This window comes from Microcebus murinus, chromosome 4, assembly GCF_040939455.1.
Source record: "Microcebus murinus isolate Inina chromosome 4, M.murinus_Inina_mat1.0, whole genome shotgun sequence".
NCBI classification, from domain to species: Eukaryota; Metazoa; Chordata; class Mammalia; order Primates; family Cheirogaleidae; genus Microcebus; species Microcebus murinus.
This window is the reverse complement of record NC_134107.1, coordinates 11,519,175-11,646,498: the sequence shown is the minus strand read 5'-3', so window position 1 is coordinate 11,646,498 and position 127,324 is coordinate 11,519,175. Positions and strand designations below refer to the sequence as shown.

The 127,324-nt window shown below is 56.4% G+C and overlaps 16 protein-coding genes and 1 long non-coding RNA gene across 41 annotated transcripts; 4 read left to right on the top strand and 13 right to left on the bottom strand.

Annotated features, from left to right (window-relative positions):
* Positions 1-8,742: 8,742 nt before the first annotated feature.
* PRDX5 (peroxiredoxin 5) lies at positions 8,743-11,678 on the bottom strand. Its single transcript, XM_012777942.3, has 6 exons — positions 11,328-11,678; positions 10,025-10,159; positions 9,431-9,562; positions 9,319-9,357; positions 9,108-9,169; positions 8,743-8,987 (listed from the first exon to the last, which is right to left on the bottom strand). The coding sequence occupies exons 1-6, from the start codon at positions 11,529-11,531 to the stop codon at positions 8,882-8,884; spliced, it is 678 nt and encodes a 225-aa protein (XP_012633396.1). The 5' UTR covers positions 11,532-11,678; the 3' UTR covers positions 8,743-8,881.
* Positions 11,679-11,982: 304 nt separating this feature from the next.
* TRMT112 (tRNA methyltransferase activator subunit 11-2) lies at positions 11,983-13,034 on the top strand. The gene is made up of 4 exons (XM_012777945.3): positions 11,983-12,235; positions 12,324-12,425; positions 12,569-12,658; positions 12,748-13,034. The coding sequence occupies exons 1-4, from the start codon at positions 12,158-12,160 to the stop codon at positions 12,853-12,855; spliced, it is 378 nt and encodes a 125-aa protein (XP_012633399.1). The 5' UTR covers positions 11,983-12,157; the 3' UTR covers positions 12,856-13,034.
* On the bottom strand, positions 12,982-21,753 carry ESRRA (estrogen related receptor alpha). Its single transcript, XM_012777934.3, has 7 exons — positions 21,537-21,753; positions 19,743-20,079; positions 15,671-15,787; positions 15,381-15,509; positions 14,804-14,971; positions 14,435-14,704; positions 12,982-14,009 (listed from the first exon to the last, which is right to left on the bottom strand). Exons 2-7 carry the CDS (start codon positions 20,065-20,067, stop codon positions 13,750-13,752), a joined length of 1,269 nt encoding a protein of 422 aa, XP_012633388.1. The 5' UTR covers positions 20,068-20,079; positions 21,537-21,753; the 3' UTR covers positions 12,982-13,749.
* A 724-nt stretch (positions 21,754-22,477) lies between these two features.
* CATSPERZ (catsper channel auxiliary subunit zeta) lies at positions 22,478-25,172 on the bottom strand. The gene is made up of 5 exons (XM_012777943.3): positions 25,064-25,172; positions 24,534-24,825; positions 23,657-23,736; positions 23,390-23,456; positions 22,478-22,713 (listed from the first exon to the last, which is right to left on the bottom strand). The coding sequence occupies exons 1-5, from the start codon at positions 25,082-25,084 to the stop codon at positions 22,613-22,615; spliced, it is 561 nt and encodes a 186-aa protein (XP_012633397.1). The 5' UTR covers positions 25,085-25,172; the 3' UTR covers positions 22,478-22,612.
* A 348-nt stretch (positions 25,173-25,520) lies between these two features.
* Positions 25,521-32,798, bottom strand: KCNK4 (potassium two pore domain channel subfamily K member 4). The gene is made up of 6 exons (XM_012777941.3): positions 32,384-32,798; positions 28,557-28,680; positions 28,270-28,430; positions 27,894-28,080; positions 27,189-27,328; positions 25,521-26,488 (listed from the first exon to the last, which is right to left on the bottom strand). Exons 1-6 carry the CDS (start codon positions 32,570-32,572, stop codon positions 26,108-26,110), a joined length of 1,182 nt encoding a protein of 393 aa, XP_012633395.1. The 5' UTR covers positions 32,573-32,798; the 3' UTR covers positions 25,521-26,107.
* Positions 32,799-35,980: 3,182 nt separating this feature from the next.
* On the bottom strand, positions 35,981-40,605 carry GPR137 (G protein-coupled receptor 137). Of its 7 annotated transcripts, none has more exons than XM_012777911.3 (8): positions 40,526-40,605; positions 38,592-38,963; positions 38,463-38,512; positions 37,504-37,729; positions 37,234-37,383; positions 36,979-37,107; positions 36,730-36,848; positions 35,981-36,437 (listed from the first exon to the last, which is right to left on the bottom strand). In XM_012777911.3, exons 2-8 carry the CDS (start codon positions 38,946-38,948, stop codon positions 36,278-36,280), a joined length of 1,191 nt encoding a protein of 396 aa, XP_012633365.1. In that variant the 5' UTR covers positions 38,949-38,963; positions 40,526-40,605; the 3' UTR covers positions 35,981-36,277. The 7 variants fall into 7 exon arrangements, with proteins under 7 accessions (XP_012633365.1, XP_012633368.1, XP_012633369.1 ...); XM_012777914.3 differs by lacking the exon at positions 40,526-40,605 and adding an exon at positions 40,069-40,519 and having other exon boundaries at positions 38,592-38,991; XM_012777915.3 differs by lacking the exon at positions 40,526-40,605 and adding an exon at positions 40,069-40,519.
* A 105-nt stretch (positions 40,606-40,710) lies between these two features.
* On the top strand, positions 40,711-50,767 carry BAD (BCL2 associated agonist of cell death). Its single transcript, XM_012777933.3, has 4 exons — positions 40,711-40,808; positions 41,061-41,255; positions 49,241-49,431; positions 50,276-50,767. The coding sequence occupies exons 2-4, from the start codon at positions 41,069-41,071 to the stop codon at positions 50,399-50,401; spliced, it is 504 nt and encodes a 167-aa protein (XP_012633387.1). The 5' UTR covers positions 40,711-40,808; positions 41,061-41,068; the 3' UTR covers positions 50,402-50,767.
* LOC105878475 (uncharacterized) lies at positions 48,210-50,279 on the bottom strand. Its single transcript, XR_012918910.1, has 2 exons — positions 49,605-50,279; positions 48,210-48,592 (listed from the first exon to the last, which is right to left on the bottom strand). It is a non-coding gene; the product is annotated as an uncharacterized LOC105878475 (long non-coding RNA).
* A 371-nt stretch (positions 50,768-51,138) lies between the features above and the next one.
* Positions 51,139-68,346, bottom strand: PLCB3 (phospholipase C beta 3). 2 transcript variants are annotated; one of them, XM_012777910.2, is made up of 32 exons: positions 68,126-68,346; positions 65,375-65,452; positions 65,060-65,128; positions 64,833-64,973; positions 64,557-64,636; positions 64,423-64,476; positions 64,256-64,331; positions 64,054-64,154; positions 63,293-63,459; positions 63,064-63,210; positions 61,910-62,150; positions 61,645-61,729; positions 61,380-61,566; positions 60,162-60,367; positions 59,214-59,310; positions 59,049-59,133; positions 58,659-58,783; positions 58,206-58,360; positions 57,967-58,128; positions 57,250-57,349; positions 57,058-57,162; positions 56,764-56,855; positions 55,322-55,475; positions 55,195-55,230; positions 54,925-55,117; positions 54,377-54,530; positions 54,221-54,297; positions 54,005-54,094; positions 53,857-53,914; positions 53,436-53,522; positions 53,138-53,356; positions 51,139-52,177 (listed from the first exon to the last, which is right to left on the bottom strand). In XM_012777910.2, the coding sequence occupies exons 1-31, from the start codon at positions 68,222-68,224 to the stop codon at positions 53,153-53,155; spliced, it is 3,705 nt and encodes a 1,234-aa protein (XP_012633364.1). In that variant the 5' UTR covers positions 68,225-68,346; the 3' UTR covers positions 51,139-52,177; positions 53,138-53,152. The 2 variants fall into 2 exon arrangements, with proteins under 2 accessions (XP_012633364.1, XP_012633363.1); XM_012777909.3 differs by lacking the exon at positions 51,139-52,177 and having other exon boundaries at positions 52,753-53,356.
* Positions 68,347-73,105: 4,759 nt separating this feature from the next.
* On the top strand, positions 73,106-75,614 carry PPP1R14B (protein phosphatase 1 regulatory inhibitor subunit 14B). The gene is given in 6 exon segments (XM_012777922.3): positions 73,106-73,256; positions 73,259-73,365; positions 73,367-73,648; positions 74,770-74,853; positions 75,149-75,181; positions 75,272-75,614. Coding segments are annotated over 6 exon segments (609 nt in total). The 5' UTR covers positions 73,106-73,222; the 3' UTR covers positions 75,341-75,614.
* Positions 75,615-75,978: 364 nt separating this feature from the next.
* Positions 75,979-78,850, bottom strand: FKBP2 (FKBP prolyl isomerase 2). 8 transcript variants are annotated; one of them, XM_012777931.2, is made up of 6 exons: positions 78,558-78,850; positions 77,250-77,418; positions 76,804-76,916; positions 76,625-76,671; positions 76,231-76,266; positions 75,979-76,138 (listed from the first exon to the last, which is right to left on the bottom strand). In XM_012777931.2, the coding sequence occupies exons 2-6, from the start codon at positions 77,412-77,414 to the stop codon at positions 76,077-76,079; spliced, it is 423 nt and encodes a 140-aa protein (XP_012633385.1). In that variant the 5' UTR covers positions 77,415-77,418; positions 78,558-78,850; the 3' UTR covers positions 75,979-76,076. The 8 variants fall into 8 exon arrangements, with proteins under 8 accessions (XP_012633385.1, XP_012633379.1, XP_012633381.1 ...); XM_012777925.2 differs by having other exon boundaries at positions 77,250-77,445; positions 78,665-78,850; XM_012777927.2 differs by having other exon boundaries at positions 78,665-78,850.
* Positions 78,851-80,532: 1,682 nt separating this feature from the next.
* On the bottom strand, positions 80,533-83,864 carry VEGFB (vascular endothelial growth factor B). Of its 3 annotated transcripts, none has more exons than XM_012777920.3 (7): positions 83,554-83,864; positions 82,999-83,041; positions 82,484-82,680; positions 82,208-82,281; positions 81,978-82,013; positions 81,545-81,780; positions 80,533-80,977 (listed from the first exon to the last, which is right to left on the bottom strand). In XM_012777920.3, the coding sequence occupies exons 1-6, from the start codon at positions 83,611-83,613 to the stop codon at positions 81,567-81,569; spliced, it is 624 nt and encodes a 207-aa protein (XP_012633374.2). In that variant the 5' UTR covers positions 83,614-83,864; the 3' UTR covers positions 80,533-80,977; positions 81,545-81,566. The 3 variants fall into 3 exon arrangements, with proteins under 3 accessions (XP_012633374.2, XP_012633375.1, XP_075857864.1); XM_012777921.3 differs by having other exon boundaries at positions 81,545-81,679; XM_076001749.1 differs by lacking the exon at positions 82,208-82,281 and having other exon boundaries at positions 81,545-81,679; positions 81,935-82,013; positions 83,554-83,851.
* Positions 83,865-84,154: 290 nt separating this feature from the next.
* Positions 84,155-87,262, bottom strand: DNAJC4 (DnaJ heat shock protein family (Hsp40) member C4). 2 transcript variants are annotated; one of them, XM_012777907.3, is made up of 6 exons: positions 86,822-87,262; positions 86,098-86,191; positions 85,495-85,679; positions 85,242-85,406; positions 84,448-84,534; positions 84,155-84,354 (listed from the first exon to the last, which is right to left on the bottom strand). In XM_012777907.3, the coding sequence occupies exons 1-6, from the start codon at positions 86,950-86,952 to the stop codon at positions 84,252-84,254; spliced, it is 765 nt and encodes a 254-aa protein (XP_012633361.1). In that variant the 5' UTR covers positions 86,953-87,262; the 3' UTR covers positions 84,155-84,251. The 2 variants fall into 2 exon arrangements, with proteins under 2 accessions (XP_012633361.1, XP_012633362.1); XM_012777908.3 differs by having other exon boundaries at positions 85,242-85,403; positions 86,822-87,261.
* A 685-nt stretch (positions 87,263-87,947) lies between these two features.
* NUDT22 (nudix hydrolase 22) lies at positions 87,948-90,647 on the bottom strand. 4 transcript variants are annotated; one of them, XM_076001745.1, is made up of 6 exons: positions 90,587-90,647; positions 89,742-90,262; positions 89,219-89,317; positions 88,633-88,730; positions 88,415-88,508; positions 87,948-88,113 (listed from the first exon to the last, which is right to left on the bottom strand). In XM_076001745.1, exons 2-6 carry the CDS (start codon positions 90,219-90,221, stop codon positions 88,003-88,005), a joined length of 882 nt encoding a protein of 293 aa, XP_075857860.1. In that variant the 5' UTR covers positions 90,222-90,262; positions 90,587-90,647; the 3' UTR covers positions 87,948-88,002. The 4 variants fall into 4 exon arrangements, with proteins under 4 accessions (XP_075857860.1, XP_075857859.1, XP_075857862.1 ...); XM_076001744.1 differs by having other exon boundaries at positions 90,543-90,623; XM_076001747.1 differs by having other exon boundaries at positions 88,487-88,508; positions 90,543-90,623.
* TRPT1 (tRNA phosphotransferase 1) lies at positions 90,645-93,491 on the top strand. Of its 5 annotated transcripts, none has more exons than XM_076001743.1 (8): positions 90,685-90,707; positions 91,039-91,122; positions 91,351-91,432; positions 92,342-92,511; positions 92,593-92,767; positions 92,967-93,023; positions 93,096-93,209; positions 93,327-93,491. In XM_076001743.1, exons 2-8 carry the CDS (start codon positions 91,048-91,050, stop codon positions 93,416-93,418), a joined length of 765 nt encoding a protein of 254 aa, XP_075857858.1. In that variant the 5' UTR covers positions 90,685-90,707; positions 91,039-91,047; the 3' UTR covers positions 93,419-93,491. The 5 variants fall into 5 exon arrangements, with proteins under 5 accessions (XP_075857855.1, XP_075857856.1, XP_075857858.1 ...); XM_012777903.2 differs by lacking the exon at positions 90,685-90,707 and adding an exon at positions 90,722-90,853 and having other exon boundaries at positions 93,099-93,209; XM_076001742.1 differs by lacking the exon at positions 90,685-90,707 and adding an exon at positions 90,722-90,853.
* On the bottom strand, positions 93,405-109,721 carry FERMT3 (FERM domain containing kindlin 3). The gene is made up of 15 exons (XM_012777895.2): positions 109,581-109,721; positions 108,832-109,005; positions 105,720-105,953; positions 105,422-105,538; positions 105,158-105,326; positions 104,868-104,970; positions 96,692-96,799; positions 96,391-96,525; positions 96,259-96,308; positions 96,042-96,166; positions 95,731-95,837; positions 95,351-95,584; positions 94,841-94,965; positions 94,094-94,235; positions 93,405-93,974 (listed from the first exon to the last, which is right to left on the bottom strand). The coding sequence occupies exons 2-15, from the start codon at positions 108,989-108,991 to the stop codon at positions 93,795-93,797; spliced, it is 1,989 nt and encodes a 662-aa protein (XP_012633349.1). The 5' UTR covers positions 108,992-109,005; positions 109,581-109,721; the 3' UTR covers positions 93,405-93,794.
* Positions 109,722-111,521: 1,800 nt separating this feature from the next.
* On the bottom strand, positions 111,522-126,598 carry STIP1 (stress induced phosphoprotein 1). Its single transcript, XM_012777893.2, has 14 exons — positions 126,495-126,598; positions 122,211-122,420; positions 120,893-121,034; positions 120,592-120,733; positions 119,358-119,526; positions 117,990-118,116; positions 117,793-117,895; positions 117,392-117,512; positions 116,189-116,285; positions 115,924-116,048; positions 113,120-113,156; positions 112,797-112,900; positions 112,400-112,572; positions 111,522-112,007 (listed from the first exon to the last, which is right to left on the bottom strand). Exons 1-14 carry the CDS (start codon positions 126,501-126,503, stop codon positions 111,935-111,937), a joined length of 1,632 nt encoding a protein of 543 aa, XP_012633347.1. The 5' UTR covers positions 126,504-126,598; the 3' UTR covers positions 111,522-111,934.
* Between the last annotated feature and the right edge of the window lie 726 nt (positions 126,599-127,324).

The following is a 127,324-nucleotide window of genomic DNA, read 5'->3' as shown; positions in this document are numbered from 1 at the left end:
AAAAAAAAATAGCCAGGCTACTTAGGAGGCTGAGGCTGGAAGATCACTTGAGCCAGGAGTTTGAGGCTGCAGTGAGCTACAATCCTGCGACTGCACGCACTCTAGCCGGGGTGACAGAGCAAGCAAGACTCTGTCTCAAAAAAAACATGGTCGGGGCGGTGGCTCACGCCTGTAATCCTAGCACTCTGGGAGGCCGAGGCGGGTCAGGAGTTCGAAACCAGCCAGAGCAAGAGCGAGAAGGTCAGGAGTTCGAAACCAGAGTAAGAGCGAGACCCCATCTCTACTATAAATAGAAAGAAATTAATTGGCCAACTAATACATATAGAAAAAATCCACCAGGCATGGTGGCACGTGCCTGTAGTCCCAGCTACTTGGGAGGCTGAGGCAGGAGCATTGCTTGAGCCCAGGAGTTTGAGGTTGCTGTGAGCTGGGCTGATGCCACAGCACTCACTCTAGCCTGGGCAACAAGGCGAGATTCTGTCTCAAAACAAAACAAAACAAAAAAAGCCCATCCATTAAGCAGCAAAAATAAATCCAGAAAGTAAAACTCAGGCAGGCATGTGTTGGGAGAGAACACAAACACACATCACAGACGGCCCTCAAAACGGTCTCAGAGTTTCCAGAGACCAATAAACTCGCCAGAGCCCTTAGACCCAGCACACTGGCATTTGGGAACATCCCCCAAAGAAGGAGCTCAAGAGGAAACAAAAATAGAAATCTGTCTTGGCCGGGCACACTGGCTCACGCCTATAATCCTGACACTCTGGGAGGCCGAGGCAGGAGGATCGCTTGAATTCAGGAGTTCGAGACCAGCCTGAGGAAGAGTGAGACACACACACACACACACCCCCGCCGTCTCTGCTGAAAATATAAAAATTAGCCGGGCATGGTGGCGCATGCCTATAGTCCCAGCTACTCAGGAGGCTGAGGCAGGAGGATCACTTGAGCCAACGAGTTTGAAATTGCTGTGAGCTAGGCTGATGCCACGGCACTCACTCTACTCATGGTAACAGAGTGAGACTGTCTCAAAAAAAAAAAAGAAAAGAAAAGAAAAGAAAAGAAAAGAAAAGAACTGTGTCTTAGCTGCCCCTAGCCAAACACTAGAGCCACCAGATGTCCGTCAAGACAACCCAACAGAGCTGCAGCTTGCAGGCAATACCCATTTCTGTCCTCACTGCTGCTCAGCCCAGACTTCCCTCATCTTCCTCACCTGAAGACCTGAGCACTGGCTGTTCCCACCTCCTGGAACCCCCTTCCCACCTGGTGCCTGCAGAGCCTGTGCCTGGCATATTCGCCGCTGTGTCCCCAGGGCCCAGCACAGTGCCTGGCACAGAGATGACTTTCAGCAAACAGCCACTAAGGACGACAATACACCTTATGTGACAGCAGGGGGAACACAGGCTGAGCCGGTGGAACACCTCAGCGTCTGAACATACCTTTTACAACAACGTAAAGGTTGCAAAGCTCAGAGGAGAGGAGCAGCTCCTTTTTGAGACAAGTCAGTGAGATTAAAGATCCAGGGGCAATGGTCACAAAACTTGGTGAATATACTAAAAACCAATGAATTGTACCCTTTTAAAGGGGGAGTTTTATGATATGTGAATTGTACATCAATTTGAAAACGCCATCTTTGATGAAGAGGAACAGCGTGACCCAGTCCCACATGGACTAATTCAGAGAAGGGACAAGGAACCCGAAACGGGGCTGCTGTCCTCAGCAAATGGGACCGACTCTGCCTTGAATGCTGTGAGAGCCATTTGGGCAAGGGTGGGAAAGACAGGGCGCCGCAGGTGGTGACTGCTGTCTGGGAGACGCTGAAGAGGGAGGAGCTTAGAGGACCCACAGCTGGGGAGTCAGGTGGCTGTAGTGACCAAGGTTACAGGGAAAAGGCACAGAGGCCTGGAGAGGGATCCTTGGTGCGATGAGGAGCCCATACAGAGATCTGGGACAGCTTAGTACATGCCGGATCCAAGGTTGATGGGAACAGCAGGGAAGTGACACTATCCCTTCTCAGAGTGACTCCCATGTGGCCCACGTGCACAGCTGCTTGTTGTCCACCCCATATCTTTTTTTTTAATTATATAATTTTACTCTTCTTATCTTTTTTTTTACTTTTTTATTTCTTTTCCACAAGTCCTGAGCTTAAGTGTCCACCCCATATCATTTCTCCCTCTCTTCCTTACTAATAGAATGTGTGGGGGTTTTTGTTGTTTTTTTTTTTTTTTGAGACAGAGTCTCGCTTTGTTGCCCGGGCTAGAGTGCCGTGGCGTCAGCCTAGCTCACAGCAATCTCAAACTCCTGGGCTCAAGCGATCCTCCTGCCTCAGCCTCCCAAGTAGATGGGACTACAGGCATGCACCACCATGCCCGGCTAATTTTTTCTATATATATTAGTTGGACAATTAATTTTTTTCTATTTTTAGTAGAGACGGGGTCTAGTTCTTGCTCAGGCTGGTTTTGAACTCCTGAGCTTGAGCAATCCGCCCACCTCGGCCTCCCAGAGTGCTAGGATTACAGGCAAGAGCCACCATGCCTGGCCTTCAACTGTCTTTTAAGAAGGTTTTTCTGGAAGCTGCTATATACCACTTCTACTTACATCTCATTATACCGAACATAGTCTCATGCTCAAACCAGCTACAAGGGAGGCTGGGAAATATCGACTTTATTCCAGACTGCCATATGTTTACATAAAAACCCACACATTGGCTGGGCGTGGTGGCTCACTCCTGTAATCCTAGCACTCTGGGAGGCCCAAGCGGGAGGATCACTCAAGGTCAAGACTTCGAAACCAGCCTGAGCAAGAACTAGACCCTGTCTCTACTAAAAATTGAAAGAAAGTAATTGGCCAACTAAAAATACATAGAAAAAATTAGCGGTACAACAGTGGTACATGCCTGTAGTCCCAGCTATTCACCAGGCTGAGAAAGAAGAATTGCTTGAGCCCAGGAGTTTGAGGTTGCTGTGAGCTAGGCTGACGCCATGGCATTCTAGCACGGTAGCCCGGGCAACAGACTAAGACTCTGTCTCAAAAAAAAAAAAAAAAAAAGACAGTTGACATAGGCCTTTTATCTCCTATTCCTCATTTCCTCCTTCCTGCTGGCTGGACTATGGATGTGATAGTTAGAACTCAAGCAGCCATATAGGACCATAAGGTAAAGACACATTTGGAATGGCAGAGCAGCAAGACAGAAGGAGTGTGGGTCCCCAATAATCGTGCAGCTGCCATCCTAGCCCCAGATTGTCACCTTTCTACCGCATATCTGTGAGCTAAGCCTCTGTTTTGTTTTGTTTTTATAGTCTGTTAGCATTAGATCACATAAGTCTCTGTTTTAAGTCACTAGTACTTAGGGACTTACGTCACTCCCAAGCGAATCTAGGTCAATTTAGGCCCACTATGGTCAAGTTTATGCTCAAACGACCGGAGCCAATGTCCAGGAATCTGGGGAAAGGGAAGCTTCCTCCCTCGCTCCCTCCCTTCACTTCTTTACTCCTTCCCAAAACACGTGTTGAATATTTCTTGTGTTCCCCACCCTGAGCGGGCACCTTACCCATGTTAGGTAAAAAGACATGATTCCCAGCTCAAGCTGGGAGTTGGTAGAAATGTAAATATGGCAGACCAATGCGTGTGTTCGTGAATCAGATGTTACCCACACTTCTCCAGCAGTTACACACATGCGCCCATTTTCTCTCTCTGCTGTCACTCCTCAATGCCTGTGTGGCCAAATCCGAACCATGCTCAGCACAGCATGTCACTTTGGTGCCAGCAGCCTCTAGGTTCTGATCACAGCGTCTCCGTGGCTGCAGCCCAAGCCTGGTCTAGAGCAGGAATGCCAGGACGCCTCCAGCCCTCTCTTTCTCTCAGCAGCCCAGCTCTGACTCCCCAGGGCCTGGCAAAGGTCCCCCTCGAGATGTCTTCCCCGAGATGTCTTCCCCGCTTCTTAATCTGTGAGGCTTCAGGCACCAGATAACTAAGGAGACCCCTGGGGACCTGTAGACAACAGATAATTAGCAGGGTCATTATCCCCATTCTCTGATGAGAACACTGAGGCTCAGAGAGAGAGTTGTAGTCACAGGGGTCATTATGTCAGGACTGGGATTTCACCTCCCAGCACTACGTATGCCCTACGGACATACAGGTTGCATGGTGGAGACCAGGGATTCTTCTTGTGCCTTTTTAATAACCACTTATTCAACACTTATGTATTGAGTGTGCTAGGCACCATGCCAAATTCTTTACATAAATTGTCTCATTTGTTCCCCACAACCCTATGAGGTTGGATTCCTCCCATTTTATTTTGTTTTTTAGAGACAGGGTCTCACTCTGTCGCCTAGGCTGGAGTGCAGTGGCACAATTATAGCTCACTGCAAGCTCAAATTCCTGGCCTCAAATGATCCCCCCACCTCCACCTCCCAAAGTGCTGGGATTACAGGCATGAGCCACCGCACCGCACCCGGCCTATTCCCACTTCAAAGATAAGGGAAGTAGCATCAAGGAAGACCAGGCTGCCTAAGGTCACCTAGCTTCTCCGGAGCAGGTTGGGATTCATACTCTGGTGGTCTGAGCCCAAAGCCCAATGAACCCACAATGCTACGGTGCCTCCCAGGTGGGGACGGGGTCATTTGGGGTTCTTCTTGAAAGGTCTCCAGGGGTTCCTTGAAACCTTTAAGAAGCTCTTGGGGGTCCGTTCGGCAGTCTTTCAAAGGGACCCTAGACCCAGGAAGGCCCAGAAGCGCTGATACTGGGTAATTGGCCCTGGCCGGGGCAGTGGCTCACGCCTCTAATCCTAGCACTCTGGGAGGCCAAGGCAGGCGGATTGCTCGAGGTCAGGAGTTCGAAACCAGCCTGAGCAAGAGCGAGACCCCGTCTCTACTATAAATAGAAAGAAATTAATTGGCCAACTAATATATATAGAAAAAATTAGCTGGGCATGGTTCGCGCATGCCTGTAGTCCCAGCTACTCGGGAGGCCAAGGCAGCAGGATTGCTTGAGCCCAGGAGATTGAGGTTGCTGTGAGCTAGGCTGATGACACGGCACTCTAGCCCAGGCAAGAGTGAGACTCTGTCTCAAAAAAAAACAAAAAAACCCTTGGCTCTCTGGGTCTGAGTTGCTGTGGCCTTGGACAAGTCAGGACAGGAGCATGAGTTTTATCTGGGCATGTGTCAGGTTGATGTTTCAGGTTATTTTGTTCATTTGTTTAGTTTCTAACATTGGCCCTTGGCCATCAACAGCCAGGGAAGGCCACACCTGCAGCTCTGCTAGGGGCAACAGTTTGGTTGTTTGATCTAGGACCCTCCAGGGCCTGGAACCATTCCCAGGGCTGGTCCTGCCCCCACAGGACATGCCCTACCCCAGCAAGCTGAGCCATGTGCTCAATAGCCAGGGCTACCAAGACCCAGGCCTCCCTCCACCCACATCCTGACCCCTACCGGGCTGTCCTAAGGGGCCACCTAGGCCCTGGAAGCCCCTCATCCTGGCCTAGAGGCCCAGACAATGGCAAGGGGCCCTGGAGGGGATGCTTCCTATCAGAGGCATCCCTGGGCCTCAACCAGCCCAGGCAAGAGCTCGGGAGTGAAGGAAGCACAGGTGACTGGAGGCTGGGCTTCCCAGTACGGGGAACTGCTAGGGCAGCTAGAGGTTGCAAGGACGAGGAACAGGGTGCACAGCCCGTGCGGTGGCTGCCCTACACCACCCCATTTACTGATCCAGACACTGAAGCTCACAGGTGCCTTCATCGGAAGCCCCACACCCATTTCCTCATTTTTACAAGGACAGGATTAAGAGCAGTGGCATCCGGGAAAGAAGAGCCTTTGCAGCAAGCGCATGGGAGAGGACAACACTGCCCAGGGTTTGGCAGGGGGAGAAGAGGCGGGCAGGTCACCAGGGAAGCTAGAGGTGCAGTCAGCCCCCTGCCCTGTCCCAGCCCGGACCCCTGTAGGGTGGCAGGTTGTGGGAGAAAAACAGAGGGACAGCCGGGCGCGGTGGCTCACGCCTGTAATCCTAGCTCTTGGGAGGCCGAGGCGGGCGGATTGCTCAAGGTCAGGAGTTCAAAACCAGCCTGAGCAAGAGCGAGACCCCGTCTCTACTATAAATACAAAGAAATTAATTGGCCAACTGATATATATATAAAAAATTAGCCAGGCATGGTGGCTCATGCCTGTAGTCCCAGCTACTTGGGAGGCTGAGGCAGAAGGATCGCTCAAGCCCAGGAGTTTGAGGTTGCTGTGAGCTAGGCTGACGCCATGGCACTCACTCTAGCCTGGACAACAAAGCGAGACTCTGTCTCAAAAAAAAAAAAAAAAAAAAAAACAGAGGGACAAAGGTTGGTAGGCAGATCAACTCAGGCAGGCTGAGCACCTGGACCCCCAGCAGGGAGGCTGCCCCCCCCACTGGGCACATGGGCACACCATCACCACCCAGGCCCTTACACGTGGGGGGTTCCCTGGACTCACCCTCCCTCCCAACACATCCCACCCCCACCTCCTGGGCACCCTGTGATCATGGATCCTTCCCTTCTCTGCCACCTGGTGCCTCTCCACGTCTCCTAGCCACACACAAGCAGCCCGTGTGAACCTGACCTGTCACGGAAATCCTTTGTTGGGACCAAGGGAAAATTTCCCTTTTGCCCTCTGAAAGTTTGCTGAAAAATCAACTTGCGCAAAAAGAAAAAAAAAAAAACAAAAAAAAAAAACAAATAAAAAAAAATCAACTTGCGAAAGGTAGATTAATTAGAGAAAAGGCATATTAATTTATTTAACATGTCTACATGGGAGACTTTAGAATGAAAACCCAAAGATACAGTGGAAATTTTCCATTTTTATGCTCAAGTTCAACAGAGTATGGACAGCCGTGTAGAAATAGGACTGGACAAAAAGGGTGTGGTCCGACGCTAGTGGGTTGAGGGGGAAACCCAGCAAGGCCTGTCTAGATTCTTCCTGGACTCTGCCCACACACTGCTTCCCTCTGGGTGTGGGCTGGGCCCCCACTGGAATGAGGGTCTTATGACCTATAATGAACAAGGTGGGTCAGATAATTTCTTTATGGCCAGTTTTACTCAGAAAGGCAGAGGGAAAGTTAACAGTAGTATTTTCAGGTTTTATGGCTGGCTTTGATGAAAAGGGGTTCCGGTGTTTACGACCTGCCTTGGGCAGTTAGGATTCCAGTTTTTATGGCTAGCCCCCGGGGAGACTGTGACTGAGAGACAGGAGGCAGAAGGTCAGAGAAAAACTGTCTTTTCTGAGGCTGTTGCCCCGGCTAGAGTGCTGTGGCAGTCAGCCTAGCTCACAGCAACCTCCAACTCCTGGACGCAAGCAATCCTCCTGCCTCAGCCTCCCAAGTAGCTGGGACTACATGCATGCGCCACCATGCCCAGCTAATTTTTTTCTATATATTTTTAGTTGGCCAATTAATTTCTTCCCATTTTTAATAGAGACAGGGTCTCACTCTTGCTCAGGCTGATTTTGAACTCCTGACCTTGAGAGATCCTCCCCCCTTGGCCTCCCAGAGTGCTAGGATTACAAGCATGAGCCCCTGTGCCTAGCCCCTGAGGCTGCTTCTGAGGCCTTCATTTTGGGGTATTGTCGTTCTGAGCCCCAACACTTTCAATGGCAGCAGCACCCGTGAGGCGGAAGGCAAGCCGCCTACAGGCCTAAGAGGCCCAGCCAACCTTGGCACCCCTCTTGCCAGGCTGCCAGCGCTCCTTGCTGCTCTGCTGCAGCAGCTTGGGGCAGCTCCACCCTGCACCCCTGCGATTGTTCCCTCTGCTGGGAGCACCACTCCCAATGCCTCAAGGGTCATTTGCTCTAAGAGATCTTTCCTTGGCTTCCTCCCCATCCAGGAGTGTGGCCTGCCCTCACTGCTCTGAGGGGTGAGCCCCTGGAGACCACCAGGCAGAAAAGGCCCTTGGAGCCTGGTGCTGCCCACAGCAGGGCAGCTCCACACAGTGATGAAAGCACATGCCCAGACCCTCCGGGCAGTGGCTGAGGGGCAGTAACAGCCCACACTCCCTGGACTGCTGTCACCACACTCCCTGGACACAGCACTGTGCCTGGCAAGTGCTCTGCCCTCCTGTGAGCCGCTAAGCACAAAGGGGCCTAACAATCACTGCCACGCACATGGCTTCCCAGGGCCTGCAAATGGCAAAGCCTCCAGCCCCAAACCCTGCTGACGTCCCTGGCTCCTGACCCCTCACCTCTACCCACCACTGGTGAGACCTCGCCGTCTTCTCACTTCCTCAGCTTGTTTACAGACTCCTCCTCCAGGGAGCCCTCCTGGACTGAGCAAGCACTACCTCCACTGATGGAGCCCCTTCTGCCAGTCAGATGGTCCCAAGGTGCCAGGGTTCTCTCGGGAAGGGTTCAAATCTGAAAGGAAGGTGGGGCTGGCCCCACCCCAACAGGTGCTACCTAGAGCCAAGGTTCCTACCCTGGGGTTTCCAGCCTAAATGAGATCAATCGGCACCAAGAGACCAAGTAGCAAAGGCCACAGTATATGCCAAGCTCGTGCCTGCCTGGGCCTGGGACTGCGCGCTCGCTCTGCACAGACTCCCCTTGCCTTGCCCTCACCACTGGCTCCTTCTCAGCTCTCACACTGATGCTTAGTGACCCCTCCTTAATTCACTCAGGATCCCCTATGTTCTCCCTTTCAGCCCCTCCCTGCCATCCTCACAACTCTCAGCTCCATCCGTGACTATGTCAAGAGCCCCGGTGCTCAGCGAGGCAGCAGTTCAAATCAAGAACACAGACATGAACCAGAAAGTGTTTATTGAAAAATTTGGCCAGGGTTCCAACTGGGTGGCCCCAGCCGAGGCTAGGCTGAGCCCCTCTGCCTAGGGCTGGCAGGTGAGCTGGGATCGGGGAGAGGGAGCAACCCTGAGACGGAGACCTCAGAGCTGCGACATGATATTGGATGCCAAGCTGCAGGTGAGGCCTGTGCCGTCTGGTTCCACATTGAGGCTCTTCACTACACCATTTTCTACCACCATGGAGAACCTGCCGGAAAGAGAGGCCAGCCAGCTGCAGCAGCCTGAGCCTGGGGGCTGGGACGGAGACAGGAAGGGAGGCAGGAGCCAAAGTCCCAGGAGAACCCCACAGAGGACCCACCACTTTTACCTCTTAAGCCGTCGATTCCCAAAGAGGGGCACCAACGAGTCATCTAGTAGTAAATCTGTCTCCTATGAGGAAACACAGAGAAAAGCATCAGGAACCTCCGGAACAGGCCAAGGCCCCGCTGCCCCCCACGCTGCCATGTCCCTCCAAGTCCCTGCTTCCAAGGTCTAGCATAGGAACTGCTCTGTAGGGTGGAGGTCAGGGGCATACTCACCTTCCCAAAGGCCCCAGTGGGGTCAGCCAAGAGCCGAACCTGAGAGAGAAGATAAAAGTCACGAAGACAATCTCCTGCCAGGCCCCGACCCCCTGGAGGCCCCACACCTCACCTTGCCTTCCGTCTTGTGGGCTCGTCCCCACTCACTAGTCACAAAGACATCATTAACACTCAGACATGCCACCACCTTGACCCCCTTGGCCTTCAGAGCCTCAGCCTGCTCCACAAACCCTGGCAGGTGGGTCTGAGAAGGAGGAAACAAAGGGTCAGAAAGGGATAACTCTATCTGCTCCTCAGCCCACCCTCCTGCTCCAGGCCCTCCTCACTGCCCTGTCTCAATGCCTTTGATCAGACAATGAGAACTGTGTAAACCATTCTATTTCATTTTTGCCTTGGCCACTAGAAAGCTCAGATCCAAACTTAATGTCCTATAGTCAAGACCATGAACTTACGTGCAGGACTATGTCTTATTTACCTGAGTCCCAGGTACCTTCCACAGTGCCTGTCACTCAGCAAGACCAGTTAGATTTAACTGCAATACCCTTTCCTCCAACATTCCTGGTATTACTATTACCTTTCCAAAGCTTCTGCTTATTTTACGATCGCACTGAAATGCTCTTCTAACTGTCAAATGAGGACTATATGGAGGACTCAAGAACAATAGAAAAGTTCGCCATTTCTAATCCTCAGAAGGGCAGGGCCTCACCTTGGAACAGCCAGGGGTAAAGGCCCCAGGAACTCCAAACAGCACACCCTTCTTGCCCTTGAACAGCTCTGCCAGGTTCACCTTGTTTCCCGGCTCCCCTTCGAATACCTCAACCGAGGGGATGGCATCTCCCACCTAGAGGGAAGGACTCCAAGATGAATGGGGTAAGGGAGGGATGGCAAACCAGAGCAGGGGGAAGGGGACAGAAAGCCTGGCAGCTGCGCCTGCTGGATACAGGGCTGAAACCCAGCAGGAAATTCCGGCCCTGTCAGAGATACCAAGGGTCCTTCCCTGTCCCCCTCTACCCCATCTGGTTACCCCACATCCTCCAGGTTTCATGGTGGCCCTGCTCCTCTTAAGGGCCCATTGGTGACAACAGAGAAAGGGAGAGAAGGCCTCACCAAGTGTCACAAGGGATTGTGTAATAAACTGTCTAGGTTACGGGAAAGGAGTTGGATAAGTGGCCAGGGGCAGCAGACAGAGGAGGCCGTGACAACAAGGAGGGGATCCTGGCCAGGCTTGAGTGTCCCACCCCCATTAAGAGGAGGAGGGATGGTAGCAGCAGATAGGAAAGTTAGGGGAGGGTGTCCAGACCTCTACACCCAGGAGATGTAGAATAAAGAAGGAATCTCCAGAAAAGGGAGGGACCCATCCACCTGGGGGTGTGGGAGGGGGCCAGGAGAGTAGACAGGAGGGGGAGAGTCACGGGGGGGGGGGGGGAGAGTCTCTGAGGAGCCCAGAGATGGGGGGCAGTAAAAAGCAGAAGGTAAAGAGGTCTAAGAAGGGATTGAGAGGGAAAGGAGGCAAGGTTCAAGTAGCTGGGGATGGCTCCAGAAGGGTGGGAATTAGCCATGAAAGGAGGAGAAAAAGTCGTACAGTAGAATGGAGAGAAGACACCATTGGGGCGATAAGGGACAACAACCCTTTCAGAAGTTGGGGTGAAGTGATGCCCCAGTACTATCACAAAGGCGGGGGAGGGGCGGTTAAAAGGGGCACTGGGGCAAAGGAGATAGTTCCAGAAAGTGAGGAAGACCATGGTATTCAATCGCCTGAAAATGGTGGAGACCTGTCACAGAGTGTCACAGGGCCAATGTGAAAGGACTCAAGGGGAGAGCCCGAGGCCCCTACGACTGGAGAGAACGGTGCCGGGGAGATGAGTAGGACAGGGGTCTCTAGGGCGGCGGGAGGCGTCCAGAAGCCAGGAAAAAGGGCGACATCCCCATGACAAGCTGGACAGGGGGCGGCCTTGAAAAGACTGAAGGAGTGGGGGAGGTCGGGGCGGGGTAGGAGGGGCAGCGGTCACCTTGATTGGGGCCATGGCTGCGGCGGCGCTGCTGAAACTCTGGACCCTGCCAGGCCCCCACCCTCCTGCTCCTTTCGGCTGTCGTGTTGCTGCTGCCGGTGCTGCTGTCGCTGCCACAGACTCGGCGACCGTACCAGCGAATAAATAGCCAGCTCGGCGTCTCAGGACCCACAGCCCCGCCACCCTCCACGCGACCGCAACCATCCCGCCCCCTAGCCCGGGCCGCCGCAGGAGGCGGAGCCTGGCTCCAGGCGCCGCCGCGGCGTCGAGGAAAGGCGGGGCCTGCGCCGGCCAGCGGCCCCCACGCGGAGGGAACGGGCGGCCCCGCACCCACGGAGCTTCCGGGCCCCCAGGAAGCAAACGATGCGTTGAAGGCGGGGCAGCTAATTTGCATACGGGAAGGAGGTGCGGCGGGTTTGCCGGGCCTAGTTTACAGAGGGGGCGGTGCTCCTTAACTGAAAGGAGCGGAGGAGGGCGGTGGCGCCGGGGCCGGCGACGGGTAGGACGTGTCTACTTTGCGTCCCGTGAGGCGCCGCGTTGCGGCTGCCTTACGTCTCCCTCGCACTTTACGCACGACGTGCGGCGAGCGGGGTCTGAGCCACAACCAGGCGGCGTGCGCCGGCCGAGTCGCTTCCGGCAGCAGCGCGTGAACCCACGGGTCTTCCCCCTGCCTCCCTTGGCTCCTGCGAGCGCTAGAAGATCCAGCAAGTTCGCCACTTCCGGCCCCCCAGCCATCCAATAGCATAGTGAGTGGAGCAGCCCCGGAAGTGACGCGTAGCAGAGAGGCGGTCTCTTTCCGCTTCCGGCCTGGCGGAAGCGCGTTTGGCGACATGAAGCTGCTCACTCACAATCTGCTGAGCTCGCATGTGCGGGGGGTGGGGCCCCGTGGCTTCCCCCTGCGCCTCCAGGTAACGGCCGGGACGGTTTCTCCCCTCTCCTGGGTGGGGTAGGGGAACTGGGGTCCGGTCCCTGCTAACTACACCCTCCCGCCCGCAGGCCACCGAGGTCCGCATCAACCCCGTGGAGTTCAACCCCGAGTTCGTGGCGCGTATGATACCCAAGGTGGAGTGGGCGGCGCTCCTGGAGGCGGCAGATACCGTGAGGACCCTCCCCCGACCTGTGCATGCCCTGGGAAGGGGGGGCGGGCTCACCGCAGCTTCTAGTGCCGTGCCCCGGAGCCCGGCCTGAGGCAGAGGGTCAGGGATGCACAGGGATGATTTAGGTTTCTTGCCCACCCACAGTTGCACCTGGTCGAGGTGCCCAAAGAGCCGATTCAGGGATATGAGCATGATGAGAACTTTCTGAGGAAGATGCACCACGTCCTGCTGGAGGTGAGAACCGGCCTGTCACTTCCTTACCCGGCCACCTGCCTCCCACACTGAGGCTGCTAGTGCTCAGCTCTGTCCCTTCCCGCCCGCAGGTGGATGTGCTGGAGGGCACCCTGCAGTGCCCGGAGTCTGGACGTCTGTTTCCCATCAGCCGTGGGATCCCCAACATGCTGTTGAGTGATGAGGAAACGGAGAGTTAGTTGATCATGCCAGGCACCAGTTTTCCATTTCGTGACTGTGTGTATCTTTGTTGATGTATGTCTTGTTAATACTTCTTCCATGTATATCACCAGCCCTTGTCCCCATGACAAACTGAACACACAGTGTTCTTGAGCTTGATAGTATATATTTTTTTCTCATTAAAGGTTCAAAACCAAAAGCGGTTTCTTTTTGCAGCAAATATACATTAAAATAGAGTCTCTGTACAGCCAAGGGCTCTGGGCCCTGGCTTGCCCCATGTCCCTGCGCCTCCCTGGCCAAACCCAAAAATAAATATAGTGTTATTGCTATGCAGGGCATAGAGGCAGTGCTCTCCCTACCCCCTGAGGAGGCTAGGTGGGAGCTGATGGGGGGCCCTGGCCACCCCAGGAGTCCAGGGGCTGGAGCCTGCTTGGAGTTATTGCTTCAAGGGGGGGCACTAATGCCCAATGCAAATGATGAGGAGAGGAGCGAAGGGGGCAGGGGCCTTTGCTCTCCAAGTCCCCCTCTGCTCTAGAGAGGGGGTAGGATTAAGCAGCAGCAAAAGCATCACCCACTGGGAGACTCTGGCCTCCATCCCCTTCCCTCCCTGAGTTCAGGCTTCTGCCTCCCACACATCCCCTGCAGCCCCCTATGGCTTCCGCAAGGCCCCCTACACTCTGGGGGAACATTATGGCTTGCAAGGGGCAGCACTGTGCCCAGAGCCTGGGCATATACCTTCCCAGCTTCTGACACCCCTTAGGAGGGGAGGGCGTGGGGCCTGCTCCCAGGAACTGATTGCATTGCCCTGGCCCTGCCAGCAGGCTGTGGCACTGCCCAGACCCTAGCTCTGCCCCCTTGGGGCTGACTGCATGCTTGGCAGGTCCTATAGCACCCCCACCAGTCCCACCCCTGCCTCAGTCCATCATGGCCTCAAGCATCTCCAAAAACAGCTTGTGCATGGGCACCTTGCCCTCCAGCTTCACCCCATAGAAATGGGCCAACACTTTGCCCGCTGTCTGGCGGAGGAGGGGTAGTGTGAGCAGCAGCCTTCCTGCCCGCCGCCGCTCAGCACCCCCTCCAGGGCCGGCCCGGCCGGCTTCATACTCCAGCAGGGCCTCATGCAGGGCTTCTCGCAGCTGCTCCACAGCCTCAGCATCTTCGATGTGCACAGAGTCTGCAAGGAGAAAGAGGGGAACTATTGACCTGGGCCATCACTGGAAAGGGCAGAACCTACACCTAGCTTGGACACTGCCACATGGGACCTAAGGGCATGTCAGACACAGATCTGCCGATGTGTGGACTAAAGAGCACCACCCATTTTCTACCCAAGACCCAGGGCCCCCCCTTTCTCAACTGTGCCACCTCTTACTCTCCCTCCCCCTAAACTGTTTACCTTTCCATGTGAGCATGGCACTAGGGGTCAAAATGCTGTGCAGTTGAGGGCCTGCCCTTGGCTTGCTTTTTGATTTTCAGCAAGTCATTGTTCTTTCCTAAGCCTCAGTTTTCCTTATCTGCAAAATGGGACTATGCCACCATCACAGAGTTAAAAACTAGAAGGCCTCATGGAGAGACCTTTCAGTGCCTGCCCCAGACTCTCACCCGAATTGGCAAGGGCCAGGGCCTTCAGCAGGACGTACTCCTCTCGTTCCAGCCGTAGTGCCTGCAGTCGCCGCACCAGTTGCAGCAGGGCAGCCCCCAGTTCCCCCAAGCCAGCTGCCCGTGCCCCCTCTTCATCCAGGACCAGGTCCTCAGCAAAAGCCAGCTCATCCTGCAGTGGTAGTGAACGCTGGGCCACACCCAGCACCAGTACCTCCATCCATACGCTCTGCAGTACTGACATCTGGTCAGACAGCGACAGTGATGAGAAGCCTACAGGGCAGTGGGGAGCAGGCCTAGCTGAGCAAGTGCACCAGAGCCAGGCATAGCCTGGCCCACTCAGGGAATCCCGATGTCACCTGGGCCCTTTACCTGGGATGCTCTTGGCCCAGCTGATGGTGACCACGATCTCTCGGTCAAAGAGGTCACAGAGGGTAGCCACAGCTGGGAGGTGTCCATCAGGGCCCGCTGGGTCGGGCATGGCATATAGCTTTTCAGGTTCAACCACTAGCAGGTGAGACACCAGTGCATTCACCGGGGCTGCAGTGACAGTTGGAGGACTAGAGTCAGGAGCACTCTAATCCATAAGGCCTCAGGAGCCATGCATCTTCCCACAGTCCCCTGTGGCTTTCCTCAATAGCCACTGGCTTGTCAGGCAGGCACCTCTCTGCAGGGAAGAGCATTCACTATCTCCCAGGGAACACCAGTCTATTTGTGGACAGGCTCTGAGTGTTAGAAAACCTTTTCCAGTTCCCAGTTGTACTACTTGGTGTCTGATGCAAAAAAAAAAGGCACTTTCACATTTCTTGGGGAAATGAATAAGATAAAGAGGATATCTGGGTCCCAGTGCTCAAGATGACTACTATACTGGGCAAACAATGCCACAGACAGGCCTCCCATGTCCTAGCCCCACCCCAGCCCCAGAACTGTAGGAACCTCCCATGCTCACCTGTCTTCCGGGGGCCTCCAGCTACTGCCAGGGGGCCAGCAGGGAAGGGGCTTGGGAAGGGCAGCGGGTCCACCTCTGGCCGCCGCTTGTACTTCTGCCGCCCACCCCGGACACGGTCCAGGCGCACCCCTTGAATTGTAGGACAGGACTGTGTCTGTGGTGCTGGGAGTGGGCTGAGCCATTCTCCCCAGTTCCTTCACCAGGACTTCCCAGGCCTTGCCCCCGCCTGGCCCCGTGCAGCTCCCCCAGCCCTCCCCCAGCCCTCGCCCAGGCCCCTGCCCAGCGCTCACCCTCCTTGAGCATGCCCACCCGCAGGCACTTGGTGAAGCGGCAGGCCTGGCAGGCCTTGCGTCTCCGCTTGGTGATCTCACACTCGTTGGAGGCCGGACAGCTGTACTCGATGCTCCCTGCCAGGAAGAGGCAGGGCTCCAGTGGCGGCCTCCCAGGGCCCGGAGGGGGCCCAGCTGACAGGAAAGCCCTGACTGGCCCAGGGCAAGCACAGGTCTGGGGGTGTGGGGAGGAAAGGGAGAGCAGGATGCCATGAGCAGGCAGGGAGGGGAAAGGCTGCTGGGCGGGGGCCCTGTCTGGACAAGGGAGGGGCTGGGACCAGGCAGTCAGTCAGGCTGCACCTCTGCCCCAAGCCTCTGGTCAAGCCAGGTCTCTGGGCCACACTGCCCTCTTCTGATCTCATCCAGGGCCACAATGACTTCTACGTTGCTAAATCCAATATTCAATTCTTGGTCCTAAAAGTAGCATCTAACATCACTGATCGCTTCCCACTCCTAGAAACACTTAAACACTTTCTTCCATTTTTTTTTTTTTTTTTGAGACAGAGTCTCGCTTTGTTGCCCAGGCTAGAGTGAGTGCCGTGGCATCAGCCTAGTTCACAGCAACCTCAAACTCCTGGGCTCAAGCGATCCTTCTGTCTCAGCTTCCCAAGTAGCTGGGACTACAGGCATGAGCCACCATGCCCGGCTAATTTTTTTATATATATTAGTTGGCCAATTAGTTTCTTTCTATTTATAGTAGAGACGGGGTCTCGCTCTTGCTCAGGCTGGTTTCGAACTCCCGACCTCGAGCAATCCACCCGCCTCAGCCTCCCAGAGAGCTAGGATTACAGGCGTGAGCCACCGCGCCCGGCTCTTCCTTTTTTTTTTGAGACAGAGTCTCACTCTGTTGCCTGGGCTAGATGGCCATGGTATCAGCCTAGCTCACAGCAACCTCGAACTCCTGGGCTCAAGCAATCCTACTGCCTCAGCCCCTGAGTAGCTGGGACTACAGGCATACGCCACTATGCCCGGCTAATTTTTTCTATATATTTTTAGTTGGCCAATTAATTTCTTTCTATTTATAGTAGAGACGGGGTCTCGCTCTTGCTCAGGCTGGTTTTGAACTCCTGACCTTGAGCGTTCCTCCCGCCTCGAACTTCCAGAGTGCTAGGATTACAGGCGTGAGCCACTGCGCCGGGCCAACACTTTCTTCTTTTGCTTCTAAGACACCACACACTCCTGGTTTCCCCCCACCTCACTGGCCACTTTGTGGTTTCTGTGCATCTCACTGAGCTCGTCTCCTGAAGAACTCCAGGGCTGCCTGTGTACCTCATTTCCACTCACTCCCAGGCAATCTGACCCGGTCATGGGGCTCTCAAGTCCGCATCTCTGGCCTGAACTCTAGACTCTGCATATCCAGCAGCCTCAACACCCAGCATGTCTAGCAGGCAGCTCAAACCTAGCATGTCCTAAATGGACTCCACCGTGCAGTTGCTCAAGCAGACACCTGGGCAGTATCTCCGCTTCCTCTCATACCAACCCACTCACAAATTCTGGAGGGCTTTACCTATTCCTATGTCCAAAATCTAACTCCTGCCCCTGCAACTGACTCCACCCTTGACCTGAGTCACTGTCACCTCACCCCCTCACTGGCCTCCTGCTGTCTCTGCCCCCTATTCCCAACACAGCAAGGTCCTATTAAACCTGCGTCATAAATACTAACTTTGTTCTGGAAAAAAACCCTACATCAGATACTGTACGTCTTGTGCTCAAAACAAACCCTCCAGTGATCTCCCTTCTCACAGTACAAGCCAACGCAAACCCACCACCCTCGAGGCCTGTACACCTGCACCGTCACCTTTCTGAGCTCCGCTCCCTCTCTGGCCTCCACACTTCTCAACCAGGCCTTTTTTTTTTTTTTTTGAGACAGAGTCTCACTCTGTTGCCCAGGCTAGAGTGCTGTGGCATCAGCCTAGCTCACAGCAACCTCAAACTCCTGGGCTCAAGCAATCTTGCTGCCTCAGCCTCCCGAGTAGCTGGGACTACAGGTGTAAGCCATCACACCCGGGTGATTTTTTCTATTTTTAATAGAGCTGGGGTCTCACTTTTGCTCAAGCAGGTCTGGAACTCCTGACCTCGAGTGATCCTCCCACCTCAGCCTCCTACAGTGCTAGGATTACAGGCGTGAGCCACCACGACCCGGCCTCAAGGAGGCCTTGCCTCAGAGCACACTGCTCCTGCCTAGAGCTCTGGCCCTGACGTCCACAGGGCTCACAGTCACCGCAATGAGGCCAAATCCCTCTGCACATTCCTCCTGGCCTCTAAGGCCTGCTTTATGTTTTCTCTTAAGCTTTCAGCACCATCAAAGATGCTACAGATGTACTTCTTTATCTAGTTTATTGTCTCTCTCCCACTTTAGTGGCAGCTCCACCAGGGCCAGGACTGTCCCCGGCACCAGTAGCAGGGCCTGGCACATAGCAGGCACTTGTGGCCTTCCCAGCCTCACAGGGTCCCACAAGAACCAAATGAAAGAACCAACAACAGGCCTTCAACACTTTCTCCTGTGCCCTACACAGGCTTCTGCACTCAGCTCGAGACACTTCCTCAGGGAAGCCCTCCCTCGGGAGCCCCAGCCCCAGCCTGCTCCCTTGCCACATACCATAGCTGTAATTGGACAACTGTGTGCAATTCATTATTTCCTCAGTCTCCCCTTTGCTAGGATGTAAACTGCTTGAGGACAGCTCTACCTCAGTCCCAGCTATGTCCCCAAGGCCTGGAACACTGGCCAGGGCAGCGAGGCACAGGCGTGTGAGGCACCAAGGGCTCTGGCTACCACTTACCAACTTTAGGACCTTGGGCAAGTCCCTAACTAACCTCTTGGACTCTGTGTTCCCAGCGGCAAAACTGGGATGATAAAAAAAAATCATATCCACAAGGCAGATTGTGAGAATTCAGGGTAATATGGGCAAAATGTTTAGCATGGTTCATCGCATTTAAATGCTCCATAAACAATTACTGTTTATAGCTAGCACTCAATAAATATTTGTCAACAATCAACATACAATGACGGGCTCCAGGGTGGGTAGGAGACACCTCCACCTGGCTCTGCTGGCTCACTGGTTTTCAGAGCCAGAAGGGAACACGGTTTTTAGACCAGTGGGTTTCAGCCAAGTCAAAACTTGCTGGAATGGCACAATCAGTCGTGAAGCATCTATCTGAAGTTCAGTTATTAGTAATGAGCAGAGGCAGCAGTCTGGTGTTTTAAGAGCTCAGCTCTGGATCTAAACTGACCCAAGTTTAAAGCCTGGTTCTGCCATTTTCTACCTGTGAGATTTGAACAAAGTTTCAAAAACCTGTCTGAGCCTAAGTTATGATACTACTGATGACAACTTATAGGATTGCTGTGGGGAAGCTAAGAACATAAAAGGGCGCAAGGTAAGCACTCAAGAAACAAATTTTTAAATTATATGTTATAGCCCAAAAGTAGCTTATGTTTACGTAAAAACATAAATAATAGGCCCATCCCAAGTAACACTTATATGAGTATCTTGATCACTCCCCTCAACTTTGATACACTTTCCTGAGTGAGAAAAAAAAATCGGTGACTGTTAAGAGCAGAGATGGGTGCTAAAATTTGAGATACCCCTATCAGATACCCACAGAAAGCTGCTTTGTGTTGGTGCAGCTTTGGGGAGATTGAGGAAAAGAGGGCATGTTCTATGCTGGGGGAGGTCAGCAACTGCCAGAAGTAAGAACAAGGTTTAGGAACAGGCAGAGGTTGCCTTGGAATTTGTCAGAGCCACTTGTAGAAGGTGCTGGGCCTGCAGTACCCAGAAACCCAAGTGGCATCCTGAGTCCACTCTCACATCCCACTCCAATCCACCAACACATCCTGGTGGTTTTATCTAACTTTTAAGGAACAGAGTGTTTCTAGGAGGTAGAAGGGCCTGGGAACATCAGACTGCCAACCTCAAGCAGCGCCACGGCAGTCCGGGGGCCAACTGGCACCCAGGAATGTACCCATTGGGTTGGTGCCAGGCCCAGAGGGTACAGGGCAAAGGCAAAAGGGCACAGGAGTAGGGTGGGGGCTCACCCTGGATGGTCCTCTTGAAGAAGGCTTTGCAGGCCTCACAGGATGCCACACCATAGTGGTAGCCGGAGGCCACATCCCCACAGACCAGGCAGAGGCGTTTGGGCAGGGAGCTGAGCACCAGCTTCCCACCACCCTGCTCGCCAGGCCCAGCCCCTTCCCCATCCTCCTCCTCCTTATGGCCTGGGTGGCAGCGAGTGGGAGCTGGACCAGGCGCCAGTGCCACAGAAGGCTCAGTCTCTGTCTCCGAGGAACCCTTTGGGCTGTCGGGGCTGGCTGGCTCTGCTTTGATGTAAAGAGGCTCAATGCCCACCACCTGGCTGGACATGGCGCTGGTCACCTGCAGGGAGAGACCTGTCAGTTTGCAGGAAGGCACCAAGATGGGGGATGGGGGGACACCCTGCCACATGGGTTGCCCAACCCTGGGCCTGGGGCCAGGCTTCCAGACTCTGCAAGGGGGTGGAACAGGGGACAGAGTCCAAGGAAAGGCTGCCCATGAAGAGGGCCCTCCCAGCTGTTGCCATGGGAACAGAGTCTCCAGAACCTCCAAAGACCAGTAACTGACAGCAGGTCTCCCACTTGGGAACCTAGGGAGGCTTGGAAAGCCCCTACTCCTACCCAGGTGGGGGAACAGGGGAACCTTAATACCCAGGCAACCATCAAGCCCAGCTGGAATCCCCAGCCAGAGCAGGCTACCTCCCAATTTTCTCCAGATGTTGGGGGGAACCTTAGTAATCTCCCCTCATCTGGGTATTCTCCATTCAAGTGAGCACACTGAAGTACACAGACCTAAAGGCAGCTGATATCCTCACACAGGTGTTCACATACTCCACTCACCTGGGTGCTCAGGTGTCCCCACGTGTCCATACATGCTTGGGACTTTCACACTCACACACGGCCTTTCTGAAACCCCAGTCCACACTCCTGCTCACACTTATCCTCACACACGCCTCCTGAAGCGCACACAACATAAACTCACACTCAAGGCTCATAATCACACACTCAAAATCAAACTCTCACTCTCACCAAGTCCCATGTTCACACACACAGGTACAGACTAGTGAAAACACCTTCAGAGCTTTTCACACCTGACACACCTCCCCCCTCCTGCCCCAGCATGCCCAATCCCAGCCGCACCGTCGGCCGGCCGGGGCTCCACCTCCTGGCACCCCTGCCTGCACGGTCACTCTTACACTCTGGCTGCCGCAGAGTCCTCCACCTCCCGGGGCGCCCCGCCCCCCAACCTGCGCACACCTATGGGAAGTTGCCTAAAGTTGCTACGCCTCCCCCCCTCCAAGTCCCCGGCCCGCAGGGGACCTCTATCAGGTTATCAGGAAGTAAATGGGGAGAACCAAGGAGGAGGAAGTTCTCCCCTGCCGGTGCGATGACCTTTGACCCAGAGAGGAGGGTGGCCCAAGGCCCCTTCGAGCGCCCCCAAGTGGTCTTCAAAGCCCCTTCCCCGACAGAGAACCCTCCCCATCTCCCACCCTGGCCCGCCCCTGGGACTTTGGCGTGCTCAGGGCCGGATTCAACCCTCTTGCCCCAGGGTTCGACCCCAGGCTCAAGCCCGACCCAGGCCAGGACCCGCAGCCAGAGCCAGACCCTGAACCAGGCCGGCCCACCAGGACCTGGACGCCGATCCCGCCTGGACCCTGACCCCGTCTGGCCCTCGACCGGGTCCCGACCGTGACCGGGACAGACCCCAGAGCCGGACCCCGCCTGGAGCCCGCCCCTCGCCCGCCTCCCTGCCGCGCTCGCACATGGCCCCCGCAGCGGCGCTCCCCTCCGCCCCCAGACCTGGGGCTCCGGCAGGGCGGGCGGGCAGGCATGAGGGCCGAGCGGCCGGGAGTGCCGGTGTGAGCTGGGGTCCCCGGGCGGCCCCTCCTCCGCCGCCTCCTCGGGCTGCGCCGCCCCACCGCGCCGCGTCCCCTCACTCGGCGGCGCCGCTGGCTGCTTGTAGGACACAAAAGGACATCGCAGCCGCTTCCTACTCCGCTTCCTCCAGCTGACAGCGGGGGCGGGGCCGGCGGTGCGCATGCAAAGCAGGGGGCGGGCCCCGGGCCCCTATGCTAATCAGACAAGTGGGGCGGGCAGCGCCTGCGTGCCCGAAGGAGTAGGGGCGGAGCCGGCAACACCAGTGGGCGGACCTTCACAAAGGTCCCGCCCCGCAGCCGCGGAGCCTCGGCGGCGCACATGCGTACGCAGCCGCTGAGGAGGCGGAGCCAGAGAAGGGGGGGCGCCGGGAAATAGAGCGGGAGTTGGGGGGAGGGTCAGAAGCGCTCTTTCGTAACGGAGGAGGTGGGGTGCGCTGCGCCAGAAGAGTGGGCGAGGTCGCTCAGTGGCCGCAGCTGCGGAGCGGGGAGGCTACATACTTATGAAAATGAAGAGGGCGGGACAGGCGGAGAGGCTGGACTATCGACCCAAACCTGAGGGGCGGAGCCTAGATGCCCCCGCTCTGGGGGGAGGCGCTCCCCCTTTCTCTCTTCCCCTTCCCCCAAGGTAACACCAGCGTGGTGCTTGAGCCGTAGACCCAGCCTTCTCACCAGCCTGCGGAGCCCGGGGTGGGAGAAGCAGACTTAAAACATTCAAGAAGCTCTGGATTGCAAGTCCCTGGAAGGTAGGGCCTATAGGCCCGCATGGAGAAAGCTCAAGGTCACTGCGGTGACCGAATGAAGGTCATGGGAAAGGGCGGGGCCACGTGTGTCCGCCTCACGCGGGTTGCCTTGCACTGATTCAAGGACCGTGCACAGACTCTTTTATTTATCTAGGGCTAAAATTCCACGCAGACAGGGTCGGGCTTGGGTCTGGGGGCCGGGCAGGGCACGGCGCTGGAGTCGGGCTGCTGCTGAGAGACCGAGGTGGTGTTCTTAGTTTCAGATGTTCTGTCCCGTGTCCTGGCGCTTCTTGATCCCTTCGATGTATCGCTGCAGCTCCTTGGTCAGGAAATGGTCCCTGCCAATTCCTGACCGGTAGCCTAGGAGAAGGGCTATGCTCAGCTCAGGGCAGTGGGGATCCACAAGCCTCCCCAACAGCGGGCGCCAACATGTGTGATTTGAGGAACTGCAGGTGATTTGGGGGGGCAGCAACGCAGAGTGCTCAGATCTGTATTAGTCTGGGCAACTTTGGTCTCTAAGGTGCTGGGGTATTAAGGTGGAGGGTGGATGAGGGCACGGTTAGAGAAGATGTATGGAGTGGTAGGGAGCAGTTTTTTGGACCCCTTCTGGACCACCCACTCTAAGCCATCAGCTGGCCCTTTCTCCCTGCTGGACCTTCATATCATAAGCAGAATTTTACCCAAATAATTCACTGTCCAAAGGCTCCTCACAGCTCCCCCACCCACTGAGAGGGAACCACGGTCATACTAAGACTGTCATGCCATTGGGCAGGTGGGGAAACAGCCTCAGAAAAGCCCCATCAGCTAGAAGGGGGCTGCACTAAGGCTAGATCCCAGGCCTCTGACAGTTACCCAATGCCCTCCCCACTGGGTCTTCCTGTGTGGATCCCTCAACTTTTAATTTTTTGGGGCCCTTAGAATATTTGTGGATGCTATGGGGGTTTGATAGGACATACACATCCTGAAACCCCAACCCGATGGGCTCAAGCCCTGCAAAATCCTCCAGGATCTTTTGTGGAAGGTTGGAGGGACTCACTCCGGAGGGTTTTGTTGAGAATTTCCAGAGCTTCATTCTTCATGAGCTCCCTCAGGGGCAGTGGCAGCTAGAAAAGCAGCAAGAGGCTCACAGATCCCATCTCTGCCCACAGCTGACATGCCCCACCTGCTCCCTGCAGCCCTGAGACACCCAACTAGCCCACCTGCCCCTCCACCTTGTAATCCACCATCTTTTCACTCCTTGCAATCCCCAGCTTGCCTATCCCCTACCCCACAGAAACCCCCAGTCTCCCTGGGCCCTTCCAACCCTGTTCTGCTGCTCTGCCCAGTAGGCTAGATGGGGTGCATGTCTGGAGCCTTCCACCGATGACATTGAGTGACGTTTTTCTGAGAGAAGAGAAAAAAGGTCAGTCATCTGCAAACTCCTGCGTCTTCCCTGGAGTAGAGGAGATATGTAGGCACTCAGTAGGAGGGAGTGGCCTTCAGAGACCAATTCCAGGTGCTGTCTTGGTTAGAGTCAGCATGGGACACCACTGGTTACAACCCCAGGCTTTAGAGTCCCATCTACCTGGGTTCAGTCTGACTCCCCACTGTGTGAGACTGAGCACCAGTGACTGAAACTTTCCAGCCCCAAAGTTCTTCATCGGTTAAACGGAGGGCATGAAGTTTAAAGGTGATATGCAAGGGAAGCCCCATGCCTGGCACTGAGCAAGCGCTCAATGCCTGGCGATTGTTTTGGGTTCCAATTCCCTGTGAAGGGGGAAGTGAGGAGCAAGTGCCAAACAGCGCCCTGCATGTAGGAAGGGCTTAAAAATTGTAACCAGTGACGACATGAAGGACAGACACCCTCTTAACCAAGGCGAATCTTCAGGCAGGGCATTAACACCTCCCCCCCGTCAGCTGGCGGGATGGTTCCGTTACCGGCTGCCTCTGCGCACTTTCGTGCCTGCCTTCCCGGACTCGGCGTGCCGCGGCGGGAAGGCCTGCTCTGACGCCTGCCCGGTAGGGGGCGCGCCAAGAATGCCCGGTTGATTCAAAACGCGGAAGATTCGCGCTGGTACTGGTCCCTGGGAGTCCTAGAAACTTGGATCCTATCAGCTTCCCCCACTTTACAGCAACGGAAATTGGGGCCCTGGCCAGCCCCCGCCCTGTGAGCGTCCACGGCCTGGCGAGGCCACACTAACCGGCCTTGCTCCTGGAACTGTCTCCCTTCTTCCCCGCGGGGGGCTCCGTGGAGCTGCCTTCCTGCGGTTCCTCTGGGAAGCTGTGGCTCTCGTCCTCTTCATCATCTTCCCAGACGCGGGTTTGTTTGTACCACTGAGTCTTGTCTACGTAGATACCCTCTTCGTCGAAGTTCTCGCAGACCTTGAACAGCGGCAGGTTCTGTTGTGACTCCGACAGTGAGGTGGTGGTCCACAGGTCCCGGATGTCGCTGGACGAGTTCGCCTCGCCTGAGCCGCGGTGGTCGGGCAACCCCTGTGGGCCACGTACAACGAGGGAAGCCCGGGGTCGCGGGGAGCTGGGGCGGGAAGGAAGAGCAGGGTGGGGGCGGGTGTCTTGAGCCAGGCCCGGCTGGGGACTCCGTCGAGCGGGCGTGGGGATTGGTGGGAGCCGCGGGAAGCCAAGGCTCGGCGAGAAGTTATGCCAAGGGCCCAGGTCGAGCCTAGGATGAGTCTGGGGGCTGACCGTAAGGGGACCTGGGAAGAGTTCTTACTTCGATAGGCTCTTCCTCCATAGTACTGCCTCCAACGGACCCAGCCGCCACAGGCCTGGGGGCCAGGAGTTGGGAGGGGCAGGGTCTCCCGAGTGGTGACGGGGCGCGTGGCGACGCAGCTCTCGCGCGGGGAGAGTTCAAACTACCGCCCTCGGCCGGCGCGGTGGCGCGGTGGCTCACGCCTGTAATCCTAGCACTCTGGGAGGCCGAGGTGGGCGGATCGTTTGAGCTCAGGAGTTCGAAACCAGCCTGAGCAAGAGCAAGACCCCATCTCTACTAAAAAATAGAAAGAAATTAATTGGCCAACTAATATATATGGGAAAAATTAGCCGGGCATGGTGGCGCATGCCTGTAGTCCCAGCTACTTGGGAGGCTGAGGCAGGAGGACCGCTTGAGCCCAGGAGTTTGAGGTTGCTGTGAGCTAGGCTGACGCCACGGCACTCACTCTAGCCCGGACAACAGAGTGAGACTCTGTCTCAAAAAAGAAAAGAAAAAAAAAAACTACATCCCTCCACACTAGATGATGCTATTCTCTCTTCCTCCCCCTCTCCCCCCAGTATCTGCTGAGGTTGGAGACACACAGCCCATCTTGGATGATTCTGAAGGCGGACCCTACCCAGTTGCCTCCAGGCAGAGAGGCGGGCCTGGGAACCGCTGAGAGGGCCAGGACTCCCGCGGCCTGGGGGTCGGGGAAGGCCCGACGTGCCCCCTGGGCGGCGGCCGAGGAAAGCACTCCAACACCCACTCGCGCTCACGCCCGCAGCGGTGCAGACTGTTTTCGTTTATTAATGCAGGTTTCGAGGCACACTCGTGAGGTGTTGTGAGGGACAGGCCTGGCCAGGGAGGCGAAACAGAAAGCCTTGGGGGCTCTGGAAATGGATGGGAGCGAGGATGGGGGTGTAGGGGGTAGCAAAGTGGCAACCCGTAGCCTCCTCCCCAGGTTTCAATCACATTGACAGAGGGCTCTTTGGTAAAACAAGCCAAGCATGCCGGGGAGAGAGGAGGAACAAGCCCTTAGAGAAGCCCGGGCCGGGGATCCCGCCCCTACACGGGCACGCCTTTCTCTCGGGGACGCCCGGGGCCTCGGGGCCGCGCAGGCTTCCTGGCGGGGTTGGGGCGGCGGCGACCTGGCGGCGCACGGGGCAGCGCGCAGCTGCGCTCGCTCTGCGTGTCCGAGGACTCGTCGATGAAGGCCAGGTTCTCGCTGGGGTAGTCCAGGGCCGAGGCCGTGGGCGGGGAAGGCGGCTGGACCTTCTCTGGGGGCGCGGGGGATTGGGGCCTGCCGACCGGCTGCGCGGGACAGGGAGGTGGAGGCAGGAGTGGCCGCTCCTTCTGTGGAGGCGGTGCGGGGGGACCAGCTCGCTGGGTCACCCGCGCCGTCACTGTGCCGGTCCAGCTGGCAGCCTGCGCGGTGAGGCCGCCCATCTGCGCGGGGAAGAAAGGCAGCCCTCGACCAGGGGTCCTTGACCGACTCTGCAACCCCAGGAACCTGCCCTTCACCAATTAGGCATCGACTCTGTTTTCCGTGGCCTCCAGCCTCAGCGGGCGGCGACACAAGGACTCCTCACCCAGCGGCAGGCTCTCCCCCATCCGCGCCAGAGCGCCCCCTTCTCCAGGGTCCTTTCTAGAAATACTCAGTTTTATTTCAGCTCTCTCTGGTGCCCCAAGACCTTGCACCTTTATCGGGTTCATCAGCCGAGCGCTTCAAGTAGGGTGGCAAAACACAGGTAGCTCAGTTAAGTGTGAATTTCAGATAAACAACCAATAAAATTTCAGCATAAGTATGTCCCGAATTAAATATGAATTTCAGATAAGCAACGACCAAAATTTAAGTATGTCCCTGAGAAAAAGAAGGCATTGCTTGTCTGAAATTCACATTTAACTGAGCTTTCTGCATTTTTATTTGCTGAATCTGGCAACCCTATCCACAAGGGCGGAGGTGATGGAGTCACTCCCCAGCCTATCTGAGCTTACCACTCAGTTCCCGATGGGATACCCAGAGGGGCTCACTCAGTCCCTGCCTTGAGGAGCCCACATTCTGGAAGGGAGACAGACTGGTCAACCAGGGCTAGGGTCCAGCGCATTAGTGCCATAGTGCACACTGGGCCAACGCAGGGGCGCATACCTGTGCCTGTGTGCGGCGGGACACTACTCGCAGCCAGTTCCCGATGGTGGTGAGCACCGAGGCGAAGTAGGCCAGGCCAAGCAGGATCCAGAACCACACCAGCGGCTGGTAGGCTGGATACTCCTGCTTGGGGTCAGCGCCTGGGATACCACGAAGGAAGGCGGAAAGAATTTGATTGTGGGGCAAGCCTGTGAGCTACTGTCTCACTGTGCTTCTTACCAGCTCATTGAGAGGACCTGCCCTCCCCAGGTCCTAGAGTGTCCGAATGCATGCAGGAAGATGAGTGTGATTAGTTGAAGGTGTTCAAGATAAGAGCATGCAAGACGGGGTGCTCACCCACAAGAATGACGTATGTGAGAGGTGCACTTATGTATGTGTGAGCATGCATGAGATGCAGTCATGCAAGAATGTAAGTGCATGAGGTGTTTCGAACTCCTGACCTTGAGCAATCCACCGGCCTCACCCTCCCAGAGTGCTAGGATTACAGGCGTGAGCCACCATGCCCGGGGCCATTTCCCATAATAATTTTTAGCATTCGTGCAAGAATGTAATCGTGCGTTCCATGATAGCTGTAGGGGTTGGAGCGATCACATGTAAGTGTACAAAGGCCACATGGAATTTGGAGGGAGAGGTGAGAGTGTAGACTCCCAGGACAAGAATAAGGAAAGTAGATAGGGAGGTGCAGTGCAAGAAGGGCAGCCTCACCAGCCACATAGTCACCGAAGCCCACGGTAGTGAGCGTCACTATGACAAAGTAGATGGCCTCCAGCTTGCTCCAGTCCTCCATATAGCAGAACACGAACGTAGGCGTGAGGACAAAGAGCAGGCAGCCAATCAGCAGGAAGAGCATCGCTGATAGCACTCTCACCAGCTCCGGTGGCACGTGCCACTTCTGCGGGGAGGAGCGGTAGGCAGGACCGAGGAGACACCAACGACTTCCACTCCCATACTCCCCACTCCCACCCCCAGGAGCCTGCGGGAGAGGCTAGTGCAGTGTAGGGGCGCGCGCTCACGTGCCAGGGACAGAGAGAAGGGTATCCAGAGCCCAGCACAAGAGCGTGCAGGGCATGGAGCAGCTCACCAAGAAGATGGCTTCGATGTGACCGATGCCACGGCGCAGGGAGGAGCCCAGCCGGTCCCCGACCCCTGCCAGCAGGATCCCAAACAGCGGGATCCCCACCAGTGCATAAAAGATGCAGAAGAGGCGCCCAGCATCTGTGCGCAGAGCCACATTACCATAGCCTGGGCAGAGGGGTGATGCAGGAAGTCTAGGGGCTACCTGGCATCCCCTACCTCTCCCTGCACCTGCCCCCTGGAGAAAGCTCCTTGCCCCTTACCCCCCTCCACATGCCCCATCCCCTCCCCCACCGATGGTGGTGATGATGGTCCCTGAGAAAAAGAAGGCGCTGCCCAGGTCCCAGGTTGAGTGGCTGCTGTTACTGGTCGAGTTGGTTTCTGGGTTCGCACCCCCTCCCAGGGCATCAGCCACCTCCTGCAGGACAAGGTGCAGAAGGAGGAACCTCAGTTCTTCCCTCCTGTCCTGGTCAGCTCCCTGTCCCTCCAGTCTCTAGAGTGGTCCCTTCCCCGCCCCTCTCAGCTCACCCCTTTCCTCTGTCTCCCAGAAGGCAGTCCCTTATAACAGAGGATGGGAACCAGGTGACCTAATCCACCTGTGGGCAAGTTTGTTTGATCTCCACAATGCTTTAGAAACAGTTGAGTTATCTGCCCCCTAATTTCTGACAAGGACCAGACCGCCTGGGTTGAAATTTTGATGCAATGTGACCTTGGGCAAATTAATGCTCTGTGCCCTGGGTTCTACATCTATAAGATGTGGATGATGGTAATAGCACCTACTTCATAGATTTGTTGTGAAGAGTTAAAGTACTCCAACAAAGTAAGCACTGTGTGTCTGTTAAATAAGTTTTCACCCAGTGATCATGCCCTGTGATTTCCATAGACCCTGCCACTCCCATTGCCGCTGTGGAAGCTGAGTTTGAATCCTTTGCCTTAGAATATCTAATGAAAGTTAGGGACTTTCCCTCCAAGAAGGTTCATATACCACCAAATTTTGCATCCAATTATAGGAGGTTCACACACACACACACACACACAAACACACACCGTCTCGATGAAGTCCAAGCCAAACCCTCTGCTGCATAGTAGGTGCTCAATAAGTATTATTAAATGAATGAAATGTCTGTGTGTTTGCTCCTCTTGCCAGCCTGCAGGTCCCTCAATGGCAGGGTGTGTATTTTATTGTTTTTTGTTTGTTTGTTTTAGACAGAGTCTCACTCTGTAGCCTGGGCTAGAGTGCCGTGGCATCAGCCTAGCTCACAGCAACCTCAAACTCCTGGGCTCAAGTGATCCTCCTGCCTCAGCCTCCCAGAGTGCTAGGATTACAGGCGTGAGCCACCGGCCCAGCCTGTTTTTATTATTATTATTATTATTATTATTATTATTTTAGAGACAGGATCTCACTCTGTCACCCAGGCTGGAATGCAGTGGCATGATCATAGCTCACTGCAGCCTTGAACCCCTGGGCTCAAGCGATCGTTCTGCCTCAATCTCCTGAGTAGCTGGGACTACAGGTGCACACCACCACACCCAGCTAATTTTTCTTATTTTTTGTAGAGATCTGGTTTTGCTATGTTGCCCAGGCTAGATTCAAACTCCTGGGCTCAAGCAATCCTCCTGCCTCAGTCTCCCAAATAGGCTGGCTAGGGTCTGTATTTTGAGGGTGCTTGCCCTAGGTAATAGGAGGTCAGAGGAACTGTGCCTCAAGGAACACAAAGGCAAGGCACAAGGCCATTGACTATGGGAATATCACAAGCCACCTCTTTCCTCCTGACTATACTTCATTAGCAGGACCTACTCCAAATTAATCTTCCTAAAGTGACTACTCAAAACCCTGTGTGGCTCCCTGCTGTATGCAAAAGCATCTAAACTCCCCAGCCCAGCATTCAATCCCTTTTCCAAACCCCTCCCAACCTCCCTTTCCCCAGTCTTCTCTCCTAGGACTTCAATTTGGCACCCCATGTTACAGCAATCTTCCTCACAGATTTTTTGAGATAATTCCATTTCCCATAATAATTTTTTTTTTTTTTTTGAGACAGAGTCTCATTTTGTTGCCTGGGCTAGAGTGCTGTGGCATCAGCCTAGCTCACAGCAACCTCAAACTCCTGGCTCAAGGGATCCTCCTGCCTCAGCCTCCCGAGTAGCTGGGACTACAGGCATGTACCACCATGCCCGGCTAATTTTTTCTATATATTTTTAGTTGGCCAATTAATTTCTTTCTATTTTTTTAGTAGAAACGGGGTCTTGCTTTTGCTCAGGCTGGTTTCGAACTCCTGACCTTGAGCAATCCACCAGCCTCACCCTCCCAGAGTGGTAGGATTACAGGCATGAGCCACCATGCCCGGGGCCATTTCCCATAATAATTTTTAATAAGGGTAAGAAGTGAAATATCTGATTAAAATTATTTAATTTGTATTCTGCAACACTTTTTCCAATAAATTCACTACTCAGGGAAAAAAATCCTTTGTCATCCTGTGTGTTCTAATTTTTGCTTCAAATGACTAGGCATCTGCTAACTCCATGTTCTGCAAAACACTCCGGAGCTTTCCAGCTTCCACGGCTTTGTTGTTCCTCTGCATGGAAGTCCCTTGCCCTCAATCCCTAAACTCTACCCCTCTCACCTGGCTCATTTCAATTACCAGGTCTCCCCAAAGGCATCTCTCTTCTTGGCCCCAGCACCTAGCCCAGCACATAATAGGTGCTTAACGGAGAAGGAAGGAAAGCTTCCTTTCCACTGCATCCTATGGTGATCTGTCTGTCCACAGATCTGTCACCTCACCTAAATGTGACATTCTCCTGGGCAGAGCCTGTATCTGCTCCTCCCCAATATTCCCATCCCATGGCATATAACACTACACCACCTAGCACACAGTAGGTGCACGATTGATGCACAACTAATTCAGGGACTGAATCTTACTGTGGAAGAGAAATAAAGCCGCTGTCACCCATCCTTCTGAGTCCTGCCCCTTCTTTTCTCATTTTTTCTTATTTAGGAAAAAAACTATTCCATTGTGAGGATAAAATAGGTCAGATTCCTTCCCTCCCTCTGCCCTGTGGTCAGGCCAGACACACCCTGTATGCAGGCCTCTCTGAGCCACCTCCAGCATTGTGAAAGTGTCGGAGACAATGTTGGGTGACCTGTGTCCTGGCTCCACCCCATACTCATCTCTGTCCTGGGTCCTGCTACCTTGGCAATCAGGTGGACCACTGAGACTTCCGTGCCATTGGCCCCTCCCTCCACAAAGAACAGGCAGGGAACAAGGGGTGCTCTTCAATCAAGTAATAAACATTAATTTATTAAAGTTAAATCTTATTTTTTTTATGACAGTGACTTAGAAATCAAAGAAAGCAACAGAGGTGCTCTCCTGCTGTCCTGACTGCACCCCAGAAAGCTGAAGCTCTAGCACTTTCTGCAGTCCCCGGTGAAGGCTGACCAAAAGTGCCTCAGGGAAGCCTGTCTCTGACTAGCCCACTCTCCTTCCCCTCAGGGTAAGCATGTGTCCTGGGGAAAAGGGGTGCCTGACCTGGCATCTATGGGATCCTGGACCCCTGTACATGTACACATGCACACTTTTCCAGGACAGAAGGAGAATGTTCACAGTGTTTGGGGGCTTTTCTAAGGCATCATGATTCCATAAAAGTATAGGAACCAGTGTATGTAGGGTTACCAGATTTAGCAAATAAAAATATTGCATGAGACATATTTAGCTTAAAAAGGCATTTGTGGTTTAGCTGAAATTCACAGTTAACTGGGCATCCCAAATTGATCTGGCAAGTTAACCTGTGAGTTAGACCTGTGCAGATGTAACATATCCCATGTGCCACGGCCATTCATTCATTCATTTTTCCTTCATTCAAGCACCATCACACACTGAAGGAGACACTCTAGGGGCACAGTCCTGTGCCACCTCATGGCAAGGAAAACAAATGGCCCCATGGCTGCCATACTGAAAATACAGAGACCTGGATCCCAGCCTCTGCTCCACAGCACCCAGCTGCACCCTGTCCTCAGGGGTACCTGTCAGAAAGCAGCAGCACCCCAGCATAGGGCCTCACTGGCATGCAGCTAGCACCAGGGGGTCCTGGGTGACTGCTGAAGGGGCTCTGGCCCACCCACGCACCTTGATGAAGAGCCCCAACTCCTGGTCGCTCACACACGGATGGGCCCTCAGGAACTTCTCTCGGACCTCCCCCAGCTCCCACTGGGCCTGCTGCTCGTGGGGCTGCTCCAGGGCCTGGAACACCAGGGCACCAGACACCAAGTAGAGCAAGACCAGCGCCAGCAGGGCCAGTAGCGTGGTGCTGCGCATGGCGCGGCCCGGTGCCTGGCCAACTCCACTGCTCGCCTGGAGAGGCCGGGCTGGGGCCTCCTGGGGAGCTGTGGTCACTGCGGGCAAAACCAGGGATGCTGGCGTCAATGAGATGGCCTGACACCCACGCCCTCCTCCTGGACCCCTACACGCCCAAAGATCCCTGGTGCCCCCAGCCCTGCTTTCCACAGATGACCGCCATAGCCCTCTGATTGGACACTCGGTACCAGGGTACACCCAGACCCTCCACCTCGGGCCTCCCCCTTAACCTCCCTGCCCCGTTGGGGACTCCAGGGTGTGAGAAGAGGAGAGGGCACCGGAAAGCGAAAGGAAGGCGAGTGGGAGGGCGAGAGAGATTGAGCCTGCCTAGGAAGAAGCAGGGCAGCGAGGCAGCGTGGGGGGCCCGGAGGGGGCTTGGGGAACCGGCCCTCAAGGAGGGGGCCGAGGGGGCGCGAAGGGAAAGCAGGAGGCGAGGCCGGACCGCTTAGGGTGGGGACGCGCGGTGGCTGGTCCGGCTCGCAGGCTGGGGATGTGGCAGCATCCTCGCGGCTTCTCCCTCCCCTCTCGCCTCCTCTCCGTGCTCCCGGCTAGTCGCGACAGGTCAGACGCGGAGCCTCCAGGGTCCCCCTGCGCCCTGCCGGGCTTTCGAGGAACCCAGGGGCGGGTCCGGGCCGCTGCGCAGAAGCGAGGACCGGAGGAGGAAGGGAGAACTCCCGGTTCCGGGAAGGAGTGGGGTGGAGGTCGTCAAGGGCCAGAGCAGTGACAGCTGTCAGTCCCCAGGACAGAGGGCGGCGGCGCCCACGCGCACACACGCCCCGACACGCGCCGCCACCGAGACCCGCGCGCCCACGCTCCACCCTGCAGCCCCAGCCGGCCGCGCCGCCCAGGCTGCCTGCTCGCACCGCACCGCACCCGCACGCTCCCGCAGACTCCAGGCACCCGACCCCCATGGGCGTGCCGGCGGTGCACACGCCAGACCACAGGCCCGCCGCCCCCGCCGCCTCCCCCTGTCCTCACGCCGACGTCTCGGAGCGTGATGGGCGCGGGATACGCGGTGGCACCACTCCCCGACGCGCCCACACGCGGGAGGTGGGCGCCCCGCCCAGTCCGTCGCCCCTCGGGGGCCCCTGCCCGGGAGTCCTTCCCGAGCCCCTGCGCCCGCCCTGCACTTACTGTCGGCCCCGCTGCGGCAGCGGCTGCAGCCCGGGCTCCCGCGCGGCCTCGCCGGTGCCGGTGCCGGCTGGGCCGCGGAGGCGGCAGGGGCGGAGCGGGCGGCCGCTGGGGCTGAGACCCCCCCTCCCGCCACCAGGAGCCCCCCTCCTCCCCAGTTTAACCCACCCATCGCCGCGCCTCCCTCGGTTCAGCGCCCTCGCCGCAGGCGCCACCCTCAAACCTTTACCTGCCGCCGCCCCGGCTCCCCAATCCTGGCTGGCCCCGGGCGGTGGGTGGCAGTGGAGCCAGAGAGGGGTTGCCGCTGAGTGCAACCTTCTAGTCTCTGACCGGACTGCAGCCCAGTGTGGCCAGCGGCATGGCCCCGACCTGGGCATCAACTGGCCCACCTCTTCGGACAGGCATGACACTAATCTCCTGGCATCTCCCAGGCCCATTACTGGATTGGGAAGGGCCCTCTTATCTCCGCCCCAGGAGACAGCCTGGCCCTAGGGCTCAGCACTCAAGGGAGCCCCCCAAGGGTTGGGGGAGTATCTCACTGAGGCCACCTGGAATTGGCAGATGTGGGGGATGGAACCAAGCTCTGGGAAGTCACTGCTGGGGCACCTCCTGTCCCCACTCCCATATCCCCAGCCTTTGGTCCTCACCTCTGTGCCCAGGAGTCAGCCCCAGGGGCCTGGGCTAGAGCTGCCTGCCAATCCCAGCAAGGAGCTGGAGTCAGCTTTCTCTCTCCCACTGCCTGAACAGCCAAAGCCCTGGTGGGTCCTGAACCCACACTTGCCTGCTCTCACCCGCTTCTTTACAATCTCTGATCTCTCCAAAGACCCCCTTGCCTCCTGGGGTCCTTGGCCCTCATGGTGGGTGATTTTAAGCTTCAGCTTTAAGGCTGACCACCCCTACCAGCAGGGGACCGGGACAGGTTACCAAACTCTGGAGTCTCGCTGTTCCCACTTACAGAAAAGGGATGATTAATCATCACTTTGGGGTGCTGTTCTGAGCATTAAAGAGGTCAGTGTTTATAAATGTTCAAAACAGAGCCTGGCTTGCACAATACAGTGCCCTACAAACGCAAGCAATTTTCCTTTCAACAAAAAATGATGGTTGGCCAGGCGAGGTGGCTCATAACTGTAATCCTAGCACTCTGGGAGACCGAGGCGGGAGGATGGCTCAAGGTCAGGAGTTCGAAACCAGCCTGAGCAAGAGGGAGACCCCATTTCTACTAAAAATAGAAATCAATTGGCCAACTAAAAATATATTGAAAAAATTAGCCGGGCATGGTGGTGCTTGCCTATAGTGCTAGCTACTCAGGAGGCTGAGGCAGGAGGATCGCTTGAGCCCAGGAGTTTGAGGTTGCTGTGAGCTAGGTTGATGCCATGACACTCTAGCTGAGGCAACAGAGTGAGACTTTGTCTCAAAAAAAAAAAAAAATGATCGCCCAGCTTCAAGCTGATTCTCTGTGATGCCTTCTCTAGGGGTCCCACAGGCCGGGTGCCCAAGATGATCCCAAGTGAAAGGTGTCAGGGCAGGCTCAGTGCTAGGTCCAGGGAACTCTGAGGAGCTGGGACAGCCAGGTTATGTGGGCAGGAGACAGAGCCTGTAATAAATGACAGCCAGGCACAGGACAGATCTCCCAGAGCTGTAGGAACAGAGGCAGTGATGGTGCTATTGGAGGCAGCTGGAGAAGGGGCCCCCAGGACCACCAGGCAGACACAGCGTGGTGGCCACCTGCTCACCTGGGCAAACCACACCCTGGGAGGGAGATAGGAGCTAATCAGTCACAGCAACGATTCCTTTGCAGGCCTCTGACTAACCCTGGACTCCTGGAGACAAGGTCAGAGTGGTGACAAGGATATAGGGCCTCCAGAAAGCCCAATCCATTGGGGTTAAGACTCACAATAGCCACCTAACCACGGTGCTATGGGACCCAAGACAGGGGCCACATTCCCTGACCAGGAGGCAGATGACTTCATCAAGGTGACATATGAAGCAGGTCTTAAGGACAAAGTAGAAACTGCTGGAGTGGGTAGGGATCTGGAGTGAGTGGGGCTATTCTGGGCCTGTGTGGTCTCCCTTCCCTGGCAGACTGCAGGTCCCTCCTTCTCTTGGCTCATCAGCTTTGACAGGGGTAAGTGGCCCTTGCCCAGACCAGCAGCCACTTCAAGGGCCAGTGTCTGGTCAGCCTTAGGCTACAAAGAGGAAGGAAACACAAAGCATATGACCAATAGACAGGTGACTGGACATGGGGCACAGACACTGTTTATTAAGTGGCAGGCACAGGAGAGGTAGCTGACTCCGATGTGGAAGCGGAGGTGGCAGGTCATGCCAGGGTGCTGTGGGCATCTGGCGGCCAGGGCCATGCCCTCCATCCTAGGGGGATGGCACAAGCTCACTACGACAGGAGCGGCAAGGAGCCGGCCAGAGGAGGGGGCGGCCATGTCCCTCAGGACCCTGGGCAAGAAGCAGCAGATGCACTTGGCACAGGGGCCTGGGGTGAGGGGGGCTAGGGTGTGGGTACTCGGGAGAAAGGTTGGGGAATCACGTCTGTGGGGTGGAGTAGAGACTGTGGTGGTGACCGCCTGGTCCCGGCACCTGGGAGAAGAGCAGAGGAGTGGTCCTCGTCTGGCTGCCCTCACACCAGCCCGGCTCGCGCCCGATGGCACCATACCAGCTGCCAGAGCCTAGGCTGCCCGACATGCTGCAGGCAGAGAAACAGGGTCAGTCCCGTGGCAGTGACCAGAGCCACAGTCCCAAGAGTTGGGGGAGGAAGAGAGACTTAGAACAGAGCCCCTGTGACCTGGACATCTGGGCAAGGGGTAGGGGCTTTAGCACTAGGAAGCCAGAGGAGACCTCCCCTAGTACAGATGGGGAAATGGAGGCCATGGAGGAAACAGGGTGCGGGGGGCAGCAGGACCTGGCTCTTGGTCCCCCATGGCTCCATGGAGCCAGGCAGGGGCCCGGGGGTCCTGAGGCGGGGCCAGGGCTCCTACCTGGTGCTCTCGCCCCGGCTGTGCTCCCAGGAGCAGCCCTCGTCCTCACAGTGCCCAGCCCGGTCGAAGAAGTAGGAACGGGAGCCAAAGACCTGCCCATTGAGGATGCGGCTGGTGCTCTGGGGGGAGGAAGCTGCCATCGGTGCTTTCTCCTGCCCCCCACTGGGCTCCCACAATCCAGACCCTAGACCAGGTTCCCAGTGTCCACCCCTCTCCACCGGCCCCACAGAGGAGGGTGGAGGCCCTCACCAGGTCCTGTGGGGGCCGGTGCACCCGGAAGAAGCCCACCAGCAGGGTGGTAGGCAGCAGCTCCCACACGAAGAGGATGAGGCCAAACACCAAGTAGCCTTTGTTCCCCAGGTCATTTACCAGGTCCGCCTGTGGGAAGGCAGGGGCTTGTGCCAGTCTGCAGTCATGCTAATGGGGCACGTGGACAGGACCCAGGCCAGCTGGGGGCTAGGCATCATGGCTACTAAGGGGGTAGGAGACACGCCAAATGCCCACCTGGTCAGATACATTGTACCAGTCGTAATCGAAAGCATCCAGCCGGCTCCGGGGGGCCAAGGCCAGGGCTGCCAGGTTGTAGCAGGCCCGGCTGGCATAAAGCAGGACCATGGCACCACCCATTGCAGCTGCCTGGCACACACTGGTCCCCTGGTGCAGATGACAACAGAGGATCCTCAAGGAAGGAAAGCTCCCAGCTTCCTCTATGCCCTGAAGACCGATGCCCAAAGCTCCCAAAGGACACCTGGGCATCAGGGCTTGTGGCCCTACCTTGGCTTCCAGGTAGATGCTAGTGGAGGGGGCCCGCCGGGCCACAAGGCAGAGGCAGGCGGCAAGAGAGAGTGCGCAGATGACGAAGAGGGAGTCGCTCACCAGGACTCGAACCAGCAGTAGGGCCCAGGGCTGTGCCCTGCGCCGGCGGGAGAGCACAGCACACAGCACATTCACCAGCAGAAAGAGCAGCGAGGCCCCCACGAAGGCCCCTCGGACAGCCAACCTAGAGCCCACAGCACAGTCAGCCCCAGACACTGACTGCCCCTAGCACCCGCCAACCACCCCACCTCTCCCAGGAGAGCCGGTGCCAATCAGAACTCAGACTATCCAGTCTGAACTCTGTTCCTCCAATCTTACAGATGGGGAAACTGAGGCCCAAAGAGGTCAGAAAGTGACTGACAGCTGTGGTACTTTGAAAAGAGCACCAAATTGGGAGTCAGAAATCTGGGTTTTAGCCCTGGCTTTGCCTCCTGCCAGCTCTGTGACCTTGAACATGTTGCTTTACCTTGCCAGGCCTCAGTTTCTTCACCTCTCAAGTGAGGATAATATAACAGCCTCTCAGGTAAATTGCAAAAATGAAAACTGTTTGTGAAAGCTCTTTATAAACTGTAAGACACTGTGTCAATGACAAGGGTATTGCTCCCCTAGGTCACCCAGAAGTGCAGTTTGGCTTTGGAGCTTCCATGGGCTGGAGCCTCCAGCTGTTTCTCCATCATGGATGACACTAGTGCCCTCTCCCCTCACAGTGTCATGACTCCTGCTATTATCGTTGCCCTTCATACATGCAACGCCTCTGCTGAGCCATCTGCAGCAGGTGCTCTAACTTTTCCAACCTTTTCCACAAATATCCCCTGGGTTGTTCTTGCCTCACCCCTGAGACCGGAAGGGACATCTCCACAGGGCTGCTCCCTGCCCCTGACCTGGGGGCTGAGCCCATCATTATCCCGAGTACTTACAAGCCTCGGCTCATCTCCGGCCGACGCTTCGCCTTGGCCTTGAACACCACCTAGGAGCAGAGATGCCCATGACTCCCTTGGGTCTTTGGAGCTTGCCGCCCCCACCCCCCTACCCATTACCACGGTTACCTGGGCAAAGTAGAGGTTCATAAGCGTCAGGGTGAAGAACTGCAGGCAGACAGGGCAGCAGTAAAGAAGCCAAAAGGGCAAGGGCCCCAGGCGGTTGGCTCGGGAAGTATCTCGGAAGTAGAAGGAGAAGAGGGTGGTACGCAAGGCAGCCCAGAGCAGACAGAGTGCCAGGAACACCGTCTGATAGCTGAGACGCTTGTGCCCATACAGGAGCACCAGCCACAGCTGGGCATAGACCGAGAAGAAGAGCAGGGCGTACAGGGTGGTGTAGGCCGCGGTCAGCCCCAGGGTCACCGCAGGCGGCAGCGCAGGCACCAACCCGGCAGCAGGCACCAGGCCAGACAGGTTACTCTCCATGTCAGGAAGGGAGGCCTGAATCCCGGAGACAGAGATGGAGGGGCTGGCAGGGTGCCAGGAAAATAAATACTGAGGGGTGGGAATTGCACGGTGCAGAGACAGAGATGGGGAGCTCACAAGGAAAGAAGTTGTGGCTGCCAGGCCCCTCCTCCTCCACAGAGAGAGACCCTTGCCCTTGGGGAGCACGGGCAGCCTGGGCCTCTGGCCCTTCACTCAGAGGAGTGGAAGGGCAGTTTCTCCTCTCCCGGGCAGACAGGGTGGGAGTTGGGGAGTGTCTCCTCTATGGGCCGACCCCAGAACCAGGGGTGGGGAGGGTGCAGAGGCCAAAGGAGAGGAATCTGTGGCCTTGATCGCTCGTGTCGTCCTGGCAGGAGGGGGAGAGCCCACCGATGCCCGTAAGCTTAGGGCAGCGGCCCCAGCGGGGGGCGCCCAACGCCCTGCTCTCCCCCTCCTCAAGCAGGGGGGCTCTCTCCCCTCCAATAATCCGGATGGGGAGCCTCTGCCTTCTGTCCTCGGGATTGCGGACGCCGACCCCACCCTACCCCCACCGCATCCACTCTCCAGCCGCAAGAGGCAAGAGGAGGCCGATGCCTGGTCCTCAGGCCACAGCTGGGGGAGCCGGCTCCGGCCGCCGGGACCGGGGCTCCGGCTCCCCGGCTCCCGCTGCTCCCGCTGCTCCGCCCCCTCCTGCGCCTGCGCGGGTGCGGTTCGCTACGCAAATTGCGCAGGGGCCGGTCTGGCTCCGCAGCCCAGCGCCGCACCCGGCGTGGGGCTGTTCGAGAATTGGCGCGAGCTGCGCCGCCGGCGGGCGCCCAGTGTTACGCGAGGCGGCAAGTGGCCGAGTTGCCGGGGCCGTGCCGCAGCCTGCCGGCGACAGGGTGGGCTGTGCCCACCTCTGGGCCACCGGCCCTCGCTTGTTCCGGAGGCCGCCAGTTCCCACGCTTCTCTCCCCCATCCCCGAATCGGGATCGCGTCGCCCGGCTGGGGGCGGCAACGACTTCCCCTCGCTTAGTCTCTGAAGGAAACTTCCGCCCATAGCCAAGATGGTCTCCGGGCCCCGCCCCCTGGGCCTTAACCCGCGGCCGAGTCCCCGGGCGCGTCCCCCGCCTCTCCCGCTCACCTGAGCTCGCCGCCCGCCGGCGCCAAGCCCCGCGAGTGCTACGGTCCGCCCTCGCAGGGGCCCCCGTCCCTTCTCCCTCGCCTGGCGGTCATGCTACGCCAGGGAGGAGCCTCCTTTCTTATCTCCAGTGCCCCGAGATGGCGCGGGGAGATGTCCCTGGTGCGGGCGGCGCAAAGCCTCCACCTCGGGGAGGAGGAGGAAGCGGGACTTCCCGACCGGGTCACCCGGCCCAGGCGGAGCAGTAACAATAACAACAATAATTGTATCCGTCGGCTGAGCTTCAGCTGCGGCTCTGCAAAGTGCTTTCACCCACAGTAGTCACTCCTTTTACAAAGTTTTCACTAGCTCACGAGGGAGGTGTCATAATCCCCATTTTACAGGCGGGGAAACTAAGGCCGAAGGACTTGACAGAAGAAGCGAGCCAGGTTCCAAACGGGGACCCTTGAGAAACCCTCACCTGCCCCCACACACGCCCAAGGCGTGAGGAAGCTGAGAGCTGAGCCGCGGGAGATGAGGGAGGGACAGAGGAGCAAGGCGGTGGGCGCGGAGTAGGTCGGGCGGCCGGCGAGGGCGGGCCGGGCCTGGGGCGGCCCCGCCTCCGGGCCAACCCGAGTGACATTTCGAGAGCTGATTGGGCCGGATCGATGACAGTTCCCGTTACCCAGGTAACTAGGGCTGGGCGCCCTCAGCACCGGAGGGAGGCGGAGGGCCCGGGTCGGGGCCTCGAGATCGGGCTTGGGGTGAGACCTGGGTGCCGTCACCATCGGCGGGGCGGGCCGGGGCCTGGGTCTTCCCCATAGCCCAAGGGTTCTGAGGGGATATTTAGGTTCTGGGCGGAGAACCTGAGTTCCCTACTGGGCCAGACTCAGCAAACAGATGAGGGCCTGGGAGCGCTAGGGTGGGAGAGGGAACCAGGGACACCTGCCTCTGCCTCGGACGGCCGCCGTTTGCCCCCGGTGTGCCCTGAACTACCTACCGTCTTGTCCGCACAGCCCAGAGCATGTTCCAGATCCCAGAGTTTGAGCCAAGTGAGCAGGAAGACTCCAGCTCTGCAGATAGGGGCCTGGGCCCCAGCCCCTCAGGGGACCTGCCCCCAGGCCCCAGCAAGCATCCCTGCACAGCTCCAAGCTTCCTGGGGGACGCCAGTCACCAGCAGGGGCAGCCCAGCAGCAGCAGCCACCATGGAGGTAAGTACCCGCCAACCTGCCTGGCCACCTTATCCCCAGCCCATTAGCTCCCTCCACCTCAGCTGCATCCACACCCAGTGACGGCTTTGGGCAAGCACCTAACCTCTCTGAGCCTCTATCTCCTTTCCTGTAAAGCAGAGCAATTACTCACCACCGTTACAGGACTTTTGAGTTAATTAGCAGGAATATATAGGAAGCACTTGATTATAGAGCTGGTGCCTGGTAAGTGCTCAAAAAAACTAGCTGTTATTGTGGGGCCAGGTCAGAAATTAGAGACAGGCAGTGATCCAGAAAGGAAAAGTGACTTGCCTAAGGTCACACTTGCTTGGCATTGCCTTTCTTAGGAGGCAGGGCTGGAAGAGTCCTTGGTGCCCTGCCTGTCCCAAGCTACATACGTTCCCTGGGATTGGGCCTTCCAGCTCCTGGGTGTGTTCTTTCTCACCCTGTGGCTTACACCCACATCAGGGCTGTCCTTGCTCAGTTTCCAGGAGCAGATTACCCTAAGGGGCAGACAACCCCCCAAGGCCACAGGCCCATTGTGGGGGGGGGAGGGAGGAGGCATAGGCACCAACATGGAAGGGCATGAAAAGACAGTGGCCATTTCTAAGCAGTATCCACCTCCCCCATGCCCAGCAACAGCCTTGGCACCTGGAACAACCACAGAGATCTTCTGAGAACAAAAATCAGGTCATGTCATTTGACCACTGAAGCTTAAGTGACTCCCCTCCCCATTTTCAGGAGTAGGAAGGCTTACCCATCCTTCCCTTACACACTCTGCTCTCGAAGCCTGGACCACCCAGCTTTACCTTCCAGATCTTGCACTTGCTGTTTCTCTGCTTACAACCCCTACCTGTTCTCCCTGCCACCTGGCTATTCCAACCCACCTGGCACTCACTGTCTCCACACAGTGAGTCCTTGTAATTTGCTGTGGGCTGAAAGGAGTCAAGAATCCTTGCCCCTGTGGAGCTTACCTTCTAGTGAGTGGGGGAGACGGGCCAGGAGCAAACAAACAAAAGTACATTCTATAATGTGGCAAAAGGTGACATGCGCTAGGGCGGTGGGCTAGACGGTACAGAGAATCCAGAGTGGTGGGGGCTGGGGAGCGATCTTAACCGAGGTGGCCATGGCCAGCCTTGGCAAAAAGCAACACTGGAGCCAAGACAGAGGGGAAGCAGGGCCACTCTGGTACCGGTACCGGAACCGGAAGAGTTCAGGCAAAGGGCAAATGCAAAGCCCTGGGGCAACACCCACTCCAGGCTAGTGTGGGCCTAGGGGAGAAGGGGAAGGGTAGTTGGGGACCTGAAGTTGAGTATCATTATAAGGACTTTGGCTCTAGCTTTGAGTGAATAGCAGGGAAGGCTTTGAGCAGAGGCGGCATGGTTTGACTTAGGCACGCAGAGAATCACGAGGTATTGCGAAGGAGCTGGACGCTGGGCTGAGTATGCCGGGAGGCCTGGCAGGACTTGCCGGCCGACTGGATGTGGGGTGCGAGGGAGAGAGGAGTCCAGCCTGAGCGCCCTGAAGGATGAGCATGTCCTTAACAGATGGAACACTGAGGGCTGGGGGAAGATCCAGAACCCCATTTGGGCCATGTCAGGCTAGAGGTGCCTTTTAGGCATCTAGGTGGGATTTCCAGTAGGGTCCTGGTGGGAGCAGGCAGGGAGGTGGAGTCCACCAGGGCCGTGCTTGTCTCAACCCAGTGTGGGGCCGGGGCTGGAGGGGGTGTGGGAGGGCGGGGGGCAGTGTGGGGTGCAGGCTGGCCAGGCGTGAGGAGAGCAGCAGGCCATGGGAATCCGTGGCATCATGGGAGTTGGCGTATTGAGGGGGGCAATCTGGACAGGTAGGAGGCAGTGGTCAGCCTGTGGGAGTTATTTGGTGGTGACAAGGTCTAGGTTGTGGCCATGGGAACGAGAATCTGAGGGGAAGGCACAGAAAGGCTAGGAGGTGGAGGACCGCTCAGGTCTTGTGCCAAAAACAGGAGTGGTGGCGGACAGAGCTGCAGAGGACAGGAGTAACATATCTCAAAAGCAAGTGATTTCCTGTAAAAGGTCTGCAAGTGCCAATGACTTGCCAGAGCCGCAGGGCCTCTGCCCCCTATGTGGGCAGGGCCACTCTCTCTTCATACTCCCTGCCACCATACTCCCTGCTGGACTGTAAGTGTCTCGAGGGCAGGAACTGCAGCCCAGTGCCTAGGATGGGCATGGGTGGTGGAAAGGGGAAAAGGACTCTTGGTGGGCCAGACTGCAGGGTTCAAAGGCAGCTCTGCCCTTTATGAGCAAGTTGAACTTGAGCAGGTTAATTAATTTAATCTGCCTTAGTTTGTTTATTTGTAAAATGAGAATAGAAGTAGTCCCATCTCACAGGGTTATAGTGAGGACCTGATGAGTTAATATAGGAAAAGTGCTTAGAAACAGTGCCTGGCACAGAGGAAGAGGTGTGTGTTTGCTATTCTTACTGCTACTATGGTCGTTATTATTGTTACTATGAGTTGGCCCAGGCTCTGAGCAGACCTGGAGGTGCTCACGCTCAGCTCCTAGGGGCCAATCATCCAGTGGGAGTAGAGACATGAATATCCAGTGCTCCCCTGATGGTGGACAAGTGAAATACAGGTTAGAATGGAAACATTAGGGCCTTGAAGCCCACACCAAGGGTTTGGACTTTATCTTGTAAGCAAATAGGGAACCATTGAAGGTTTTTTTTTTTTTTTTTTTTTTTTTTTTTGAGACAGAGTCTCGCTTTGTTGCCCAGGCTAGAGTGAGTGCCGTGGCGTCAGCCTAGCTCACAGCAACCTCAAACTCCTGGGCTCAAGCCATCCTCCTGCCTCAGCCTCCCGAGTAGCTGGGACTACAGGCATGCGCCACCATGCCCGGCTAATTTTTTATATATATATCAGTTGGCCAATTAATTTCTTTGTATTTATAGTAGAGACGGGGTCTCGCTCTTGCTCAGGCTGGTTTTGAACTCCTGACCTTGAGCAATCCGCCCGCCTCAGCCTCCCAAGAGCTAGGATTACAGGCGTGAGCCACCGCGCCCGGTTCCATTGAAGGTTTAAGGTAGAGGAAGGACACGCATAGTTGGGTTTTAGAGCAAAAGTTGGCAAACTATGCCGCAGGCTAGATCCCTCTGTTTTTGTACAGCCCAGGAGCTAAGAATGGTTTTATATTTTTAAATGATTGAGGCCGGGTGTGGTGGCTCACACCTATAATCCCTGTACTTCTGGGAGGTCAAAGTGGGAGGATCAATTGAAGCCAAGAGTTTAAGACCAGTGAGAGATAGAACAATTAGCCAGCCATGATGGCGAGTGCCCGTCCTGTAGGCAACTCTTTTTCTTTTCAAAAAAGAAAAAGAAAATGGTTGGTAAAAATGAAAAGAACAGATTGCGCGAGATCAGGAGTTCAAAACCAGCCTGAGCAAGAGCGAGACCCCGTCTCTACTATAAACAGAAAGCAATTAATTGGCCAACTAATATATATATGGAGAAAAAATTAGCCAGGCATGGTGGCGCATGCCTGTAGTCCCAGCTACTCGGGAGGCTGAGGCAGGGGGATCGCTCGAGCCCAGGAGTTTGAGGTTGCTGTGAGCTAGGCTGACGCCACGGCACTCACTCACTCTAGCCTGGGCAACAAAGTGAGACCCTGTCTCAAAAAAAAAAAAAAAATCAAAAGAACAATATTTTGTAACACATGAAATTCAAATTTCAGTGTCCCTAAATAAAGTGTTAGTGGAACACTAAATACAGTGTGTTCATTTACATATTGTTTATGGCTTCTTTCAAGCTATGACCACAAAGTTGAGTAGTTGTCACACACATGTGTGGCCCCTGAACCTAAAATGTTTACTATCTAGCCTTTTACAAAAAACAAAAATATTTTCCAGCCCCTGTTTTAGAGGTTTTTAGAGACAGGGTCTCACTCTATCTTCCAGGCTGGAGTGCAATGGAATGATCATAGCTTACTGTAACCTCCAACACTTGGGCTCAAGCGATTCTCCTACCTCAGCTTCCCAAGTAGCTGAGACTACCAGTGCATGCCAACATGCCTAATTTTTTTTTTTTCCTGAGACAGAGTCTCACTCTCTTGCCCAAGCTAGAGTGCCGTGGCGTCAGCCTAGCTCACAGCAACCTCAAACTCCTGGGCTCAGGCAATCCTGCTGCTTCAGCCTCCCAAGTAGCTGGAACTACAGGCATGTGCCCCCATGCCCGGCTAATGTTTTCAATATATTTTTAGTTGGCCAATTAATTTATTTCTATTTTTAGTAGAGATGGGGTCTTGTTCTTACCCAGGCTGGTCATGAACTCTAATTTTTTTTTTTTTTTTTTATTTCAATCACTGAGCAAAATGAACTCTAATTTTTAAAACTTTTTTTTTTTTTTTTTTTTCCTGAGGCACAGTCTCGCTTTGTTGCCCAGCCTAGAGTGAGTGCCATGGCGTCAGCCTAGCTCACAGCAACCTCAAACTCCTGGGCTCAAGCAATCCTGCCGTTTCAGCCTCCCAAGTAGCGGGACTACAGGCATGTGCCGCCATGCCTGGCTAATTTTTTTCTATATATATTAGTTGGCCAATTAATTTCTTTCTATTTATAGTAGAGACGGGGGTCTTGTTCTTGCTCAGGCTGGTTTCAAACTCCTGACCTCAAGCAATCTGCCCACCTCGGCCTTGCCCGCCTTGGCCTCCCAGATTGCTAGGATTATAGGCATGAGCCACTGTGCCCGGCCTTAAAACTTTTTTGTAGAGATAGGCTTTCACTATGTTGCCCAGCCTGGTCTCGAGCTCCTGGCCTCAAGTGATCCTCCCAAAGTTCTAGGATTACAGGTGGGAGCAACGCACCCAGCCAGAGTGTTTTCTGATTTCATCAGCTCTGAGCAAGGTGGGGTATGTTCTTTACTGGCCTGACACGGGGCTTGTGTACTGAAACCTGCAGGAGGCGAGGTCTGCAGGCTCTAGAAGCTGACAGGCAGTGAATGCCTGCTGGGGCCTTGGTAGCATAGGCCGCCCTGATGATCTGCCAGCAGAGTTTGTGTAGCCTACATGTAGTAGAGGAAGGATACAAACCAAGCCCTGCCTGCTGGCATAGCCTTAGTGCTTCGAACGGCTAGAACACCGCATTTTTAATTAAGTGTGCAAGGATGCTCATGGAAGCATAAACAGACATGTTCAGCCCCATCCACTCACCTGGAAGCCAGTGGGTAAAGAACTTAAAGCTTGGCCGAGCGCGGTGGCTCACGCCTATAATCCTAGCACTCTGGGAGCCCGAGGCAGGCGGATTGTTTGAGCCCAGGAGTTTGAGGTTGCAAAATACCACTCTCTGGTATTTTCCAGTAAATAGAAGAATACTTTTTAAAATTCAGTTTAACACAAATGGATGTCATTTCAATGATGGCTAGTTTAGCATTGCTAAATCCATGGCTTTGGTAAGAATGCTCCACCCCACAGGAGGGGCTCTTAGCAGAGCCCACACTAGCAGGAGGCCCAAGGGTGTGTTCCTTAGCCTAGGCCCCCCAGTGGGGCAGCTGGAGGGAGCCTAGAGTGGGAGGGTAAAGTACGAAACCCCTGGAGCCAGATTGGTTGGGCTTGGATCCCAGTTCAATCATCTATCTACTAGCCCTGTGACCTTGGGCAAGTTACCCTTTCTGCCTTAGTTTCCTCCTCTGTAAGAGGGTGACCATGATGAACCTCCCTGATAGGGTGTGGTGAAGACTGAACAAATAAACACACGGGAGCGCCTCCAACCTGACCTGGCCAGTACTCTTCTACTTGTTCTGATTCCTGCGTCAGGGGGTGTCGCTCAGACCAAATGTCCACCTGCGGGTCACTCACTGTGGGCCTTGTGTCTGTCAACTGTGGTGGTCCTGTGGTCCTACTGAGAACTAGTAGAGAAGAACAGCTGCTATTTCCTGAGCACTTAGGTAGCCAGGCAGGGTATACCAGCTATGTGACCTCAGGCAAGTTTCTAGCCTCAGGGTGCCTCAGTTTCCCCATCTATAAAATAGGGAGAACTTGGTATCCACCTCCCTGGGAAGTTGAGAGGTCCCAGGATGTGAAAGAGTGCTCTCCTGGTCTCACTTGTTATCGTGGTGGTCCTGGGAGATGGACAACTACCCCTATTTCACAGAAGACACTGATGCCTCCAGGGGGTTGGAGAATGGGCCCACCTAGCTGCTGACCCCTGCCTGCTCCACTGTCCAAGCCCCACAGGACTGCAAAGTGTTCTGAGACAGGCCCATTCCCATCAGGGCTTTATCTATTCTTGGCTCTCTAGCCTGCACCCCTAGCCTGACTCCCCACACCCACCCTGCTCCTCCAGGGTCTTGAGGTGTCCCCACCTTCCTTGCCTGACCTCAGGATGAGTCTGGGCTTTGGCAAAGCTCAGAACAGCCAGGCACTCTGATCACATACTCTTAGCCTAGGCCTTGTGAGTTCTCTTGTTCCCTTCCTGGCTTCTCAGTCACTGGCCCGCAGTGCTCTGCCGAAGGTCCTTTCATGGAGGAGGAGACTCTGTTTGTTATCCCCAGATTCAGTTCCTGGCCTGTATCTTACCTCCTCCAAAGTCTTCCCTGACAGACACACCTTGCTGTGAACGCTGAGCATGTCCTCCTGCCTATCTCTCTTACTTAGCTCTGGCTATCTGCTTCTGGGAGTGGTTCTAGGTCTTTGGTCTGGGTACAGTTGGCAGGAGTCCAGGATGGTACACAGATAAAATAGACCACAGTACAGGTGCCTCTAAATAATACCCATAGGGCACTTGCAGCCTACAAAGCACTTTTTTTTTTTTTTTTTTGAGACAGAGTCTCACTCTGTTCCCCACGCTAGAGTGCCATGGTGTCAGCCTAGCTCACAGCAACCTCAAACTCCTGGCTCAAGTGATCCTCCTGCCTCAGCCTCCCAAGTAGCTGGGACTACAGGCATGCACCACCATGCCTGGCTAATTTTTTTTGTGTGTATATATATATATATATATATATATATATATATATATATTTTAGCTGTCCAGCTAATTTCTATTTTTTTAGTAGAGATGAGGTCTCACTCTTGCTCAGTCTAGTCTCCAACTCCTGAGCTCAAAGGATCCTCCCGCCTCGGCCTCAGAGTTCTAGAATTACAGGCGGTGTGAGCCACCACGCCCAGCCTACAAAGCACTTTCAAACTCTGTTTTATTTTATTCGACCTTTTATACAGCCACTGGGAGTAAGGGCTAGTCAGAGTGGAAGTGTGGGAAGAGATGCATAGCTCAAGGGATCGTTGCTGGACTCTGGATTCCACCAAACTTCTAGGGACTTCCAGCTTCAGGCCCTCAAAACTGTGTGACCCTGAGCAAGTCAAATACGCCTGTCTTCTCTTCTGTAAAGTGGAGGCAGAGTGGGTGAGATGATAAAGAGGAACTATCAAGGCCTAACACATAAGTGCTCCATAAATGTTACCTAAAAAAGTCAACAGACAAAAAAAAAAAAAAGAAAGAAAGAAATTAACAGACAATTCCAGACATTTTCTCAAAAGCAGGTTCTGTAGGGGATGCAGACATGTAAACTGATAGGTGGTTGTTTTCCTGGGGCCCCTGCAGGTCCCTTGCAGAGCTGTTTAGTCCTGCATGCTGGGGCAGGACACCTCCCTATCCAGAGAATTGGTTACTTCTGTAGAATGAAGATGAAATAGTTACCCACCCAGGGCTTGCTGGGAGGCTCCATGGCGGTCTTGCACAATTAATTACAGTCGCTATTTCTTATGCCTTTATTTTCTGCCAGGCACGGTAGAAGTTCATTTTATACTCTAAGGGCCTTATCGATTATTGGCATTCAATAAGGATTTGTAGAATTAATAAGTTAATTAATTTGAATTTTCACAAAAGACCCCTGAACTTCCCTCGATTTGTATATTTGTGAACTGGAGCTCTGAGAGTTAGACTGTGAAGTGCCTACGAAGACATTAGCGGGCTGGCGGCGCAGAGGAGCTGAAAGTCGTGTCGCCCACCAACCCCGACCCTCTCTGCAGGAGCTGGGCCTGTGGAGACCCGGAGCCGCCACAGCTCGTACCCCGCGGGGGCAGAGGAGGATGAAGGGATGGAGGAGGAACCCAGCCCCTTCCGGGGCCGCTCACGCTCGGCGCCCCCCAACCTCTGGGCTGCACAGCGCTATGGCCGCGAGCTCCGGAGGATGAGCGACGAGTTCGAGGACTCCTTCAAGGTAAGAGTCGGTTCTAGGCCTCTTCCCATCGGTCTGTCCCTTCCGTGTGCCACGACCCTTCCCCTCCCACTGGCCTGTTTCTTCCGAGTCCCAGAGCATGCCGGGATCGGTAGTTTCAGGCTCCACCCCGCTTCCCTGGCTTCTCCCGTCTGTGTCCCAGGGCATACGGGGACCTGTAGTTTCAGACTCTCCTTCTTGTCCCGTCTGTGTCCCAGGGCATACGGGGACCTGTAGTTTCAGACTCTCCTTCTTGTCCCGTCTGTGTCCCAGGGCGTGCGGGGACCTGTAGTTTCAGACCCTCCTCCCGCCGCACCAGCCTGTCCCGTCTGTGTCCCAGGACGTGCGGGGACCTGTAGTTTCAGACCCTCCTCCCGCCGCACCAGCTTGTCCCGTCTGTGTCCCAGGACGCACCACCCCCTCCGCCTGTTTTATTCATGTCCCAGGCCATGCCGGGAGTGTAGTCCAGCTCCCGCTCCAAGCCAAAGCCTCCGGGTTTCCCAAATTCTTGGAGCGCGAGGCATGCTGGTATTTGTTGTCTTGGCCCAGCCCTGTGCGGGCATCTGGGCTTTTTAGCCCCGATTCGGGAGCCAGTTCCTTAATTCCTGAATCGGGTGCTGGGTTTGCGGCTCTGGTGCTTCCATGTAGGGCCCTAGGTGTCTTCTCTCTTCGTCCCCAGTTCGGAGTTCCTGGGCTCTAACCAGTCCCCATTCATGAAGGCCCAAGCGTCCTGTCGCGCTTCCCTGACCACACATGTGAGGCATGCTGGGACATCACAGGTGGGGCCGGGCTCTAGCCGCCCTGGTAATCTAACGCAATTAACCCTTTTCCCCCTCCCACCCCAAAGGGACTTCCTCGCCCGAAGAGCGCGGGCACAGCGACACAGATACGGCAGAGCTCCAGCTGGACTCGCGTCATTCAGTCCTGGTGGGATCGGAACGTGGGCAGGGGAGGCTCCGCCCCCTCCCAGTGACCTTCCGTGCCACAATCCCGAAACTCTGCCCGCTCCCGTCGCATTTGGCGGCCATCTTGGGTATGGGCGGAAGTCTTTTCTGCTCAAGCTTTATGCAAAGAGGATCCGCGCTGTCTCTTTCGGAGGGAGGTTGTCTGACCCAGATTCCCTTCCGGTGCGTGCGAGAGCCACGGACGGTTCGGCCCCATCGGAAGTTTTGTTGCCTGTTGCCGCCGGAAGTGTCTCCGTGGTCCCGCCCTGCAGCGCTGCCCCGAGGCGCCTGCGCCAAGTCGCGAGCTGGGGTTAACCGTTGCGTCGCCAGAGCCCGTTCCTGCGCGGTGCACCGCGGGCTCGCGGGCAAACGTGCTAATAAAGCCCGCGTCTGTGCCGCCGAGTCTTCTTTATCCTTCGCGTGGGTAGCGCGATCGAGGATAGTTTCCAAAGATAACTCCGTTTTACGCATGAGGGCAACAGGCTCTTTCTGAGTGGCACCAGCCGCGGAGACCGGGAAGGGCTGGCGGCGACAAGCGGGCCGGGCAGCTCGGCCTCGGAGGCGGAGCGCGGCCGGGCCCCAGGGCACCAGCTTCTTATCTCTAAAGCAGTAATTGGGAGCCGCGGCCCGGCCAGCTGCTGGAATTCCGCACTCTGCAAACCGTGCCGCGGCTCCCCGGGGAGGGTCATTTGTTCCTATTTGGGTCAGACCTTGCGAGCAGCTACTGTGTGGCCGGCTTGGGGCCAGCGCTGCTCAGGGACCTAGCAGGACGCGCAGGCGGGGGCGGCGGAAGGCTCCGCCGAGGGCGTCACACGAGGACCCAGCGTGGGGTTTGGGCTCAGCTCCAGAGAGATTTATTGGCGCCCACTGTAGCCCCGGTCCGGGCTTCACAGTGCGTGTACAGAGATGAATTGCGCCACAGCCCCGCTCGCTCGCGGAAGCTTCTCGGCGAGGGTGGAGAACTAAAACAGAGGGTCCCTACCTGGGTGAGGGAGGCTCTCTCTGGCAGGGAAGTCAGGGAGGGCTTCTGGGAGGAGGCGAGTTAGACTTTGGGCCAGAAGGTGAAGTGAGGGATGGGGCTGTCACTCCCAGCAGGGGGGAGAGTGGACCCATGGAAGGACCAGAGGGAGCAGCAGAGGCCAGGCTTCTGAAGGGCTGAAAAGTCACACCCAGGAGTTGGGAGCTGAGCTGGTTTTTGAGGACCGGAGGCCCACATGTAGTGTTTCCGCAGTGGAGGGGAATCAGGTCAGGAAGGTGGGCGTTGGCTGCTGTGGGGCCTGGACACAGAGTACAGGAGAGTGGGCAGATTTGGGGATAAGACAAGGTGTGACAGAAGCACAGAAGGTTTGGGCAATGGTATTGACCCTAAGGGAGGAGAGCCTAGGGCAGAGGTCGAGTCCTGAGAAGGACCTGCTCTGAACAAGTTTCTCTGGCCTCCCCACCCCATCTGTTTGCCTGAGGCTGCAGCAAAAACAAAGCAAAGCAAACACTCAATTGGCAGGAGATAAGCCCAGATAAGAGGCTGCCTTCCTCTGGAGGAGGGAGTCGGTCAGCCCGGACAGCCAGGAAGCTGGGAGAGGCCTTGAAGAGGTGCCAGCCTGACCCTGCTGCCGGCCCTGCCACGCCCTTGGGCCCTGGCTGTGGGCTCTCCATGGCTCTGCGCTGGTCCTGAGGCACTGAGCAGGTTCACAGGGCTGGCGAAGACAGTCTGCCACAGAGGGTCCAGGCCCACCCTGCCTCCAGGTCAGGACATCTTAGCTGTGGCCTGGCACACGTGACATCGCTCTGGGCTTCCATTTCCTCATCTGTAAAACAGGCATTACATCTCCCTCACAGGGATGAGGGGGACGCGGGGCGTCCCAACCCCTGCCAGTGTCTGCGACTCAGCTTCCCTTGCTCCTGGTGGTCGCTGGGAGGCTCCCTTCCCACCTATCTCTGAAAGGCCAGGTTCAGAGCTCCCCAGCTCTACCCCAGCCGTCCATCCTGCCATACAGACTCAGCTGCCTGTGGGGGCCCTGAGCAGCCCCAGCGGAAGATGCTGGGTGTTTGGGTCACATCAGGCAATAGGAAGGCTTCCTGAAGCAGAGGCCTGAGCCTCTGTGAAGGGAGGATGGGGAGAGCCTAGGAGGGAGAAAAGCAATGGCTTGAGGGGACCAGGAGCCACAGCCAAGGGGACAGGGGCACAAAGGCAGCCAGTGAGGAAGGCTGCTGGGAAAACCTGCAGGCCCTGGGCAAGGCTGTCTGAAGTTCAAACCCAGCAGCCCTTCGCTGAGGGCTGACCTCGAGCCCACCAATGCCCACAGCTCATTATATAGATGAGGAAACAGGCCCCGGAGAAAGTGCCAGAGCCCTCTTACCTCAAACCACACTGCACACAGTGTCCCTGAAATCCACTTTTATTCATGTAAAAAAAAATATCCCCCAAAGAATAGAGAAAGAGTGTGACCCCTACTTCCCAGAGCTCCACGTCTCCAGCCAGTGCTCCCTGGGAAGTGCAGGAGACGCCACCAATTCTGGTGTGTGGGTGCCTCGGGAGGGGGGGAGGGGGGCAGGGCCCGGCCCAGGCCCCTCCCTAGGACTGAGGGTGGGAAGGAGGGCTGGGGGCTAAAGGGGCACCAGGAGGATGAAGGAGGGGGTTAGTGTGGGATACTCGCCCTGGGCTTAAAAAAATAAAATTTCTAAAGATAAAAAGTTAAAAAAAAAAAAAGCATTAGTGTCTTCACCTCCTGCCCTCTGCCCAGTGCCCACCCTGGCCCTGTGGCCACCTCTTGCTCAGAAGTTCAGAGCTGCGTGTTCTCCTCCTGGCTCTCCGAGTCAGCACCAGACAGGTGCCCGCTGCTCTGGGGTGTGTGACCGTTGCTGGCACAGGCCACCAGAGGCCCGTCCCCTAGCCCATCCAGCGTCTCGCCCAGCAGGCTCCGGCGGACCTCCTGCGGCAGCCTTGCCCGCTGCTCCTGGCACTCCTGGGCCAGCTGGGCCAGCAGCTGTGGAGGAGGACGGAGATCACAGCAGGGCCAGGCCGCCCAGCACCCTGCCTGCCCGCCAGCCTCACCATGGCCTCACCTGGGGTTCCTCTTCCGCCAGCTGCTGTAGGACCTGCTGCTGCCCCGCCACAAGGCGGTCGTGTCGCTGCTTCTGGGCCTCTTCCAGCTATGGGGGTGGGCAGGGGCTCAGCTGAGAGGCCCTGAGGGAGGGGCCAGGGCACTGGGGTTCTGGCTGGGCACAGAAATCAGGTGGGTGAAGGCTCCTAGGACTGTGTGGCCAGGGTTGTGAGATGGCTAGGCACAAGGACTCCAAAGCCAAGGGCACTGTCACACATGGTTGGCTTTGAATATAATGTGGGCACCAGGGGGCTGTCGTGCCTGGGGAAAGGCTCTAGAAGCCCCTTGAGGATAATGTGGCACCAGGCCAGGCACCAAGGAGATGGGTATCTGATGAAGGAAGAAAGGGGGTGGGGCTAGGGTGGCCCATGAGCCTCTCTCACCCGACGGATGGAGTTGACTGACTCAGTGATGTGCCGCCGGTTAATCTCTGTCAGTTCCCTGTGCAGGAGCAAAGCAGGAAGGGCTCAGTGCCCAGGGGGCTGGCCCTGCCCCCAGCTCCCAAACGGCTCCCAGTCCTGACGCCCTTACGCCTCCTTCTTGTGTTTCTCCCTTGTCTTGGCCTCCGAGATACTGTTGTGGCGCTTCCTGTCCAGGATCTTCTGCAGCTCCTTCTTCTCCCTAGAGAGGCCAGCGGGGGCAGAGCAGGGAGGGGCAGAGCAGGGGTCAGTGGCAGGACTGGGGACTCCGCCCTCCCCTGGTACCAGGGAGTCCCCTGCCCCACCACACAAGATCCTCTGCCTTCACCTCTCATTCATCTCCTTCAGCCGCTTCAGCTGAGCTGCGTGTGCCTCCAGGACGATCTCCCTGAGCCGCTGCTGAGCCTGTGGACACAAGTAACCAACAGGTGACACAGGGCTGATGCCAAGTGGACCTTCCCTCACTGCCACATGCCGCCCTCACCTGTCTCAGGTGCTCCAGCCTCCGCTCAGCCTCTGTGTCTGCCTGGGCCTCCTTCAGCTCCAGCAGACATTGCACTTGTCTGTTCTGGAACTCTTGGTACCGCTTCGCCTCTTCCTCCTCCTCCTTCATGTCCTCCACGTCAGCAGCCCCGCCCCTGTAGGGAGACCCCTCTGGGCTGATGCTCAGGTCCACCACCTGGACTTGGGCCTGGGGCGGGGAGTAGGGCACATCCCGGCAGGCAATGGCAGATGCCACCCCATAGGGCCAGGTCTGTTAAAACCAGGAGGCCCGTTAGCTCCACCTGAATGATGGGAGCCTGTTTGGACAACAAGCTCCTCATGGGCACGTCCAAAGAGATGTCACTCCCTGGGGGAAGAGTGGACCCTGGTGCAGGAAGCCTCCTCTATCTTCCTTGCACCCCACCTCCCCCACGGGGATCAAGGAGCGGCCCCTGCCATCTCCCTGCCCACCTGGCGTGGACACCTGCGTGCACACACCCCTCACATTCACATGGACATTCGCAGCACACAGGCAGACTAGACACTCACAGGACACCTGGCCGGTGGTGGCACCTGCTCTCCGCCCGGGCCTGGGCCAAGGCGTCCAGCACGCGGCGGGTGAGGGGCACGGCCTTCCGCTGATGCTTCTTGCGCAGCTCTCGCAGGTCTCGCTCGTGCCGGCTGCGCAGCTTCGCCAGAGCCTTGTGGCTTCGGAGCTCGTCCAGCGGGGTGGCGGCCACCTCTGGGAGTAGCAGGGCAAAGGTGGGCCGGGTGGGCCAACCTGCAGCCCCACTCCTGCCATGCGGCCCTGCCCCATACCTGAGAGGATGCTGGCGATGAGGTCATCCCGCTGCCCTGGAGAGCAGAGGCCACGTGTGAGAAGCTAGAGGAGACGGTGGCACGAGCCACCCCCCTCAGCCCACCCCAGGCCCAGGCCGCTCCCCACCTGGGCTGCTGACGGAGGTGCTGGTGGGGGAGGTGGTGGAGCCCAGGGGCCGGCGGGGGGAGGTGTCCAGTGGGCTAGGTGTGGGCGCCAGGGGCAGCTGAGACCCCAGCTGCTGAGACTGGCTTTCCTGGCATGTCTCTGGGCCAGCCTGAGCCTGTGGGGAGAAAGCAGAATGCTGTTCCCCCCAAGCCTTCTGTCCTCCACAACCTCCCAGGGCTCCCCAGCGCCCTGGTCAGCCTCGGTCAGCCTGTGTGGCTGCTGGACTCATTTGTTACCCGGGGCTGTCTGGACACCACATGAGAAATGAGAGCTGTACAAAGTAAGCCTTTCTAAACCCCTGTTCCACATGGGGTGTGGGGATGACAGTGTAATGCCAGGCCCATTGCATGTGGTCAAGAACTGCCAGATTGTTATGGAAAGGCCTGAGCCAGCCCCAAGTCTCCTCCCCTCTCCGTGTCCCCCCACCCTTGCCCACAGTTGCTCATCTTCCTTGTTGCTCAGCTCCTGATTAAATCAACGAAGGCAGCGACCGCAGAGTGGGCACCAGCCTCTCCAGCTAACAGCTCTGAGCAGCCCTAATTGCAGTCATCTCTCCCCCGCCCGCCGCAGGCTCCGCAGGGACTGGGCCTGGCTGTGCTGGTGAACCTCTACTCCTGACCCCTCCCCACGGAAGCCACCGCCCTCCACAGAGATCCCGGGACCCCACATTTTAAAAGCTTCTGTGGCTTCACACCAGCCTAGTGAAGTGGCCAGGAACGCCTGTAGCCCGGGTTTGTGCTGCTTGCAGCTGGGGGAATTCTACCCAGGTCTGACCTGAAAGCCTCTCAAATGCAAATGGGTGGTTTCATCGTCTCAAATCCCAAGGCTGCTAAGCCTACTGAGCGAGAGACCAGAGACCAGCGTCCCGCCCCGCACGGCGTAGGGGTAAGGCTCAGCGCTGGCGGCATAGAGGTGCAGGGTTGAGCTTGGCCAAGGCCAGGCCATTTTGGGGCTGAGCAACTCAGGGCCTCAGTGCCCAGGTCCGCACTGTGGATGGCAGCCCCAAACTCAGAGGGTCGGGGTATTTAATGAGCTAAGGAGGTGAAAAGGCACACGCCAGGTCTGGCAGAAAGCTGGCACTTGGCATAGCTGGGTTTTATGTCCTGGTTTGGGTGGGACAAGAATCCTTAAAGGAGAACAGGCCCCCCCAGTGGAGGGCATGTACGTGTGAATGCATGAGGCTGGGGTCTGCAGTGAGACCCTGAACAGCCCAGCCGGGGTCCAGGTGGGGAGCAGGCGGGACAGCGCAGGGGGTACTGCAGGGCCTTCCCCACCAGGGCTGGGCCCAGAGTCAGCCCACACCCCCCACACCCACACCCACAGCAGTCGTGTCCACTGGTAACAGGGTCACAGCCAGCCCGAGCACGCCCAGCCAGGCCTGCTCACGGCGCTGCCCGGCTCACCTCGCTCTCCCCGATGAGGGCGGCCAGCTGCGTGGCCCTCTGGTCCATCAGGCTGACGTGCTTAATGGGGTTGATCAGGGCCTCGGCGTAGTCTGTGGGGAGGCAGAGACAAGGGTCCCAGAAACAGCCCCCAGGCCACACTGTCCCCACCAGCTCTGTCCCCAATGAGGGACTGAAGAACCTGTGCTCAGGTCTGTTCACCACCCTGAACTGGGGCCACCTGGCTCAGCCACACCCAGGCCTTGGTGGCAGCACTGTGCCCCCACCTGCCCTGCCCTGCCCACCCTCACTCACCCTGGTGGTCGTCGGGAATGTAATCAGAGGCCTCCGTGTAGATGAGCAGGGCCGGCAGGCACAGCGGCTGGTTGGCCTCGTTCCGCAGGCAGACGTAGTGGTACCCTGGACGGGGAGCAGGGCAGGGTCACTGGGCCCAGCCAGGTCCCCACACACCACCCGCTGTGTTGCCCGAGCCGAGCAGGGCCTCACCTGAGCGGATGGCAGAGACGGGCAGGATGCGGTGCCCTACGAATTTGCCGCCCTCCTCGAAGGCCGCGATGCGAAGTGAAGCCAGCGTGGGCAGCACCACCTGTGGGCCCACACTGGTGCTGAGCCATGGAGCTGACCCACTGCCACCATGGCCACTGCCACGGCTGACCACAGCCACCAAGGCTGAACACTCCGAGCAGCCCTTCGGGTGAGCTGACCAATAAGTGGCCACCAGTCACCATCATCATTGAGCTGACTGCTGACTCACACCTCTGTGGCCTGGCCCATGGATGAGCAGCGGCCATCAGGGTCCTGGCCCAAGAGGACAGACAGACAGACCCCCTCAGGGCCACCGTGGGCCAGCTTAAAAACTGTAGAGTGAGCTGGGAGCCTGGACTGAGAAACCGCAGCCAGGTGGGGAGCAGAGGCCCATCACGTAGGACCTGGAAGAGCCCGCGGGAGCCTGAGGTTGTGATCTCAGGCCAGTCCCTCCCGCTGGGAGAGGGGCAGGCTGTGTCCACTCCTCACGGGGGCCTACAAGACCTCCTGCTGGAACCCCCCTCCCACTCTGGGACATGCAAGGCCAGGGAGGTCCTTCGGTGCCCCCACTTCTAATCCCAGTCACCACCAGTGTGCCCGGTTCCTGCTCCCCCATGTGAGCCTGGGCAGGCCTGGGCTGGATCTGCCTGCGCCAGGTGGGCATGCAGCCAGGCTCACCTTGGGGAAGTCGAAGGGCTCCTCGTCCCACACAGGGTTGAACGAGTTCCCCTGAGAGGTCCGAGTGCGGTACTTGCGCCGTGTGTCCACAGGGAGACCAAACATGTCCACCTCCACGTAGATGCCCACCTTCCTGTCGGACAGGAACTGCCCTGAGATCACCTGGGGGGCAAAGAGGGTGAGGTGTGCTGAGATTCCTGTCGCTGTGACACCCCAGCCTGAGCCTTCTGGGGCCTCACCTTGACTCGCAAGGCATTGGCCACTATGCCATCCACGATGACCTCAGTGAAGGGGTCAAAGGACTTGTCCGGCCGCCGCATGAACTCGGGCTTGAGCAGGTACCCGCTGCGCCCATTATACTCGAATACACCCGCGTTGAGCTGCATCGCCACGTCTACAGGTGTCAAGGGGAGGGCAAGAGTCAGACAGGGCAGTGCCATGCCAGGGACCAGTGTGGTCTGGGGTCAGTAGAGTCCAGGGTCCAGGCTCAGGGTGGGACCACATGGCACCAGGGTCCAGATTCAGGAAAGATCAGACAGCTGAAGGGCTGGAGTCGGCCAAGGCTGGGAGCTGGGGTAGCTAAGGTCTGGGTTAGGCCAGGGGACCTGGGGTCAGATAGGTCAGAGGTCCGTTCAAGGCAGGACTAGCAGGATCACGGGTCAGAAGTCGGTAAGACGGTGGGCCGGGCTCACCCAGGGTCTGGAAGTTCAGGGCAACAAGCTGGCAGCCCACGTTCCAGAAGAGCTGGGGCATGTAGTTGGAAGAGTCCACGCGGGTACCCTTGGGGTAGATGCGGCTCAGCTGCTGCTTGTTGTATCTGAGGTTGGCGGTCAGGGGCCACATGGGTGCCAGTGCCCAGCCCTCTGCCAGCCTCCACCTCCGGCCCCGCACTCCCGTGGCTCCCACCCCTTTTGGCCGGCCTCTGCTTCTTCCCTGGCAACTGCCCGGACCTGCCCCGGCCCCAGGCGGGGGTGTGGGAGGGCCAGGACCCTGCACGGGGGGCGAAAGTGGGAGTAGAACATCTGAGCCAGCCTCCGAGCATCCCGCCCTGGCCTGCCTGCCGCAGCACCTCGCAAGGATACTCCACAAACTCCATGGGGCTCTTGGTCAGCTGCTCCATGGCCTTGGTCTCCACGAAGGATGACATTTCAAAGCACTTGTTCCTCTCTGGGGAGTAGGCAGTGAGGGGTCAGGCCTGGCAGGAGCCTGCAGGCCAGATCCCACCCCCGCCACCCACCCCCACTCACTTCGAGCAGCCTCAAAGGACTTGAACTTGACAGGCTCGATATAGTTGACTAGCGTCGACATCTCCTCAGTGGCGTTGACCTCGCTGCTGGCCGTGCCCTGCGGCCCCAAACCCAGATCAGAGTGCTGCCCCGAGGACTCTGAGAACTCAGAGAACTCCCCAGCAAGGAGTTCCCTCACCTGCCCCCTCAGGACGGAGCCGCTGACCCTCTGCCAGCCCTGCAATCCGCTACCTCGGCAAGGCCCGACAGCCTCCTCTCCGACACACCCAGGAGGACCCTCCCTGCCTAGCTCACCTGCCGCCTGCTGGCCACGCCTCTGCTCCCTGGTCCTCAGAGCCCTCTGGGACCCCTCCCCCAAGCCCAGGGGTTCAACCACCCACATGCACGTGAGCCCCAGATTCCATTCCAGCCATTCATTCCAATCACCTTGCCATCCCCTCCTGGTGGCTCAGAAGCCTGGAACCCTGCCCGCGGCCTACCTGACTTTGGGCCCCTCTCAAATCTGGCCTCATAGACAGCCAGATTGGCCTTTTCTGAGCCACTCCTCACAACTCTTCAACGCTCCCCATGGCAACACTCCCTTGTCTTGCCCTGGCCCTTCCTCCTGTGCACTCTGGCCCTGCCACAGGGCCCTTGCACATGCTGTTCCTGCTTCCTCAGGCCTGCCTGCCCCAACCTCCCTGCCCAGGTCCCCATCCTCCCCCAGTTCTGCACCCCAACTCACCCCTCCCCAGTCCATATCATGAGCACAATCGTACACTTGTTTCCCTGCCTATTCACCGAAGACCCCTCCTCCCAGCATTGCACACGGACACTGAACCCCCGGAGGGCAGAGATGATGTCCATGGTCAGACCAGCACCCAGGGCCATGCTGAACACAGTGGGTGCTAGCAACCGCTTGGGAGGAGAATACACACCCCCCCCCACCTTTCCACCTGTGGGCCTGACCTCATCTGTGGTTGGCTTTTTGGGGTCTGTCTGCTCCTCCTCATCCTCATCTTCCTCCTCATCCTCACGGTCAGCAGGTCCAAATGCATCGGGACCCCGGCTCAGGCCCTCCTCACCCAGAGACTTCCGAGGCTCTAGGCTGAGCTTCTCCAGCCCTAGCTCCTCCCCGTTGCTCAGGCCTGGGCAGCTGTCTGAGCTGGGAGACCCTGCAGAGGACAGGGCCACTAGGGGTCAGGGGTCAAGACCACATACAGGCCAGGCATGGTGGCTCACGCCTGTAATCCTAGCACTCTGGAAGGCTGAGGCAGGAGGATCGCTCAAGGTCAGGAGTTCAAAACCAGCCTGAGCAAGAGTGAGACTCCGTCTCTACTAAAAATAGAAAGAAATTAGCTGGACAACTAAAAATATATAGAAAAAATTAGCCAGGCATGGTGGCACATGCCTGTAGTCCCAGCTACTTGGGAGGCTGACGCAGGAGGATTGCTTGAGCCCAGAAGTTTGAGGTTGCTGTGAGCTAGGCTGACGCCACGGCACTCTAGTCAGGGCAACAGAGTAAGACTCTGTCTCCAAAAAAAATAGACTACACACAGATGCTCAGGGAGCCCAAAAGGGTCATTCCCAGTGTGTGTGGGGGTGACTCAGTGGGGCAGTCAAGGGGTACTCTCAGGGCAGTGTGGCTTGGGGAGAGGCCAGAGGTCAGAGGGTATTAAACCCAGTGGGAGTTCAGAGGGGTCACTGAGGGAAGGTGAAGGTCTGGAGTTACATGGAACAGGGAGTAGGGTGGCTCAGAAATCAGGAAGTAAGGTATGGCAGCCTTAACAGTGGGGGCGGGGTGATGACATGGTGGGGTTACAGGTAAGGGGTCAGTCAGCCATAGCCAGTGAAGGGGCTTAGGGAAATGAGCAGTCAGGTGTCAAGTGCAAGAAGGACCTCAATAAAGTGAGAGGGCAAAGGTTAGCAGAGATTATAACCAATGTGATAGGGGCCTCAGGACAGGGTTGGAGGTCTGAAGGTCACACCCAAAGTGGGGGATGTGGGTCACTGAGGTCAGAAGTCAGAATTTGGAGCAGTAACCTGGTTGTGGGAGGCTCTGAGGTGGGACTGAGCAGTCAGGAACTGGGCCGTGGCTCAGCGAGGTGTGTGCCCGGGGGCAGGGGTCAGAGGTCCCGTACACAGCTGAGAGGTGGTAAATGGCTGAGCGAGGTGGGAGGGCCTTACCGAGCTGCGGGGAGGAGGGCTCGGTGGTGGCGGAGCTCTCGCTCAGGGCCGAGTTGCTCTGCTCCAGCGGCCGCTTGCGCACGGAGCTGCTGGGCACGCCTGTGCTGGGCCGGTGCCGCTTCTTGTTCTTCACCAGGATGCGGCCCATCAGGTCCTGAGGGCTGGGCAGTGGGACGCCCGGGGCCAGCTGGGCAGGCACGGGCAGGTCAGGGGCCGCCGGGCACCCCCACCCTAACCTCCCCGCCCCAGCTCCAGGCCCCCATACCGGGTACTTGTCCAGTGGGTCGATGAGCAGCGCGTCCCCAAAGATGGAGCGGCAGTACTCGGCCATCTTGGCCTGCTGCTTTGCCCTGTGGGGCCAAGATCAGAGGTCAGAGGTTCCTGGGGGAAGCTGGGGTTCAGGGGGCAGGTCAGAGGTCACAGGGTCAGTGGAGATTCCCAGGGTTGGAGGTCATCAGAGCAGTTCCACAGAGCCACGGTGGGAGTGCCGTCCCTGGGTCCATCGGGTCCCCGAGCCAGGGCCCACTCACGAGTCTACGTGGTTCTCAAAGGAGAGGATGACTGGGTAGGGCGAGGTCTTGAAGGCGGTCTCCGCGATGGCCTCGAGCACATCACGCAGGGGCACCTCCGTGGTCATGGTGAAGCCGTGGGTAATGAAGGGCTCCTCCTCGGGCGGCCGCCCCTTCCACACGTCCAACTCCACGCAGCGGCAGCCCCACAGCAGCGCCTGGCGGTACATCTCCACCGACGAGGTCCCCGCCAGCTGCCCCGCTGGGGGTGAGGCTCCGTCACCATGGCTGCCCGCCAGCCCGGCTCCACACAGAACCAGGCCATGCTGGGGACGCAGGGGCCCCTGCGGCAGCCCAGACCAGCCCCGACACACTCTGTCTAGCCAGCTCTAATCACTCTTTAATTCACTGTGGAACCAGCACCGTTTTCCCCAAAGTCCCCCAGGGCAGGCCACGTGCCGCCCCCAGCCCCCGGTGCCCACCCTAAGTGGGCACAGAGCAGGCATCTGCCAGTGCTCTGCCAGGCGGGTTCCTCCTCCAGGGCTCACCCTCTCTCAGATGAACACCCACCACCCACCCATCCCACCAGCCTGAACTGGGGGAGTCATCCCCAGCACCCACTCTAGCTTCCAGGACCCTGCTTATCTCTCCCTCTCCTCACACCCTCTGCCACCTCTGGCCTGGCACAGCCTCCACCACCTGCCCCCTGACACCATGGGCCCTCCCTGCCTCCAATCCAGTCTCTACAGAGCACCTGGGTCGTCCTTCTGAACACATACCAGGTCACATCACCTCCTGCTTCAGACCCTCTGCAAAGCCCTTCCCTCCCACTCTGGATAAACCCAAAGGCCTTCTGTGCCGCCTCACCCACCTCTCACCGTGCCTCAGCGTACTCCCATCCCACCCCGGCCTCCTTTTTGCTTCTTCGGGTCACCAAGCAGTCCTGCTCCAGGCCCTCCCGCAGGCCGCCCCTCGCCTGGCCAGCTGTCGCCAGCTCCGGCCCTTCCCCAGGGAAGCTTCCTGAGTACCGACGCATGCCAAGAAGCCCCACTCCTCGGGGTGGCTGGCTGTTCCCTGCCTGCTTACAAGCAAATGAGCTGAAAGAATTGTGCCCCAGGAGGAAGGGGGGCAGGCCAGAGGGCAGAGGTCACAGGCACCACCCTCCCCGCACTCACCAGTGAGATAGGTGTTGTGCGAGGAGTTGATGAAGTAGGCGCTCAGTGGCTGGGTCATGTCTGCACTCAGATCCAGGGCTTCCAGGGGCAAGATGCTGTTCTCCTCACCGCCCAGGTAGCGGCTGAAGCCTTCCATGGACATCTGGTCTGGGGTCGGGAAGAGGCAGGGTCAGCTGGGGCACCTCCCGCCCCCACCTTGCCACCCGTACCCACGCCGCTGGCCTCCTACCTCGCTCCAGGAACTGCTGGTTGGGCTCATACTTCTCAATGAGCAGCCGGGCCTGCGAAGGCCGCAGGGGCGGGTACAGCACTTCGTTGAGTCTTGGGTCCCGCTGCTTCTGGTTGATGAAGTCCATGAGCTGCTCCAGAGTCAGGTATGGCTTGCCCTTGGCACCTCTGGAGGGGCCGGAAGCCAGGTCAGGCTGAAGCCTCAGCGTCCCCCACCCACACGCCAAGCCCTCACCTGGGTGAGGGCGTCAGAAAGCCTGCCCCTGGCTCTGGCACCCACTGAGTAGGACTTGGGGCAAGTCACTGTCCTCTCTGGGCCTCAGTTTCCCCTGCACTGACAATGCTGGCTACTCGGACAGACAGAAGTGGCAGACATGAGCAAGGGCTTTGGAAGCTGCCAAGTGCTTGGCCCATGACCCTGTGCTGGGGTCCAGACCCCAGACCCAATCTCAGCTCTAGCGCTCACTGGCTGTGGGAGGTCAAGCAGGTCCCACTGCATGTCTGAGCCTCGGTTCTCATCAGCAGAGTGGGCTGATTACACCAGCTCTGGCAAAAGGGTGGCCCAGAGCTGTCCGTAACAGCTGCAGAAACGGTGGCTGTGAGCACGAGCACATCAGCGACAGGCTCTGCACCCACCCCACCCCACCCTGGCGCTCTGCAACCCGGCCACCAGCTCTTCTCCTCCTCACTGGGCTGCAAAGCATACTGAGCAGAGTCCGGACAGGGGGCACGGGGACTGGGAGGGGGCCTGGCCCTGCTCACATCTCCAGTAGGATCTTGTCAATGTCTGGCCGAAGACACAACTTGTTAAGGAACCGCTCGAAGATTTCCAAGGAAAACTCATCGGGCCGGATGGACTCACTCTGGGGGCCAACGAGTGTAGGGTGAGACCCCAGGAGCAGGAAGCCCGGAAGGTTGGGTGCCCGCTACAATGCCCCCGCACCCCTGTCCCCACCCCACATACCCGGTTGAAATTTAGGCCGCAGGATTCCAGCGCTGTCTCCACCCGCTTCTTGTCAGCTGAGAACATCTTCAGGATGCTGATGCAGGCGAGGGGGCAGGGTCAGTGGAGGGACAAAGGCCACCAGGGTCGGGGCAGGAGAGAAGGTGCTGAGGGTAAGGGGTGCTCACTTCTTGACCGGGATCCGTCCGTCCTGGTTCACTTGCAGCTTCAGCTTTGTGTATCTGGGGAGGCAGGTGAAGGGGTCACACCCTGGGAACTGTCACCTGAACCCGACACCCCCCCAGAGCAGCCCGGGGCTCACGCTTTGCGCAGAAAGGTGTTCCTGGAGGCGTTCTGCGCCAGGATGTTCATAGCTAGCTTGAATAGCTCCTCGGACCAGACCTGGGGGGCGGCACACATGAGGAGGGGGTGAGTGGGCGGACGGAGCAGGCTGGCCTGGCCACAGCCCAAGCCCAGACCTGGGTCTGATACGCAGGAAGTCAGAGAGCAGCCTGGTACACAATAGATGCTCCTGAAGCAGTAGCCGATTGAGCCAATGAGGCAGAGAGCCCTGGCTGTCTCCTGGGCCCCAGCCCACCTTGGCCGTGTCGTCCTGCACAGCCATGAAGTTCAAGAATACTGTGTTCACTGGGTCTGGCCCAGCCACCACTGTCATCAGCTTCTCCTCCAGCCGGGCATCAGGGCCCCCAAAGCCTAGCACTTCCCGGATCTTGGGGTCCTGCGCAGGTGAGAGCCAAGAGTTAGGAAGGGTGTCCAAGTCCCCGTGCCTTAATCCGGTCCTTAGACTTGGGCCCCATCACTCACCTTGGGCAGGCGGGCATAACGGCCCGTCCGTGTGTCTCTGATGGAACTGATGTCCAGTGTATCTACCTCCTGGGGAAACCAGATGCCGGGGTGCGTCTGAGAGGCTGTAGGCTGAGAGCTGGAAGCCCCCAAGCTCCCCACCCAGGCCAGGGAGTGGCCACCTCCTGGCTGCAGCCCCAGCCTCAGCCCCTGTCCTTAGCACTTCCTGTCTGGGAAGCCGTGGGAGAGGTCGGCCAGCAGCTGGGCCCCATGGGCAGGGCAGGCGTGTGGGGCAGGGCCTTGGCCTGAGCAAGCTGCACCAGCGCGTGCCCTCACCATATTGGGTCCCGTCCAGTACAAAAAGAAGCCACTGGAGTCCACACGCAGGGTCACCAGGTTCCGACTGGAGGTCTCCTGGGGATAGCACAGGATAGCAGGGGTCAGGGAGTGAGGGCTGCAGCCCAGTCTTGGGCCTGGGACCCCTTTAGCCATCCACCCAGTGTGCCTGTCAGTGGGCTAAGACAAAGCCTTATCCAGCCCCCAGGTCCTCCGCAGCTGCCTACAGCCCTCAGGACAAAGCCAACGCCCTCAGCGTGACAGTCAGTGTGTGCGAGTCTGGTCCCAGTGCCTTACCTCCCATTCGCCCTAAGAATCTGCCACATGGCTGACTACCTACCCTCTCCCTATCTCCCAGCCCTTGCCTCGATGTGCCCTTTGCTAGGATGTCCTTTCCTTCCTTCTCTACCCACAAAATCTGACCCACCTCCTGGGAAGCCTCCTTGGCCCCCACCCCGGGCTGTTTTCCCCAGAAGCTGTGGGTGGTTGGAGCCCCCAGAGCTGCTAGTTAGCCCACTGCAGAATGTTTACGAGACGACAGCACAGGGTTCAGAAGTCCGACCCCCACGGCCCTTCTGCATCCCTTGGGACACCATGATGACTGGCCACCTCTCAGTCTGCCCCAAGGCCCATTGTCGCCATCCTGCACCTCCTGGGGTCCACCCGGCCTTGCCTCGAGGAGGCACAGAGGCCCTCAGCAGGGACCCTCCCCCACCCCCCCCACCCCCGGCCTCAGGACTGGGCAGCGAGCTCTGTCCTCCTCAAACAGCCCTGCAGCTGGCAGGGGCAGGGAAGTGTGTGCCAGCCCCATTTTCTGAGGAGAGCCCAGTCCCTGGCATACTCCCAGGGCCACCCCTGTGACTCGGGAAGCAGCCAGAGGGGGTGTCAAGGACATAGACTAGGCCAGGGCCTGAGTAACCAGGTGACCACAGGTAGAATTCTCCTGCCTCAGGCTCCCCCAGCCAGAAGAGGATCCCACCTCACCCTGAGTGCCACCCCCAAAGTGCTACTGTCTGGTGGACAATACTGTCATCATTAATACAACAGCTCACACACACACACACACACACACACACACACACACACGCTGCCCTACTGTGTGCCAGGTACAGTTCTAAGCACGGAACATGTGTGAGCCCACTTAGGCCTCCTGACAACCCTACAGGGTACATGTTGTCGTCATGCCCATTTTACAGATGAGGAAAGTGAGGATTCTCCGTAGCTTGCCCAAGGTCAAGAAGAGGAGCGAGGACTTGCACGCAGGCAGTGTAGGTCCAGCATCCTGTGACCTGGGAAGTGGGGAAGCAAGACTCCTGCCAGCCTCCCGGCTCCTGGCCTCAGCCACACCCCACTGTGGGGCCAGGGTAAGTCTCCACTTTCTAAACCTCAGTTTCCTCTTCTGGAGAATAGGGATAGCACCAGCCCCACCCATTGCAGGCTTTGCTTACAAAGGATGGGAGTTGATCAGGGGACAGAAAGGACAGGAAGCCCCAAGACCCACTTCAGTGTGCTGATGCCCATCGCCAGCCCCTCTGGGTATTCCCCACCCTGCCCTGGGTCTGAGGCCCCCCAAGAGTGAGTGGAGGGGAGTTCTGTGGGTATTGCCCCCAGGGCCACTCCCTCCCCAGGGGTCTGGCCTTCAAAAACAACCCAGGCCCCTCTCTCCAGCCCCAAGCCTTTGTCAGCACCCCCACCCCACCCCGGGGCCCTCTCCCTGTTCCCACTTCCTTATTTGGGTTTATCACACTCAGAGGAAAAGGAGAAACTTTTCCCTTTAGGCCGGCCCATGGGGAGGGGTCTCTCCTGGCCCCAGGGGCGCCCAGGCACCCCTCCTCACACACCTGCCACTTCAGGCCACGCCCCCAGCCCCTCCCCCCAGCTCCCACGCCTACCCGCCCCACCCAGCCGGAAAGGAGCCCAGAGTCTTCCAGGCCTGTGGCCTGACTGGGAAGGAGCCGCGAGGAAGCTCTGGCAGGCCTGGTGGAGGCCCCTGGGAAGGAGGGGCCCGAGGGGTAGAGGAGGGGGACAGGACAGGCATGGGAAGCCGCAGGTGGGGCCCCAGCATCTGGAATACACCAGGGTCACAAGAGGTAGAAAGGGGGGGCACAGGATATATTGGGGTTCAAAGTCCCGGGCTAAGGAGTGGGGAGCAAAGTTCCCAGCGATGGAGGAACTTGGGGGGCAAAGTCTCCACTAGGGTGTGAGTTGGTGCTCCCACCTGAACAGGGAGCTGGCCTGGGATTCAGAAGCAGGGCGAAGGGGTGCAGCCAGAACAGGGTGAGAAAGTGATGAATGGAAGAGGATTGTTCAGGCTGGAGCGCCGGCGAGAGCAGGGTCCCAGCGGCACCCACCCAAAATGAGGATGCCCTGGGCCAGACTGGCGGCCGGGGTCCTCCAGCCAGGGAGCGCAGTGCCGGGCAGGGGTCTGGGGACCAGGCCAGAATCGGAGAACCAGAATTAGCTCGTAGGGAGTGGTGTGAGGGGCGAGTGCAAAAAGGGAGGGAGCGGGATTTATTGGGGTTCAACGTCTCGGCGCCAAGGAGTGGAGAGCCAAATTTTCCAGAGCCGAGGAACTGGGGAGGACAAAGTCTTCCTTACCGGGAGGACTGGGGACTCAAGTTTCCGGAGCGCGGCCGGGATGGGATGGGGGCCGCCATGGCCAGGCGAGGCTCGGGTGGGGGTCCCCGGCGTCTAGTCGAGCTTGACTGAGGAGTCCCCGGGTCGGGGCGGAGCAGGGGCCGCCGCGCTTACCTCGTCCCATTTGATGAACTTACTCCCGCGCCGCAGGGTCTCCACTACGGTGGGCGGCTCCAGCTGCAGCGTGTGGACACCGGGCCTGGCGCCCGCCATTGCCGGGCCAGGGGCGGGTCGGGGACCCGCGGAGCCCCGACGGGGACCGACGGCGCCGCTGCTCCCTCCGCGCGGCCCGCTCCGGCCCCCGGCGTCAGCGCCCGCCGGCCAGTCTGTCCCGGACCGAGCGGAGACTCGGCGGGGCCCGGGCGGGGCGGGGCCCGGGCGGGGCCGCGGGCAGCCCCGCCCCCTCCCGCCGCGTCGGGCCCGCCCGCCCCGCGTCGGCTCCCCCTGGCGGCCGGGGCGGCGACTGCAGCCGGGGGGATTGGGACCGGGGACCTAGACGAGTAGGGGGCCTTGCAGGGGGTTCAGCAGCACCTGATTATTCGGGCCTGGGGTGAGGGGAGGGCGATGGGGCCAGGGGTGTTGCGGGGGTGCCGCTGGAGGGACTGGGTGTAGAGTGCGCTGCTTAAGGCGGACCGGGGTCAGCTCGCTGAGATTTCTGAGACTGGGTCTGGGGTACTGGTGGAGGGCAGAACTTGGGCAGGGGGTCTTAGAGCCTGTGCCCCACCCCGCTTCTGTCGCACTAGCTGAATACAGGAAAGGCCACTCCCACCCCCCCATCTGCCCTCACTTCGCCTCACTGTCTCCAGCAGCAGCGCTGTCCCCCTCCCTGGGAGCACTTAGCAGGCTAATGGGCCTCCCGCGGGCAGGCGCCCCTCCCCCGCCCCTAGCCTGGGGAGGCCGTGCGCCTGCTACCTCCTTTGAGGACCAGGCATGCTGGCCTTCCAGAGCGGGCTCTAGAACAGCCCATTTCTTGTGCCAGAGACCCTCATGCCTGGAGCCCGTCTATGTGAGCCTCTTGGCTGAAAACTGCGGAGGGAAAGCTCGTTGTCTGCCCAGGGGGGTCAGAAGCCTCGTGGGTGTCCCCAAAGGAGAAGGGTTGAGGAGGGGCTCTGCAGTGCCTGGCCCACAGCAGGTGCCCTGAAATCTGTGTTCCAGGGATGGGAGGAGGGGAAGGCGCATGGGCACTGGGATGGGTGGGGGCTGCAGCCCCTCCCGCAGGGCTTGGCTGGGGGGGGGTTCCTGCCTGGGGGCCCCTGTGGGAGCCCCCCCAATACAGAGGCAGTAGCAGCAGCAAGTTTAAAGTAGAACTCATCCAGAGGGGCCAGCCGAGTCACCTAGAAACCCAGAAAGAGATGGAGCCTGTTCTGGGGGAGGAGGGTCAGGCAAAGAGGAGCTGCCCTGCAGGCCCCTTGGCCCCAGGCTCTCAGACCCCCAGAGGGAGCCCTGTCAGGCCCTGGCCTTCCTCCAAATCCCCACCCACCGCGTTGGCCACCAACTCTAACCTAGTGAATCTCCTTGCCTTCAGCAGCGGTGGCCCTGTGGGATGTGATTATTATCTCTACTTGGGGCCCAGAGAGGAGAAAGGGACTTGCCCAAGGTCACACAGCATTGTAGGAGAATTTCAACCCTCCAACTTCCTGCCTCCACTCCTTGCCCTTTAGGAGACAAAAAAAAAAAAAAGGGACAAGACTTATGATCATCTGATGCTTGTTGTCTCCCACCAGGCTGCAGAGCCATACCCCTCAGAAACCCAGGGACCACCAGACCTTATTGGGAGAACAGAGCCCTCCAGGGCAGGTATTGGCCTCTGCTCCCACAGGCCTGGGTTCAAGTCCAGCTCTTGCTAGTGTCAGAACTTAGTCCCTCTGTGCCTCAGTCACCTTGTCCAGCAGTTGAAGGTTGTCAGAGAATAAATAAGGATACGGGTGGGAGATGCCACCCCCTCTTCAGGCAGCTGGATATCTGAGTGCATGTGGGCACATTAGGGAGGAAGGAAAAAAGGGCATAGGTCATCTCTGGGGCAGGGGACCCTGCCAGCCTGCACCAGGGCTAGCAGAGCCTGGAGCCAGGGCCTGAGCTTAGGGGGTATGAGGGCAGGGGTATTTCACAGAAGTATTGGGCAATAGGCTGTTGGGAAAAAAAACAGGATGGAAGCCTGTTTCCTGGGCCAGAGTGTCTTCTCCTTACCACCCTTGTGTCTCCAGAGGCCAGAGCAGCCCCCATTAGAGGGCTCCTTCCTTCTCACTTTCTTCTAGCCATAGTAATGGTAATAGGGTTTCTCAGCAAGCAGTAATGGCCGAAGGAAGGCTGCCTTTCTGGCCTTTACCCTCGATTAAGGGAGCAGTCTTGGCCCACAGGACCCTCCCCAGGGCCTTTGCTTCAGGAATGCACTCTAGTGGAGGGTGGGGGTGAGACCTGGGAGGGGTGTGGCTGGGAGGGCACAGTACAACCCAAGGCTGGGAGGATGAGGAGCAAGCACACTCCAGTCAAGAAGGGCTCAGGCTGGAGGTCTTTGGCTGGGCACAGGCCCCAGAGCACTGAGCTCTTTCCCCCAGTGACCAGGATGTCAGGATCATCAGCCTCTTGGAAGAGGCTCAGGGCAGGTGAGTGACTTGCCCACAGCCTCTCAGCCTACTGGGCAGAGTCAGGACTTGAACCGAGTTCTTCCACTCCAAGCTTAAGGTTCTGTGCAGGGCGGATGAGTCTCCAGGAAGGCTGCAAGTCAGCATGCCCATCTGCACCAACTGTTCTCGCGGTGGGTGGCCATGGGAAGGGATGGCATGGACAGGAATTTGGGTGTGCCCTGGGAGTGGAGGAGGTGGAGAGAGGAAGAGTCAGGAAGAGGCCCCTGCCCAGAGAACCCTCAGAGGGGTACCCTGACATTTGGACATGACTAGAGACCTTTACACCATCCCTGAGGGGAGAAGGGACAGGAAGAACCAGCTAAGGGTCAGGGTCACAGCACCTTGGAGGCAGAGCTGGGGCTGGAGGTCCTCACGGCCTGCAGGCCCCACTCTCACAGCAGTTGTTGGGTGTTAGGGGCTATCGAGTGTGAGTGTGTCTCCCCTCTATTCCCAAGGCCCAAATGAATGTTTGGGTTCAAACAGAGCTGACTTGCCCTTTGGATGTGTGTAAAGTGAACCTCCCATGAAGCCAGGCTTGGAGCAGGAGGACAGAGCTCCTAGAGGAGAGGGTGGGTCCTGCCTAATGGAAAAAGCAAGGGTCAGCCCTTCCCTGGCCCCCAGGCTGGCTGAAGGAAGGCTAAGACCAGAGGAAGGGCCAGAGAGGGAGGAGGCATCAGCTCACTCTACCTTCTCCTGGACTGGGTCCTGTGAGCCCACCCCCCACCAATGCTGTCAGTGAGAAGCCCACCTCACCCCTCATTCTCAGCCTCTGTCTTCTCTTTGATTCTTCTCCCCACTATAGGGTAAAGGAGGAGCCTAAAGTCCTGGGTTCAAGTTTGGATGCAGCACCAGATGTGCCACCTTGGAACAATCCCAGCTCTTCTGTGAACCCCACCTGCTGCACATGGCTTGTGCCACCAACATCAAAAGAGAGGGTGTCTGTGAAAGGCTGGAAAGGAAGCACTGCCTCTCAGACCCAGAGACCCTGTTTGGAACACGTAAGCCTGCTGTCCATGGAGACATCCCAGGGAGAGTGGCACAACCTTGCTGGGTGGTGTCCACAGGAGGTGAGGGAGCGGATGAGTAGGGACTTTGTGTCAGGGGTTTGAGTCACACAGCCTGGGTTCAAAATCTCAGCTCCCCTTTTATCTAGCCACATGACTTAATTAACCTCTGTGGTGTAGTAACTGAACTTTCCACGCATTTTCCTGTTTAATCTCTGCCACAAACTACTGTGGAAATGGAGGTACGGAGGAAGCCATTGGTGCTTTCTCTGTCAATTGTTCGATCAACCTAGCAACCTACTATGAGCCTGACATAATTCTAGGTGCTGGGTTCAGCAGGCACCAGGTAATTTGCCCAATACACGTGGGTTTGAAGACCAGGCAGACTCAAGCCTGGGCATCAGCAGCAAACAAAGTTCACACAGGTTTCTGCCCCATGGAGCTCACAATCTAGAAGCAGCAGACAGACAATAAACAATGAATGAGAAAATTTTAAGATGCAGAAAATCAAATGGGGTGAGGGAATGGGATGTACAGTCGGCTTAAGAAAGGTGGGTCAATGTGGTGTGAAGGACTGAGGAGGTGCAGGGCAAGGATCTGTGGGAGATCCAATGAGTGTCCTCAAGGTGGAACCAACTGAGTGGGGGTCCCGATAAACGCTCATTATGGGCCAGCTGTTATTATCACCTTTATTATAAGGAGTCTGGCCTCCCCACTTCCCAGATCTTTGTATACACACGGGTTGCGGGGCGCGGAGGGCCGCACCCAGCGGCGGCTAGCCCTGGGAGGGCGCGCCAACAAGTTTGCGCTTCCGGGCTCGGGCTCCGCGGGGGAGGGGCGGCCATGCGGGCCCGGGCCCTCGAACTACATTTCCCACAATCCCGCTCCCGCGCCATCTTGGCCAGTGGGCGGTGGCTGCCTCGGGTCTGGCCCTTCAGGCCAGCCGGCTGGCTCTACTCACCCCCAACTCGTGGGGGCGTGGGACCCCGCCAACTAGGGCGTCTGGGGACTTGGGCAGCTTGTGACCGCCTTTTGCACTCCTCCATCCCTGGGAGCCTGGTCCACGTGTTGGTCCGCGTGGAGAAGCCCGTTCGCCCCTTGCTGACCAAGGGCCAGAGGACCCAGACATGGGGGCCCCCATGTATCCTCACCAGACCCTCTCCCTACACGTAGTGTCCACTCTCCCCCATTCTCAGATGGCTCCTATTCCTGCCTCAATGAGGACAGAATGAGGAAGGGTCCAAAGAGGACTAGCCTGCAGGTGGGAGCGCAAATTCCAGTACTGGGCGCTTAGAACGCCTGGGTTCGGGTCTGGAAGGTTATTTAGGGGGATGCGGACTACCAGGCCCAAATCCCTGCGGACTAGACCCCCTCCTAGTCCTTGCTTGGGGGCGGGATGGGGGTGAGGGGCCCGTTGCGGGGCTGGCCCTTTAAGGGGGTGTGGTCGGGGGGCGGAGGAAGAGAGCGAGACAGAGAAAGCGGCTTCGGTGGCGGCGGCTCGGGCGGCGGCCGCGGGGGACAAAGGGCGGGCGGATCGGCGGGGAGGGGGCGGGGCGCGGCCAGGCCAGGCCCGGGGGCTCCGCATGCTGCAGCTGCCCCCGGGCGCCCCCGCCGCCGCCCTCGCCGCGGAGCCGCGCGGAGCCGAGCCCCTGAGCTAACCCGAGCCAGCCGCCCGGAGCCAGCCGGCGGGCGTCCCGGAGGCGGCGGCTCAGGGAGGGGCCCGACGCGCGCACGTGGCCCCGGCGGCCGCCATGGCGGACAGCGGCCCTGCGGGGGGCGCGGCGTTGGCGGCCCCGGCCCCCGGGCCGGGCAGTGGCGGCCCAGGGCCCCGCGTGTACTTTCAGAGCCCCCCTGGGGCTGCAGGTGAGGGCCCGGGCGGTGCGGACGATGAGGGCCCAGTGAGGCGCCAAGGGAAGGTCACCGTCAAGTACGACCGCAAGGAACTACGGAAGCGCCTCAACCTGGAAGAGTGGATTCTGGAGCAGCTCACGCGCCTCTACGACTGCCAGGTGTGTTTCCCACCCAGCGCCGACACCCTAAAATCGGTCCCGAGTCGGTCCGCCCGGGAACCCTACTGTGAGCCCGCCTGTCACCGAAGTCAATGGGCGCTCTGCTTCTGCGCGCTCTCCTCTGCACTACCCGCCCCCAATGTATGCTCTTTCTTGTCTGACCTAAGTCACTTCTATCTTCTTCACTGTCACAGACCCTATTTCCCTCATGTCACTCCCCAAGTGAATCTTGGTGTTCTCCAGAAGTGTCTAGGGACAGTCTGGGCCTTGGGCAGGAAGCAGGGGGCTAGCCTGGGCTGGCAATGAAAGGAGGTCTAACCTGCCTAGTGCCAGCTAGCTTAGACCTTGGTTAGAAGGCGCTAGTCTAGTTGGTGGGGCTGTAAAGGGTCGTGGCTGTTCTAATGAGCTAGCCCGAAGTTCCATCTTAGCATGTGGGCAGGCTAGCCCGCTCTCTGGGCTCTGGTTCTCCACCCCATGACTCCCTGGTTGCTCAGATGGTGACTCAGGCCCCCCGGGGCAGGGTGGAAGAGTGGGCTTGCCCTGTGCTGCCTACCCTAGCCCAGCCCTGGAATGCAGCTGGCTTCAAACAGGGTAGCAGCATCCCTGGGGGGTGGCATGGTGGGCACCCCCTCCCTCACCAAAGCATGGGCTCTTTGTTTCCCCTTTACCAGGCCTGGGTCCTTGCCACTGACCCCTCACCCTTCACTTCCTCCTCACTCCGGGAAGCTGTGACAGGTGTTTGGGGGAGGGGAGGGGGCTGTGACGAGCTGGGACAGCTGGCCTCACCGATGCTCATCTCACTGGTGAGATGGGGGGCCCGGATGTTGGGGAGACACATCTGCTGGGTTCCCAGCCCAAGGTCCCCAGTCCTGGCTGTCTGGCCTTGTCTGGCACCCCTAGTGCCCACTGGCAGGGACAGGAAGCCCCCCCCAAACCCTGGGCAATTTGCCTTGGCATGAGCCTGATCTGTTTTCTTCCTCAGAGCAGCTGCCGTTGTCTGCCAGGCAAAGAGGGCTGGGCTCATCCTGAGGTAGGCAGGGACCTCAACCCAAGAGCCCCTCTCACACCCTCTCTCCCAACTCAGGCCCTTGTCTCTCCCTCCTCCCCCACCCCCACCCCAGGAAGAGGAGATCCCAGAGCTGGAGATTGATGTGGATGAGCTCCTGGACATGGAGAGTGACGATACCCGGGCTGCCAGGGTCAAAGTAAGAGAGGGGCTGAGGGGTACCTTGGCTGCAGGGCTGCCTGGAGGCACTGTCCTTAGGAAGCAAGGCTCTAGAGCCTGGCCTTCTTTGGTTTGAGTCAGCCAGCTCTGTGACCATGAGCCTCAGTTTCTGGCAAATGGGGCTAATGCTACTTGCCTAGCCATGTGACTGTGGCATCTCCTGTGCCTTAGGGTGGCCCCAGTCCTTGGAAGTGGGTATAGGTAAACTCTAGGCCCCATTCCTGAGAACTCACTGTGTACTCATCCCTCCTCCCCTTCCCTCAATGCCCTGCTAGGAGCTGCTGGTTGACTGTTACAAACCCACTGAGGTAAGTGGTTCCCCTAGAGGGTGGGGTAGGGGAGCCCAGGCTCCTGTCATTTTGGGGTCTGGTCTCCCTAACATCCACCCTCCTGTCCAGGCCTTCATCTCTGGCCTGCTGGACAAGATCCGGGGCATGCAGAAGCTGAGCACACCCCAGAAGAAGTAAGGGTCCCTGACCCAGGTGAACGGTGGCTCCCACAGGACAATCGCAGCCCCCCAACCTCGTAGCAACAGCAATACCAGGGACCCTGCGGCCAGGCCTGGTGCCATGAGCAGGGCTCCTCGTGCCCCTGGCCCAGGGGCCTCTTCCCCTGCACCCTCAGTTTTCCATTTTTGGGGTTTTTTATTGTTATTAAACTGATGGGACTTTTTGTGTTTTTATATTGACTCTGCGGTGCGGGCCCTTTAATAAAGCTAGGATATGCCTTTGGTGCAGCTAACAGGCTTGGCTGGTCTCTTTTAGGGGGGACACACTGCTCTACTACTGCTGCCAGCTCAGCTTCTCCCCAGGTGACCGCAGGCCTTCCTGAGGGCCACGTAGTCATGGCGATAGCCCAGTGCTGGCTCCCAGACCAGGAGCTGGAAGAGGCTGGGGAGCTGTGGGGGATGGGAGAGCAGTGTTGCTGTTGGCAGGCAGGAACACTGCTTCTTCTCTCTGAGCAAGGGCCACCATGCCATTGAGCCTGGACCCCCAAGGCTCTGCAGTCAGGAAGGAGAAGGGGATGAGGGGTGTGCCAAGGGAGAGGGAAGGCTGGAGCTCCCAGTCTGAGTCTTAGGGCCCACAAACAAACACAGGCTCATTCCTTGGGCTTTAAAGAGTTTTGTTTTTTGTATTTTTTTTTTTTTTTGAACAGTCTGGTCCCTGATGGGGGCCTCTCTCCCCTTGCCCCTCCCCAGTCTGGCTACAGTTCTGAACGTCGCTCGATTTTGAGCAGCTCCACCTCGAACACCAGTGTTGCACCACCTGTAGGGGAGAAGTGAAGTCAGAATGCGAACCAGGGCCACAAGGAGATGGGATGGCTGCAGGAGGTGGGGGGCAAGAAGGTATAATATTACCTGGAATCTTTGGGGGAGCTCCCCGCTCTCCATACCCTGTTGAAGATACATGAAGAAACGGTCAGCTGTGGCCAGGCTCCCTTCCAGCTCAGGCAAAGTGGGGGGGTGTTCTATAGACAGCCAAGCTTCTGTCCCCTCAGCAAGAAGGCCAGAAATGGAGAAGGTGTAATGGAGATGGGAAGGTGATGCCAAAGGCCTGGTAGAGGGCAGAGGGTAGGCACTACAGCCCAGTGTCCCAAGAATCTTGCCCTGTCCTCACTGCTTGGCATCGTCAGACTTGAAAGACACAGGTATTGTGATAAATGGATAGGATGGAGGCCAATGAGGCTGAAGCAGCACTTCACCCTTCCCAATCATACCCCAGCCCTTACACACTTCGGGTGAGGCCTCTTACCCAGCTCTGATGGGATCACCAGCTTCCGCTTTTCCCCCTCACACATCCTGCAGGATAACATGTGCTCAGCAAGTGGCAGCACCCATGCTCCCTACTCGTGCCCCGCCTCTGGGTCTTGCCTCCCACAGCTCACCTCCTGGACCATGGTCATGCACACCCCACCTTGGCCCCAGACTCACCCTAGCAGCCCCTGGTCCCAGCCCTTGATGACCTGGCCTGTGCCAAGGGAGAAGACAAAGGGCTGGTTCTGGGGCAGGCTGCTGTCAAACTCTGTCCCATCTTCCAGCTTCCCCTGTGGGACCATGGGAAAGCCAGTCAGGAGGAGAGGACCACCCCAACCTCCCTCAGTTGCTCTCCCCATCAAGCTGGCCCCCATAGCACTGGTGGTTATAGTCCTTGAAGGGGACAGAGCCCTGGGCAGCTCAAAGCACACTGTCACTGCCTGCTGATGCCCACCTGGAGAGTAGACAGTGAAGGGCAAGGTGGAAGCATGGAGACTGGCTTAGAGGAGAGAGGGGAATTGCCCAAGGTCACCCACCTGGTTGGTGGAGGAACCAGACTTCCAAGTCCTTTCTGGTCCCCAGAAGCCCCACCCGCCTCCCAAAGCTCCACCCCCATCACTCACCGTGTAGTGCATGTGCAGAACATCCCCTTTTCTAGATTTGATGGGACAGTGGTCCACTCGCTTCTTGACCCCAATCTGTAGCTTCCGTTTGCCTTCTGCCCCCGTAGCCGTGGCCAGGGCACTCAGGCAGATGGATAGTACTGTCAGGACCCAGCTCAGCCTCATGTTTCTGCAGGCACAGACCCCGACAGACCGACTGACCGGGAGGAGGGCAGGAAAGGCATGGAACGTGGGCAGGTACCAGAAGGATTCCACCCCACCGTACCTTGCCTGCCCTTGGGGATCCCCTCTTCCCGGGTCACCGCCCTCTCCCCTGGGCTCCACGGCCACACTTACCAGTCCAGACAGAAGGGGGCTTGGCCGAGGACCCCAGCAGCGGGGGTAGGGGGTCAGGGGAGGCCACAGCAGCCAGGGCCCCGCCCCTTTACTCACCCCCAGACCTTCCCTCCCTCCCAGTTCCCACTTCCCCTCTTCAGTTCCCACCCGTTCCTTTACGCAAAGTCCAGACCCTATCTGACTGCGCAGCAGTTGCCCCGACTGGGCGGCCCCACTCACGCCACACCCAGCTGCCCCCGGCCCAGCACACCCACACCTCTGCGGCCGCTGCAGGGGGTCGGCCCCGAGGCACCCACACATCCCCGCTGGGTGGCTCCGAAGAGCCCCGGTCCTCCGGAGGTACCCCCCAGCCCGGCCCTGTGCCTCCGCCCGGGGCGCCGCCCCAGCTCTGAGCTCTCGGGGGTCTCCGGGGCACCCAGACTGGCCCTGTGTCTGCTGGCCGCCGAGCCCGCTCGACCCATACCACCTCTCCGGGAGGAGTTCTCGGCCTACCGCGTCCCCAGGCCCGGCCACCACGGAGGCCGCCCCCGCGTGGACGCCCCGGGCCATTACTTGGGCTTAGCTCTTCGCTTTCCTTGGCCCCGCCCTTTAGTGCGCGCGGTTCCGCCCCTGGCCCTGCAGCCCCGCCCTCGACAGAGCTAGACCCCTCTTCCGGAACCGCAGCCACGCCACTCACCAGCTGAGGGCCCGCCCCCAGCGCCTGCGCTCCGTCCCCTTCTGTCGCCAAACCCGAGACTCCGCCTTCCACCTGTTCCAGCTCCTCCTTCTCGAGCCAGGCTCCGCCCCTCAACCCTTCTAGCCCCGCCCCCAGCCGCCGGGCTCCGCCTTCCACTGGCACCGGCTCGGAGGTCCCACCCGTCTCAGTTCCTCGTCCCGCCCCGAGTCCCAGGGCTCCGCCCCGTGCGGCGTGAGAACCCTCCCCCTGCGGCATCTCCAGACAGCTCCGACCCCCACCGCCAATTTCCTCGTCACCTAGCTCTCGTTGACACTCGGTGCCCCGGCCCGCTTCTGCCCGGTCTGATCCAGCCTGCCCCCTTGTACCCCGGGTGCGCCTAGCCCGGGCTGTGGCCCCCTCTCACCTCCTCGCCGCGCCCCCGGAGTCAACCCCGGTCGTGCTACCGCCTCTGCGCAGGCGCGTCCCCGTCGCTACCAGGCCGGGCCACGCCGCCCTCCCTCATTGGACCGTGCAGAACCCACTCCTACACGCCCGCCGGCGCGGCTTCTTCCCCAGCTCCGCCTTCCGCGCTGCCACGTGACTTGCGTCACTTCCGGCAGAGGTGGTGTGTAAGGGCGACATCCGAAAAGGCCGAAGGTACTTCCGGCCGAAATGACATTAAGGTCAGCTGGGCGTGGGTTCCCGGAGGTGGTCTTGAGGCAGCGTTTTCGTCGCCCCAGCCTCTCACACAGCGCTCCTGCTGGCCCCTGGCCTCCTCATGGCCCACAGTCCTCAGGACTTGCTGTGGGAAGAGTCTGGGCTTCACGGAGACCTAGGTTTGAATTCCAGGGCTGCCACGAATTGGCTGTGTGACCTTGGTAGAATTTGGTGTCCGACATGAGCTTGGTAACACCCACCCCCACAGTGCCCGAGCAGGACCGAGACGATGTGCGGCGCCAGGCCCTGGCCTACAGCAGATGCTCCTGCTTGTTGCCCTCCCTGGCTGCCAGGCCTACCTCCACCTGGGCACTGCACCGCACTGCGCGGCAGGACTGCAATGGTCTGGCTCCGCCCGTTCCCTCCCCGGACTGTTATTTTCTGGCCCGCCAGCTCCCATAAAACATCTGTCAGCTGAGATAATGAACCTGCACTTGAGAAGCAGCTAAGCCTAGGCTGAGGGTTAGGGAGAATGTCTACAGATCCCAGGCCAGGTAGCCATTCTGACTCTGTTTCCTCAATTGGAAAAGGAAGATAGGGTGTTGGCCTCAGAATCGAGAAAGCAAGAGGGTGCACATGAAGCACTATGCATATCTGGTATTGCTCTGGTCTGCCTCACTCTAACTGGCCAAGGGTACGATCAGTGACATCATGGCTGAGAAAATGACTGGAAAGTATTAATACTGTCAGGAACTGTCTCTTCCGGTTTAAACTGCTCCCTCCAACCCATCAGAGAAAGCCTCCAGTAGGGTGGCGGTCTTGAGTTAGCTCCGCCCCTGATGTCCTGCCTCAACGGGTAAAAGCACTGGTGCCAAGGCTGGCCTGTCCACCATGTCACCACTCCAGCCCTGGGCACTGGGCTGCAGGGAGAAGGGTGGACACTGAGCTTGGGCTGGGTGGGACAAGCCAGGAGTCTCAAGCAGCAGCTGAAGAGGGGAGCCAGACGGCATGAAGAAGGTGAAGGCAAGGAAGACTGTTGGGCTGGGATGAGGGAACCCTGTTTCCCAAACCAGGCCTACTGGCCAGAGGCTTGACGCTTCCCCTTGGGAGATAGCACTGAGGTGTGTGGCTTTAGAGTTAAACTACAGGGAGCAAAAAGCAGCAAACACTGAAAGTGCTGCCCAGCAGGGAAAACAGATGTTTTTTCCTATCTTGTGAATAAAATCTTAAATATCTCTGGAGCCCAAGGGCCCCAACCACAGCAGTCCTCTGTTCCCTCCATGTACACACGTGGAAAAATGGTCAGAAAGACGGGCAAAGACAGCCAAGGTCACTCAGCTGATCTGAGTCCCACATCAAGTGCACTGGCCTAGGACACCATCTCCTTCCAGCAAGGAATCCTTGTGACCAGCAGGCACAGACCCCTGCATTGCCTGGGCCCTCCCTGTCCCCAGTGCCCAGTGCTAACAGCATGAGTGACGAGTCCACAATTCTGGATGCCTGGGCTCTGCTGTGGGCCCTGGGCCTCACTTCCTCCATCTGCACGAGGGATTAAGACGAGCTCTGGTTCTCGAAGGCAGTGATGCCCAAACTAGCCAGCCTGGACGGTGACGAATAGTGACACAGGCAGGGACATCTCCTTCCATGTCTTTTATCAGGGTTGGGGGGAGATCACAGTTCTTGTACCAAAGCCCAACCCCATCATTCGCAGAGGTTTGAGGTCTTCTTAGTGAGGGGAGGGAGGAGCAAGTTGTAAGATGTTCACTTATACAGGATGGTTAAAAACTGAGACAGTACCCCTTTCTCCCCTAAGCTGGGATATGAACACTCTTGCTGTGCCTCCAAGTCTCCTCCTCCAACTCTGCCTACCCTGTTAGACGACAGCCTCCGGGAGACAAGGGACAGCAAGGGAGCCCTCTGAGAGGCCCAGGTCCTGGAGCAGCTTCTGCCTGGGCTGAGATCTTGGGGGCTGGACTGTTCTCACCAGGCTCCGCTCTCTTCCCCCACTGGGGTGTGGCCTATGAGGCAAGTGGCCCGCCGAGTCTGAAAAGCAATGTGTCACCTTCGCAGCTTCCGGCACCTGAAGAGAGGAAGGAGTCTGTTCGTGCTGGTTGGAGCTCAGCCCTGGTTCCTCTTGCTTTACTCCCTCCTTAGCTCTGTGAGCCCTATTCTCTCCTGACGCTCGTAGGAAGCCCCCACTGGCCTGGCCTCACCACGGGATGCAGGGGTAGCAAGAAGCACCACAGACAAGGGTTCTGCCATGTCCCCTCACCTCTCGGAGCTCATAAGGTAGAGCAAATGTCTATCACAGGGGCTTCTGGGAAAACCCAAACTTTGCAAATTGGAAAAACAGATGTCACTTCCTCCAGAGATCTCAGACCTCTCAAAGATGAGGTCAGGTGCCCCTCACCACAGCCCTGGACATCCTCTGCTGGCACCATCTCCCCTCTTGTCCCACTCTGCATTAGAACGTGAGCCTTGTTCATGTTGAGCCCAGTGCCAGCAGACGTTTGGTAAATATTTGTTCAACACACTCAATAGCTTCCTCTTCTCTGGCCCTCCTCCCACTGGCAGGCTCACCCTGGACCTGCTCCAGGACAGGGCCTTCATGCCTTCCCAAACAAATGCCATCCGGAAGACTACTCACCTACAGGTGTTTGGGTTGAGCTCTAAGCCCCGCCCCTGGCAACGGAGGAAGCTGCGGCGTCGGCAGCGGCAGCGGCAGGTCCGGGGGTCAGGACGCTGGCGGCGCTGGGTGCAGCGTGGGCAGAGGGGCCTGGGGCTGGAGTGGGATGGGTGATGTCAGCTGGGGAGGGTGCTCCGGGGACAGGGTCCCAGCCCGGAACAGAGCGGGGCTGGGGACGGTGGTGGGGAGTGGCAGCCCTAGGAGGAGAAGCAACATGTCTGGGGTGGGAAAGAAGAGTCTTCCCGGGAGCTGGGGTCAGGGCAGAGCACACAAATTTGGGGAGCAGAGGAAAAGGGGAAGGAGACAGGTGGGAGAAGGAGGAAGGGAGGGGACCACAACTTCCTGACTCACTTGTACATCCCGTTCCCTCCTCAGCTGGAGTGAAGACACTCACCTGTCTGGCTTCACAGCACTGTCTTTTTTTTTTGGTCTGAAAAATAAGAGACAGACAGAGACAAAAAGGAGGAGGATCAGGAAATCCAAGCATCCTACTCTCTTGTCCCAGAGCTGAGGCCTACCCCTGGCTCTATTCTTAGAAACCTGGTCCCCACTGCAGTGAACCACCATACCCGACACCCCCCAAGCTTGGGCTCTGTGAGTTCAGAAGTTGGGCCTGGCTGGCACCTGCATTCACATTGGCTGTGTTCTTCCAGGGACATCTCCCCCAGCTGACTGCTCGGGTACCGGATCATGAGGATCTGTGCTCAGGAGAATGAGAGAGAGAGTGAGGGAGATGGGGAAAGAGAAAGGGGACGCTCCAAGGCTGGAGGGAGAGAAGCTTGCCCAACAGCTAGGACCCTGACCACTGACCCCTCAGCCTCCTGTGCCTCAGTCTCTGGGCTGGCCCCGCCCCCAGAGTGCCAACATGCATCCCAGCCTGTGGCTCCACCTGCCCAGTACCTGCATCCGGACCTGGTGCTGCCCAGTGGGCACACACTCCAGGCCATCGTCAGGGCAGCAGCCACCGCAGCGTTGCACAGTCACACAGCTGGGCACCAGTTGTTTGGCCACAGTGCCCATAAGTTCCACAGTCAGGGGCACCACCACCTCCCGTGGCTGACAGGTAGCACGAGCATACACGTCTATCCATGATACCACTATGGGCAGACGGGACAGGGTTAAGCCCACTCTGGGTCTCCTGTAGCTGCTCCCAGCAGCTGTCCTCCCCAGTCCCTTCCACTAGCCCTCCTTCTGCATCTCCTTTCTGCCCTCCCAACCTGGCTTCCTCTGTCCTGTTTATCCAGATCCCAGTAGCCTCACTGCCTCAATTTCCTCTTCTGTAATATGGGCAGAATAATAGTTTCCTCTTACAGGAGAGTTGCATTTACACAAGATGATGGAACAAGGAGCCTGGAATCAGGGCACATGGCAAACCCTCTTAGTGCTGGCTAGTGCCACGTTAATGTAACCATTACCTTTCTTCTGGTGGCCAGGGGCATCAGGCTGGGAGAGAGGGGCCTGTAGGAGAGAAGAGACCTGGACCCAAGGTGCACTCCAGGAGGGGTCACTGTCCCCAGGGCTCTGCCTTCACATTGGGTGGCTTCACCACCTCTCTGACATCTTTCCAGATTGCTTTGTTCCCGGGGACCTGGGGCCTGTCCTGGCCCAAGACCCGACAGGCACACTCTGTTGGCGGTGTCAAATCTCCAAGCCTCGCCCGGCTTGTTCTGGGGGCTGCAGGTCAGGAGCAGGCACAGTGGGCGCAGAACCAGGTTCCGCGGGCGCTGAGGCAGCTCCGCCCCCGGCGGCGCCCAGAGGACGGGGTGGGGCGGAGGAGTGGCCCTGGGGCTGGGCTGGCGGGCCGGCGGGGAGGGACACCTCCCAGGGGATGCCTGGGTTGGGTCCCCGAGGTGCTCGCGTTGGAGGCTGGACCCCGCGTATCCCCCAGTCGACGACGCTCGGCGCCTCCCCACTTCCGCCAACCTTGAGAGAGGGCACCGCAGGAGGGCGGGATGTCGGGACGCACGTACCTGGGCGGGGGCCAGCTGCAGGAGCGCGGCGAGCAGCAGGCGGCGGAGCAGGGGCCTCATGGTGCCCGCGGGGGCAACGCACCGGGGGCGCCCGCATCGCCCTAGCCCGGCGGCGCAGGGGGCGGCGGCAGCCAGAGCCCCATGGCGCGGGCCCGGGCGCGGCGGGCGGGGGCCGGGCGCGGGGGGCGGCTCCTCCGCGGCCCCCTCCCGAGCCCTGGGCGCAGGCAGCGCAGCGCAGCACAGCGGCGGCGGCCGGAGGAGCCGGGCGGGCGGGCGGCCGGTGGCGGCGGGCGGCGGCGGCGGGGACGGCGGGGACGGCGGGGGGCCGGGCCCGGGCTGGCGGGCGGGCGGCTCATGTGACCCAGACACGCGCTCCCCACCGGGCCGTGGGGCGGGGGCGGGGGCGGGGGCGGGGCGGTGGGGCCGCCGGCGGGGCCCGCCCCTCCACACACCCCCTCCGGCCGCTGGGCTGGGGGAAAGGGGACGCACCGCCCAGGGGGCTGGGCTCCCGGGTCGCCGCCCCAAGAACCCGGAGGTCGGGGCGCTGCCCCAAGGCCGGAGCGAGGGGCGCTGAGCCTGAAGGAGGGAGCAGGACACGAGCTCTGAAAATCACTTTATTGCACGTGTTTTGGGAAGTGGGGAGTCCTGGGAAGGAAGCCAGGAGGGCGCACAGAGCGGGCCCCACCCAGGTGAGCTCTTCAGGTGCTGGTGCCCGGGGTCAGGATCCCAGAGCCTTGGGGAGGCCCGGGTGGTGGTGGCTGCTTCTGCAGTTGCTCCTTCTGGAGCCTGGCTCTGTTGGCCCTGGGGGAGAGAGCACCTGAGAGGTTGGGACAAGAATCCCAGAGGGTGGTGCCAAGGACAGGGAGCAGGGACCAGAATAGAGCAGGGACAGACCTTGCCTGAGCCCGAGTGTCATTGTAAATGGCTGTGATGATCCGATCCTTTTCATCCATAAAGCTACGGTGTATCTGTTCCAACTTCCTGCAAGGGGGTCACAGTTAACCCTGGGACTCCAGTCCCTCCTGTCCCTCAAGTCCTATCTCACTCCACCCCACTCTACCGTCTCACAGCTTTACATCTGTGGGGACCTCATCCCAACCCTGCAGGGATAGGTGGGGAGAAGGACACAGAGTGGCCTGGCTTGTCCGGGGTCCAGTGGCACCCCAAGTCCCTAGCTGTCCTGCTAAAAGTGGTGACAGCAGCTGTGGACATGGCAGTGCTCCTCCCAGGAGACTAGAAAAGCTTGTACCTACGTCTAACTCTATCTCTGAACTGGGCAGCTGCTAGTGGAGGCCACTGGCCTTTAAGTATCTTTGCTGTGGAAAATCCACTTCATGGATGGGGTGAGAAAGTTTTGGGGAGACTGCCAAATGAATGAGGACAGTTGCTAGAGAGGCCCAGTTCCAACACATTTGCTTCTTGTACATGATTCTGGTTGGCTGCAGCCCTCTCTGGCAGCCAGCACCAAGGATTTACATTCAAATGATGAAAAACTGAAAATGAAACATTAGCACTTCATGCGGTGCTGCTTTTACCAAGTAAGGGAGGCTCCAAAGACTGATTTCATGCAGTTCTTAGCCTGAGAAATACAAGAGTGCAGGCCATAGAGTGCTGTGGATGGCAGACCACACTGGGATTCACCTAACCTCCTGCCCTAGGCCCATCAACCCAGGGGAGGACAGGAGTACCTGAAGGCGACATAATGCAGGCTCATGCCTGCCAGCATGAGCAGGAGACAATACCCTACCACTCGCTGGTTGAGTTTATGTTGCTGCTGTCTCGATTCTGGCCCCTGCGGCCTCACACCATGAAACTGGGTCCAGTATTGTGCGTTGGGGGGTGCCCAGGAGCTGCTAGGAGCCAGAGGAAGGGATAGTGTGGTGATAAGCCTCCTCAGGAGACCTGGGTGTGGGAACAAGCTTGGGGGCAGGATGACTGTACCTGTGTGTTTGGTGGGCAGATTTGTGGTGGGCTGTGTTTCCTTGAGACTTCGGGATGCTGGCTGAGCAGAGCTGGTGGTCATAGCTGCGGCGGCTCTGCTCATGGCTGAGCACTCGGTATGCCTCACTCAACTCCACAAAGCGGCTGTGCAGGGTTGGGTTCCCAGGGTCCCGGTCAGGATGTAGCTGGGGGGGGGCAGGACTCCCCTTTATCCCCTTTCCCAGGACTGGTACACCAACAAGGGCTCCAATCATTCCCAGAGGACCTTGCCTAGCCAGTGACCCTCACTCTCAGGGCTGTCCACCCCTCCAGAAGGCCAGAGAGTCAGAAAGCACAGACCCCTGCCCCTTCCTACCTGTCAACCCCCTGCTGTCACCATATGCCCTGGCCCAAAGTCCTCAAGAGCAGGCAAGCCCAGCCCAGCAGACAGGATCCCTGGCTGCCAGCCTTTCCTCCCACCTAGCCAGACCCCTGCCCCTTGAGTGCCTCCCACTCCCTCTGCAGGCTGAAGAGATGTGGCATCAGCCAGAGACACAGGTCTTCTCCTGGGAACTTGTGCTCATATTTCCTCTTCCCCTCTACCCATCTTAGGAGCACTGGTACCTCTTTGGACTTGGTGAAAAACGCTCGTTTAACTTCTTCAGTGCTGGCACCAGGATGCACCCCCAACAGTTCATAATAATTACTGGGGCTGGACCTGTGGAGAGAGTCCCAAACTTGTAGGGGCTGAGGGAACCCAGAGGATACCCCTGCCCTGCCCCTCCCAGCCTCCTTGGGCCACACCCTTCAATTTAGCCACCAGAAGCTGAGGGCTAAGACAGGTCCCAAGACAGATCTGCAGATAGCTCCTTTCTTTTGCAGTGTTTCAGGCATAGTGCAGACCAGGACCTCTCAAAGTGTAGTCCTCACATCCCTAGCATCAGAAATACCTGAAAAACTTGTTTAAAAAGACAGATTCCTGAGCCCCACCCACCTCATTCCTCCAGTTCAGAATCTCCAGAGCAAGGCCCAGGAAGCTGCATTTTTGTACCCCACACCCCCGCCTCCCCAAGTGAGTTATGCACAGTGATGCTTGGCAACTGCTAGAGTTGGGGGAAGAGCATTGCGTTTGACCTGGGCTCAAATTCCTGATCTGCCCCTTAAATCGCTGTGTGATCTTGGGGTTGTCTCTTTACCTCTGATTCCCAGTGTCCTCAGCAGTGAAGGTGAAGGTTACCTGAGCCAAGGCTGTAAGGCACCGGACACAGAGCAGAGACCACAGCTATCTCAGTATATAGGCAACAGAAACCACTGAACCACTGGGCCTGGCCCCCGGAGCCCAACTCACCGCTGCCCGGCGGCCGCTCCGAGGAGCCGAGTAGGAGGGCTGCGGGGCCACAGACGGCCTAGGCGCAGGGGCAGCAGGAGCCGCATGGTGGTGGGCGGGCAGCTGGGGAAAGGAGGCCACCAAGAGTGCATTGGGACCAGGGTGGGGCCAGGCTTCAGGTACCCCGAGGGCAGAGGGAAGGGGCTTGGCTCCGCTTTCTTGCGAAGGAAGATTGACGCAGGCCCGGGGCGGCCTTCTTGCTCAGCAGCAGACCCTCGTGTCCTGGACTCGTCCCCGCATCTGACTGGGGCGTCCGAGGTCCTTCCCCGCACTGGCCTCGGTATCTGAACACCCAGTCAGCGACGCTGGGACCCCCCATAACCGCCTGGGGAGCCCGGGGACGGGGGAAGGAGGAGCCACAACTAGGCCCCGCCCCCGCCGCACTCCGGAACGCCATTTCCGGCGCCTAGCCAGGCCCCGCCTCCCCCCACCCTCATTGGCTTAGGAGCCAAGGCCACTCCCAACAGGCGGGAAGGCGCGGCGACCCCGCCCCCGTGCGGCTATTGGCTTTTGACGCCTCAGACCCACCCACCAAAGTCGCCGCCTGAGGACGTGCGGACTTGCGCGAGCGCCCGCCTGGGTAGCGGCCAGTCAGAGCCTGGCCGTCAGGGAGACTGTGAGTCCAGCTGCCGTCCCTCCGTTCAGCGGACGTGGCTGTTGCTCCGCTCTGCAGCGAGGCCCATTTCACAGAGGTGCTTCTACCCCATAATCGTCCTGGAGCCTGGCAACAGCCTTCCCAGGCTGGGGTGCAGTGGCGTCCTCATAGCTCACTGCAGCCTCCAACTTCCAGGAGGTCCTGCCTCAGCGTCCTCAGTGGCTGGGCTAAAGGCATGTGCCACCACGCTCTAGTTTTTCTCATTTTTTTGTAGAGATGGGATCTCGCTATCTGTTCCAAGCTGGTCTCCAGCTCCTGGGCTCAAGTGATCCTTCAGCCTCCACCTATCAAAGTGCTAGGATTACAGGCGTGAGCCACCTCACCCTGTCTCTGGGGGGGGGGGGTTTCATGTCACTTGTCCTGTCTGTCTCATACACCCAGGGCTCACCCAGCACCCCTCTCTGTCTCACGAAATAGCAGATGCCAACAGAATCAAAGAATAAAGTCTTTTATTGTCTTCAGAGCGTTGGTGGTAGGACTGGAGACCCTAGGGCCACTCAGGTTGGACTTCCCTGGACCGGTTGTAGAGGAGGATAGCGCCTTTGGCGGAGGGGCAGAGCTCAGCCCACATCTTGGTCTCCTGCAATCTCTGCACATTCTGTGAGAGACAATGAGACCCACACATCCAGCCCTTATCACACCTCCTGCAGGTACCCAGAATTCCTGAGCCTCGGAGCCCTCTGCACTGCAGTATCCCTAGGGAGACATGCTGAAGGGCTGAACAGGCCTGGACCTTTCCCTTGGGCTGATGGCAAGTCTGTGACTCTGGAGGAAACTCTGAGAGACTGGGGAGTCCCCTGTGCAACCCAGCCACTTCTTCCCCCAAGACATGCATCACCAGGCCTCTTTGTGGACCCCAACCCTGGCGTCCAAACAAGATGCAGTTTGCCTCCCCACACCTGTGTCTCCACAAAGAGGATTCCTGTAGACTCATGGGCCTCGGGTCCCCCACTCAGGTAGTGCTTCCTCACCTGCTCAGAAGTCAGGCTGCACCTGGACAAGAACATGAAGGTGGCTTGATAGGAGACCAGCCCCTGTAGGGACCCTGTGGAGTCCCAGCTGCCTCAGCCACCCACCTCCCCAAGACCCAGGATCATGTGCCCCAGAGCCCACTCACTGGACGTAGAACTCAGCACTGGCTCGGCCGGCACTGGTCTCATTGCGTGCGATGCCCAACAGCAGGGGCTGGCTCAGGGTGAGCAGTGGCAGGTTCACCTGGGCCAGAGGGTCCCACCTGTCAGTGCCCACTGCCCACATCTCTGACCCTCTCAATGGAAAACAGCCTGTTGACCTTGTACAGCATTTTACAGTTTGTAGGTCAAGCACCCAGCACCACAGAATGTCAGATCTTAGGCATATTCATTTTGCAGATGGGAAAGTTGAATCCAGAGAGATTGAACCAGTTACCCAGGGTTGCCCAAGGAAAGTCAGTTTAGTAACTGGGACTTTTAATCCTTTCTCAACAAACTTGGGGAACAGGCAAGACATTCATCATTGTCTCCATTGTAAAGAGGAAGGACCTGAGGCATAGAGTATTGAGGGCTAGAATTCTCTACCTAGTGTGCCTAGCTGCAAAGCCAAGCTCTTCCCTAATGCCAGCCAGATGCCTGCAGACCCTCCTGCCAGCCCAGACTTGTGGAATTCTGGCAAATTCTATTCCCTCCCTTCATGCCCACAACTCTGTCTAGGTCACTCTCACTCACCTCATCACAGATTTCCTGCAGGACACTGGAGAAGAGTTCACGTACCACCAGTTCCCCAGGGAAGTCCTTGTGCTGGGGGCTGTCACCAGGGCACAGGGCCTGCAAGAGGTCAGGCTCAGCCCCTGCTCCCCACCTTCTCCTGCCCTGTGTCCCCCCATATTCGCTGGCTCTGAGGATGTGGTGTGGGCATGGTATAAGAGTCTTGGTGATACCCTAACCCAGCCCTTCCTTTTCCAGGTGGACAACCAGAGGTCCAGCTAGGAAGGGGTCACATGAAGCGTTGGGGGTGGGATGGGATATCTTCTTCCTCTGTCCACCTCCCCCATCCCCCACCCTGTGTTTCCTAGCTTCCCACAGGCCTGGGGCAGGGGTCAGTGGGGAGGCTGCAGGGCTGTCCCAAGCAAACTCTCAGAGAAACACCAGTCCAATTTTCCCCTTACAGATGAGGAAACTAAAGCTGGGAGGGCTGAGAGCCAAAGCTCTCTGAGCTATCTGGGTCTTTGTGCTCAGCCTGGCACCTCACCTGAGGCTCAGGGTGCCCACCAGGCACGTCCACCAGCCCAGGGGCCTCAGCCACCTGCCGAGAGCGGCGCAGGAAGATAAGGAAGTCATCTGCAGTGGCTAGTGCAGCGCCCACCCCCAGTGGGTCCGCTAGATAGGCTTGTCTGTCACCCCAATCAGCGGCCCCCTGCTGTCGCAGCCAGGCAGCTGAGCTGGCCCAGTTGGTGCCCAGGAAGTCTCTGTAGGAAGTAAGGCCCAGGCGCAGGAGCAGCTGTGGCTTCTGTGAGCCAATGGGCACCAAGGTGGCTGAGTGCAGGCGGAACTTGGGGGCGTTGAAGAGCCAGGGTTGGGCCTGTAGCCGGGTCTCCCAGATGGCAGTGATGGCCTTGTCCCCACCTGGTAGTGGGCGACGGTCGTAGGCTGGACTCAGCTCGGCCAGTACCTGCTCCTGGGGCAGCCCGCCCAGAGGGCACTGCAGCAGCAGGGATACCTCAGGATCCATGGGCTGGGACAGGGCAGCTCTGGGGGAGGACACAGCCAGGCCTGTAGGGGGGGTTCGGGGGGGCACAGTGACCCCTGGGCGAGCAGCTGGCTTCCTCTGTCAGAGATCTTCTGAGGGAACCCTCAGTTCTTCTACATGCCCTTGACCACTCTTTGGGCAGTAAGCTGTCCTATCATCCCCGCAAGAGCCCGGAGTCCTGCTGGGTACCCGGGACTCCTGCTGCTAGAAATGCCTGGGACTCCAGGTATCCCTACCACCCAGAGATCCCGGGTTCCACCCCCAAATGCCCATGGCCTCCACACCCAGGGGTCCTGCCTCCACCTCGGACGCGCGGGGACCCCCTCCCAGGGTCCGGAAGCTCCCGCCTCCAGCAGGTGCCCGGCTCGCAGGCCGACCAACCCCGCAGGCTCCGCCCCTTCCCCGAGCGGAAGTGCCCGCCCCCCTCCTTCCGCGACTTCTCATTGGCCGGGCCGGGCGCTGGCCGCGGTAGGTAGACCAGCTTGTGGGTCCCGGTCCTGACGCTTCCGCCCGGTCTTGGGGCACGCCGGGGCGGGCCTTGAGAAACACGCCCGCGAGCCCGAAGCGCAGGAGCTCGGCTTCCCTGGGCTCTGTGGCTGACAGTGTGACCTTGGGCAAGTGTTGCCCGCTGGGCCTTAGTCTCCCTATCTGCACCAGGGATTTGGGGGTGGGAAGCGAATTTAGTGAGCTGTATATCCCCCTCCCAGCTCTCACATGCTGAGGTTTTGTGGCTTTCTAGGCAGGGTGGGAACATGGGATGGTCCTCAAAGCAGTCCTCACACTGCAGTGCTCCCCACAGGTCTCGGCCATGTACTCCTCTGGAGAAAGGAGGCAGGAAGCAGCAGGGCCCAGGGGCAGAAGGGCTCACAGACCCCGGGAACAGGTGTGTTCCCCCCACCCCCATGGTGGGAGGGCAGGGGAGGGACACTCTGAGCTCAGGCTCCCAGGGAAAGGCTGGTGGGGTGGGGGTGGAGGGCTGATGGTAATATTATTTGGGGAGATCACTGGGATTCTTCCCTCTGGTCCCCCTTGGCTATCAATCTCTCATGTTTGGTGTGGGCAGCAGGACATGGTCATCATGGAGATCAGGGCCATCTCTGGGCTTTTTCAGGACCGAGATGTTCAGCTATCCAAGGCTCTGTCCTATGCCCTGCGACATGGGGCCTTGAAGCTGGGACTTCCTATGGGGGCCGGTAAGTGAGGGTCTTAGAGACTGGGTGGGGAGTGGTTTGCACCCAGGGAGCAATGTGAGTCTGTCTGTGACCTCTGCCCCATGGATTCCACCACTGCCCCATGAAGAAGGCACAGAGGGCACATGCTCCCCATGCACAGCGAAGACCTAGGCCCAGGGCCCTGTCTCATGTCCATGGCAGACTGGGAGAGGAGCCCCTGTCTGGGCCAGGCCTGGTGATGCCCCCTCCAGCCAAGTGGCTCCATAAACACTTATCCCAGTGGTGTGCACTGGTGGGTATTGGCATCTGATGTTTTTGAGTATCCAGTCCAGGCCAGGTGCTGTGCTAAACACTTTTTCTTTGTGACCTTTCATGAGGCAGGTCCACTTTCCACGTAAGTTGAAAACACTGAGGCCCAGAAAGGGGAGACTTTCTTTTCTTTTCTTTCTTTTTTATTTTTTTTTTGAGACAGAGTCTCACTTTGTTGTCTAGACTAGAGTGCCATGGCATCAGCCTAGCTCACCGCAACCTCAAACTCCTGGGCTCAAGCAATCCTACTGCCTCAGCCTCCCAAGTAGCTGGGACTACAGGCACCCACCACCATGCCTGGCTAATTTTTTTCTATATATATATATTAGTTGGCCAATGAATTTCTTTCTATTTATAGTACAGACGGCGTCTCACTCTTGCTCAGGCTGGTTTCGAACTCCTGACCTCGAGCAATCTGCCTGCCTCGGCCTCCCAGAGTGCTAGGATTAACCGGCGTGAGCCACCACACCTGGCCAAGGGGAGACTTTCTAAAGGTCACAAAGATAAATTCCATGTGATCCCAAGCTGAGGCTTTGTTGTTCCAGTTGCCTGTGGCTCTCCCTGTTAACCCTGGCCCAGGCCAGAGCAAGGTTGTCTCCTGAGCACCCTGTCTGTCCACAGATGGCTTCGTGCCTGTGGATGCCCTCCTGCAGCTGCCCCAGTTCCGCAGCTTCTCAGCTGAAGATGTGCAGCGCGTGGTGGACACCAATGGGAAGCAGCGGTTTGCCCTGCAGCCGGGGGATCCCAGTACAGGCCCTCTCATCCGGGCCAATCAGGGACACTCTCTGCAGGTGGGAGCTGAGGGGACAAGTGGGAGAGGCAGATGGGACCCCTGCCTGTGAAGGAGGTCTCACTGCAGCCCGTTCAACCAGGTACCTGAGTTGGAGCTGATTCCCCTGGAGACGCCGCAGGCCCTGCCCCTGATGCTAGTCCATGGTACATTTTGGAAGCACTGGCCATCCATCCTGCTAAGGGGCCTGTCCTGCCGGGGAAGGATGCACATCCACCTGGCCCCAGGACTGCCTGGGGACCCTGGTGTCATAAGTGGTCAGTGCCTCCCTGCCAGCTACTCCCTCCCACAGTGCCCTCCCAGGTCCCCTCCAAGGGTCAGAGCCTCCCTTGTCTGAGGCCTCCCTACACCCTCATGGAGCAGCACCCCCTGCCCCCCAGCCCAGGATCCCAGCCTGCCCAGGTTTGCTGACTGGTTCTCAGCTGCCCCAGGCCCCAGCTCCAGTTGTCTCTGCAGGCATACGACCAAACTGTGAAATAGCTGTGTTCATCAATGGACCCCTGGCCCTGGCAGGTGAGCCTGGACACAGCTGTGACTGCCCTTGGCCTTCAAGGAGGGCATGAGTCACATCTCTAGCTCTGCCAGCAGATGGAATACCCTTCTTCTGCTCTGCCAATGGGGTGATCCTGACTCCAGGGAATGCTGATGGCTTCCTGCTTCCCAAGTACTTCAAAGAGGCCCTGCAGCTCTGCCCCACCCGTGAGAACGCCCCCCCCCCATCCCCATTTTTGTGCCTGAAGCCTGTGTCCTTCTGCCCTAACTTCTTTCTCAGCCTCCAGCCCCAGGATGACTTAGGTCTCCCTTTCTGTCTCTCAGGAAAGCCCCTCTCCTTGGCTGGTGATAAAGAGACAGAGGGTCAGAGTGGCCCCAAGCACAGCCCCAGAGGAAAGAGGATGATCCAACAATAAAATATTAATTTATAAAAAAGAAATTTTAAAAAGTAACAAGAAAGAAACTCGTTTGAAACCATGATTCATCATCTGGTAGCTATATCTGGTCTTGTGTGTGTACTCAGGGACTACACATAGGTCAGGGGTGTTGACCTCAGCCACTCAGACAAGGGGAAGGGGATGCTGCACAAGCTCAGGGCCCCTTGTCCCTAGCCTGGGTGATGGCAGAGTCTAGCACAGCCAGGTCCCTGACCTGCACAAAGCCAGTGACAGCAGGTGAATGTGCCTAGCTCAGTGCCTGCCTGGAGCAGGTATGGGACAGTGAGTCTCAGTGAGTGTGGGCTTGGGAGTGGCTGTGGCACGTGGTGAGCAGGGCAGGGCAGTCCGACAGCCCTTAGAAGGCCTCATGGCCCCCCGTGAGTTGCAGGAAGAGGTCCTCATCCAGCTCCTCCCCACGGGCACGTTCCCGAGTCGACAGGAAAATGTAGCCCCCAATGTACTCGTGCACAATGCGGCAGCTGGCAGACACACAGCTGAAGGCCACGTTGATGTGCTCATCAAACTCGATGGCCACCTGCAGGGTGGGCAGTCAGAGGGGATAAGGTGGGTGGGACAAGGGAGCAGCCCATGCCCTGCCTTGGCCGGATCTGGCCCAGCCACCTGTCCCCATCCCTACCCTCACTCTGAGCCCACCTGCCGGATGTCCCAGTTGACATTCCACTGGCGCATGTTGCTGAAGCGCCACGTCTTGACCACGTCACCCACGGCCAAGTCGATGCGGATCAGCCGGTTGTTGGCGATGCCCAGAATCTCATCCTTCCTGCTGCCCTTGAACCTGGTCTCCAGGAGGAGAGAAAGTGAGCAAGGGCTCCACCCTGCATGGTCTGGAGCCCACCCAGAGCATGGCACAGTGCTCCAGAGCCAGCATGACAGAGTAAGAGCTGTGTCCCTTTCCCAGCTCTGCAGCTCCCCAGCTCTGCAACTCTGAGCAAGCCATTTAGGTCTCCTCATCTGGAAAATGGGGGTTAATTGATATAATCTTATAACAGCATTTAGTAGCATCAAACAGTCCATGCCTTTAAGTAGTAACTTTTTTTAGGTTTTGGTAGCAGCAGCAGTAGCTGTTGCCTCGCTCGTGTCTTTGCAGTTTGGGAATTGAAGAATCAAAGGGGCGCCTGCCTGTAACTGCATCCACTGTTAGTCCTGTCCTGCAGGCCAGCTAACCCGGGGCCTGGGCTCTTGTCTCTTGTGTTTGCTGTGGGGGTGCAGAATGGGAGACCCCACGGGGGCCCTCAGTAAGGTCTGCCCACAGAGGACAAGGGAAGGGAGGCTTCGGGGTTGCCCAGGACCCCACTCTTGGCATGTGGGTGTGGAGCTGCCAGGCAGCAGATGAGGCCAGAGTCAGTGCTGGGCGGGGCAGGGCGGGGCTGGGGATCCCACCTGACCATGACATAGGAGATGCCGAAGTCGGGCAAGGACTGCCAGGCCTGGATGAAGCGCAGCTGGGCCTCGGTCAGCGAGAGCTGGGCCACGTTCTGGTGGGCTTCCAGGATCCGAGGGGTGAGCTGTGGGACCACACTGGTGAGGGGCTGCCTGGCTCTCTTCCCCTCCCCAAAGTCCCTGAGACAACTCTCCCTGTCCCGCCCGCCTGCCCCTGTCAGGGAGACAGGATGCTGAGCCTGGGAAGGGGCAGTGTCCCATGCGGGGCTGCCAAAATGCAACCTCTCCCACTCCGCAATGGTGAGCTGAGCCAGGCCCTGGGGTAGATGTGGGCACTGGACCGTGACCCCTCCCAGAAGGTGGGGACCAGCCGCACAGTCCCAGGGACACGGAGAAGGAACAAGTGACCACTGGCGTTCCCGAGGAAGGCTCAGTGAAGATCCAGGGGTCCAGGGTGGCTGGGTAAATGCTGTGGACATTCCCACCCTCAACCCCCACTCCCTCCGGCACCTGCTTGGCCTTGAACTTGCGCTGGAAGCGGGGGGCAACAAGGCCGTAGGGGTTGAGGCCCTCGGCAGAGGCATCAGGGCCCTGGGGGTGATTGCCCGAGCCCCCGCCGCCCGTCCGCTGCAGGCTGAGGAAGGCCAGGATGGCCTGCACCTCGCTGGTGTAGCTGCTGTCCGCCATGGTGCGGCCCTTGGAGGCCAGCCGGCAGCCGGCCATCCAGCGGGCGTACTGCTGCTCCTGGGAGTGGGGGACAGAGGAGGGGGTGCTCACCAAGCTCTGGTCCCACGCCCTCCCTGTCCTTAATGCCCTTCAGGCCTGGTGCCAGCCCCTGCCCCAGCGCCCGCTTTCGTCCCCGCTGCAGCCCCTGCCCGGCTCTCACTCACGTCCTGGCACCGCAGGTAGATCTCGCTCATGCCCTCAGGTGAGGGCACTAGGAGTTTGATGCAGAACTTCTGGCCTGAGACATTGACATCAGGGACCACCTCACAGCCTGGAGGGAGAGGAAGGGGTGGGCTAGGAGGCTGGGGAGGGGGACAGATGCCTGAGCGGTCCTCATGTGCATGCCAGCCCCACACAGCCACCTCAGGACAGAGGGCATCTTCCCTGGTCTCCAGGAGGAAGCTGAGGCCAGGTGGGAGCACTCACCTGCCCAGCCCATAGGTGGGCACCCCCAGCCCCTGCCCTGTTGACTCACCCTTGAGGTTGAGCTGCTGAATGGGGTCCCCCGGAGCCTCGTCCTGGCTCTTGTAGTAGGACAGTGTGGTCTCCTTGAACACCACCCAGTACTGGCGGTAGCCCTTCAGGGTCAGCTTCCGGGGCCTGAGGAGCAGGGAGCGGGGCTGTGAAAGGCCATGCTTCCTTCCCTCCCGCTGCCAGACGGGCCAGGGCTGCCAACTCTGGGCCCCACTCACCGGAAGATTCGGAGATGGTCCTTGAGCTCTGGGATGGCCGTGAGGCTGTCCTGTGGCAGGAGAGGAGTCAGAGGGATACCTGGGTCCCCCGCGCTTGGCCCTGACCTGCACCCGCCCCGAGTCCCTCCTCACCAGCACATCCGTGGGCGCCGACCCCTCCAGCTTCACCTCCAGGTTGCTCAGGGCTGCATCCAGGTCGTCCAGCCCTGGGTCTGTGCCGGCTGGCTCGCCCACCTCCCCGCTCTGGGACAGCTTGTTGACGTGGTACTGGGTGGGGCACGTGGCCAGGGAGGGCTGAGTCTGGCAGCCCAGTCACCTCACAGTGCCCCTAAGCTGAGCTGCCCCGGAGCCTGGCCCCACTCTGGGAGGCCCTTCCTGCCCTGGGACTGGCCCACGCCCCAGCCGCCCCGAGACACCCAGGCCCGCCGGGCACCTGCAGGGCTGCGAACACCATCATCTCCTCCTCGGTGCAGTCGGTCTCCTCCAGCAGCAGGTCCCAGCGAGCCTGCTCGTACAGCTGGGTCAGCCGCACAGGGTCTGTCTGCAGCCAGGGGACGGGGAGGGGGTCAGATGCCCGATGCCTGGACAGTCCTCGCCTAGCCCCTGCAAGCCTTGGCCCTGGGCAGCCGAACCCCACCCCGGCCCGCACAGCCCGCCAGCCCCCTGCTGCCCAGGCAAGTGGCGCTGTTTTCCCGCTAAACCTTTGCTCTGTTGTACAGATGTTTGCTGCGTGCCAGCACGCTGCCCAGGCACGTGAGTAAACCAATCAGTAAGTAAAGCAATTCACAAGCATGATAAACACTGCCAAGGAGATCGCTTCCACAGGGAAGCTCACTCCTGCCCTCAGTCAAGGGCACCAAAAGTTTGGTGGTGATACGGGAGAGTGGAACACCGGAAGCATTCAGGGAAGGCTTCTCTGAGGAGGTGACATGCGGAGCAGTGAAGGAAGGATGACAACGAGCCACTAAAGGGAAGAGAGAAGGAAGAGGATTCCAGAAAGAGGAAACAGGGAGGGCAGATACCCAGAGGGACATCCCAGTTACCGACAGAACCAACGCTCCCTCAAAACCCAACCAAGCTGACAGCAAGGGCATAAACAAGGTAAACCCAACAGGCCGAACAAGAGAGAGGGGCCTAACCAGGTGAGAGTGTCAACAAAAATTTGGAAGATGGAAAACAAATCGTGAAAGGAAACGGGGTTGCGGAGAGAGCTGGCATCTCATGCGTTTCGCTTCGCCTGTGCTCTGGCGAAGCCACCAGAGGATTCTGAGAACAGGCAGGCAGGAAGAGCACAGATCTGCACGGAGGCATCAATTCTCACGGCGGCCCCCGACAGGCTCCGCGGAGTGAGAACTGCAGAAGGTCCCTGAAGGAGCAGGCCCGTCCCCAGTCCCTGCTGCCAAGTGACAGCAAGCTGGAACCTGAAGGAAGCCGGAGACTCGCTCTCTGGGGACGCTTGAGCCAGAGGTGGCCCTGCATTAGGAACGCCAGGCACAGTGACAGAGGGTGGCACTGTGCTGAAAAGATGAAGTTTTTTTACTTTTTTTTTTAATATAGAGACAGGGTCTAGCTCTTGCTCAGGCTGGTCTTGAACTGTTTGAACTCCTGAGCTCAAGTGATCCTCCTGCCTCGGCCTCCCAGAGTGCTAGGATTATAGGTGTGAGCCACCACGCCCGGCCTAGATGAAGTTTTTTAAAGTTGGCATTCGGAAGGGTGAGACACCCAGCCCAGCTTTTCCCACAGGGACATTGGCATCGAATCCTGGTGGGAGATCAGAGGGTTCGCCACCGAGAAGCTAAACAGACGGAGAGAAAGACCCAAAAAGAGCAGCAGCCCGACTGCGTCGCCCCGAGGAGGCCACCCAAATGCCATGCCCTGTTCACGCACTCAGGGTCTCCAGTCGGCTTCTTATAGGGCTTCACTTCTAGAAGCGAGTGGACCTGCAAGGACCGCCCGCACGTGAGCACGGCTGCTGGCACCAGCCACAGAGGCCAAGGCGAACAAGGGAAGAGCTCGGAGGAAAGACAGGGTGCGGGCAGAGGAGAACTGCAAGCACCATCAAAATCCCTGTAGGGATGAAGCAATGCACTCGCAGAACGAGCCCAGGATGTTGTTTTTTTAAAGGAATGTAATTATAAAGCTATAGGAATTACGGCTGTGTGGCATTGGCAAGAGAGACAAAGTGACTGACAGAAGTGAAGGGAGTTGGAGAGAGATGTTCACCTGGCCCAGGACAAAGGTCACACTGCAGGTCACTGGGGAAAGGACGCCCTTTTCAATAAAAGGCGCTGGCTCAACCGGATACCTGTACAGAAGAGAATTGACACCCTGCCACGTACGGACATGGATTCCAGATGGATTGCAGATCCACACAGAAAGTTCAAAGAATGCAGCTTTTAGAGAAAAACATAGGACTGCATCGTTGTGATCTTAGGGTAGAAAAGGTTTCTTAAACCAGACACAAAATGCGTTAAATCATAAAAGAAAAAACATAAATCGGGTTATATTAAAATTAGGAAGTGCGGAGAGAGTGAGAAAAAAAGAAGTGCTGTTTGTCAAAAGAAACCATGAATGAAAAGGCAAAGCTCACAATGGGAAAATATACTGAGAATATGTTTATCTGACAAAATGCTCATATCCAGAATATATAAAGAAATCCTACGAATCAATAAAGACAAACAACTCAATATAAAAATTGTCAAAAAACTTGAACAGAAACTTCACAAAAGAGGATATCCCAGTGGCTACTAGCCATATGAAAAAGCATTCAGCTTTATTAGTCAGGGAAATGTTTTTTTGGTTGTTTTTTTTAACTATTCATTCCCCCATAGAGACTGTATTAAAACTGTATGAACAGGCCGGGCGTAGTGGCTCATGCCTGTAAATCCTAGCACTCTGGGAGGCTGAGGTGGGTGGATTGCTTGAGGTCAGGAGTTCGAAACCAGCCTGAGCAAGAGCAAGACCCCATCTCTACTATAAATAGAAAGCAATTAGTTGGCCATGCCCACCAATTAGCTGGGCATGCCCACCATGCCCAGCTAATTTTTTCTATGTATAATAGAAAAAATTAGAAAAATTTTTAGAAAATTAGAAAATTTTCAGAAAATTAGAAAAAATTAGAAAAATTAGAAAAAATTATTTTTCTATACATAGAAAAAATTAGCTGGGCATGGTGGCGCATGCCTGTAGCCCCAGCTACTCGGGAGGCTGAGGCAGCAGGATCGCTTGAGCCCAGGAGTTTGAGGTTGCTGTGAGGTAGGCTGACACCACGGCACTCTAGCCCGGGCAACAAAGTGAGACTCTGTCTCAAAAAAAAAAAAAAAAACCAAAAAAAAAAACTGCATGAACAAATAGATCCGTGGTTGTCTGGGGTTGGATGTGGGAGGAGGAAGGACAGCAAATGTGAACTTTCTGAGGCAGTGGGAACATTCTAAAACTGGATTGTGGTGACAGTTGCCCAGCTGTATACATTATACTAAAAATAATCAACCTTACAATGGTCACGACGGGTGATTTTTATGCTATGTAAATCCTATCTCAATCAAGCTATTTAAACAAACAAGACTATATGAGATGCCATTACACACCTATCAGAATTGCCACAACAGAAAAGACAGAAAATACCAAATGTTGGTGAAGTTGTGGAACATACACTGTTGACTGGAGTGTAAATTGGTACAACCACTTTGGAAAGCTGTTTGACAGTTACGTGCGACGGCTAAGCTAATGCCTGCCCCGCAACACAGCAGTTCCCCCTCTGGGTACAAGCCCTACAGAAGCATGTGCATGTGTTCACCAAAACCCCGATATTGGCATGTTCATGTCATCTCTAGTCACAGTAACCCCAATATGGAAATTGTACAGTGTCCATCAACAGCAGAATGAATAAATTCATTGGGGTACATTGACGTAATGAAACGTTACACACTAACGAGAAAGAATTTACTACGACCATATGCAACATGGATGAGTCAAACAAACATAACGCTGCAGACATAAAAGAGCATAGAGTGTATGACTCCATGATGTAAATGTCACACAAGCAAAACTAAACTCTAGTGTTAGGGGTAAAGTTAGCGGTTAGCTCCTGTGAGACATATTGCCTGGAAGGCCGATAAGGGGGGCTTCTGTGAAACAGTTAAGTTCTGTTGCTTGATGTGTTAGTTACAGTTGTGCATTTTGCTAAATGTATGTTATACTAAAAACCTAAAAAAAAGAACACTAAAAAACAAGAGCTCTTAGAACTTAAAAATACATGAAACCTGCCTGGTAAACATAGAAAGACCCCATCTCTTAAAAAAATAAGAAAAATTAGCCAGGTGTGCTGGTGCACACCTGTAGTCCCAGCTACTTGAGAGGCTGAGGCAGGAGGATCCCTTGAGTTCAGGAGTTCAAGGCTGCAGTGAGCTATCCTCATGCTACTGTACTCTAGCCTGGGTGATGAAGTAAGACTATGTCTATAAAACAAACATATATATATATATATACATATACAGTTGTGGAAATTAAAAATTCAATATAGCTATCTGGGAAAATAAGGAACTTTCCAGAAAGTAGAACACAAAAAGACAAGAGCTGAAAAATAAGAAAGAAAAGATAAATATTCAATCCAGGAAGTCTAATATCTACAAAACAGAGTTCCAGAAAGAAGGAACAGAAAAACAGAGGGGAGGAAATTTTTAAAGAGATTATATAGGGCATTTGTCCAGACCTGAAGGACCTGGGTTTCTGATTTCAAAGGGTCCAGAAAGCATGCAAGTCAATGAGTGCAGACAGACACATACTAAGACATAGTATTGAAAGATTTTTGGAACACTGGAGGATACAGAGAAGATTCTAAAAGCTTCTAGTACCTCCCCTTCTTCTTCAAGAAAAAATGAAAGGATCACATATGGAAGGATTGAAACTCAAAATTCCCCCAGACTTCTCAAGAGCAACACTGGAAACCAGATGACAACGGGAAGAAGCCTCCAAAATTTTGCGTGAAAACGCCTCCAACTAAGAATTTTACACCTAGCCAAACTGTCATGCAGGTGAGAGTAGAATAGTGACCTTTTCACACCTGTGGGATTTCAAAGACATCCAGGTCTCATGTACCTTTTGGAGGAAGCTGTTGAAATACGAGCTCCATCAAAATGAGGGGACTGGCGAAGGCAGAGTGACATAGGACTCTAGGAACAAGAAGTCCAGTGGAGGAATTCCCAGGAAAACAGTGAAGGGAAGTCTTAGACCACAGTCACGTCTAGAGAGCAAGCAATTCATGTCTGGAGAATGAAGCAACACTGATTGATATCCTAATGTGATCGAGCATTTTGGAAGGAGCGCTGTGGCTGGGGGCATGGAGGGGCTTGGTGAGGGGGCGTCCCTCTGATCACGGTAAGACCCTCGCTGGTAAGCCACAGCCACACAGAGAGTGTCCAGACAGCCTTGTGGGGTCCCTCTTGTCATTGGGGACAGACAATTAATATAAAAATAAGTAAATAAAGATAACAGCGATTATGAGCAATTTGTAATAAAAATTTTGACCCGAGAAAGGAAACATAATTATTGTTACACTGCGGCTTAGCTAAGAGCACTATTTATATGTGTTACTATTTGCAGCCATAATCACGTTGTTTTAACCAAAGACTATAAATGCCACTTACTTATAAAGATGCAAGGAAGGCTGCAACTCGTGGGAGGGGAGAGAACAGAAGGAAAGAAAGCTTTATCCTTTGTGCAAAGTCAATGGTAATGTGTGAGATGGCAAAATCGAGAATCAGACATACACACATGTCATATGGAGGTAAATACTAGAATGAAAAGCTACAGTCAAAATTCCCATTCTCCAGGAGTCGGAGATCTGGGATAAGGAGAGGTGGGCGGGGAACTGCTTTGTTGCCGTTACAAACTTGCTAGGACTGTTTAACTCTTTCAGCCATCATATATTACCTCATCTAAAAAGACACTTTAATTTAAAAACCACAAAGAGAAAAGAAAATAAAAACCGTAGGGAACAACAAAGACCAGATGGTGTTTAGATCTTGGACAGCAGACAGCACAGGCGGTGACCCCTGAGGGAAGGGACACAAGGTGAAAGACGCCCCACGCCACTGCCTGGAGTCTCCAGGGGCAGCACAGGGAGGGGGAACCGAGAGCCCAGAATGTTCCCCCAGGTGAGGAGATCAAGCTGCTTCCAAGTATCTTGACTTCATCCCCACAAGCTTTAAAAATATTTACAAGGCACGGTGGCTCACGCCTGTAATCCCAGTACATTGGCAGGCCAACGTGGGAGGACTGCTTGAGGCCAGCAGTTCAAGACTAGCCTGGGCAACATAGTCACACAAAATAAAGAAAAAACAGCTTGGCCAGGCATGTGGCACACACCTGTAGTGCCAGCTACTTGGGAGACTGAGGAAGGAGGATCACTTGAACCTAGGAATTTGAGGCTGCAGTGAGCTATGGTCTCACAACTGCACTCCAGCCTGGACAACATAGCAAGACCCTGTCTCAAAAAAGAAAAAAAAGAAAAAAGAAAAAGAAAAGAAAAGTAAGTATAGCAATAGAAACCATCAAAAATGAAACATATAGAAAAGTAAGACTGAAAAAAAAAATGTACACAGTATCAGCGAGTTGTGGGACAATTTTAAGCAGTCCAATAGTCATGTAAATTGAGTACCAAAAGGGGGCAAGGGCAGGAAAACAAATTTTTAAAAGGTAACGGCCCACCCACAAATTTTCCAAGTTTGATGAAAACTATAAACTCCCAGATTCAAGAAGCTCAAAAAAACCCCAAACATAAGAAATCTGAAGCAAACCAAGGCACATGATATTCAATTTGTTTAAAACCAAAGATAAAAAGAAAAATGTGGAAGCAGCCAGTAAAAAAGACAGCTTGCATGCCGCTGAGCAGAGAAGCACAGCAGGCCTCTGGTCGGGAGCAGGGTACGCAGGAAGGCTGCAGCGCAACTCCTTTAAAGCAATGAAAGAAAAAAGCCTGTCAGCCAAGAATTCTATAGCCAGTAAAAATCTCTCTCAAGATCGAAGGCAAATTCGTTACCGGGAGATCCGCACTGCAAGAAACGTTAAGGGAAGTCCTTCAGGGGACAGAAAATGGTGCCAGTGCGCACTCCAGACCTCCACGCGGGAATAGAGAGCACAGGAAAGGGTAAGTGTAAGGGCGAATATAAGAGACTTTTTTCATATTTTAAAAATGTCTTTAAAACGTCATTGGGGCTGGGCATGGTGGCTCACACCCGTAATCCCTGCACTTCGGGAGGCCAGGAGTTCTAGACCATCCTGAGCAACAAACACAGCAAGACTGGTCTCTACAAAAAATAGAAAAATGAGGCCGGGCGCAGTGGCTCACGCCTGCAATCCCAGCACTCTGGGAGGCCGAGGCGGGTGGATTGCTTGAGGTCAGGAGTTCGAAACCAGCCTGAGCAAGAGTGAGACCCCGTCTCTACTATAAATAGAAAGAAATTAGTTGGCCAACTAATATATACAGAAAAAATGAGCCGGGCATGGTGGCACATGCCTGTAGTCCCAGCTACTCGGGAGGCTGAGGCAGGAGGATCGCTTGAGCCCAGGAGTTTGAGGTTGCTGTGAGCTAGGCTGACGCCACGGCACTCACTCTAGCCTGGGCAACAAAGTGAGACTCTGTCTCAAAAAAAAAAAAAGGAAAAATTAGCCGGGGGGAGGGGGTTCTTTCTAGTGCGATGAGAGCGTGGTGGCGTTCTGTGCTGATGGCTGCCCGGATCTGGGAATACGCTAAAAACCGCTGAATTGTACTGTTTAAACGGGAGCACTGCACCAGTAAAGCTGGCTTCTCAGTAAAGCTGTCACGGTGATAGCAGCAGCAATGACTCCACAATGTGTTGTGGGTTTGGCTGTGTCTGTGCCACAAGTGGGAGGGAAGGGACACCAGGCAGCATGGAGGCGGGGTCACCGCAGCAGCCGCAGCACTTCGGTGCAGACGGGGCAGAAGACACCAGAATAGCTGCAGCCGAGGGGCAAGAGGGTCAGAGGGTGCCCAGGGAAAGCTTGCAAACAGGAGGCAGGATTCCGGGGAGCGAGTGTTCTGGGGGCAACCGTGAAGTTTTGCGGTGAGGGGAGCAGAGCGGTGGGGTCACCAGTAGAGACAGCGGCCTGTGAGCCCCTGGGCAGCTTTTGAGATGGACACAGGGGGCACACTGGTCGCCATCAGGGATGTAGGCAGGGAGGGAGAGTGGACGGGGAAACCTGGGGCCAGCCTGCACAGCCTCCTTCCTCGCCTGCCCCAGTCCCTGCAGATCCAAGTGCTGCCTCCTCCAGGAAGCCTTCCCTGACTTTGCGGCCGGGGCCTCTCCCAGCCGAGCCACACCCAGACTTCCCAGGGGTGCCCACCACTGGCTGTGCTGCCTGTGGTCATCAGCTCCCTGACGGCTGCTTGAGAAACAGGCCCGGAGACCTGTTTGTCTCTCATCTGCCCCGGGCCCAGCACGGTGTTTGTGGGGTCAGTAAACAGAGGCACAGACGGACAATCAGGCAGGTGGACTGGCCCCTACAAGTCACTAACATCCCAGAGCCCAGCCCTCTGCCCTGGGCGCCATGTCTCATGGACCGCACGCCCCCACCTCTCCCTGACCCACCTTGGGATCCAAGTCGAAGAAGCTGTAGTACTTAAAGCGCAGCCAGAGCATGTCCCCGGCCTTGACGCCCTGCTGCATGAGGCAGCGCGACGAGTCCAGCCACCTGGGCCGCAACAGAGGCGGGGTCAGGGCTCCGCCAGGGACACCCGAGGCTGGGGCAGCGGCCGGGTGGGGTGGGGCAGGCGCACACACGGGCAAGGCCTGGAGGCACCGGGCGTGGATCCAGGGTGTGCGAGGACGTGGGGCGGGTGGGCGCTGGGAGGGAAGCCCAGACACAGGCGGCGGCGCACCTGCTGTGGAGCTGGGTCTTGTCCAGCAGGGAGCTGGGCCGCGGCAGGTGCTGCAGCAGCAGCGGGTCGGGCGGCGGCTGCGGCCGGCTCAGCATGTGGTAGCAGGCCTCGGCCTGGGCGCTGTCTGAGAAGTGGGCTGGCATCCCCCGGAACAGCACAGGTGCCACACCTGCAGGGCAGGTGGGAGTCACCAGGCCCGTCCCCGGGCCCGGGCCCAAAAGGCCTGGCCCAGCCCCGGCCCTGCCCGCCCCAGCCTGTGCTCACCCCCAGCCAGGACCACCTGGGTCAAGTCATACACCTCCTCCTCCGGCTCCTTCTCCTTCTTTTTCTTCTTCTTCTCCGGAGCCCGAAGCAGGGACAGCTCCTCAGGGTGCCGGATGCCTGAGAAGAGCTGGGGTCTCAACGAGGCTGGGGTCGAGGTCCTGCCCGGGCCTCCCCACCTCATGCAGGGTGGGAACAAGGCAGCAAGGACGGTAGGACAGTAGCTGGGCTGGGCAGGGTGGGGACCTGCCCCCTCACAGCAGCATGGGGGCCGGCGGAGGGGCCCAGCCGGGCAACTCACTGAGGAGGCGGCAGATGGCGGCCACGGCCTGGAAGAGGGGCTTGGAGAAGCTGGCGCGGAGGCGCAGGGCGCGGCGGTTGGGCAGCCGCAGGATCACCGGCCGGTGCTGGGGCCCGAAGAAGAGGCGTGCATCGGCCAGGATGCCATACTTGTCCAGCGTCCAGTGCGTCTGCAGCAGCCATTGCCTTTTCTGTTCCCACCAAATGGCGTGGTCCGACCAGTCCTGCTTGCGGTCTGCGGGCAGGGTGTGCAGGTCGGCGTGGCGCGCCCCGCCCGGCCTTCCTTCTGCTGCCCCAACCCTGAGCAGGAGCCCAGGATCACAGGCCTGTGCTGACCACCTCCCGCCCCTGCCCAAGCCCCTGGTGCCGACGGAATGGCTCTTCTGGCTGGGCCTTGCTGTCCCTCTGGGCTCAGTCGCCACGTCACTTCCCAGAGGAGCCCCCCAACCCGGAGTCTGGGTGCCCAATCTCAGTGCCCCCACCTCCTGCGCTGCAGCACTTGGCGCCTCCTCTGTCCTGGCTTAACGACTTCTCTCTCGCACTCCTGGGAGCTCCAGGAGGCAGAGACTAGTCTGTCTTTCTGCTGCATGTCCTCAGGCCCTGGGACTGTGCCTGGCATGCAGCGGGACGTTCTCTCTCAACATTTATTGAATATTAGCTGTGTGAACTAGAGCAAGGCACTTAACCTCTCTGGGCTTCAGTTTTCTTTTCCTCATTTGTAAGATGTAATAACTACCCTGACCCCATGGACATGGAACAGAGCCTGCTGCAGGGTAGGTGCAGAGTGTTTGTGGCACACTCGTGCACGCACGCGACTATCCACCAGTGAGCATTCAGTAGAAATAGGTCCCTCGTCAGCCAGCTAGGGACTGGGGACACAGCAACGGAAGACACGAGGTCTGCTGGCCTCTCTCAGGGAGCACAGGAACAAAGGGGACTGACGGCACTGCCCCCCGGCCCTCGGGAGCGTACAGAGCCCTGTTCCCTGGGTTCCTCGTGGTCCTCCTGGCCAGTCGTCCGGTGCCTGTGCCACCTCCCACTCGTGCCCTGCCCTTCTAGTCACCAGTGCTGCCAGCGCCCAGAGAAGCGTCTCCCTTTCCGTCTCCTCTGTCCTCCCAGGGCTGGGCCCTCCGCTCCCGGCATCCTCACTCTGTCCTGGGCTCTGTGCCGCCCACTTCCCCTTCTCTTGACTCTGCTCTTTTTTTGTCCAATTTTGTCCCCTCCCCTGACCTGCCCCTCACCTGTCCTTTCCCAGGTTTGGTCCGGGACCCTCTTCTCCCTCCTCAGCCGTGTCCTGTCCCTGGGGTCTCCCCGTTCTCCAGTTGCCACCTCCTGCCGACCCCCCGGGTGTGGCCCTCTGACCCAGACCCTGTCTGGAGCCCAGACCAGCCCCCTAGGTGCCCCCGGCTGAGGCACGTCCACTGGCTTCCTTCCTTCCAGAAACTTCTGTTCACCTGGCCATGTGCCCGGCACTGGGACCATAAATGCACTGACCCCCAGCTTTGAGGCGCTCAGCCTAAGCTCGCTCTGCACAGAGGCGCCCCTTCCCCGGCTGCAGCTCCTCCACGTCTCGGGGTGGTGACAAGGACTCTCCACCGTGCATCCCTTTCACGTTAGTCACCACCTCCCAAACCCACCCTCTTCGCCATCCTCCCTGCCCAAACTTAGGGCCCTGCCGTCTCCCCAGGACGGGGTCTCCTGCTTCCGGGCTCCCCACATGGGAGCCTTGGTGCGACAGCCCCCGCCGAAGACCCTCTGCTGGGAACGCTTCACCTCCAGGGCGAAGTCCAGACCCCCCAGAAGCCTTCAGGGCCATGCGGCGCTGGCCAGGGACCGCCCAGCCTCATTTCTTGTCACACTCCAGGCATCCTCCCAGCCAAGGGGCCCTAACTCAGAGCACCCCCATGTCCTCGCCGTCACTGCCCTGCTCCCCCGACTGCGGCCACCACTCAGAGCTCGTGTTAGGTGGCTTCTCCCGGGAAGTCTCCCTGTCCTGGGCTGGGGGCAGCCCTGTCTTCAGCTCCAGGCCCCAGGAAAGCTGTCCCTGTGTAGCTCAGCCCCTCAGAGGGTCGGTCTCACCTGCCGGCCACGCTGCAGGTGGCCGGGCCTGGCCAGGGGCTGACTTGGCTAAGCATCATAGATGTCTGAGCGGGAGTGGGAGGGCTGGGGACCCCATCCACTGCACAGGGGACATAGAGCTGAAGAGACTTGCTGGGGGCCCAGCAGGGGATGGAGCAGCAGTGTGCCTGGCTGTCTGACTCCAAGCAGGGGCCTCTCACATTTCCCGCACGCCCTGTCCTGGGCCCCTCAGGTCTGCACGCCCCTCTCAGACCCAATGTGACACCTGGTCTCCTGCTTTCACAGCCTCTTTGGGCCCTGCCTCCGGAAGTGCCCCTCGCTGCCTCAGCCCGGTGGCCAGGCGACCTGTCCATATGTGGACCTTTCCCCTGGGCTGCACGTGGTGGGTGGCAGGGTCTGAGGAAGCCTCCCCACCCTCACCCCGGGCAGCCGAGGACCCAGGCTGGGACTCACTGGCCTGCCTTCCGCTCTGGCTATCAGGGTCGTCCTGCTGCCCTCTCAGGAAGGGGCAGTCCCCGCCCCTGCAGGGAAGGAGGATGAGAAGCCCCCATGTCACTGGCCTTGCGACTCCCACTCCCGACTAACACCGCAGGCTGCCCTGCTGTAACTTCCTGTTGGGGGCAGGGCCTTCCCCCCCAGGCTGGGCCTGTCACCAGCCTGCTGAGAGCTTCCGCAGGGGGAGGGTGTGTGGGAGCAGGCCCCCAGGTTAGCAGGAGCCCCCGGCCACCCTTCAGACCTCAGGCACATGACTTGTGCCTCACTCGGCCCAGGCAAGGCCACCCCCTCTGCCCCTAGAAGGGGATGAACGGAGGACTGTGGCCCGGTCTCATCCTTAGGGACTCAGCAGAACCAGCTGGAGTGGGAGGAAGGGAGGGAAGATAGTGGGTGGGAGGGGAAGTTGGGGAAATGTCTTTTTTGGAGCCGAACGATTAAACTGGTGCCTGAGTCACTGTGACACCATTATCGCAAGCTGCGCAGCAGGGGTGGCCCGGAAGTACCAAGACTCAGGCAGGCGGGGGCAGTGGAGCACTCACTGATCTCCTCCACGATCTTCAGGAGCACCCCGCCAATGTGTGACTCCCCGGTGACCCGGAGGGTGACCGACTCGGCCTCGGGGTCCTCCTCTCCCACAAACACGCGCAGCTCCCAGGAAGAGTCGATGTAGTCCCCGGAGGCCGTCTTCATCCCCGCCATGGCTGCGGCTGCTTCTACAGAGAGGGTGGCAGGAGGCAAGGGGGCAGAGCGCTGGGGGTGGGGGGCTCCCGTGTTGGAGCAGAGGGAGCCGGGTGCCTGCACAGCTAGGCGGGCAGGGAGCAAGCCCGCAGGCCAGGATGCCCGTGGCGGCGCATGTCATGGGGCACTGAGTTGTCCCAGGCCAACGTCAGGCCCTCCCACCATCATGGGGGTTGAGCTGAAAAAGTACGCTCAGGGACCATGTTGTCAAACCTACTCCCATCTTACAGATGGGAAGACTGAGGCCCAGTGACCAGGTGCTCTCAAGGTCACCCTGCTCATGCTAGAGCTGGGCACAAGCCCAGGGCTGCTTTCCCAGCCCACAGCTCATGCCCCAGCCCCACGTGGGCAGGTGCCCACCCTGGCAGTGGCTGTGTGCTCAGGGCAGGAAGTAATAATCCTTCCAATCCTGGTTCACAGCTCAGATCCAAACATCCCAAACCAGCCAAAACCTCTCTGGGGTGGTTGAAAGTTCAGGATGCCACATGAGCACGGTGTTTTGGGCGGAGGCTGCAGAGTTCTTGGGTCTCAGCAGCCGGCCCCAGCTTACCTTGCCAGCGAAGGATCGGGGCTGCAGGTGGGCCTCGCTGCACACCTGCTGGCGCTGGGCCGCTTCCTGCCCTCTGCTTTCTCTTTGGAGCTTCCTCCAGGAGGGCAGCCCTCCCCGCCTTATCACCAGGAGGGCGGGCTTGGCCCCTCCCCAGGGCGGGCTGGCGCTGGGTGCAGGAAGCACACTGCCAGCTTGCAGAGGGTTCCAGCGGGCCCCAGCCTTTGTCCCCAGAGAACACAGGAAGCAAAGGACAGCGGGGCGTGTGGACCCAACACCACAAAAACAGTCCCCGTTATTTGGGGGTAAAACTCGGTTCAAACTAGAGAAGCCTCCCCCCCCCATTCTGTTCAGGCCTAGGTCTGCCTCTGTAGGAAATCTCTCCCATTGCCTACCGGTCATGAGGTAGGAACTTTGGGCCACAAGACATCACTTGGGTGCCCAAGGAGAGCAGGAGCTGAAGGACTAGATCCAGGTTATATAAGGAGTGCAGGTGTGCCATCAACAGAAGATCCCTGAGGGCTCTTTCCTACCCCTAAACAGCCCTGTTTGCAAATGTGTCAAGAGCCAGGGAACAGAACTGGCCCTGATCATTCACAACCTCACTGCCCCCACCCCAGGGCTTGTGGCTGGAGCACGGCACCTCCGCTCTGTCCCTCCACTAGCAACGTGCTTCCTGAGTACCCACGGGCTCGCTCCTGTCAAGTCCATGCTCAGGGTCATCTCGGAGTATCTCTGGTGGCCAACATCTTCCTGCCCACCACCTGCACGAGGACGCAGCTCCAGTGGAGCTGGCAGCTGTACAGGGCAGTCAGCCCTTCTGGTGACCACAGTGGCTGCTGGAGGCAACAAAGCCTCAGAGACAGCAGGCAAGCCTGGGGCAGCAGAACTAGAAGCCCTGTGGCTGTGTGGCTCTCTCAGCCAGGCCACCCAGATGGTGGAGGGGCCCTGGGCAGGGGGGGGGGTTCCTGGGGGAAAGCCTGGCTTATGAAACTCAGAGGCAGAGGAAGTCCGGCCAGCTGCAGTCACCCAGAAAGCAGTACTCTGGGAGCAAATGAGGAAGTTTTATTTCTGTCCTAGAAGCCTCCTCAGTGCAGAAGAGCTTTACAAGTTTGTTACAATCATACAGAAGTGTAATTATTATTATTCTTACTTTTTGAGACAAGGTCAGGCTCTGTTGCCTGGGTTAGAGTGCAGTGGTGCCATGATAGCTCACTGCAAACTCAAATTCCTGGGTTCAAGTGACCCTTCTGCCTCAGCCTCTTCAGTAGCTAGGACTATATAACAGGCATGTGCCACCACACCCAGCTAATCTATCTTTTGTAGAGATGTTGCCCAGGCTGGTCTCCATCTCCTAGGTTCAAGGGATCCTCCTGCCTAGGCCTCCCGAAGTGTTAGGATTACAGGTGTGAGCCACAACACCTGGACACCTGGCTGAAAAGTGCCACTAAAGCTTAGTCTTTCAAGCTCTCAGACGAGAGCAGTAAAACCGTGATGCGACTCCTAAGTCCAACACAGCAGCTGACAGTAGTATTTCTCTCTCCCAAGAGGTCTGAACATCTCGCACGTCTGAATCCTTCTTGGTTCCTGGGTTGGACCTAGTGTTCTCTGGATCTAGTTAGTTTCTGATTTTGAGATTAGAGTGTGGAGAATTAACAGCACAGGGATCACCTCAAATCTCCCAATCTCCTTGGTGCCATTGACCCTAGGGGAGCCTCCAGCTTCCCTCTCAGCTGTTGAGTGACAGCACCACCTAGCGGCCGCCTCGGCAAAGCCGCAGAGCCCTGGAGTTTACAATGACTCAACCTACTTCTCAGCCCATCAAAAAGGGAAGAAAAAGCCAGGCTCAGGTTCCCAGGCTGGGTAGGCCACACTCACACCTCTCCCAATTCAGGGTACCATCTCTGCAGGGGTCTTTTGGCAAAAAACCACTCAAGGCAGAAGCAACATATAACCACGCCCGACAGGCTTGTTTTATTGGAGAAGGGGCCGTGAGTTAACAATGTGGAGACAGCTGGGACCTGGGGTTGGGAAGAACACCCTTCCCTCCCACACATGCCCACTGCCCCAAATAAAAAATAACCAGCTATGGGAGAGCAGCCACTGAGGGGCAGGGAAAAGACATGGAACTCGAGGGCAGCAGTGAAGAGACCATGCGTGTGCTGGGAGGGCCCAGGGGCAGCGGCTGCACAAATGACGCGAGTACAAGTCTCTGTGTCTTCCACGTAGGTATGTATAAATATATAGAGATAAGCTGTTCTCTCTCCCCCTTCTCTCCCTTCTGCTCCGCACTGCTGGCCGCGGTCCCAGCCCTCTTTCCACACGACGGTGAAGGGAAGGGGGGCATGACCAAGTCATCACCGAATGGCGATCAGACCCACATCCATCAGCTTCTGGATCTTCTGTGCTATTACAGGATTCTTTAAGTGTCTGAGGACAAAGAGGCAGTTATTGGAAATGAGACTTAACCTTGCTCTCAGAGCAAGCCCCAATCCACAACGTCCCAGAAGGCATCAGGGTCCCATGAAGGCACTGCAAAGGCCTTCTCCTCCACACAGAACTGCACCACCCTCATGCGAGCCTATGAACACAGGTTTAAGCCAAGACTTTTCCCCCAGCAAAACGGAGTGGCTTTCCCAAATGACTGTTTAAGCTATCATGACTAACATGCAGACAAAGCCCTTCCAGCTCGCCACCCACTGCCAACCTTTAAGCCGTACAATCCCACCCAGACTGCTCACGTCCCCACCAACCTCCTGCCTTCTCATCTAACTGCTTTGCTCCCACTTCCCTGCAAGGTTGTCTCCCCCAGCTCCACTTACTCGCTGAGTGCCTGGGGGTCCTTCTGCATCTGCTCCAGGATGAGCCGCATGGCCGGGTCACTCATTATCTGCTGCACCTCAGGGTCGGCCATAGCCCGCCGCTTCACATCTTCCGGGTTGTCGTGTCGGTTGTACTGGGCCATCATGCAGCGCTGGTAACCGTCTGCCGCCTCCTGCAGTGCAGAGGAGACAAAGGGGAGGAGTGTTAACACTGCCTGGCTCACTGCCTCAGCGGGTCCAAGATGCCAAAGGTAACTGAGAAGGGAAGAGAGCACACAAGAGAGAAACAGACAATGAGAAATGAAGGGGACAAGGCAGATCAGTGACTGAACGTGGAAAAGACCCAAAGGAGAACCAGAGGCAGGGAGAGCCCATAGGAGGCCAGAAGCAGCCCCACCTTACAGTTGGCGTCCAGGTCTAGTGCCTTCTGGTACACATCCATGGCTTTAGTGTAGTCCTTCATCGCTTCCAGGGCAGCTGCTTTCCGTGTATAACCCTTGACTGCAGGCAGGAAAGGTGGGGCATTATCCAAACACAGCCTCACAGGCTGCTTCCTGCATGTGTCCGACCGCACGCCAACACCCCTCACCTCTGCTCATGCTGGGCCCTAGATGCTACAAGCCCCAAGAACATGCAGATGGACAAAGAGCTTGCCCTTTCCTTCTCTAATCTTTTGGCCAGGGGCAGAGGACAGGGGAAAGGCAGCAGAAAGGTACTTACTAAAGGTTGGCTCCAGCTGGATACATTCCTCACAGTCCTAGGAGGAAGCAGCAAAAAAGCGTTAGGCTCCCTGCATTAGAGGAGCGCCTCTTACTGCTCCAGCCCTGCCACAGGACTCTGCTGCTCCTCAGTTCTGGCACCTGGGTTACTTAAGAATAGGTTAAGCAGGTTGACCACACAGGAGAACGTGAGGCAACACCACCAGGAGAGACAACTTCAGATGATGGACCATCTCACACAAGACAAACGGCCTGGACTCTGCAAAAGGCTGATGTTATGAAAAGCATAAAAAGGTGGGGATACTTCTAGTCTGACAAACTAAAGAGACAATGACAAGCAGATGAAATGCAGGCACCCTGCTACTCAGAGCTTTAACACATTGACTGCCACATAGGAAAAAAAAATTTTTTTCCCCTGGGGCCACAGTGGTTTACTAGAACAAAATGATCCTTTCAATTTTTTTTTTTTTTTTTTGAGACAGAGTCTCACTTTGTTGCCCAGGCTAGAGTGTGTGCTGTGGTGTCAGCCTAACTCACAGCAACCTCAAACTACTGGGCTCAAGTGATCCTTCTGCCTCAGCCTCCCGAGTAGCTGGGACTACAGGCATGCGCCACTATGCCCGGCTAATTATATATATATATGTTAGCTGGCCAATTCATTTCTTTCTATTTATATTAGAGACGGGGTCTCGATCTTGCTCAGGCTGGTCAAGAACTCCTGACCTTGGCCTCCCAGAGTGCTAGGATTACAGGCGTGAGCCACTGTGCCCGGCCATCAATAAGATTTTCATGAACCTATTGCAGGGTTTTGCTTCACATAGCCCCGAGCTCAAAACTAGCTTAAGTGAAATAACTCACGTGTGTTAAAATGTGGACGTGGACCAGTGGAGAAATCTGAATGTGACAGAGAGAAGGCATTAGTTCTGAGGTTACCAGGTGTGCTGACAGCACTGTGACTAGATAGGGAGAGTCATTTCTGAAGATGTATGCACAAGAATTCGGAGGTCTAATTCCAAGTGCCAAAACACATATACAATTTCCTTTCATGAATGGTTCAGCAAAGATGTGTCAATATTTAATTCTTCAACAGGAGGAAAATACACCAGGCATTCGCTGTTAATTCTTCATAAGAATTATGAAGGAAAAGAATGCTATGGAATAGAGTTAAGTACACCTGGGCCTCATCCCACTTTTCCAAGAACCTGTGAAACCATCAGCGATTCCAGCCATTCTTCTTCCCACATGCATAATTGGCAAAGAGTCATCCTGCCTCCCAGGTGACGGACAACCTGCTAGTCTTTGCTTCACAAACCCATATGCTTTTGACATTAGCACTGTACAATCCTACCAGCAGCAGTGACAATCCAGCTCCAGAAGACAGTCACATCAAAAATAAAAACCAACACAGACCTGGGTATGGGTGTCTCTAGATAGGTCACATTTTGTCCCTTTCCCACAATATGGTCCAGGCATATCTTTTTTTTTAGACAGAGTCTTAGTTGCCCAGGCTAGAGTGAGTGCCGTGGCATCAGCCTAGCTCACAGCAACCTCAAACTCCTGGGCTCAAGCAATCCTGCTGCCTCAGCCTCTGGAGTAGCTGGGACTACAGGCATGCGCCATCATGCCCGGCTAATTTTTTGTATATATATTTTTAGTCGGTCAATTAATTTCTTTCTATTTTTAGTAGAGACGGGGTCTCGCCCAGGCTGGTTTCGAACTCCTGACCTCAAGCAATCCGCCGGCCTCAGCCTCCCAGAGTGCTAGGATTACAGGAGTGAGCCACCGTACCCGGCCTGGTCCAGGCATATCTATCTGCCACAAAAGTTAAATTGCTGATAGAGGCACAGCGGCTCATATTTAAGAGAGTGATTGGGACAACTCACCTCCAGTGTCAAGGACAATCATATCCGACCACACATGATGTGACTGAGAACTACCTTGCTAAACTGAAAAAAACGTGAGGAAGGATAGTGAGGCTGCTGTGGGAAACAATATAGTGGCTCCTCAAAAAAAAAAATTAAACACAGATACTACACGATCTAGCATTTCCACTTCTGGGCATATACCCAAAAGAACTGAACACAGGGACTTTAACAGGTATTTGTATACCAATATTCACAGCAGCATTATCCACAGTAAGTAAAAGGTAGAAACAAAACAATGTCCATGGACAGATAGATAGATGGAGAGACAAAATGTGGCATATACAAGTGATAGATTATACAGCGTTATGCAGGAAGAAAATTCTGATACATGCTCCAACATGGATAAACCTTGAACACATTATGATAAGTGAAAAAAAGCCACAAAAGACAAATATTGCATGATTCCACCTACATGAAGTTCCTTAGCAGTCGAATTCACAGAAACAGAAAAAATAGCAGGTTACCAGAGGATACGGGATGGGGTAATAGGTAATTAGCATCTAATGGGTACAGAGTTTCAGTTGGAAAGATGAAAAAGTTCTAGGAAGGACAGTGCTTATGGCCACATAATAATGTGAATGTATTCAATACCACTAACTGTATTTAAAACTGGTGACAAAGGCAAAACAAAGAAAACATGAGGAAGGATAATGGGGAGGGAAAAGGATCAGGGTTCAGGGAAGGTGGAGAGGACTCACTTTCCCAAGAACTCCCATAACCCCAAGGGCCAGGACCAGGTAGATACAGGTCCCTTATTTTACATATATGCTCAACACCATGATGCAACTCAAAGTTGAAGGGAACAGGAAGAGGGAAAACACGTTCCTCATGCTCAGGTTTACAATCACAATCACAGCTGGCACCCATTTCCAGATCTCACCTTAAGCGCGAGCTGAAACTCCAGGAGTTTGGTGTAGCAGGCAGCTCGATTGCTGTACAATTTGGCATCTCGTGGATTCCTTTTAATGGCTTCTGTATAATGCTTCATGGCCTGGGGATAGTCCCCTGGGTAAGGAACACGAGGACTATTTTTTAAAAAGCAAAAACCACCATCTCCCATCAGACCCCATTTCCCCTGTAGTCAGGCATAGGAAACACCACTCTTATCCAACAACTGCCACCCCAGTCTGAGCTGCAGGTAGTACCTTTCTGAAAACATTCATTGCCTTTGTTCTTTTCTTCCAAAGCCAAGTCAGGGTTTATGTAGGCCAGCCGCTCTTGCTCCTTCAGAATTTTCTCTGCCTAAGGAAAATAATTCTTGGGATAGTATTTAAACTCCCATAAACATCTGAACACTAGTCTAAAAATCCTGACTAGGATTTCAATTTTTAAAGAGTACTGCTGTCAAGATGTAACACACATCACTTTGGTTGTAAAAAACAAGAGAATGTTAGGTTACAATAAGAACCATAACACTGCACTAGCCCTCAATGTTAACACGTTTAAGGTTGAAATCTTGGCTAATAAAACAATAACTGCAAAAAACCTAGACCATTTACCACATGTTGTCAACATTAAATGATAGTAGCAGGCTGGGTGTGGTGGCTCATGCTTGTAATCCTAGCCACTCTGGAAGGCCGAGGCAGAAGGATCATTTGAGCTCAGGAGTTCCAGACCAGTCTGAATAAGAGCAAGACCCCGCCGGGCACGGTGGCTCACGCCTGTAATTCTAGCACTCTGGGAGGCAGAGGCGGGCGGATTGCTTGAGGTCAGAAGTTCGAAACCACTCTGAGCAAGAGCGAGACTCTGTTTCTACTAAAAACTAATATATATAGAAAAAATTAGCCGGGCATGGTGGCGCATGCCTGTAGTCCCAGCTACTCGGGAGGCTGAGGCAGCAGGATTGCCTGAGCCCAAAAGTTTGAGGTTGCTGTGAGCTAGGCTGACATCACGGCACTCACTCTAGCCTGGGTAACAAAGCGAGACTGTCTCAAAAAAAAAAAAAAAAGAGCAAGACCTCATCTCTACTAAAAAAAAAAAAAAAAAAACAGAAAGAAATTAGCTGAACAACTTAAAAAAAAAAAAAATATATATATATATATTAGCCAGGCATGGTGGCACATGCCTATGGCCCCAGCTACTTGGGAGGCGGAGGGAGGAGGATCACTTGAGCCCAGGAATTTGAGGTTGCTGAGCTACGGTGACACCACTGCACTCTAACCTGGGCAAGAGAGACAGACCCTACCTCAAAAAAATAACAAGGGCAGAATTATACAAAATGACCAAAGTTACTACCTAAAAAAATTTAAGGCTCATTATTAAATAATGATTACAATAGCAAATAAAACAATAAACAATACTCAATTACTAAGAAAGGACAAAACATTCTCTATTCTTTCTATACCCACCTGTTGGCATTTCTTGAGCACATCTGGGGTTCGGTGCTCTGCCAGAGACTTGTTATAGAAATGGATGGCATCCTTGTACTTTTCCTCTTTGAAGTAGGAATTACCAATTCGGGCGTAAGCTCTATAAAGACAAGAGGGAAAAACTTTTTGTGAGGTCATGGCCAGAGACAAGATCAGACCCTGTAAAGAAAATGCACCTGCAACTAAAAACAAGGCCCACATCACTGCCGGGGCACTGTGCCCTTTTAACACCTGTTGTCTGGGCTCCTATGACATCGTTTGCAACCCCTTCTTAACACAGCAGGTGCTGTAGCCAGCATCTCTGCTCCCCATGCAGGAAAATGTAAGTCTTGGACAGCAAACCCTCCATGCTACTCCAGGTATTGCAAGGTCGAGCATACTTGGCAATCTGTCGATAGTCTTCTCGGTTTTCTCTCCCCACTTCGATGGCCTTCTCACAAAGCTCCCGGCACTTATTGTAGTCACCCTTTTCAAAGTATACCGCTGCCGGGCAGGATAGTGAAGAAGAACAGTCAGTCCTTGCTTCTTCCCTCAGGAACACCCAGCAACTCTCTTGCCCCTTGTTTCTGGGCCTCACCTGCTTGGTTGGTAATGTACGTCATGTTGGTGGGGTCCAGTTCCTTGGCTCTGTCGTAATGCTTCAAGGCTGTGTCAAAGTCTTTCTTCTTATAGGCATCATTCCCCAACTCTTTTTCCTTCAGTGCCTAGATGAGGTTTGTGAGAAGTGAGTGCTGAGCAACTCTAACCCAGATGACAAAGCAAGTTTATGAACTGTCACAGGTACTGAAATGCCAAATGCAACTATCATGTGGAAGCAAGTTCTCCATATCCAAAGGCTCCATCAATCACCTACAGTACAGCAGCAGTCCCCAAACTTTTAAAACAGGGGGCCAGTTTACTGTCCCTCAGACCGTTGGAGGGCCATTGGAGAGTGCAGTGCACATTCCATACATGCGCACTGTGGGCCTAGATGAGTCGGGTGCTAAGCCGGACAGGCAGTGGCGGCAAAACCACCCGACAGGCTGGATAAATGTCCTCGGAGGGCTGTAGTTTTGAGAACGCCTGCTCCGCAGACTTAAAACAGTCAAGAATTAATTCATTTTTGCTTCCTCTGAAACCCCCCTCTTCCCACCTACTTTCCTATATCTTTGTCAGAAAGTGGAGGGCTTCATCAAGGGAGAGGAAACCCCTTCAAAATGAAGCAACTGATGGGGACAGTGCAGTTCTGGACCAGGCAGGCTTTATTCTGCGAGGCTGCAGCAAGTCCAGTTGCTGTTATGTGGCTGTCTCAGGGTCTTCTTAGCTATCACAGAATAGCAGAGGGGGTATTGAGAGGATTAGGAGAAGGGGCTGTAATGGTGGCAGGAGTCTTCAGCAGAGCTCGCTACCACCCACACTGTGGGGCCTTTTTCCAGTTTTGAGACACCCTGAACAACCAACGCTCACCCATTTAAAGGTGCTAAATTTGGCAACAATCTGCTGTTCCCGTTTACAAGGGAAATAAAATCATTTAGGTACATGCCTCCTGCTCTGGAACTATGTTGCTAAATGGACAACTTTCAACCATATACCACATCCAGCCAGGAGGCAGAAGCCCAAGGACTGACACAGACAACGTTTTTCTGGGTTTCATGAATTGCTGACTTTACTGTCTTGTCCTGACCAACATCCAGGCTGGCAGCAATGCAGCAGCTATAGTGACTATGGAAGAGTAGCTCCTGCTGCTAGAAATCCTTGAAATACATGATTCCTAGAAAATCTTCTATGAACTTGGTCTTTTAACACATTGACCATCCTAATAACAGCAAGAAGCTTAGCATGTACTAAGCACTCAAAAATAATTACAGCCATCCAAAGGCTATAGATGCTATCATTCAAAATATGAATTTCTAGTTGACTTGGTTATTTATAAATACACAACAAGGAGGAGAAAAGAAAATGAGACCTGCTTCTTATTCTCTGGAAGATCTTCTTCCATTGGCTCTGGCTTAGTCTCCTTTTTGGGAGGAGGAGGAGGAGGTGGTGTTGCAACCTCTTCCTCCTCATCCATACTGCCCAGATCGACTCCAAGGAGGACACTGAGAGTAGTCATGATACGGGGATCTTGTAGTTTCCTAGTATAGATATTTTTAAAAAAGAGAAAGAAAATCAATGATTATTCCTCCTCACAACCTATCTTAAACTCTCATTTATAGCCAGGCAGTGGCTCATGCCCGTATTCCTAACACTTTGGGAGGCCAAGACAGGAGGATGACTTGAGGCCAGGAGTTCAAAACTGGCCTGGGCAATAGTGAGACCCCATCTATACAAAAAAATAAAAAAATTTAGCTAGGCCTGTAGTCCCACCTACTGGGAAGGCTGTGGAAGTAGGATTGCTTGAGCCCAGGAGTTTGAGGTTGCAGTGAGCTATGATAATGCCACTGCACTCTAGCCTACGTGACAGAGTGAGACTGTCTCAAAAAAAAAAAAAAAAAAAAAGAAGCCCCAGAGATCAAATTCATTCCTTGAGGCCAGCGAATACAAAGAGGAATGAGTTATTATAGATATGCATCCCAGTCTCATCTCAGGAGCCAGAGGATTCAGATAGAGACACATACCAGCACAAAATTTACAGATATATCTTTACATATCTGATGTTCTTTTCAATCCTGTTTCCACTCCAATATACCAGAGACAACAGGGCCTATGAGTACAGAAAGCATGGGGCTGAAATACAAATAGTGAGGTGGCTTATACCTGTAAACCCAACTACTCAGGAGGCCAAGGCAGTAGAATTACTTGAGGTTAGGAATTTAAGACCAGACCTGGGCCTGTCTCTAAAATAATGGGGGGGAAAAAAAAATAGCCAGGTGTGGTGGTACACGCCTGTGGTCCCCGCTGCTTAGGAGGCTAAGGCAGGAAGATCACTTGAGCCCAGGAGTTCAACGTTACGGTGAGCTATATTGCACCACTGTACTCCAGCCTGTGAGACAGAGCAAAACTCTTGTCTCTTTAAGAAAAAAAAAAAAATTACACACATATATATGCATAAAGCAACCAATCAACCTTCTATTCTCTGGAGAAAAAAGCAAAGGCAGAATCTAGACCAGGAAACCCTTACCCTCTGTCACAGGGTTCCATGAAGACAGCATAAGGTTCCTGCCAATTTCTAAAGAGTCACCAACGGTGTCGCTACTTACGTGCCCAAGTCAGACGGCTTATTTCGTAGTTGCTCTATCAGTTCCCGGTAGGTAGGATCGCTGAGCAGCGTCCTTGTCCTAGGATCACTCTCCAACTTCTGATAGAGATTGGGCATGTTGAAAGGGTTCATGAATTTCCTCTCTGTCCAAATAAAGGAAAGCAGGTCACTATGAAATCAGCTCATTCATATTACTGTGCTCCCAGACCCTAGCAGATTGACATTGGGAGAGGGAACTCAAAATTAGTCCCATTAAGAAAATAACGATAAAATTGAAAGAAGATAATTTATGTGGTGCCTACCTGCCAACCTGGCCTCCATATTCTGTAAACCCTCTTTGAGCTGAGGGTTATTTGCTTCATGTTTTAAACCCTCTTCATAGGTTCGTTTGGCTTCTTCAAATCGGTTTAAGAACTCAAGAGCTGCTGCTTTTCGAGAATAGCCCTGAAATCAGCAAAGAAAGATACAAAGTAAGATAAAGGACACCTAGGTAAATCCAGAAGATGAATTTAAAAAAAAAAAAACTATTCTACATTTTTAGGCTGGGCTTGGTGGCTCACGCCTGTAATCCTAGCACACTCTGGGAGGCCGAGGCGGGTGGATCACTTAAGTTCAGGAGTTCGAAACCAGCCTGAGCAAAAGCGAGACCCCGTCTGTACTAAAAAATAGAAAGAAATTAATTGGCCAACTAAAAATATATAGAAGAAATTAGCTGGGCATGGTAGTGCATGCCTGTAGTCCCAGCTACTTGGGAGGCTGAGGCAGGAAGATGGCTTGCACCCAGGAGTTCTGAGTTGCTGTGAGCTAGGCTGATGGCATGGCACTCTACCTTGGGCAACAGAGTGAGACTGTCTCAAAAATAGTAAAATAAAATAAAATAGGCCGGGCGTGGTGGCTCACGCCTATAATCCTAGCACTCTGGGAGGCCGAGGCAGGCGGATCTCAAGGTCAGGAGTTCAAAACCAGCCTGAGCAAGAGTAAGACCCCATCTCTACTAAAAATAGAAATTAATTGGCCAACTAAAATATATATAGAAAAAAATTAGCCGGGCATGGTGGTGCATGCTTGTGGTCCCAGCTACTCGGGAGTCTGAGGCAGAAGGATCATCTGAGCCCAGGAGTTTGAGGCTGCTATGAGCTAGGCTGATACCACAGCACTCTAGCCTGGGCAACACAGTGAGACTGTCTCAAAAATAAAGTAATAAAGTAAAATTAAATTAAAATTCTACATTTTATGGAACAAAATGAATACTCACGTGAAGGCCAATGAGAAATAAGGGAGAAGAGTAGGATAAATGCCAATTTCAAGATATTTTAAGAATTGAGCCAAAGAGCAAAGATGCATACCCTTTCCCACCCCAATTCATCTTTGATCAAGTGTTGTCAGTTTCTTTGGCAGCATTTGCTTCCTTAGTAGTACAACAAACAGAGCCTATATTACAATATCTTAGATCTGATGAAACACACTACTTTTCTGAGGAGCATACTGTAATAGGGAGGTGGAAGCTGGGTGGCAACTATCAGTCTACTGAACAGACAACCAGGAAACTCAAGAGGCCTCAGACTACCAAAAGGCATTTCTGGGGAAGGTCTGAAGATTCCCATCTCCCCCACAGCTTACCTTGCCCCAGTCAGGCTTTAAGTCAACAGTCTTGCAGCCATCCTCGTAAGCCTTCTGGTAGTCTCCTTTCTTGGCATAGGCTGCAGAACGATTGCTGTAGAGCACATGGTTCTGGGGATCCAACTTAATGGCTTCGGAGTAGCACTGTAAGGCATCGTCAATGTTGCCAGCACTCAGGGCCTTGTTGCCCTTCTCTTTTAGCTCATTGACCTAAGGAGAAAAGGAGCCCACATAGTTTCTCTATAATATGCCTATCTTGGCCCAAGTTTTTAGATGACAATCAGTCTTTTCTGTCATTATTAACAAATAGGTTAATTTACAGATAAGAAGAGAGAAACTATGGGTTAATTTATTTACATTTCCCACACTTTGGGAGCCAGCAAAGAAAAAATAAGCAGGAGCAAAAAACCCATCTCTCTGCTCTTCACTGGCTCCTGTGTGGATTAGTAAGAACTCCAGGCTGGGTGTGGTGGCGCATGTAGTCCCAGTTACTCAGGAGGCTGAGGCAGGAGGATCACTTGAGCCCAGGAGGTCAAGGCTGCAGTGAGCAATGATAACACCACTGTACTCTAGCCATAGCAACAGAGCAAGACCCTGTCCTACCCCCACTCCCCCCAAAAAGGAAAAGAACTCCAAAGTTTCCACTTTAAGCTGATAAAGCCATTCCAGGACATATGCACAAGTTCCTTTCATTTAAAAGTAAACTCAATCACCACAGATTTACAAAGCTTCCAAATGATAAACTGAGTGCAGGCCTAGTTACTTCTCACAGGAATAAAGTGAGGCCGGGTGCAGTGGCTCACGCCTGTAATCCTAGCACTCTGGGAGGCCAAGGCGGGCATCCAGATTGCTTGAGGTCGGGAGTTCAAAACCAGCCTGAGCAAGAGCAAGACCCCATCTCTACTATGAATAGAAAGAAATTAATTGACCAACTAATATATATAGAAAAAATTAGCTGGGCATGGTGGCGCATGCCTGTAGTCCCAGCTACTCAGGAGGCTGAGGCAGAAGGATCACTTCAGCCCAGGAGTTTGAGGTTGCTGTGAGCTGGGCTGACCCACAGCACTCTAGCCCGGGGAACACAGTGAGACTCTGTCTCAAAAAAAAAAAAAAAAAAAAAAAAAAAAAAAGGAATAAAGAGGACTCAGTATGCACTGACACTTTCCAGTGACCCAAAGGCTTTAGGATGGCAAGATGCTCACCCGTGGCTGCCACTTCCTCCCATCAGAGGAGAACCATTCTCCATTACTGATGTGGTAATACATCACCATGTGGCAGATCAATGTTGCTCCTTAAAGGGTGAAAGTAAAGCCAGTCCCTTCCAGTCGGTTCTTGCCATGCTTAAGTATTACAAAGGTGATGGAGGAGGATAAAGAAACCCTCCTGTGATTTAATCCCCATCCTCTCAAACGTTCTGCATGGAAGAAGCAGGAACACACCAAAAGGTTTAACAAAGGAAGTTGGCCTTGGCCCTATCAGAACAAGGTCCTCACTGGGGGATACCAGGAAAAGGTCAGGTGCCTACTGAGGGTCACAGCTCAAAAGCTCCAAATGTGTTCACGATGCAAACACATTCTATGAGATTCAACTACATCATTCAAGTTACTAAAACCTTCTTTCTTTGTGTCTATCAAACCCAGTAAATAGACACAAGGAAGAATTTTAAGAGAAGTGATTTTGGAACCCAGAGATACACCAAAATCAGGAACTTCCATCAACCAGAGAGATCTTAGAGAGTCTCAAGGGGTGAAGAGAGAAAACGCAGAAGAAAACTGCCAAATTAAGGAAGGGATGAAATCTTAAGAGCCCCAAAGGCAAAAAGTTGCAAGGCTGGGCGTGGCTCACACCTGCAATCTTAGCACTCTGGGAGGCCTAGGCAGGAGGATTGCTCAGGGTCAGGAGTCTGAAGCCAGCCTGAGCAAGAGCCAGACCCCCATCTCTACTAAAAACAGAAGCAATTAATGGGCCAACTAAAAATATGTAGAAAAAATTGGCCAGGCATGGTGGCGCATGCCTGTAGTCCCCACTACTCAGAAGGCTGGGGCAAGAGGATCGCTTGAGCCCAGGAGTCTGAGGTTGCTGTGAGCTAGGCTGACACCACAGCACTCTAGCCCAAGCAAAAGAGTGAGACTGTCTCAAAAAAAAAAAAAGTTACAAAATGCAACTGGTGTCAAGAGGCAGCTGAGGAACAGCTTGAAGTTCTTACCTATTCTTTAGAAAAGCATTTTTCAGAGTACTGATCTGCAGTGGGTCAGGAAATCAATTTTGTAGGTTATGACCAACATTTTAAAAGATTAAGTAGAACAGAAAATACCAGCACACAGTGTACATGATAATAAATACTGTTTTGTTAAATGTTATACAATTGCATACATGTATTGGGTTAAGTGTAAAAAGTGTATCATTGTGAGATTCATTTGAAAGGTCCCTATTGAAAAAAACACAATTCTTGGACCCTCAAATTTGTCCAACTTGAGCATTTCCTAAACTGTAATATGGATCTCAACAGTTCAAAATGAAAATAAAAGATAGAGAAGTAACATGTTTATTTTCAGGAATGGGTTCAAGACAGTGGATTCTAACACACCTGGGGTTAAATGCCAGATCATCTATACAACTGTGACGTAAATCTGCAGTCAGACTTTCACAAACTGAGCATATACTTATAAGATGCAACTTCTATAATCAGTAGTGTGATTTTTTTTAAAACTATTTTTTTTGTAACAGCAGTAACAGACCCTTTCTTTTTTTCTTTTTTGAGTCTCACTCTGTTGTCCAGGCTAGAGTCCCATGGCATCAGCATAGCTCATAGCAACCTCAAACTCCTGGGCTCAAGTGATCCTCCTGCTTCAGCCTCCCAGAGTAGTTGGGACTACAGGCATGCGCCACCATGCCTGGCTAATTTTTTTCTATGTGTATTTTTAGTTTGCCAATTAATTTCTTTCTATTTTTTTAGTAGAGACAGGGTCTCGCTCTTGCTCAGGATGGTTTCAAACTCCTGACCTTGAGCCATCCACTCACCTGGGCCTCCCAGAGTGCTAGGATTACAGGCATGAGCCACCACTGGGCCTTTAGACCCTTTCTTAAATGTAAAAGAGCAGTGTTTTATTCCAGAAATCTTTTCTTTACCTATACTATAGCCATTTAATCCCAAATACAATTTATTACAAGGCACGAAGTTTATTAACCTCTCCATTTCCACTCTTTTTTAACTGAGCAAAAAGGTCCCAGCTTTGCCTAAAAGGAGCCAATTGCTATATTACAGCAAAAGGCTCAGCTTTGTAAAGATGGCACTAAAAAAAGTAAGCTGTTTTCTCTTTTTTCCCGATGAATCACTACAGCTCAAAGACAGCTTCCAACGGAACAAAACCTCTCTAGGCCTTTCACAACTACAGGCCACTAAGAACACAACTCAGTCACCGAAAACAGCAGCTTCAAATCTGGCCCCCTCGCAACGCTGAGCGGAGGCACTTAACCTCTTGCTGCTCATCTACAGAATCTAAATTGTCTAAAGTCACTCATTCCTCCCCGTGTAATCAGAAGCCGACTTTTTGGCAGCATCGGTCCTCAAGTCACTCCACAATCACACAGACACGCGAGGGGGAGGGGCCGCACACATTTGTAAAACACTGGTAGAGATCGAATCCGTTCCAAGGAATTCTGAGGCACCCTCCCCTCTTCTGCATCAGGCAAAGTCGGCCTGCTGCTCGTCAAACCTGCACTCAACGCTCTCCCACCTCGGCCTCCTCAGTCGCAGGAAAGTAGTATTTAGCACAACCGGGTCCCGGGCTACTAAGATCCTCAGCTACTCGCGGTGTATTACCGCCCCCAATCCCCCGATTCCTCCAAGTTAATCGTGCCAAGTCCCGGTGGCTTCTCGTCGGCGGTCTCAGATCCCCCAGATCGCCACTTCCCCGGTGACTCCAGCCCCTTGCCCACCTCCACCCCTCCCGGTGCGGCCGCACCATCCCCCGCTTAGCCTGCCGCCACCTCCCGGGCCCGGCCACAGCCCCTCTTCCCGCCCGGCAGGTTCACCCCGCCGAACTGGGGCCTCCTCGCCGAGCGGGAGGCGACGGGGGCTGCCTGAGGCCCGGCCTCCCAAAAGACCCCCTCCTGCCCGCCGGCCGCGGCCTCACGCCCTCGCGTCCCCACCGCAGCTCCGTCCTGCCCCGGCACCCCGCCCTGGCTGCCCCGACCCGGCGCCCGCCCCGCCCCTCTACCGCGGCCTGGCCTGGCCCGGTCCCGGAGCGGCGCCCGCGCCTCAGCCCGCCCCTCCCCCTTCACCTGCTCCATGGCCCGGCACGGAACCCGGTTGAATCGAATCCGTCCGATCCGCGTTCCCAACTGCACGCGCCGCCTTCTGGAACCTACTAGAAGCTGCCGGGACCCCGGTTCCCGCCCCTTCCTCGCCTCCTCACTGGTCGAACTTTTCTAGGGGGCTCTCTGTACTCCTCCACTATTGGCTTGAAGTCCAGCCTATCACGTTTGCTTCCCTCTCATTGGGCAGCAGAAAGTAATTCCTTCAACCCTGCCTCCTCCGCACCTCGGGATTGGGCGCCCGTCAATAAGCCCCGCCTATATCAGGCTGTCCGAATGGAGCGAAGAGCGGACTTCTGAGGCACGGATTGGTCGCTTGGTCCGCCAATCGTGACCGCGCTGGCCGCGCCCATTGGTCCTGTTGTTTCTGGAAATTTCCACCTCTCCCATTGGGCTGCCGGACACCATGTCGGAACTTCCCTCAGAATAAAAGAAATTTCAATTGGGCGGAGAGTTGCTAACACTATGCGCCGATAGGCTTGAACTGCTGCCCTTCAAAGGCGGGTTAGCCCTGCCCGTGGCTTATGGCAGTCGGGGTTGCAGGCGTCTTCTGTCGCTGTGCCTCCCGCGGGTGCGGGGCCTGGCGTAGCTCCCCTCCGCGCTGTGCCACGAGTTCCAACCCAGGTGATCCTCTCTTCCCCGGCGGGACGGCCTGGCCGGCGGCCTTGGGGTCCCAGTCGGTGGGTGGCCGTGTCGGCCGGCCTCACGAGCGCTTAGCCCTTTACCGCCAGGTGCCCGCCCTGTCCGGCGCTTCGGCCTCTGCCCCGGCCCTCCCCGCATCCTGGCTGTTGGTTCTG

Coding starts and splice junctions, on each gene's coding strand:
- GPR137 (XM_012777911.3), bottom strand. CDS start 38,948: ATGGAGAGTAACCTGTCTGGCCTGGTGCCTGCTGCCGGGTTGGTGCCT. Junction 37,108..37,233: donor GGTACAATGTATCTGACCAG/GTGGGCATTTGG, acceptor GCCTTCCCACAG/GCGGACCTGGTAAATGACCT. Junction 36,438..36,729: donor AGCCGGGGCGAGAGCACCAG/GTAGGAGCCCTG, acceptor CTCTGCCTGCAG/CATGTCGGGCAGCCTAGGCT.
- TRMT112 (XM_012777945.3), top strand. CDS start 12,158: ATGAAGCTGCTCACTCACAATCTGCTGAGCTCGCATGTGCGGGGGGTG. Junction 12,236..12,323: donor GCTTCCCCCTGCGCCTCCAG/GTAACGGCCGGG, acceptor TCCCGCCCGCAG/GCCACCGAGGTCCGCATCAA. Junction 12,426..12,568: donor TCCTGGAGGCGGCAGATACC/GTGAGGACCCTC, acceptor GCCCACCCACAG/TTGCACCTGGTCGAGGTGCC.
- FERMT3 (XM_012777895.2), bottom strand. CDS start 108,991: ATGGCGGGGATGAAGACGGCCTCCGGGGACTACATCGACTCTTCCTGG. Junction 105,954..108,831: donor GAAGATCGTGGAGGAGATCA/GTGAGTGCTCCA, acceptor CCCTGCCCGCAG/ACCGCAAGCAGGACTGGTCG. Junction 94,236..94,840: donor ATCTCCTATGTCATGGTCAG/GTGGGATCCCCA, acceptor CCTGGAGACCAG/GTTCAAGGGCAGCAGGAAGG.
- PLCB3 (XM_012777910.2), bottom strand. CDS start 68,224: ATGGCGGGCGCCAGGCCCGGTGTCCACACGCTGCAGCTGGAGCCGCCC. Junction 57,350..57,966: donor AGCCCTTCGACTTCCCCAAG/GTGAGCCTGGCT, acceptor GTGGGCCCACAG/GTGGTGCTGCCCACGCTGGC. Junction 55,118..55,194: donor CATCGCCAGCATCCTCTCAG/GTATGGGGCAGG, acceptor TGCTACTCCCAG/AGGTGGCCGCCACCCCGCTG.
- ESRRA (XM_012777934.3), bottom strand. CDS start 20,067: ATGTCCAGCCAGGTGGTGGGCATTGAGCCTCTTTACATCAAAGCAGAG. Junction 14,972..15,380: donor TGGAGGCCCCCGGAAGACAG/GTGAGCATGGGA, acceptor CTGTCACTGCAG/CCCCGGTGAATGCACTGGTG. Junction 14,010..14,434: donor CCTGGCCCTTGCCAATTCGG/GTGAGAGTCTGG, acceptor TTCTCCTTGCAG/ACTCTGTGCACATCGAAGAT.
- BAD (XM_012777933.3), top strand. CDS start 41,069: ATGTTCCAGATCCCAGAGTTTGAGCCAAGTGAGCAGGAAGACTCCAGC. Junction 41,256..49,240: donor CAGCAGCAGCCACCATGGAG/GTAAGTACCCGC, acceptor CCCTCTCTGCAG/GAGCTGGGCCTGTGGAGACC. Junction 49,432..50,275: donor AGTTCGAGGACTCCTTCAAG/GTAAGAGTCGGT, acceptor CCCACCCCAAAG/GGACTTCCTCGCCCGAAGAG.
- TRPT1 (XM_076001743.1), top strand. CDS start 91,048: ATGTACTCCTCTGGAGAAAGGAGGCAGGAAGCAGCAGGGCCCAGGGGC. Junction 91,123..91,350: donor CTCACAGACCCCGGGAACAG/GTGTGTTCCCCC, acceptor GGGCTTTTTCAG/GACCGAGATGTTCAGCTATC. Junction 91,433..92,341: donor GGGACTTCCTATGGGGGCCG/GTAAGTGAGGGT, acceptor GTCTGTCCACAG/ATGGCTTCGTGCCTGTGGAT.
- PRDX5 (XM_012777942.3), bottom strand. CDS start 11,531: ATGGTTGCGGTCGCGTGGAGGGTGGCGGGGCTGTGGGTCCTGAGACGC. Junction 9,170..9,318: donor CCACTGGGGCCTTTGGGAAG/GTGAGTATGCCC, acceptor GTTTCCTCATAG/GAGACAGATTTACTACTAGA. Junction 8,988..9,107: donor GGGAATCGACGGCTTAAGAG/GTAAAAGTGGTG, acceptor TCTTTCCGGCAG/GTTCTCCATGGTGGTAGAAA.
- DNAJC4 (XM_012777907.3), bottom strand. CDS start 86,952: ATGCACTCTTGGTGGCCTCCTTTCCCCAGCTGCCCGCCCACCACCATG. Junction 84,535..85,241: donor CTGCATTATGTCGCCTTCAG/GTACTCCTGTCC, acceptor ACCCCCTTGCAG/GAAGTTGGAACAGATACACC. Junction 84,355..84,447: donor GACACTCGGGCTCAGGCAAG/GTCTGTCCCTGC, acceptor TCTCTCCCCCAG/GGCCAACAGAGCCAGGCTCC.
- KCNK4 (XM_012777941.3), bottom strand. CDS start 32,572: ATGCGCAGCACCACGCTACTGGCCCTGCTGGCGCTGGTCTTGCTCTAC. Junction 28,431..28,556: donor GACCATCATCACCACCATCG/GTGGGGGAGGGG, acceptor CCCTCTGCCCAG/GCTATGGTAATGTGGCTCTG. Junction 27,329..27,893: donor CTTCGGTGACTATGTGGCTG/GTGAGGCTGCCC, acceptor GTGGTATCCCAG/GCGCTGACCCCAAGCAGGAG.
- VEGFB (XM_012777920.3), bottom strand. CDS start 83,613: ATGAGGCCCCTGCTCCGCCGCCTGCTGCTCGCCGCGCTCCTGCAGCTG. Junction 83,042..83,553: donor TGCAGCTGGCCCCCGCCCAG/GTACGTGCGTCC, acceptor TCTCTCCTACAG/GCCCCTCTCTCCCAGCCTGA. Junction 82,014..82,207: donor CACAGCCAATGTGAATGCAG/GTGCCAGCCAGG, acceptor CTTATTTTTCAG/ACCAAAAAAAAAAGACAGTG.
- CATSPERZ (XM_012777943.3), bottom strand. CDS start 25,084: ATGGAGGAAGAGCCTATCGAA. Junction 24,826..25,063: donor TGGAGGAAGAGCCTATCGAA/GTAAGAACTCTT, acceptor CGTGGCCCACAG/GGGTTGCCCGACCACCGCGG. Junction 23,737..24,533: donor CAGTTCCAGGAGCAAGGCCG/GTTAGTGTGGCC, acceptor CTCTTCTCTCAG/AAAAACGTCACTCAATGTCA.
- NUDT22 (XM_076001745.1), bottom strand. CDS start 90,221: ATGGATCCTGAGGTATCCCTGCTGCTGCAGTGCCCTCTGGGCGGGCTG. Junction 89,318..89,741: donor GTGGGCACCCTGAGCCTCAG/GTGAGGTGCCAG, acceptor GACCTCTTGCAG/GCCCTGTGCCCTGGTGACAG. Junction 88,509..88,632: donor AGTGCTGAGTTCTACGTCCA/GTGAGTGGGCTC, acceptor GTTCTTGTCCAG/GTGCAGCCTGACTTCTGAGC.
- FKBP2 (XM_012777923.3), bottom strand. CDS start 78,134: ATGGCCCGGGGCGTCCACGCGGGGGCGGCCTCCGTGGTGGCCGGGCCT. Junction 77,446..78,048: donor GAACTCCTCCCGGAGAGGTG/GTATGGGTCGAG, acceptor CCTCCCGGTCAG/TCGGTCTGTCGGGGTCTGTG. Junction 76,672..76,803: donor TGGGACCAGGGGCTGCTAGG/GTGAGTCTGGGG, acceptor GTTATCCTGCAG/GATGTGTGAGGGGGAAAAGC.
- STIP1 (XM_012777893.2), bottom strand. Junction 112,901..113,119: donor CCAGCTGGAGCCAACCTTTA/GTAAGTACCTTT, acceptor TCCTGCCTGCAG/TCAAGGGTTATACACGGAAA. Junction 112,573..112,796: donor ACCTGGACGCCAACTGTAAG/GTGGGGCTGCTT, acceptor TCTGCACTGCAG/GAGGCGGCAGACGGTTACCA.